The sequence below is a fragment of the Hibiscus syriacus genome, unplaced genomic scaffold, assembly GCF_006381635.1.
Source record: "Hibiscus syriacus cultivar Baekdansim isolate YM2019G1 unplaced genomic scaffold, ASM638163v2 tig00110895_pilon, whole genome shotgun sequence".
NCBI lineage: Eukaryota > Viridiplantae > Streptophyta > Magnoliopsida > Malvales > Malvaceae > Hibiscus > Hibiscus syriacus.
Genome location: NW_024062903.1, coordinates 531468 through 649925, shown reverse-complemented (window position 1 = coordinate 649925; position 118458 = coordinate 531468). Strand labels below are relative to the sequence as shown.

At 35.1% G+C, this 118458-nt stretch overlaps 5 protein-coding genes and 3 pseudogenes across 6 annotated transcripts; 4 read left to right on the top strand and 4 right to left on the bottom strand.

Annotated features, from left to right (window-relative positions):
* Positions 1-6905: 6905 nt before the first annotated feature.
* On the top strand, positions 6906-8783 carry LOC120146102 (annotated as a pseudogene).
* Positions 8784-24626: 15843 nt separating this feature from the next.
* LOC120145986 (MAP7 domain-containing protein 1-like) lies at positions 24627-25838 on the top strand. Its single transcript, XM_039159666.1, has 4 exons — positions 24627-25074; positions 25191-25253; positions 25339-25413; positions 25485-25838. The coding sequence occupies exons 1-4, from the start codon at positions 24709-24711 to the stop codon at positions 25815-25817; spliced, it is 837 nt and encodes a 278-aa protein (XP_039015597.1). The 5' UTR covers positions 24627-24708; the 3' UTR covers positions 25818-25838.
* Positions 25839-26685: 847 nt separating this feature from the next.
* Positions 26686-29534, bottom strand: LOC120145827 (annotated as a pseudogene).
* Positions 29535-30086: 552 nt separating this feature from the next.
* LOC120145828 (BRISC and BRCA1-A complex member 2-like) lies at positions 30087-33530 on the bottom strand. The gene is made up of 13 exons (XM_039159552.1): positions 33290-33530; positions 33060-33150; positions 32771-32960; positions 32573-32663; positions 31974-32009; positions 31771-31869; positions 31495-31625; positions 31355-31403; positions 31189-31278; positions 31042-31095; positions 30737-30802; positions 30354-30451; positions 30087-30276 (listed from the first exon to the last, which is right to left on the bottom strand). Exons 1-13 carry the CDS (start codon positions 33365-33367, stop codon positions 30210-30212), a joined length of 1140 nt encoding a protein of 379 aa, XP_039015483.1. The 5' UTR covers positions 33368-33530; the 3' UTR covers positions 30087-30209.
* Positions 33531-35080: 1550 nt separating this feature from the next.
* On the top strand, positions 35081-70082 carry LOC120145826 (rac-like GTP-binding protein 5). Of its 2 annotated transcripts, XM_039159550.1 has the most exons (10): positions 35081-35091; positions 36748-36753; positions 42393-42401; positions 68249-68391; positions 68836-68923; positions 69023-69132; positions 69234-69297; positions 69445-69509; positions 69608-69673; positions 69773-70082. In XM_039159550.1, exons 4-10 carry the CDS (start codon positions 68293-68295, stop codon positions 69869-69871), a joined length of 591 nt encoding a protein of 196 aa, XP_039015481.1. In that variant the 5' UTR covers positions 35081-35091; positions 36748-36753; positions 42393-42401; positions 68249-68292; the 3' UTR covers positions 69872-70082. The 2 variants fall into 2 exon arrangements, with proteins under 2 accessions (XP_039015481.1, XP_039015482.1); XM_039159551.1 differs by lacking the exons at positions 35081-35091; positions 36748-36753; positions 42393-42401 and having other exon boundaries at positions 67721-68391.
* Positions 37552-45652, bottom strand: LOC120145919 (annotated as a pseudogene).
* A 4275-nt stretch (positions 70083-74357) lies between the features above and the next one.
* Positions 74358-75956, bottom strand: LOC120145917. Its single transcript, XM_039159624.1, has 4 exons — positions 75891-75956; positions 75670-75735; positions 75019-75310; positions 74358-74902 (listed from the first exon to the last, which is right to left on the bottom strand). The coding sequence occupies exons 1-4, from the start codon at positions 75954-75956 to the stop codon at positions 74358-74360; spliced, it is 969 nt and encodes a 322-aa protein (XP_039015555.1).
* Positions 75957-83781: 7825 nt separating this feature from the next.
* LOC120146023 (probable BOI-related E3 ubiquitin-protein ligase 2) lies at positions 83782-84594 on the top strand. Its single transcript, XM_039159687.1, has 2 exons — positions 83782-84001; positions 84093-84594. Exons 1-2 carry the CDS (start codon positions 83801-83803, stop codon positions 84576-84578), a joined length of 687 nt encoding a protein of 228 aa, XP_039015618.1. The 5' UTR covers positions 83782-83800; the 3' UTR covers positions 84579-84594.
* The last annotated feature ends 33864 nt before the right edge of the window (positions 84595-118458 follow it).

The following is a 118458-nucleotide window of genomic DNA, read 5'->3' as shown; positions in this document are numbered from 1 at the left end:
TAAATGAACGAACGAGACCTATGTTCATGTTCGTTCATTTAATTAAACGAACACAAAATCTTGTTCATGTTCGTTCATTTAATAAATAAACGCACATAAACGAACTTCCCGTCGCACGGTTCACGAACGGTTCACTGAACGTTCAGTTCATTTACAGGCCTAATGGTATCACTAAAATTATGAGGGAAACTGAGATGGCATCAGATTATGCTGCTATTCATGCACCAGTTTCTTCATTGAATCTTGAAGCACTTGATAAAGAACATCAGATTCAACAAAAACCACGAGCTTATGAGGTTCAAAAGGGAAACGTAAGTAACACTGAGAAGAAATCGCCAAAATTTACATACACAAGTGTTGCTGAAAACCAGTATCAAGCCCCTTTAGCTCAGGTCTCTTCTTTGGAAGATCCATGTACTGAAATTTCTGAGTATGATAGAGCATCTCCAGCTAGCATGCAGGTGCCTGCAACAATAGACTCAGAGAATGTTAGAGCTCTTGTAGCTGACACTAGTGACTTAAAACTAGAAAAGATTCCTGAAGTGTTGGATAAGCCTCAGGTAAAGGAGTCATCGAAAGGGTTTCGACGGCTGTTGAAGTTTGGAAAAAAGAACCATAGCTCAACTAGAAGCGAACATAGTGTTGACTCAAACAGTGAGGCTGAAGAGTTGGTTGTGAACGTTGTCTCTTCTAGTGAAGTTCATACGTTGAAGAATCTGATCTCTCAGGATGAGACCCTGACAGCTGGTAATACTCCACAAAAATCTTCTTGCTCATTTTCGTTGTTGTCACCATTCCGAAGCAAGACCAGTGAAAAAGAAGTATTCGGCTTGACAATGAAGTTGAAGCCATGAACTTTGTTATTTTCCCTTTTTGCAACCTGAAAAGATTAGGTACCATTACGAATATGTTTGTAAAAATGTTCTTTCTGCAGCCAGTCATTGGTTGATGTTTTTGAACTGAAATCTGTTTCTAGGAGACTTTTCCACCTGACTTATATTTACTCTCTTTTGTATCAAAAAAAATTAAGTGCTCGAGGTGTGATTATGGTTCCATTGCCATGTTGAATCGAAGTTTTCGTTCCTTGATCAGGAGTGGAGAGATCTATAAGTTGAGGAGGCAGAACGGTGTTGTTGAGCATTGGGTTTACTTTTCAGGAAGCTTTGTTTTTGAAGCAGAGATCAAAGATGAGAGTGAAAAGAAGCTTGGAATATATGGATTTTGCATTTGTGAGTTGATATCCCACATCGGTGGTCCTTGGAGAATAAGGGGTAAAATGAGTGTATAAAAGGGATATGGGATTTCAGCAAATGAAACTTAACCTGTCGAGTTTAAATCGAGCTTGAGTCGAGCTTAAATTGAGCTTGAATCGAGTCGAGTTTCAATATTATCTTTCGAGTTGAGTTTGAAAATTTTAGGTTTGCGAGTTTTCGAGTATAGTCTAGTTTATATTTAAAGTTTTCGAGTTCGAGTCGAGCTTGGCAATACTCTAACTCGACTCGGCTCGTTTACACCCCTACCCAGAGTGGTGACTACTTCTTTTTACAGGATCTAATGTCATAACATCTTATGAAGCGGCATCGCGGATCACAAGAAACTAAGGTATTTGCTAAGTCACTGGTTCCCCCCTGCTGGAACAAGAGAAAGAAGAGCGCACCCAATAAACAACGCATCCATTGGCATAAAAAGCACCAACAGCATAATTAGACTAGAAAACATAGGAAACAAAGAACAGATTAATTCCAATTGACATATCTGAGCAGGATATTTCTTTATACTGACCAGATTAACAATGCAGATTTCAATATTTGATGCTCCGGTGAACAGACTCGGTTCGGAAAATAAATGGACCAAAATTAAGGCTATCGCACGTCAACCAATACGCTGCGACCTTCCTGGAGGATATTGAATAGGATCTTGTCGTAACCGGTTTTCGTCCGGGCACGAAATATTATAATTTTGGCGGGGAAATTGATGTGAATAAATGGTTTTGAAAATAATTTGGGAGTCGCCATCGGCCTTTTGGGTCAGGTAGGTCGAATACCTAAAAATTATCTTTTAAAAAAAGTTTTTAAGAAAACATTATTTAAAAGATGAACTGATCTGCGTTTTATAACCAAAAATTCGTTCTTTTTAATAATAAAAAGGGATTCGTGGTCGGTTACGTTTAGGGAAGGATTAGCACCCCTACAACGCCTAAAATTGGTACTTTTTAATTATAAATTGTCTCTATTATTAAAATTTAAAAATTCAAAAATATGTTTAATTTATAATTATATTATTTCAAAATTATATAAAAAATTTATTTATTTATTTAAAAATATCAGAAAAAGAACTTCTAGGTGCCTTAAGACAGCTCTTTTCTTTGATATTGATAAATATTAATTTAAATAATATTATTTACTTTTTAATTTTAAAATATCAGAATAGGACATCTAGTTGTATTAAGACTGTCCTTTTCTTCGATATTAAAAATAAATATTTAAAAATTACTATTTATTATATATTTATGAATAAAAATATTTAACAATAAAATAAAAATTCTACTAAAACAATATATTTAAAAACAATAAAATAAATGAAGACATATAAAATAAATAACTAAATTATAATTAAAATAAAACTAAATCTAATTCCTAATTAATTGAAATTATAGGGATTAAATATTTTATTTTCTAATTTAATAATTTAGTGACCAAAATAAAATTATCTAAAATTCGAATTTTATAATAAATTAAATTAAAAATATGAACTAGGGATTAAAAAATTATTTATTAAATTAAGGGATTAATTTGTCATTTATCCTAAATATATTATTTTAATAAAAAGGACTAAAATGAACAAAATTAAAATTCAAAGACTGAATTAAAATTATTATAAATTCAGTTTAGTGACCAAAATATAAATTTACAAGTTGGGAGGACTACAGACGGGATTTAACTATTTTATAATTACGTGCATAGTCCTTCCCGAAACGACGTCGTTCGGGAAGGACTATAAATGGTCCAAACCGGCTGGCCCGAAGGGCCAGCCATTTCATTTCTTCTTTTTTTTTTCTTTAAGCAGAAAGAGAGAGAGAGAGAGAGAATTCTCTCTGGCCTCTCTCTAGATTCCCTCACCGGAGGGAATCCGGCAGCCGTCTGCCGCCGCGAGTGTCCCCGCCGGCCACCGCATCCGGTGGCCGAAAAATTTATTTTATACTATTGGATAATCGGACCGTCCTAAGGACGGTTCCGATGTTCTTTTTCCTTAAATGGCTCCCAATCGGAGCAGATCTATAAATACCTTCGGTATTTTCGGTTCTCCGGCGATGTTCAGTGTTTCCGGCGACGGTCAAGGCTTCCTTGGTAAGCTTCACTCCTCTCTTTTTCCTTCTGTTTTTGTTTTTGCTCTGTTGGGATCGTTGGTAGTTTTATATCTCTCTCTATTTTCCTTTTTTTTTTTTCTTTTTGGTTCTGTCTCTGTCCCTGGTTTTTTTGTCTCCCTTTTCTTTTTTTTCTTTCGCAGATGGGTGGTGGCTTTTATAGCCACCACCGGTGTTCGTCTCAGACCGGTCCGAAGAGGGGGCCTCGGTGAGTCACCGGACTACCAGTGGTGACTCACCCCGTAGCCTTGCATGGACGGCTGGCGTTGATCTTCTGGAAGCATCATTCGGGACGTGGCAGCGGCGGAGGCGGTGAGGGCTTCTGGAAGCAGCAGCGGCGGCGCTGGGACGTGTCCCTAGGGTATAGATACCCTAGGGTTTCCTCTGGCAAATGGTGGACCGTTGGATCAAACCAGATCCAACGGTTGAGATTGAAGATGGCGGCTGGCTAGATTAGGGTTAGGAAACCCTAACTGGAAACCCAAATATTTAGGGTTTCTGGTTAGATTTGGACCGGCTCTGGTTGGTTTGTAACTGGGCCGGTCCAATTGTAATTGGGCCTGTAATTATATTTTTTTATTATTTATTTATTTTTAATATATTTATATGTATTTAATATATTTAATAATAATAGTAATAATAATAATAATAATAATAATAATGATAATAGTAATAATAATAATAATAATAATAATAATATTAATAATAATAATATGGATAAAAAATTAGTATCTTCAGATCTAATTCAGGTTTATTTTCGAACATTTTGTGTACGCTTATTTGGCTGGATTGAATTGAATTTGATTAGGGCGAGTTTGATAATATCGATCAAATTTATGAATTTTGTAATTGAATTATTCCAATTTTTCAAAAGTGGCATGGAAGATCCAGAAAACACATGGAAGATCACCTGTTAGGTGAGCTTCTACTATATATACATAAAACGTCCATGAAACTTCACAACCGCAAACGTCGAAACCTTTTAGTTCAATTTATTATGTACCTCCAAATGTGGTGATAAGAGAGGAACATGGCCGGGCATCTAATATGAGCCAAGCAAATCCCAACCTCGCGCATGCCTGGTTTTTGTGTTACACTCTCCAACCCTCTATCCGGCCTCTACTTTGCCTGTATATATGTATATATATATATATATATATGTATGTATGTATGTATACGAGTATGAATGAAAAGGAATGATGTGAGGTAGGAGATGATGCGATTTTTAAGAAAATATTATATTATCCTAATAGTTTTATATAGGTGTAAAACTAAGAGATTTATATCGAGAATAAATAAAATTATTTTCTATCCTTTTATGCAAATTATTTTTTATTCATATATAAAAAATAGTATACGTCAAATACAGATGAATATATAAATTGTACTAATATTTATGCAACGCTTCTTCTTGCCTATTATGAATATATTTTCAAAACAATAACAACGAGATTTCATCAACAAAAACAATAGAAGAGATTAGAATCACAACGCATCCAAACATGAAAAGAAAAATGAGAACAATTGTCACACAAAAATTTAAACAAAAACAAAATATTAAATCCAAATATACAAAGAAAAATGAATCATCTCATTGAAAGTGATGACTAACATCAAAATAACTCAGTAACTTCTATAAATATTCTTTGTCTTTATCCAACGAGACGTTTTACGAAGTGATAAAGGAGTGATAAACGAACCAAACTATTTAGCATGCTGTTTCGCTACACAATTCTAATTATATCAGTAATCATACTTTTACTAAAGAGAAAATCTGACTATACGTGACCATCGACAAATCAATCAGCAAATAAATATTATGAGAGTCTTTGTACGACCACCAAAACAATCGCAAATATATTAAAAATTATAAGGATAATATCATAAGGTCAAAGAAAAGTGTGCCACAATTACAAAATTTTTATTTAAAAATTAAAAAACTCAGAAAAAAAAAACATATTATAAAAAAAATAAAAGAACTAATAATAACTAAGATGTCCTTTCAAAAAGAATAATAATTGATATATAACATGTTTAGAACATACATGTAAACTTATAATTTGCTGCCTAATATAACTATTGAGATCTGTTTCAATTTCATATGATAACGCAATAAAAATATGAAGGAAACTATTAAGGTCTATATTATCGTTTTAGTCCCTCTTTGATGATAAAGTTTCATATTTAATATCTATATTTTAATTTAGTATAATTTAATTTATCCACTTCATAATATTATTTATTTGTACTTAAATCGTGTATTGAGCCATCTTTGTAGATTCATATTTTACGCAATCAACTATAAAAATCATATCTAATAAAAAAACCTCCTTTAAACAAAATAGAATTTACATATCATATCAATAATAATTGTTCATTTGATTTTACTTGAAACATGATGTGAAATTATGAATTATATCATGATATTATGCAATTAAGTTCGTACAAACTTATAACTTCTAAAAATATGTGTTTATTTTATGAAAAATATTTTATAAAAAATTTATTATTTATTTTCTAATTTTTAATTAAGAAAATAGATTGATCGATATAAAATTAACTACTAATTAACGGAAAAACACGTTAATTTTTATAAAATGACTTATCATATCTTTTCAGTGAGTCATTTTTTACGATCCGTTCACTATTTTTTCAGGTAGTTAACACGTCAAATAGGAAAGTTTGAGGGCAAAATAACTTACACTAATATAAATAAACTAATAATAAATTTACTATAAATAGTACTAATTATATTACTAAAATATTTTTAAAGATAGTAAATTTTTATAATAAATAATATTATTTATTTTATTTGATATTTATAATGAACATTTTAAAAAAATTATTAAACTACGAAAAATGATTTACATTAGGAAGAGTAAAATTTGATTCGACTAAAAAAATATTTTTTCCGATTTCATTTGTATTGAAAAAACGATTTACCTAAATCTATTGTATAATAACAAAATACATCATTTTTTTATTAACATTAGAACATGAATCTAATCTAAAACAAGTTGTTTTTTTCATATAAAAGAACTTAAAAAAACTTACTATAAGTATCAGCTAACCTCATATTTAATAACATTTAGTATATTTTTAATTTCTTTTAATAACAACATTAATATAAATTAAATCTAAATGTTAGTTAGTAAAAATAAATTAATTCAAACATGAAGTTATTATGAATAAAACAAATGGTACTGCGACAATTCCTCGGCCAATGCCATCATAGTCATAAAAAACCATAAAAAAGAGCAGGCCATGCACTAAAACAGTGGTGAACCGTCGGATCGATTTACTTCTGCGTTGACCGAGTCCAAAATCAATGGGTGAAACCGTCGCGTCCTGATTTGTATTAAGTGGTCCATAACTTGAGCACTTGTACGAAGATAAGGAAAGAGTTCAACTTAAAAATTGAAGAAAGAAAAGTGCAAGAAAACATAATGCAATAAATAAAGAGCGACCCTCACTTTCCCTCTTCATTACCCCCTTAAATCCCTCACAAAAATATAAACCCAAGAGAGAGCTGAATCTCCTCTTCCATTTTATCATTATGGCTCTGCTCACTTCCTTGCCGGAGCCGATGAAACAATGACCGAAGCGGCGGAGGAGGCAAGAGAAAAATCAAAAGCAACCCACGTCTTCCTGGGATCAAATCAAGAACTTGCTCACTTGCAAACAGGTGGAAGGGTCGAAAGTTCACGACCCTTCGAAGAACACGGAGGCGCCTAATCATCAACAAGGATACTCGAAGCTCGGTTCCTCTTGTAGCTCTATCTGCAGCTTCAGGGACGTCGTTCATGGCAACATGAGGGTGGTTCATCGAGCTAATAACTCGCCCGAGAGTAGCATGGTGGGTCAAGAAACCGCGCTGCTGAGGCGCAAAGCTGCGAATGGCTCGTCGTCTCGGTCGTTGTCTGGGTCGACGAGATCCGATAACAGCAGCTCCAGGTGCACCACGACGTCGTCGTCTTCCAGAGCTATGCAATTCAGGAAGCTTTCTGGGTGTTATTAATGCCATACGATCGTTGACCCCAGCAGGTATATTATTGATTTTACCATATATATATATATATAATTTGATTTAATTTTCAGAACTAAATTATGAGAATGTGAAAATTTTCAGGTATCCATCGTCAAGAACAACTATCTGTGCCTGCTCACAATGCGGTGAGTTCTTCCCCAAAATCGAAAGCTTGGAGCTTCATCAAGCTGTTCGCCATGCAGGTACACCAAAATTTTAAAGGTTTCATTTGTTCATTTTGAAAAAAAAAATAATTAGATGACTAAAACGGGACAAAAATAATAGTTAGGGCATTAAACATAGAATTTACCCTAAATTGATTTACATCTGTTTTAAACAAGTTACCCTAACTTTGTCATTTGCCGTTAATTTTGCCCCAACCACAACATATTTACTGATGTTATACTACATATCACATCTGTCCCGTTGATTAATATAGAATTGACGAAAGTAAAAGAAAAAAAATAAGGAAGGATTGACTAGATAAATGACGTGGCATGTTTTTATTAGTGTATATGGTAACGCTAAATTTGCACGGTTAGTGAGGAGCTTTCCCCACCGACAAAGTGAAATTAATATTCTCCACCAATGCGAAATCTTCAATCAATTTTGATCTGAGTCTTCTGTTTTGTTCTAGTTTCGGAGTTGGGGCCAGAAGATTCGGGCCGGAACATTGTGGAAATCATTTTCAAATCCAGCTGGCTAAAGAAGGACAATCCGATCTGTAAGATCGAACGGATATTAAAAGTTCACAACACCAAACGCAGCATCCAACGGTTCGAGGACTGTCGCGACGCGGTGAAAACTCGAGCTCTTAACAGCACCAGAAAGAACCCACGGTGCGCGGCTGACGGCAACGAACTCCTCCAATTCCATTGCACGTCCCTGTCGTGCTCACTCGGCGCGCGTGGCTCTTCCAGCTCGTGCGGCTCAATCCCGGGTTGCGGCGTCTGCACCATAATCAGACAAGGGTTCCAAAACAAAGCTGATGGAGGAGGGGCCACATCAGCTGTAGAATTCAAAGGGGTACGCACTACGGCTGGTAGCGGTAGGGCCCACGACTCCATTGAGTGTACGGACGGACGTAGGGCCATGCTGGTTTGCCGTGTGATTGCCGGGAGGGTGAAGCGGGTGACGGATGACGCGCCGTCGTTGGAGGAGGATAAGGAATAACTGCGACGGCGGCGTATCTTCTCCGGCTGGCTCGTACGATTCTGTAGCGGCGTACGCCGGGGTTTACTCCAATCTGGAGGAGTTAGTTGTGTTTAATCCGAGGGCTATCCTCCCTTGTTTCGTAGTCATTTACAAAGCGTTTGAATCTTGACTAATCTGAAAAAAGTCAACTATCATAATTTCATTGATTTGGTCTTAATCGAACTACTCTCCTTAACCGAGCACATAAATTTTGATCATAAGCTCTCCCACATGAGATCAAACCCTGTGTTCTTTTGTGGTTTTGGAATTGAATTTTTCTAATTTTTTTTTTCTCAACTCAGTCAACTGCTCAACCGCCTGCGTGGCTGCTGACTTCTCTTGCGCCCTATTAAATGGCATAAACTAAGTATTTAGTTATCATCATCGTTTTATTTTTATCACTCCTATTTATTTTCAAAACACAGTTAAGTTAAGTTATGTTGTAATTTTATTTTAGTTATTTATTGTCAAAAAAAATAAAACTGATGCTATAATAATTTTCCACTTTCAGTAGTAAAGTAAAATTATCTTATAATAGCGTACTAATATTTTCGTTAACTTTTAATAATGAAAGGTTAAAAATTAAAATCAAAACATAATTTTATCAAATTTAGTTTGAATGTAAAGATTATTATTATCAGCCAGAATATACTTAATATTTTAAGTGAACATTTTGCAACACAAAAGAGAGAGATGACAGTTTAATGATTGGGCATGGTTAATGGTAATCAAAGTTGGTGATGAAAGCTACCATTAGTTTCATTCAATGCTTTTGGATAGAATTAGTAATTGATGGGAGCATAGTCTAATTCTACTTTAGGTGTAGCTTCTACAAATGATATAATTGTGACGCAACCTTGTGGTTTAGAAATATTTTCAACCAATTATATAATGACAAAATATATAACGTCAACGAATTAATTTATTAAAGATGCCAAAGTAGTTGAAGATTATTGAGAAAGAAAGCAGAGTGAACAAGTTTGTTGCCCAACTTGTTTTAAGTAATATCCAATTATCTATTGCATTTAGACAAGAGGTTTGGGATAAGGGTATATCAAGGGTTTATCGAATTAATCGTATTTATAAAAAAAAATTAAATTATCGTATATATTTTTATTAACAATTTATTTTTCTCCTAAAATTTTATTAAGTTTATCATCTTAAAGATTTTCATTTAATTAAATTCAAAAGAAGAGAAATAATATTTTTATAAATCATAAAATAAACATTATTTAATGAAGATATATAAAAAATATATTCATTAAAAGTATCAGTTTCAATAAAAAGTAATAATTTTAATATTTCTTTAATAATATTATGTATATATTTTTAATTCTATTTATTTTTTAAAAAAATATATAAAATTAAAATTATTTGATAAATTTAACAAAAATTATATATATATAATTATTAAATTAATTTTTTTTAACTTAAGTGATATTTTTAATTTTTACTAATAATTTCACACACATATATCAATTTATTTTCATTAAAAAAGTATGAAATTATTTTTAAAAAAATATTATTTGATAAATTTAACAATAATTTATATATATAATTATCAAATTAATTTTTTCCAACTTAAATAATAATTTTAAAATTTTAATTAATAACTATATATATATTAACTTAAAATTATTTAAAAAAAACTTAAATTGTTTGATAAATTTAACAACAAATTATATATAATTATTAAATTAAAAATTTTTAAGTTAAATAATAATTTTAAATTTTTATTAATGATTTTATATATTTTGAACTTAATTTATTGTTTTAAATTCTACGAAATTATTTTTAAAAAAAATTAAATTGAGTTACTAAAATTATTTTTTCCATCATTTATTACAATACGTAAACCAAATGCTGCATTTCAAGACAAAGCAGTAGGTCTAGGCTAGTTGTTGGGGGTGATGACTTACAACCTGATTAACATAGCTTCAATCACCTCTTCTCCCTTCTACGTTATTTCTTATTGCAATACTAATTTTCCATCCAATCAGATGGTTTGGATGGAAATTAAAATAATTAAATTATAAAAATATATTTCTTTTATATTGTGACGCATGGTGCAATTTGATTGGATGATTAAATTTATTTTAATTTACTAATACAAGACTAAATTGAAAGAATATATAAACAATAAGTATCATATGTGTAATTATAACAAAATATTTAACTGCCACATCATCATTTCCGCATAACTTTTAAAAATTTCTTTCTACAAGGCATGGTAGGTGAATTATGGGCTTCACAAAAGCAATTGGTTGTTATTTCATGTTAGACTCCAAATTCTAGAGAGCATACAAGTTTAGAAGTTGCATGTGATTTGAATTTAAGGTTGATTATCAGTTGAAACTGATAATAAAGAGGTATTCAATACAACACATCGGATGTTGCAGGAGGCAGATTGACTTCGTTTTTTTTTTCTTTCTAAATTATGTATTAGAAAAGAAGGTATTTTAGAATGCCTCATCTAGCATATGAGAGCAAATCCATTTCTATGGTTACCAAGCCTCGAACCTTGTCAAGGTTACTGGTGCAGCATACCTAACCATTGACGACAAGTGAAGAGCCAGTAACACATTTTGCCAGATTTACAACTTCATCATTTCTCAACGCATCTAGATTCTACCAACACAAACATCAAGAGAAGAGAAACAGCTGGCAAACCTAAGATTTTTTTTTAAAAAAAAGGACATTGAAACTCCATGGAAAGACGAACTCAATTGAAGCATGCCTACTCTTGTTTGTCTCTCATGGTTTTAGAGAAGAATTTAACAGGAAATTTGAAGAAAATAGACAATCAGAGGAGGAGCGCTGCAAATGCAAATGCAAAGCAAAGCAAAATATACATACCATAACTTTAAACATCCCAAGTGTAGGTAAATACATGCATCTGTGTAAATAATTTAGATTCCGTACATTAATAATTATAATATCATCAAAGTTTAAAATGAATATTTTCCTAACACGATAATTAAATGGCTTAAATATAAAATAAGTGCCCAAACTATAGCTCTTTTCACGAATAGGTGTCAAAACTATTTTTTTGAATGATTGGGGTGCCTAAAGTTATAAACGTTACCAATATATATACCCGAGCCATAAACGACATTAATTTACTCCGTTAAATGACACGTGTCATAATTTAAAATTTTTGAAATTTGTTTTTTTTAAATATTAAAATATTATTATATTTATTAAAAAAACTCTAATTTTTTCTTAAATTACAAAACAGTGATTCAATGTCAATCGGTCATTATTTTATCCTAGGGTTCGACGGGTATAAAACATCGATTAGTTGTCGATTGATCATGATTTCATAGGGGTTTTGGTCACCGAGGAGGTGAAGTTGGGTGGAACTTCGTCAAAGTGAGTTTAAGGTTGAAATGAAAATTTTCAAAGTTTCGGTGTTATTTCAAATTTCTGTGTTTTAAAAAAAACATAATTTTATTTTTTTTAAATTTCAAATAAAATTTTTAAAGCTATCGAATTGTGACATGTGTCACTTAACGGAGGAAATCAACGCCATTGACGACCAGGACACTTAAAGTGATATCGCACTATAGTTTGGACACTTATTTTACAATTAAACCTAGTTAGAGTTATTGTGTATTTTTATTATATGGAGTAACTTCAAAACAATATTTGTTTATAGATAACTCTCCACCATTCAATATTGAACGCTCACACCACTGGCATTCTTAGTGCTCGAACCCGAAACCTTAAAAAATAACAACAATTCATTTATCACAGAGATCACTTGATTCGTACTAAAAATATCATAATTTTAAATAAATAATTAGGTTAAATAAATAAATAATTTTAAATAAAATTTTTAAAGCTATCGAATTGTGACACGTGTCACTTAACGAAGGAAATCAACGCAATTGATGACCAGGACACCTAAAGTGATGTCGCGCTATAGTTTGGACACTTATTTTACAATTAAACCTAGTTAGAGTTATTGTGTATTTTTATTATATGGAGTAAATACAAAACAATATTTGTTTATAGATAACTCTCCACCATTCAATATTGAACGCTCACACCACTGGCATTCTTAGTGCTCGAACCCGAAACCTTAAAAAATAACAACAATTCATTTATCACAGAGATCACTTGATTCGTACTAAAAATATCATAATTTTAAATAAATAATTAGGTTGAAATTGGTAGATACACTATCCTTAGAAAGCAGTACTAAAGAATCTCAAATCAAACTTGAATGACTTCATAATATATTTTGAAAAAGAACAAATATTATAATAAATTTGATTATTAATTTTCATTCCATAAGACCTCTCTTCGGCAAAATCAGGTCAATAATCCAAGTGAGTTAATTATTTGGTCTAATAAGTCAACTTAAATATTATTTTGAGAAATACAACATTTATTACATTGCATAGCGAACTTGTCACTCTCATATGTCGAGTTTATCTAGATATTATTTTTAATGAACCCATATCTGTAGGTTCGTTGAGCTTAATTATTTAATATATTTATTAGAACCCATCATATCTATGTGATGAATTTCATTAATATATATATTTATAATTTAAAATAATATAAAATAATTACAATTTAAAAAAAAATTCATGGGACTCTTTATGACCCCACTGTGAGTTTAATTTGGATTTAAAAAAGTAGTCATTAAGTGAACGTTAAACAACATATTTATATCATTTAAAAAAATAAATTGATTTTCATGTTTATATCAATTACAAAAAATTAAATTTGAGAAATTTAAAAATTTTATTTATTTTATAAATACTTTATTATAAACTAATAATTAAATTTTATTTTACTAAATACAAACACTAATAATAATAAAATTTACTTATATTTTTTTTAATTCTTGACCAATTCGATGAGTGATTGAATGATAATTACGTGGGACTTGTTGATTTCTTTGTGGTTGTCCGCCTTCACCTTCATATTCATCATATTCTTCAATGTTTGCTTCTTATTGCATTGGTGTAGTGTACATCAGCTCACCACTATGATTTGCACCTTCAAGCGATAATGATAGAGTACTTAAAGTATTTGTTGACGTCATCATTGATGTCATTGACGCAAAATGCACACCAAAATCACTAGATGATTAAGCATATAGAAACGAATCCTATAGACCCATATATTCCCTCAAAGGTGATTGAGAGGGTGGTATTATATTCCATTATGGACGACTCTCCATTGAAGCATGATATGAATGATATACAATTTTACACCAATACTTGCTTGAGATACAAAATAATCTGTAGAAGAAGAAGATGCTACTGATGATGATGATTTCTTAACATATTTTGCCTTCATTTCTTCTCATTCACTCCAATCTCCCGACATTGTTAAATATTTTGGAGGTAGGGAGATATTGAGAAATCAAGATCGCTTGGTAAAAAGTCAGAACAAATAGACACATATAAATATCTCTCATTCCATTGTTGTGTGTATGCAACATGCTCCCTTGATCAATTCTCTTTATTGTAGATGCTCGTTTTGTCCGGGGTTCTTGTTCTAGTTGTTATTTTGCTTTTTTTATATTCTCTAATTTTTTTATTGAGTCTTGTATATCTATTAGTTTATTATTGGTATGTGTGTTTAATTACGTATTGACCGTTTTTTTTATATGAGTAGTTATGTTTGTGGTTCTGTAAATATATATATATATATATATATATAATTATTATGGGTATATGAATTAATATGCATGATAAATGGACTTACTAAGTGTTTTATTGTTACAGACCCAAATTGCCAACATATTACAACAATACCCAAACTAATGAAGAGCTCAACAACCCAATTGTAGAGACCCTAAGCTGTTAGGGTTTCTTATCCCAGCTTCCAGCGCCGCAACATGAAGGCCGTTGGATCTGTCATCAGGATCCAACGGCTCACAACGTCCCAAGCATCCCCAGCCAGCGTGCGCAGATGCTCCCAGAACTCCAAGACAGTGCGTGAACCAACCGAGTGCTACCCACGTGAAGTCCCTCGGGGCTGTTCCCCATCACCCGTGTGCCCAGGCAGCTGAAGCCCCGTGACCTGCAAGCACACCAAGCAAGGAGCAGAACGAAAGGCACATAAAACAGAAAGAAAAATCAACTAGATATAGCAGTGAAAATGAAATCGAGTAAAGAAAAAAACGATGACAATGGGGGGACTCGGTTCAGCAATAGGGGAGGCACGAGAGCAAAAAGAAAAACCAGAATCATGGAGGGGGATCAGCCATAAAAAAATCGGGAGCAGTAACCAAACACGGGGGGTTCTGGGTTCTCAAACAAAAAACCAGAGGGGATTTTACAGTAACAACAGGGGGTTCCATCAGCGAAGGAACAAAAGGCAGTAATAAAAATAAACCATTTGAGCGAGAATCATGAACGAGGAGAGAACGTTAGTCTATCAATCATCAAAATCAACCATAAATCTCGTATAACAAAGCAAAGTAACCCTTACCTTCCGGAGTCGAAGAGAAGAACCATCATCATCGTTTGAAAAACCAAACCCCGTTGAGTCACCAAGGGTAAGTTGTCGTCTCCTCTTCTGTTTCGTCGTTTGGTTTCATCTGGGCGTGAGTCTGGTTTTCGGGGAAGTTAGGCTTGGGTTTCTGGTTAGATTTGTCATAAGGCTTTGTCTCCTCATCGGGGCCTTTGAGGGGTGAAATCCACAGCGGTTGTGTGGTTCGACGGTGAGGGAGAGAATGGACTGTTTTGAGATGATTAGGGTTAAGGTTTGGTGAAAGGATGAGGAGTTGAGGTCTAGGTGCTCATCGGGGCTTTTGGGTTTTGCTGGGGTCATTTGGAGGTAGCAGCCACGGTGGCTGCTACGGCGGAGGCCTGAGTTTTGCGTAGGGTTAGGCGAAGAGAAGAGAGAAATGGGTAAAGGTTTGAGAGAAAGAAAAACGGCTGGGGTTTGGTGTCTAGCTAGAGTGAAGATGAAAATGGTGTCTAGCTAGGTTAAAGTTTACCCTAATATCATATATGAACGCGTCAAAACGGTGTCGTTCCTTGATGGCGTGAGACGACGGCGTTTTAGGAGGCTAGTCCCATCTGCGCCCTTAGGAAAATGGGGTAATTTTGTGATAGGCCTTCCCAACTTTGTTTCGACCCATTTTGGTCCCTGAACCGAGCTTTATTGCAATTTTAATTTCATATCTTAATTTCCAGCGTATTTCATTTTAGTCCAGAATCATATTAGGGCTATTTTCGTGTTGTTCTCACTTTGGATGTGTAATTTGGGAAATGTTCGTTTTGATCCTATGTAGTATCTTGGTTGTATCATGTTTGAAGTACCTCGAAATGAAATTTTTTATGAAAAGATCTTGTTGTTTATTTTATTTATATTTTAGCCCATTGTTTAATATTTTATGCTTAATTGTAGGTTTAATTTAAATTTATTTTAAGTGTATGCATGTACATATTATTTTGAGCATGTTGTTAGTACATATTTGTTTAGTTGTATTTTTTAAGCATGTTAACCTCATTTGCATGACTTAACCTATTCACATAATCGGATTAAGGGTAATATTCTTTAAATTTAAAACTGTCGGAATGGCTTCTCCTAACTTACTAGAGAGTTGTTTTGGCAATTTTAAATTAAAATTGTATCCCGTCAGTAACGCCTAATTGAATTTGGATATATCACTGTAAAATTTGGGAATGAAAGAAAAAGAAATATTCGGCTATTTAAATTATTTGAGAAAAGATCGTTAGAACTCACCTAAAGATCTGGTCTCGATATTTTTAAATAATCGAATATCCTTTATCTTTCTAATGGCTTGGTAATTTTAATTAAACCTATTTTGTGGCTTTTGAATGTTACAAATTTGTATTTTTGTTGTTTAAAGGGATCGTTAATCAAATTAAACTTGAACTTGTGAAATTCGTTGCAAAGACATTAATTAATCGACTAGGTACCGATTTAGGGCGTTGTGGGGTGCTAATCCTTCCCCACACGTAACCGACTCCCGAACTCGGATTTTTATAACACAGACTTTAATTTGTTGTTTTAATTAAAATTAATTTTTATTTAAAATGACAACGTTTTTGGGTGCCCAATCACACCCTAATCAAATATTGGTAGCGACTCCTCGAACCATATGTTTTTATCGTAAAGGGATTTCCAAATTTTCGAAACGAGAGGTTTTCTAAAAATCACATTTTTTTTAATTAAAAATTCAATTGAAAAGAGAATAATTAAAAATGACGTGGTTTTCCAAATCACCCTCGCCCCCGTTTAAAAATCGTTTCGACAGCTTGGCGACTCTGCTGGGGACTTTTTTTTAGAGAGTCAGGCCGATAGTCGATTAATTAATTGTCTTTGCAAACGAAATTTATAAGTTCGTTTTAATTTGGTTTTTGATCCCTTGTTTGTTTTAAATTTCTTGTTTGCATTTAATTGGTTATTTGGTTAACGAATAAATAGTTGTACTAACGTGTGATTTGCGTGTTTCAGTTTTTTGACTTTAGTTTGTTGAGTTTCTTGGATCGAGGCAAAGGATTATGAGTTCCCCCACTATTGCTAAACCTTCAATATTCAGAGCCTTCTAATTGTGCTCTGTCCCATTAAGTAGGGGTGAAAGCTACGCTTACGTGAGAAAAATTACTTTTCTCCGCATGGGCTTTAGCAAGTAACCTCTGGGGTACATGCCTTATGTTTACGAGTAAAACATTGAGTTTCCTCGTATGGACATAGGGAAATGTATCCTCTCGAATTGAACTTGATCCGTTTTAAGCCTATAATGGGCGAGGATCGAGGGTCTGGCAAGCCCAAGGGGGCACCAGCAAAGGACAATTCGAGGACCCTTTTAGAAATACTGAAACTCTGCCCATCTTATGTTGAATTTCTATCTGCAGACACGAAGGGGAAACTCATTCTAACCTTTTCCTCGAATTTATTTTTGCAATAAGTATGAGAACTAGAAAAGCATGTGGTTAGGTTTTATATTTTCACACAAAACATGTGAATTAGATACCATGCGGTTAGGATCTTTTATGAATGACAAAACATGTGGGTAGATATCATGTCGGGTAGGATCTACTAAAGCATGATTGGGTAGCCAGCATGTGAGGGTAGGTTTTATGTGATGTTTACGGTATCCACTATCTTGTTGTTTATCTTATGTGTACACCCGTTTTTGTTCTATGTCTATTTTATTGTGATTTTATTGCATTTGCATCCTCATGTCATCGAGGGGTGTAATTCACAAGTGATTGACTAACAGAAGGCTGACCATATTGAGGCAAGAAATCTCCACTATGTAGTCAAAACCAGGAGATCCAGAGATGTTCAAACGATCCATGAAGGACACCCGATGAATGAGAGATCTGAAGCTGATTGAAGAAACTGTAAGGCAAGATGTTGAGTTATATATACAATTGTACCAAGGACGAGAGAGCATTCATCAAGACGAATGTCATTCGTCAAGACAGAATGCCATTCATCAAGACGAAGGCCATTCATCAAGACGAGAAGACCATTCATCAAGACGAGAAGACCCTTCATACGACGAGACCTTCGTAAAGACGAGAAGACCATATCGCAGGAAGATAAGAATGAAGATTTCAAGATTCAAGACATCCGACGTCATCAAATGTGAGGAATACGCCGACGATTTTTGAAGGTGCAATACCAGATCCCATGAAGAGTACGACTCAAGGAAATGAAGAGATGAAGACTCACAGTTGTATTTCGACTACATGGTGTACTTATTGAATTCTTGTTGTCTAAGTGAACGGTTGTTCTATAAGTGGTCACTTTCGGGATTAGCACCTCGTGCATTTGCATTTGCATGTATTTGTTTAAATATTTTACATGCATTAATTATGAAAACACGGAAATAACTTATGAAAGATTTTTGTTCAGTAATAACAAGATCATTCATTCATATTGTTCCTCATCATCGTGAGCAAACAAATGGAAGCAAGGGAGCATTCTAATGAGAAATCACAAGATCAGCTGCAAGAACAGTTACTCAGGTTACAACAAGATAAAAAGAATCAAGCATCGGGTTATCTGCAAAGCGCATCGAATCAAATGATCCAGGTGCTGGAAACCAAGACTGTTGGCAGAGAGGAAATCACTGATAAAGGACACCATTCTCATCAGAGTAGTGCATCAAGAGTGATACTTTTCCCCAGAGCATCTAACTCAAACCAAGGGAAGAGCCTCGTCAATTATGGGCAGTTTGAGAACGAGTTCAAGTGGTTGAATGAAGCCGTTAAAAATATGAAGGTTGTTAATGCCACTAACAAAGAGTTAGAAGCCAGAGAACTCAGTTTGGTCCCTGATTTGGTCATCCCACATGAATTTAGGGTGCCTAACTTTGAAAAATATGATGGCACCAGTTGCCCTCTAATTCATCTGAAGATGTTTTGCAGAAAGATGGAAGGGTACTTAGATGATGATAATCTGTTGATTCATTACTTCCATGATAGTCTTGATGGGCCAGCTGTGGTGTGGTATAACCGTTTGAACAAAGAACAGATCAAGACATGGATCAACCTAGCTGATGCGTCTCTAGGGCAATATCAATATGTTAAAGGCTTAGCCCCAAAACATCATCACCTTCAGAAGATGAGGATGAAAGCTACTGAGAGCTTTAAAGAATATGCTCTAAGATGGAGGGGAGTGGCAGCACAAGTTCAACCTCCTTTGGTAAAAGAGGAAATATCACATATGTTTCACGATTCTCTTCCGGCTCCTTTCTTTGAGTTAATGTTGGGAAATTCGATGAATGACTTCAAGGATCTTATGCTGGCTGGAGAGTCAATTGAAGATGCAATCAGTAAGGGAAACTTGAAAGTCACTTCCAAAAGCTCAAGAAATGAAGAGCGAAAGGCTGGTGAGGTGAACGAATGTCACATCCAGAGCTCTCACAACCGCAAAAGAAAAGGGGCGGTAGGTTGCTCGAGTCGCCCAAAGAAGGTCCTACGATCAAAAGATACTCTGAAGGTGTTCCAAATTCCTATCTCAGATTTATACCCACCTTTGATTAAATATCAACATCTCAAACCGAAACCAATGAAATTACCACCGAACCCTTCTGTCCACAATTACGATCCAGATAGTGTCTGTAATTTCCACTTAGGGGCATTGGGGCATGCTACGGAGAATTGTAGGATGTTGTTCAAGGAGATAGAGAGGCTCGTTGAAAATAGGACATTGGCACAAGAATTGGTGGAACAATGGATGACGAGCTCGAGTGAGGCACCATAGCCTAATATGTAGCACCTGATCGAATCAAACACCACTGCATCAGAAGAATAATGGGGGCATCCTGACTGCACAGAAATCATTTTTTTCATCGTGAAACTTTTTGTCATTTGCAACATCTTGTTTGAACATGTTTTTGTCATTTTTCTCAATTTTTTAAAAGGATTTTTAAATGAACTTACGTCATTTTCCAAAGGTCATGGGCAATGAATCAAGTTTTAATCTTGTAATTCTTTGAATATCAAATGAGTTAAAGGTTGTTTTGCTACTTCATTAATTATATGCTTTTGAAAAGAGGCAAGATTATACCTTTCATGTCCCATCCAAAGCCGAAAGAACCATTGGTGGACTCCTTACCCGAAATAACACAGAGACTAATCGTTGACATCAATTAATAAAATTTTCAAAACAACCACATTAAATATTATAATTTAAACTTAAATATAACAAATAAATCTTACTGGAGTCAGTTCAAGCGATGAAAGATAGACATGATCAAGACATAGCATTTGTCCTCGGGTAGACATTTTACCGCAAAATCGTCAAAAAACACGTTTTTTTCTCAATAAACTGTATTTATTTGCAATAAATCACAACACTTTCTCTAAACCCTCAAACCCCTATTTATACTTCTAATTCCAACGGATATAAATGGCTAGGCCACGAAACTCGTCATACACACACGTTGAGTTCTATAAACTAGTCGTTTATGACCATTGAAATCTACCCATTGTCCAATGTTTGCTTAACTGCCATTCACTATAGTAAATGTTGTATTTCTCAAAATAATATTTAAGCTGGCCTATTAGGCCAAATAATTAACCTGCTTAAATTATTGGTCCAATTTTACTTCTACCTTCTTTCTCGGAATTTTTTTTTATGATTTTTTTTAACTTTAGAGCATATATTAATTCATATTTTCTTCTTTCGTTTCAATTATAATCACTATCCATTCTTTAAATTTATTCTTATCAATAGATGAAGTTGTAGGATTATATAATTCTTTAAAAAAATATATGTCAATTATCTTTTTCCGTTGGCTAAATGATATCTATAATTTTGACAAGTTAAAAACTCGAATCAATTATTTTGAAGGTTGGGAATTATCTTAAATTTTAAATTATAATTAGAGGATGGCAATAATACTAATTATAATAAGAAAGTTGGTTCCCAGGCCCGGATCTTCCCTTATGATAACTTGATGCATCTACTATTCATGGGGAGTCGGACCGACCAATTCCATAAGGTTCATTATCGCCACCGCCTGGGGCTGGGAGTCCCCAAAGAAGAGAAAATGCATTATCTGAGGCATCACACTCAACTCGTTGAGAGCCATGTGAGAGTGTTTCTATAGCGGTATATTGCTTCAAATCAAGCCAAAAGTAACTCCTCCTGTATGTTTTGTATAAGCACGATGCAAATTAATTCACCAAAACCTCGCCCTTGTACATAATTTATTGCTCGAGTAATTAAACATGTCAACAGGGAATCTGTATATAACTCAAATTCACATATAACTAGTCAAATACCACGGTGAAGACAAATATTAATTATAATTACTTTTCAAATGTTAGCTGGAGCATGAAACGAATTCTTAAAATGAGGGTGGATGATGTGCCATTCATTTCTAACTCTTTTATGATTAAGGATATTTGGAATGATATTAGACCTAAAGGACAGAAAGCTCCATGGCATAAGCTCATATGGTTTCCCTTGCATATTCCGAAACATTCCTTAATCGTGTGGATGGCTTTACAAGACAGATTACCAACTAGAGATCGTCTGCAACGAATGGGTATTAGCACTAATTCAGCTTGCATAATCTGTAATAGCTTTCAAGAAACAAGAAACCACCTTTTTTCTGAGTGCTCTCTAGCTACCCGCTTATGGAACTCTATCTTGAACTTGAATGGAATGAATCCTTCGAACTTGGATTGGGAGGAAACGGTTCATACAGCTATCAACTCATGGAAAGGGAAGTCTCTTCTCACCTTCATTTTGAAAATTGCTTGGTCTGCTTTTATTTATACTGTTTGGCAGGAAAGGAATCAACGTATCTTCCAGAATCGGTCAAGACCTGCTGAAAACTTGCTTAATGAAATCATTGATGCTGTTCGGTTTAGTCTTAGGGGGAAAAACTTCAATAGACTTTATAGTACTAATCTTAACCTATGTAATGCTTGGGGCTTATAGTTCTACCAATCATTGATTTTGTATTGTTGTGCATAGTTTTATTTTGTATTGATTGGTTGATTGGATTGTAGCAAAACTATGCTATTTTGGATAATAAAATTCTTACTTATCCAAAAAAAAATTATGGAATAATATTTATTTAAAAGTCTTCCAATATTTATTTTATTTTATTTTATTTTATTTTTCAATATATGCTTTGTTATAGTTTATTAATTGCACAAAATTTATATACTAATAATACATTGAATACTATCCTATAAATTAAATATATCTATTCATTTAACTTTTGAAAATCAAGTTACATATAAATTCTAAATCAAATATTAACTGAAATGCAAATGAACTACTTTAAATATATATTAAAGAAAATATATCAAGTAGATCAAATACAAATTCTAATAGCAAGTTGGGGGAAAATAAAATTAATCAAATTTTCAATCACAAATATAGACTTTTTCTATAAAAAAAAACCTATAAGTTTAATTAAATAAAAATTGAAGGGCAACCCATCTATTATAATTTAGGGTAAATTATGCATTTATTACCTAAATTATCAATTTTGACTCGTTTTAATACTTAAACTTTCAGTTTTTTAAATCATCCTAACGTTTAGTTTTTGTTTTATTTTAGTACCCGCCATTAAAAACTTAACGCATTTAGTATCTAATCTATCGGTTTTAGTCCGTTTTATTGCCTAAACTTTCAAAAAAAAAATTCAAAATTTAACATGAAATTTTGAACGGGCACTAAAATGAAACAAAAATTATACTTTAGATATGATTTTGAAAAAAATGAAAGTTTATATACTGAAATAGACTAAAATTGGTTGTTTAGATACTAAACACATAATTTACCCTTTAATTTGGCTTTTATTTTTTATAAATTTTATTTTTTGTGGTTTGGCGAAAAATTTACTTAACTCTTTATAATTTGAAAAATACTCATATACCCCTTTGATTTTATCTGATTTTTTTTAAAATTTTTTGGTTCAGAGATTTAAATGAAAATTTTAAAGTTTTCGGTGAAATTTGAGGTTAATGCAAATGTATCATTGGCTTTATCATTTTCAAAGAGAAGCCTCGATCATCTTCATTGAAATTATAAATGATATTATAAAATATATCATTTAATAAGTTAAATTAATCTCAACTGCAGTTTAATATGTATGTTATTTTGATTAAAATTATAACAAGATTTTAAGTTGATCCAATGATTAAATGTTCTAATTTACTTCTTAGGAGACACTGGTTAAAGCCTTATTTGGTGATTTTTTTTCTTAATTTTCTAATTAAAATTATATGATTTTTGTGTCAATATAATTCGACTAAAATAACATCATTTCAATATGTTACTTATGTCGTTGCGTCGTTATCAAGTGAACAATCTAATGGTATCAGTGAAATTAAAATGAAAGTTGAATTATATAATTAAAGAAAATGAATGTTCTATTATATGAACAATAACACTTAAAATTAAATGGCATCTAGTTTAGTTTATCTTAATAAAAATAAAACAATCTGAAAATTAAGGGAAAAAATAAAAGAAAATATTTTTAGAAAAAAAAAATATGTTTCAAATACTAAACATGATTTTATGAAATATTTTATTTTTCGTCAAGCGTCGCTTTATGATAGTATTAGAATATGTTTTATGCCAGATTTCATTTTACACCTGATAAATGAAAGTAGTAATCACATGTGATATTAGATTGGGCTGTAAATGAGATGAATTGAGTTTACTTAACTTGAAAAGTTTACAGATGAATTCGATTTGATTTGAAAATATACGAGTTTAAAAGTGTCGAACTTTCATATTAATTCGGAAACAATTTATAATTTAGTTCGAGTTTGAAAAAAAATTAAACTAAAAATATTCTTAGATATAACTCGGTTGAAGTTCGAACTCAACTTCGGGTCAAGCTCAAACTTTACTTTGGTTCAAGTCGAATTTGAATATTAAGTACATGATTGAAAACTATATATGTATATTTTTAAAAAGTAATGTATAAATGTTAATAATATTAATAACTTAATTTGAAAAATTAGGGTTTCAATATACTATTTTTTAGTTGCTTGCGAGCTTTTTGAATCGGATATCAAGTAGTTCGTTTCGACTTATCAATAACTTGAGTCAAGTTCGAGCTAAATTTAAGTATATTTGAATCGAGCGTTGACAGAAGTTAGATCAACTCGAGTTTGTACTCGACACAAAACATATTTTAGGCACTTTATATTTTGATTAAAAATATTTAATTTTATATACAAACAAAAATAAAATTAGCAATATCTACATGTATGCAGTATTGTTTTGAAGGTACAACACAGACCAAGTTTTGAAATTCTCTACATTTCATTGTTTTGAACTTCCCATAATGTACTTTCTTTAGTTGCTAAACAAAGAATTGTGACTGTGGCTGTAAGGCTCAAACCCATCGTCCACAAACCATCATCCATAAACCCTAGAGAGACCAAACCTCTAAACCGCCTTAAACGACACGTGTCGCCATCCCACACCCTCACCCTGTATTTCTTTTATATTATTCCCCCTTCCGCCAAGTCTCTCAATCCCTTTGTTTTGAATGCTCTCGCTGTGTTTTGAATGCTCTCTACTTTTTTCTTTTGTTCTGTGGTGAAAATTCTCCATTAGCGGGGATTCTTTTCTCGCTTCTCTTCCATCGTTGGTTGTCTTTATCTTCTTTGTTTTGTTGGTGAAAACAATGGAACAGAGCTGTGACACTGAAGAAGAGATCATGGTCGCTAATATTATGTTGGTGCTCTCCCAATCCGAGCCACGCCGTCGCTTTGATTTCACTTGGGGCTCCAGGGGGAAGAGATCTACTCGTTCGAAATCAAGGCTCGCCGCTGCATCTTTGCCTACTCCGAAGCCTTCACCACCACCACAACCGAAATCTCCGTCGCCGCCCTCGAAAGTCGTCGGTCCTGCTTATGCGACTGTGGGACCGTTGGAAAAGGCTTTGTTGACTTCCAGTCCCGCTACCCCTCTTTCCTTCCCCCCCAGTGAATCTGATGAGAAACCTCCGGCGCCACCTAAGCGAAAGCCCCATGTCAATAATTTTAAAAAGGTTCTTTGTTCTTTCTTTCTTTCTTTCTTTTTATTTTTTCGCTGCATTATTATTTTTTCTCTGTTTACTGATTCATATCGTTTCTGGGTTTTTTTTCTCTCATGAAAATTGAACAGAAGAAAGAACAATTGTTAGAGATTATTGAAGATTTTACTCGGCAAAATGAATTGCTTAAAAAGGTGAATAATCACATTATCTTCATCTTTGACATGGTTATTTACTTTAATGAACTATATTAATCTTTGATTACTTATATTCCAACAGGAAATAGTGAATAAGAAGCGGATTTACGATCAACAGAAATCTGAAAACATGGAGTTGAAAGCAAAGAAATTAAAGGTATTTTAATATTTACATCAATGGGTTCTTGATTTTATTTCCAATTATACTTATTTCCATTTTAAACCCAGATTTCCATGGAGGCCGGAAACACCAACAGACGTGAAAATTTGCATCAACAACCGTTGATGATGGAAATGGACAAGAATCCTGAACACCCGATTGGTGGAATGATTTGCTGGGTAACATCAAACATTGGGGGAATAAGCAAGCTAAATGATAATGTGGGACCACTGGGTGTCATCGATCTCAACGTATCACCAGAGGAAGGCTTTGGTTCTTCCATCTCATTTGATCTGGAAACAGCAACAAAGGCAAGAGCTGCTGAAGCCAGGCTTAAAAGGAGACAGATTTGCAAGTCCAAGCATTCTAATTCTGCATGTAAAGCTCGTCATCCCTCGTAGATGATTCAATTTTTTTTTAGGAGTATGGCAATTGTAAATTGGACAATTTTTTTTTGAGAGAGAGAGAGAATTTGCATAAAGGCTAACCATCCAATCAATGAATGATTTAGGTGTCTGATGTAAAAAGACCAAACAGTCGAGCATCTAAATCGTAGAACGTGGAATTTGCTCCCGGTATTTAGAAGATTAAGTCTGTTTTAGTGGATTTATTTTTTAATATTTCTAATTTTACTCACTTTTTTGGTAATTTTATAAAAAATATATATTGTATAAAATTTACATGTAAAAACTTATTAAAAATTCCGTGATTTTCAGGACGTTGAGTCTACTAGGAGTGGAATTTGCAACTTTTAGTGAAAGTTTTTTTTAATTAATCGTTGGTATCTAATATATTGATCGATTAATTCAGATCGGTTACTGCAGAGGCGATGGTGACTCTCTCAATCCAGTTTGCTCCATTCGCAAACGTCATGATTCGAACCTCTAACATTGCTTAAGGGACCTAGTGTCTTATTATAATCAATATCAAATAGAGTTTTGAAACAAGTTAGTAACCCTTTTTAAAGCTTTTTTTAAAAAATTATCAAAATTTATTATATTTATTATTTTGATGTTGACTATAATAAGTAATCATTTTTATGCATTATAATAATTAGGTGGCATATTAAATATTTAAATTAAATTTTAAAATTGTGGTTCGTTGTGGATCCTGAAAGACTGAAAGGTTAGAAAACAGATAATATACTTTATTTGAAGTTCGAATACAGCAAAAATAGAACATTCATACCATCCAAGGAAATAAAATACAATACAATGATAGAGCAGAAAATCATACAAGCATTATTAACAACACAGTAACATTTGTAGTAGTAATGTATAGGCTGGGAATCTCAAACTTTCATTCGGGTTCATCGCATTTTCTCTCAAGTCTCGTAGTTCTCGTCCACACCTTCGTCCTCCTTGTACTCCGCCTCATCGTCCTCCACGGGCGCATCCTGGTATTGCTGATACTCTGCAACCAAGTCATTCATGTTGCTCTCCGCTTCACTGAACTCCATCTCATCCATCCCTTCACCGGTGTACCAATGCAAAAAGGCCTTGCGACGGAACATTGCAGTGAATTGTTCACTTACCCTCCTAAACATCTCCTGGACTGATGTCGAGTTCCAAAAAAATGTCGATGACATCTTCAAGCTCTTTGGTGGAATATCACAGACGCTGGACTTCACATTATTGGGTATCCACTCCACGAAGTAAGATGAATTCTTGTTTTGAACGTTAATCATCTGTCATCAACCTCTTTTGTGCTCATCTTGCCTCGGAACATAGCTGAGGCTGTCAGGTAGCGACCGTGGCGAGGGTCAGCAGCACACATCATGTTCTTGGCATTCCACATCTCCTGAGTCAACTCCGGGACTGTGAGAGAAATGCAATGCTGGGAACCGTGGAATGTGAGGGGTGCAAACCCAACCATAAAGAAGTGAAGACGTGGGAATGGGATCAGGTTCACAGCTAACTTTCAGAGGTCGGAGTTCAGCTGTCCAGGGAACCTCAGGCAGCATGTTACGCCACTCATAGTTGAGGATATCAAGTGGTTCATATCTCCAACTGCAGGATTAAAAGCGCAGAGTTAGTTTCACTATTTTAAAATTGTTTTGCGTTCATAACAAACCATTCATCAAGATTAAAATTTTATCACTTACAGCTTGGATTAGTGAGATTCAATGTCCGGAAGCAAATATCATAAAGTGCCTCATTGTCAAGAACCATGCATTCATCAGCATTCTCAACCAACCGGTGCACAGAAAGGGTGGCATTATACGGCTCCACAACTGTGTCCGAGACTTTAGGTGAAGGGAAAACAGAGAATGTCAACATCATTCTATCGGGATATTCCTCTCCGATTTTCAGTATAAGGAAAGTTCCCATGCCAGAGCCAGTTCCTCCTCCAAGTGAATGGCATACCTGGAAGCCTGGTCCAGAAGTAACATAAACAAGTGAACTTCATTATAAAATTCAAAGGGAAAGGACCATATTATTTAACCAAAAAGATTTCATCATTCATTAAATGCAGATAATTAAACACAAGTTGACTTTTAAACTAACCCTTCTCTAAGAGAAACAGAATTCACCCAATAAATAAGATTAACATGCTACAAGCGTACAATACATACTTAATACTACGATCAACAAAAGGAATTTAGATCAACTTCAGCCAGATCCAACTGTTACGGGTTGTATTTCTTGGGCACTGATATTCATGCCATACCATTATAAGATGATGACAGTGTTTGTCTTTTTCAGATAGATCTGGATCCAGAAATATGGTCATCTCTTTCTTTATCATGCTTACTACTTTTCATATTTTGCATAAAACTACATCTGATATTCATGCCAATGTTACAATCTACCTTTTGATTGTTATTGTTTTTAGATTGTTCTAAGTCACATGGTGTATGCATTTGTGCATGTTACTTATGATTCTCCATGCTCATTTACAGATCTTTCATTTTTTGCTTCAAGATTCAACTGTTAAAATATTGGCCAAGCCATAACAATAATGTAATGAGTGCATTCATATGGCGATGAGCTCGTAAGGGTCCCCATGCTCCACCAAATGCATTAAAAAGATTATCAAGGCTCCATCAATACTGTCGATAGAATAAAAGACGCAATGACTTGCGGTTGGGCAATCAAAAGCATATAATGAAGAGAAAAAAATAGAAAAAAAAGGAAAACCCATATAAATAAAAAAATCTGCTTATATAAATAAATAAATAAATTTATATATCTCAAAAGGTGATAAGACTCGTGGCCACTTTCGCCTCCACACCATACAAAAAGAAGATTACTAATAACAACGCAGTCTAAGCATTAGTCAACTAAAGAAAAAAGGCGGATCATGGAACATAGCAGCAGTAATTTAATTTAATTTAATTTAATTTTCACAGTGAATAATCAGTTATAATTTTGAAGATCATGCTATTGTTTACAGATTATAAGATAGGTAAAGTTGAGATTATTTCACCCTGATCCGAAAGTAGGAAATCAAATGGTCAACAGCGAGAGAAGTTCTATATCATTATCATGAAAGTGCTATCACAACTCAACTAGATACAGTTTCGAACTTCGAGACGAAAGCGAAAAAGCAAAACGATAAGACAACTCTAAGAAAATCAACGCAGATGTACCGAAATCTAAATTTATAGGATAATGAAGACGATAAATAATCCCGATTACTAAGAAAATGTAAAAGCAGGGAAATATTGCGTATACCTTGCAAGCAATCACAATTCTCAGCCTCTTTACGAACAACATCAAGAACAGCATCAATCAACTCGGCACCTTCAGTGTAATTAACCTTTGGCCCAGTTGTTTCCAGCACCAGATTGTCCAAACACGAAATTATCAGGCCTAAATATCTGGCCGTAAGGACCAGATCTGATGCTATCCATAGTACCGGGGTCGAGATCCATGAGAACCGCACGAGGGACGTACCTTCCACCGGAGGCCTCATTATAATACACATTGATACGCTCCAGCTGGTTTGCGGATGATTCACTATCCGCATTGAACCTACCAGTTGGATCAATATCGTGCTCGTCGCAGATCACTTCCGAAAACTTGGATCCGATTTGGTTCCCGAATTGGCCTCCTCGAACGTGAAGGATTTCTCTCATCGTCGATTTTTGTCGAGTGAGAAAAAGGACAAGAAAAGAAGAATTAGAGAGGTTTTGTTAGGGTTGGAAGAGGAAATGGAAGGGAATTTGTGAGGGGAAAGGGAAGGAATGGATAATAATATAAGGAAGACGAGATGATATTTTTCAAGGATCGTCCGTCCATGAGTGGAATGGGACGGTTGATATTTTTTGAGAGAGAGGTAGTACGGACGTCAACTAATCGTCCACTCCCGCTCGTCCCAAGGGGTTGCGTTCGTTGGATATGTTGCTAAAGGCCTTAAAAAACAAATTATAATAAATTGATAAAAATTTGTGATTACACGTCTATCTCAGCTCCTCTCTGCATACTACAGCTTTCACTTCTTTAGGGGGTTCCAAAAATTCTTGTGTCCCTTGGGATAGTGACTAGGCGTATTTTGCTGGGCCATCTACTACCATATTACTACACCTAAGCTTACCTAAACATTAAGTGACCATGATTCATATACGATGTCAGTTTATATCAATTCATAAGTTATGTTGAACCGAACTTTCTTTGGACGGAAGTATGCATTAAAAGTGACAAAAAGCTTTGCGTTTCCTTTCTATAAAATTAAACACCATTTCCGAAATTGTAGAAAATAAACCTACCGAATATTCCATTAAGCATTTTTTACACAACTTGGATGAATAAAGCATAATCCATATGGAACTTCAACATCTTCATGTAGTTCTAGTGTTGTGGTTGAGACTCATTACAGAACCGTTTGAAGTTTAACGACTCGTCCACCAAGAAGTCGCTGGAGAAATCGATTCACATTAGCAAGATACACAGAAAAAAGGATCTAAAATCTAAAAAGACGGTATAGAAACTCACAATATCCGCTCAGCCATTTGTGATGCCTCCCATCTTGGACTCCATGGATATTCTGATAGAAGGGGTGACTTTTTCGGTATTCCTTGCGGTGATATATGCTGCAATATGTCACAATGGTAACATATTTAATTAGCCAATTTGCAAAGGAACCATTTAATCAGCCAAGAGGAAAAAATGTCATCGTTTTCCAATTAGTGGAACTGATACTGTGCAGAAACATAAAAGTCAGTTGGTCCTAAAAACTTATTCGGAAATATCATCAAACAAGTATATGATTAACATGTGTATATTACTATTTAGGACCTAAATATACTAAAATGGGATCTAAATATTCTACTCAAGAACCTGAGTGCTTTACATTTAGGAAAAGCAAATGGTATTACCTGAGAACTTTGGAGCATCACAGCTGGCCGCTGCTTAGGAAACTGAGTTGAAATAAGAAAATGTACCTACAACAACAGTACTATCAAAAGTTAATTTTGTCAGAGGCCAAGTTCAGTAAAAAATATGGATACGAAAAGTTAGATTCAAAAACTAATTGCACTGAAACCAAATGCAATCATAATGTGACAAAAACATCCTAAACGATCTCATTCAAGGTTAGCTGAAGTAATCCTCTATAAGTCCTAAACATTAAAAACACCAAAACAGAAAATGGTATATATAATTAGTAATTATCTAATGGTACCAGGAAAACAAAGGATCCAGATGAAGCAAGAAATGTGGCCTTCCCGCAAAAGACCTGCCAAGGAAAACGATGAATATCTACCAATCAATGAATGTTGAAGGATTTAAGATTTAACATATAAAGATAAATGGCAAGATTAGTGCGCACCGGATCAGCTTCCAAAGGTCTTCCAAACAATGGGGTTAATGACTCTATAAAACGTCTTCTTACATCAATTAATGAAACAGATTCCACGACCTGGAAAACAAACAAGAATACAGATGACTCCTCTTAACCACTTAAAGTAAAGCCTAGATGAAGAAAAGAAGCTGACCTGTTTCTGAAGAGATTCCTCTAGATGAGGAAGATACTCAGCCATGCACCTTCAAAAGCCAACAGAAATTTGTCATCACAAATTGTTTTTACCTTTCAAGAAATGCAACACATAAAAGTAGAATAATGCACATAACTTACATTCCATCCAACCACGAAGGAAGCTTGACATCCTCGATAGAAAACAGAGCTCCCAGCTCAGCAGTTGACATCAATTTCAGACGAGGTGGTGAAGGAGTAGATGAATACTTCTTTCCTACAGGATATATTACCTGTAAAATTACAAACTCATTAGAGGTGGGAAAGAAATAGAGGACAGAAGCGAAGAAAGAAGCCGAACATCAATTCAACTACATATAAGTTACTAATAAGAATTAAACTACACATAAATGAGAGGGAAAAGAAGGAAAGGTAAACCTGTAAGTATATCTTTTGCGGATGTCTCCAGGGGAACCCATGCACCATCTTGTTTATGTTCATATCCATGAGAGGCACTGCAAATTTGACCTCTTTTGGCTACGGTAAGATTCAAAGGCATAAGACCATGGATTTAATTAAAAACCAATTATTTTTTGAGCACACAAAACCTACTTATAAATATCATACTATAAAAAGAATACCTTTTCAGCACCTGAACTAATTTGCATTTCAATTCCCTGCAAAACAGTGAATAAATAGGAAAAGTGGAAAGAGTTAAGGCACTAATCAATTAATTCAGTTTACAAATGTGGGCATCTCATAAAAATTTTACTGCTAGATAGAAAAATAGAAGGATAGGAGGAGGGGAGAAATAATTATGTCAAAAAGTTTGCACATTGATATCAAAGACTTGACGGAGTCTAAAATACTAAAAAGTTCAATATGCAATTATTTGATGGTCAATCTTTTATCTTTCAGTTAATACATATGGCGATAGACATGCACAAGAATTGCAAAGGAAATGAAGAATAAAGAAAGACATGTATATTAAGGTTAAATATGTGGTGTTAAGGTCAATATTCAATGATAGACTTCCTTTTATGAGACCAAGAACATTGAGAAAAAGGGTATCAACAAGGAAATGCCTCTGAATTTGCACATTATCTCCTCATTCATTACTCTTAACCTCAATGAATATATATAAAAGAATTGCAATTCAGGTTAAGAAAACAACACAGCAGGATCTTCAAATCTTTCTCCATCAGAAACCACACTTAAGTGCCAACTGCAAAGAGATTACCTCTCGTGAACAAATAGTGCTAATCTCAAATGTCAACCTATCATCATCCACTTCTCCAACACGTTTCTTCTGGTAGGCCATATATTGGTCCCTATTCAACAAGAAACTAACATGAACTTGTCTATTCTTTTTTCCACCAAGCATACAAAACTTTGATTTCCATTACAATAACAAGTGTCAATAAACATCAAGCCTAACCTCAATTCCTGAATTAAAGCTAGCAGCCTTGTTGGGTCTTTATGGTTCCAATCAGACAAAATGTTCCGAAACTTCGAGCCCCCCTCTCCAACACTGCCAGTCATGTGTAATGGGTGAAAATCCTCATCTTCAGGTCCAAATATAATATCCGGCGAAGCGAATGGGAACTCCGCATTGTAAATAATATCCCCTATATCAATGTTAACAAACTATCTATATAAGATCATCTAAATAGAAAACAATTTCAAAAACAGATATTGCACTTCGCAATAAAAAAGTTCTTACAGACATTTAACATAGTCTAGGCAATACGGAATATGCAATGTAAACCGATCGAGACCCCCGGCGTAGGTTTTGCCACCAGATGACACTTGCTCAACCTGCTCCTCAAAATTACAAGAGAAATTGAAATTTCCGTCACTGTTAAAACGGAAACCTAGTTCTTGATCGAAGTACTTTCGTTGATTGAAATGAACAATTTGAAGGAAAGATGGGGGAATGGGGTTTAGATGGAGTTACCTTGATTTTCTCGTGGAAGTGATTGATGAGATAATGGAGCTGAGCTGAAATGAATGGAGGGAAGCCATCGAAAGACATGGCTAGCTAGTTAACCGGCTTCAAAGAAATCAATTACGATGATGTTTCTTGACTTTATGAAGCTTAAAGCCGACAATTTTGCGGCGACGGGTTTTAAACTCGCCGGCAATCAACCGGTCTACCGACAAAGAAAAAAAGGGTGAGCGACCAGTGAATTTGTTAATGGTTAAGAACATTTGTAAATTGAAGAATAGGATGACAATGGGTATGGGCGACCCTATAATCGGGTCACCCGGACCCGGTATCACCCGACTTGGTGAAGGAGTCGACAAAGCAATATTTTTTTTGGGTAAACTACACTTAAAGTCACTTATGTATGAATTTAATAATAAACAAATCAGTCTTTTCTAAACATTACAAACCTATTAATTAATTAAAATATTATTACAAATATATCGCTAGCCGTTAAATATTATATAAAAATAATAATTTTAATTCTTAGAATTTATACATTCTATTAATTTAATCCTATCTTAAAATAATTTAATAAGTGTAATCTTTCATATTTAAATATTTTTATCATTTTAACTTTTATTTTCACAAGTTATTTGTTCTTCTCCCAAGATGTTATATTACTTTCATATCGCTTTTTTGGTAATTTAACGAAAATTTGTTATTGTTTTATGGTGGAATGTAATTATACATCTAGTGTTTTGATTCAATGGGCTCACTTGGTACGACAATGTCACAAAAAAGAATAAATTGATATAATTTTTAAATATAAAAGGTTAAATATGTTTCCTACTGTTTCTCGACACACTCGGAAAACTCCGGACCCCGTTTTGCTCATCGAGAATACGATCGTCAACATTCAGAATCAACATTATACGATCTTTCCCACTGTAAGTTTGTTGTATTGCAGATCATGGAAAAGTTGGTGGATTTTGTTAACTTATAAGCATCAAGCAATCTCTGAAGCCTTTGGAGGATATCACATATAGATTCAATGCTTGTAAAATTATAAGTTCGGAGAACGTCAGTTTGTGTAATTTGATGTTTTACTATGTTTTATAGGATATGATTTCGAACTCGCTGCAGACGAGACATCAACTAGAAAGGAGAGTATCGAAAATTAGGGATGAATCGAGGGGACGGGTGGGGGATAATTGTCCTCTTGAAATTTTGAAATTATAATATATTTTATATTTTTTCTATGTATTTTTTATTAAAAATCTATTTTCATTTTTTTAAAATTTTATAAGTTCAAATTCGATTTATGAAATTTTATAACATTGAGGTACAAAATTCCCAAGGACCGAACTTTCTGAAGAAGCAAACTTATTAAACAAGACAGGGCAACATTCAAAGAATTTCATCTTTAACCATTTTGTTGATCATTCTTTTGATTAAGATAAAGATAGTTATAAAATAATATATATTTTAAATATAATATTTGATAATATAAAATATTTTTCAAGTATTAGATATTAAATGTTTAATCATTCATATTATAATCAATAGATCTTAAATTTAAGATCTCTAAAAATAACAATTATTTTTTAATCACTAAAATAATTTAATTCTTTTATCATTCTTAAAAATTCTTTAAATAATTACATTTTTCATACAAAAAATAAAATATATTTATTATATTCATATGTCAATAAAATCTATTAAATATTTTTTTAGGGCCAGTTTGATAGGGTTTTAAAAAATGAATTTTAAGAGTGTAATAAAAAAAACTTTTAAAAGAGTTATTTATAAATACAGTTTAAAATTTAATTGTTTAAGATTATTGTTAAAAAAATAAATTTAAAAAATAAAATCTCAATGATAAATCTTATATTGTAAATTAAAAATATAGAATCTAAATTATATTTATACTTATTAATATTATAATATATAAAATATATTACTTAAAATATAAAAAAAATATAAAAAAAAATAGCGCGCGATAGCAGGTCTTCTGTTCATCGGGGGTTGACTCTTTTTGATCAGTTTTCCTGGTGATTTTGGGTTGCTGATCTTGGATGAGTTCGGGGGATGGGGTCGGCTCAAGTTGCATGAACTGGCGGTTGTTGTTTGTCGCAAAGAAGAATCTGGCGCTTCAGTTTTTTCCCACCGGATCTTATGGATGGTGAGATCAGAATTAAAACGCCAACTGAGGTTTTTGACGAGGGAGTTCAGGTCTGGAAAAATGCTCTGGCTGCGCAGTTTTTGGGTAAGTCTCCTAAGTTCTTAACGCTTCAGAGATTGGTTAATTCTATTTGCGGACGGTATGGGATATTGTCATTAACTCTGTGGGGGATGAACTTTTTTGTTTCAATTTTCGAGCTCAGGATCTTGTGATGGGTGCTCTCAAACGGTCCTTGGCATATTCAAAACAAACCGATTATTTGCCGTCGATGGGAGCCTAATTTGCAGTCATTAGAATTTAAGATGGATAAGATTCCTGTTTGGGTACATCTCAATCGAATTCCGTTGGAATTGTTCATGAGCATAGGTTTGAGTTATATTGCTATCGCTCTCGGTGCCCCCTTTGTATATGGATGAGTTCACTGCTCATAGACATAGGGTGACCAATTCATTTGCATCACTTTCACTTATACGCATTGTGTTCAATGCTTTGCGTTAGGGAAATTGCTTCGAGAAGCAGATCCCGAATTGATGGAAGCTTTGATTCAAGCTACAAAGGTGGGTGACCAGAAAACATTGCAGGCTTTAGCTGGTTCAAAGACACAAATCGTTGAAGAAGAAGATGACGAAGACCCATTCGAATATACTGTAATTTAAGTTTTATTTTGAGACTTATAGTAAGCTTAAGCCGATTACACTCACATATCGTGTTGTCTTACCATTTCTTTTACGTGCTGCAGTCACAATAGTTCATTAACATTGCAAATAGATGGTTTGATGGGTTGATCAGCAAGGACATTGAAATTACAAACGAAGTATTTTCGGTTAGCAGTGTCGAATTTGATCGCCAGGTTAGCAAACCAAATAAAATGTTTCTCATATGTAGTCAGAGTTCTCTTGTACACGACTGCTTTGATCGGTATGTCAGGCATGCAAATCGGTATGCAGTGCTCCTTACACCTGCAACCTATAATTATACTGCAGCCCATATACATAAGGAATTCGTAGTTATCCTAGGAAGAATTGAAAATGAGTCTGGCAACAGCCGGGTGCAATTCGTCATCCCAAGCTGTTGGTCAGGCGAAGTTGCTTGATATATTTGCCATATCCCATATGGATTATTTCATTTCATCGAGTAGTTTTGCTTCGACAGGAATTGCGTAAGCTTGTTTGAAGAGTACAAACGAGTCAAGAACAAAGCCAGAATTCGACTGAAGAAAAGGCCAAAACAGACGTAGCAGTAAAGAATGCTGAAAAGTCCCTCACTCGTTTACTTCGTACCCTCGCCAAGCAATTGCCAACAGAAGAGAGTTTTGATTAATTTGTTCTGAAATATCTTTAATTTTATTGGTTCGAAGGGTAGCATATTTTTGTACCATAATTAAACCCTTCTTCCTATGCATGATGTATAGCATGCGATGCGATTGAAGTCCTAGAAATTGTAAACTCCTCGAGACCATGAGGCATGTTCAGTGGCCCAACCAATGAAGCAAGGTAAAAATGGGTTTCATTAAGAGCCATACTAAAATATCCACTGAAGACCAGGTGAACCTAGTAGCCAGCTTACTGTTGACTTGGTTTTCTGCACCATTGACTGTCAGTAATGATCTTTGGGTTAGTTTTGAGAAAGCACAATTTCCCTCGTAAAAACCCATGCTTCGCCATTGAAGAATCTTACAATTCCCCCAACACCCATTTCTGAACAACAAGAAGAGTGTTGGATTTTGCCCATAGCCCAACTTTCTTTCTTATTTTATAAATAGAATTGTTATTACAATAAATTTGATTCGTTGAACATATTTTGTTTTGTCCAAAGTTCCACTGTTAAAGTTTTAAGTGCCATCTTCTTTGGGCAGATTTTAGTTTGTAGTAGATTGGACCAGCTTAATAAGTCAGCCGGTTATTTGTATTTCTACCCGATTCTACATTGGGCACGAAGACCCCATGCCTAATTCAATGTACCAGGTAACTTGTAGGCCACAGAGGCAGGTTGATCTTCCAAGTATTAACAGATCAAGTCAAATTCAAATACTTTAATATCGGATTTGAATTTATTTTAAATTTTATTCTAATATATTTAATTTTAAAAAATAAATAATACTTGCTCTAATCAAATTTGAGCTGGAAAAACTCAAACAAGCTTACCAAAGACAATTCCTGGCTACTATACATTAACTCTACCATCATCAAATGCTTTCTTTTATGGAAGTTTCAAAAATTGAAAATGCATTGATGTAGTTTCTTTGGATTCCCTTGAGAGGGACCGGAGCCAAAAGAGGAAAAACTCAAAAAAGGCATATCACCTGAGGCTTCAGACAATCTACAACTCATCCTTGAGATCAGGAGACACATCTGTACTAGGTTCGGCTTTGCCCTTCGGACTGCCCGAACCTGCTTTTGTCTCGGTCTCTGTCTCGGCCTCTTCTACATCCTTTTCCTCCTCCTCGATTATTGCATCTGGACTGATACTTGGGCTAGACTAAACTGAGCTGTAGGGTCGGGTAAAGAGAAGCCACTCTCCATCAAAGCTGTCTGATATATAAGCTGAGTCGTTTCCTTCACACCTTCATCCTGAAGATGCACCAGTGTAATGCGTGAAACAAGATGAAGGAAAATTACTAATGCCTATAGAACATGGTGTCGTTTGACATGTTTGTTTCGGTTTAAATGTTCATACCTCAGGGTCCTTAACAACTCTCTCCCGAAGCTCCTTGATAATTGGGTGCCTTGGGTTGATTTCAAGGATCCTCTTGCCCTTCATGTATGATTTCTTTCTAGCATCTGATAGTGTTTGAGCTTGCATGATTCTCTCCATGTTAGCGCTCCATCCGAACTTCGATGTGACGACCACACGAGGAGTGTTGTCCAAACGGTTGCTTATTTTCACCTCATCAACTTTGTCAGTGGTAAGTGTACCCTTCCACCATTTGGTTAGTTCCTTAAATGACTCCTTGAGTTCTTTGTTCTTCTTGTCCTTTCCAAGTTTTAGGCCTTCCTTGGACACATTTTGGAACTGTTTCCCTTCATAATCCATCAGGTATTGCATCAGGTATTCGTCAACAGGATCAGTGAAGAAAATGACCTGAAAATAACGAATGCCATTAGAAACCAAAATAAACCAATACAATCATAGATCATATGGAGTAAAACAAGTAATAGGAAATTAGCAGCTGCTAGTTTTGCTGTACCTCATAATTTTGCTTCTTAAGCCTCTCCAAGAACGGAGACTTTTCCAACTGTTCCTTGCTCGTTCCTGTAATTTAGAAGATATCTTTCTGCCCCGATTTCATTCATGATATGTACTTATCCAGTGAAGTCAGTTTACCATCTGACTTAGTGCTGCGTTGCAATTAATACATTATTAATGATATTAATGACAGAAAACGAAGATTCTTCTGAAGAAATTAAAAATAAAGCCTCAAAAGCTAATACCTCTGGAAGCGAAGAAGTTTAGACAAGCGATTTCTGTTGGATGCATCCTCAATGATACCGAGTTTAGTGGATTTTCCAAATTCATTCCAGAACTTAGTATATTGACCCTTCTTCTCATTGTCATCATCGTCTGATTTTTCAACTTCTGCATCCATGTCAATATTCAGGTTCAATCACTAACCGATAAACAACTTGGAATAAAAGGGTTTCAATTTAAAAGTCCTCGGAAACAATTATACCATACCTTTCTCGTCTTTGCCACTGGACTCGTTAGGATCCTCCTCAGCAATTTTGCGTATCATATCAAGGGCTTTCCTGATGAGTTTCTTCTTGATTGTTTTCAAACTGCTGTGAGCTTGTAGCATCTCTCGAGATACATTGAGTGGTAGGGTATCAGAATCAACAATACCCAGCTCAATACGTTATCCAATAATAAACACTATCAGATAACAAGAAAACAAAGTGCTTATTTAAGTAATCTAAAAAAAAACTTAGCATTATCTTCAATTACCTTCAAAAAGCAAAGAAACTTTGCCAAAGCGCATAAAATTCGTCAGAGATAAAAACTCGTCTAACATACAACTTCAAGTTGGATTTAGCTTTATAGTAACTGTCATACAGATTATGAGGAGCTGTAGGAGGCACATACAAGACAGCCTTGAATTCAATATCACCTTCAGCGGTGAAGTGGCTCCAGCAGGGTTTCAAATCGCTGTCGCGGTCGCGTTTTCGGTTATTTCGAATTTACCGTGATTGTGGCCGTCGCGGGTAACTCGGACAGCGGCGAAACTACTATATTGCGGCCGAAATCGCGGTCGCGGACCGTTTTTTAAAACCCTGGCTCCGGGCCATGGGATTCTCAGCACTAAAGTCCTGCAGAGTAACACAAATAAACAACAATAAAGGTTAGTAACTTAACCGAAATGTTTTCAGCAGTCTGGAGCTAGGAAATTTATGTCAAATTACCTTTGCCAGAGAGTGATAGAATTTTATGTATTCATCTTCTGTCACATCCTTTGGACTGCGCAACCATATAGCCTTAACATCATTCAGAAGTTCCCATTCGTAAGTAGTTTCCTTCACCGCCTTTTTCATTGGTTTCTTTTCAGTGTCTTCATCCTCGCCTTTTTCAGCATCTTCATCTTCCCCTTCCTCAGATTTAGTCTTATCATCTGTTTGTATCAATAAAAGAGAATGAGACCAAATACTTTTATCAGGACATGCACACTCTGACAGTATTACGACAAAATGGCATCAGCAAGTTTTAAATAAACATAAACATGCTTCTTTCAATGATACATATACTGTTTTCCTCCTCATCACCGGAATCATCTTCATCTGCAGATACCTCAACATCAACCTCTTTACTTGCCCAGATAGAGATGGGGAAATTGATGAATTCAGAATATGTCTTCACCAATTCCTTCATATGACAGCCACAGGCACACAGCATGCTTTGTTAACGTATCTTCAAAAGCCAAAGCAAAAATAAAAACAAACAAGACTTAAGCTATATTAACCTTCAATTTGTTTTCCTCCAAGTACTCCTGAGCTTCATCCCTAAGATGCAATCTAATCTCAGTTCCACGGCCTAGTGGTTCATTCCAAGTATTCTCAGAAATTACAAATGCCCCATTAGCCTTCGATTCCCATACATACCTAAAATAAATATTCATTAAATGATTATTTAAAAATGAGTCGAACACTTTTATAACAACTACATTAAGGTTTAGCAGTCTCACTGTTTGTCATCGTTGTGTTTACTAATGACTTCAACATAGTCAGCTACCAGATATACGGAGTAAAACCCAACTCCAAACTGCCCAATCAGATTAAGGTCTCCACTGCTCTGCATTTTCTCAACAAATGCTGCACAGGGAAAATAAAAGCAATACTTTCCATTTACATAAATAATCTTAATATAATAAAAACACTTAAGGAAATGAATCAAAGATTTATTTACCAGAAGTTCCAGATTTTGCAATTGTTCCCAAGTTCTTGATTAAATCTTCTTTTGTCATTCCTATACCTCTGTCTCGAAGCGAAAGGATTTTCTTCTCTTTATCTAACTTGATCTGCAATTTTCATCAGACTATAAGGCTCAGAAAAAAGAGTTTTGCAAGCTTCAATACTGAAACAGAATTTCTACATTTACATGTTCAATACTGAAACAAAATTTCTACATTTACATGCTTCACTGAAACATAATTTCTACGTTTACATGCTGGTTGTATAACATTCTTTCTAGTTATTCGGTTACCGGAATTTTCTACATTTTTATTTTATAAAATAAAGTTTTAACGCATAACTAACCTGGATCTCCAGCTTGGCCGTGTCACCTTTGCCCAAAACTGTAACATCCTGAACACCGGGTTAGTAATCAAATTGTAAAATTTCAGAATTTGTTAATTAAAGTTGAAATGTTGAATATTTCAATGATTTATTTGTGGATATTTCCTGAAAGTTATTAGTAATTTTTAAAGGAATTAAAGGACAAAATGATCATTTATCATAAAAGATATTTTTTTATCTCTTTAAGAAGAGATAAACACGTTGGGGGAGAGTATCTAGAAAACTCTTCTTGTTCTTGCTCTCTTCTTCTCCAACGTGCTGAACAAATGTGAGTTGCTATTTTGTTGATTATTTGTTGATTTTATGAGTTAGTTTTGATCATTAGATGATAACTAAGCTTAAGGAAAGCTTAAGTTATCTTAAAATCAAAAGATAAAAGAGTTAGAGAAGATTAAATATTTGAAGTTTTTGAGTGAAATCTTGAAATAGAGTTGAAAAGTTGAATTTGAAGTTAAATTCGACTTGTCATCATCTTAATTAAGAGTTATGAAGTGATAGAATTGAAATTAGAACATGTTGAAAATTTGGTATGATTATTGATTTCTATATGGAGAATATAATTTTGAGATTTAAGATGAAATAAATGGATATAAATTAGTTTAAGTATGTATATTTGAGTTAAGAATATAAAAGGGGATGAAATATGAAGAATTGAAATGGAAATAGAGAATTTTCGTGCAATGAACAGTGATTTCTGGGCTTGAACGAAAATTCCATATTGTGCAGGGGAACAGATTCCCCCCCGGGGGTATCGATTCCCCCTAAATGAAAAATGGAATTTTAGTTCGTTAAACTAGCTTAAGTTATTAACATCAAGTTTAAGGTTTAGGCTTCTGATAATTGTTTTGAAATGTTATATTTATGTATATATTGAGCCTAAACAAGTTCTGGAACAATCAAAGAATTAGGATCGAATCAAAGTAAGGCTAAGGTGAGTGCAATTTAATTGTACTTATGCTATCGAAAAACATTGGCTTGAGATGAGCCAGTGACGGAGTTAGTATGGTAAGAAGTGACTCTTAAAATGTTATATGATTTTTATGAGTGTATATGTTAAATGATAGGTGTGAGTACATGTTAGTGTGATTGTGAATATGTACAAAGAAAACAAGTGATGATATAAGAATCTAGTATAAGATATATGATATGAAAATATGATAGTGAGCTAGGTGATGTATATTTGGGAAATATATGTGAATAAAATATGATTTAAGCTATGTATATGTGATCTATGTGAATGCATGTATGATGTATGAATTCATGAGTAAATGTATGCATAAATGATATATGTATGAAATTAGATATATGAGAATAGGTATATGTAACATGTGAATATACTGGAGAAATACATGTTATCTGATGAGATATATGATATATGTTACATGATATGATATGTGAGTTTACATGAACAAATGAGAAATGACATAAGTCATATGAAACTATCTACGTGAATACATGCAAAGTGATATGAGCTATGTGACATATGAATATGAATTCATATGAAAAGTGACATGAATTACATGAAAGTAAACTACGTGATGATATGTACATATGATATGTGATCATAAGAGCAATGATATGAGTACATGAATATAAGAAGCATAAGAAAAATGCCCATGTTATATGATACGAGAGCTATAGGTATAGTTGGCATGCCAAGAGTCGAGGGTCTACACGGTCCTACGGGACAATTCTACTTGGTCCTTCGGGACATATATGTAATTCTGTGGAACATGTATGTGGTGCTTTGGTACACTTATTTGGTCCATTGTATTATGTATATGGTTCTTAAGGAGTGGTCCTTCTAGACATTTCTACGCGGTCCTTCGGGACGAATATTCAGTGCCCCTAGTGGGAATTTATATGAGTTGTGGTGACAGCATTAGTGCACAACCTCATTGTACTCACATACCTTCAGTTCTCAACAGTGTACATGGGCTAATAAAGAAATTAAATAAATATATTGAATGTGATATGTATATGTGATTTGTTATATGGAATAAATTACAGGATTCATGTATTGGTTATATGAAAGGATATATGTTTTAGTTATATGAACTGTATTACATGAATTATATGAGGTTAAGTGTATTTCTTTATGAAATGATATATGATGAGTATAAATGATAAGTGTATGATAAAAGGTATTAATGATAATAATAGGATAATGACAAGAAAGAAGATAATTATATATGTACATGTGTGGATTTTATATATGAATAAAAATATGATGGTATGTGTGCATATATGCATTTTGATATATGAAATGTTTTATGGTTTTTATTACATGTTTTTATATGCCTCACTAAGTCATCGACTTAGCGTGTGATTGTTTCACACGTAGGTTTGGAAAGCGAAAAGAGAAGTAAAGAGGAACAAGACATGTCAGTTCTCCTTATCTAAGATCAGATCAGAAATGTAAATCGAATTACATGTATTTTGTTAGAAAGAATTTAGTTGGCATGTAATAATATAAAAGATTTGAATCCGATATGTTTTAATCGGTTTTGTAAAAATCATATAATTGAATTTTGTAATGATTTAAAGGTGTATATGTAAATGGAAATTTTATACGAATGGAAACTATGATTTTTATAAAATTATACGTATTTTTACAGAAGTACTGTATTAGTACTGTAGCAAGGTATTGATTCCCTGTAACAGGGGAATCTGTTCCCCTCTTTGAATAAGGAAAATTTCAACATTCGGGTACTGTAGTAGGTATTGGTCATCACTGTTCATTACTGTTCATACGTAGTTTACTGTTCATAAATACATTTTTTATTGGAAATTTTATACGAAACACAATTTAATAGAATATTGTGGTATTTTCCTAAAATGAGTTCAAATGTTTTAATATTTTGTAAGAAAAGGGTTTTGAAAAATTAATGTGACATCTCAGACTTGTATTCGGGTCGGATACGGGTTGGGGTGTTACATTTAATGGTATGAGAGCTACGGTTTAGCCGATTCTAGGTTAAAAACGAAGTCAAAAGTGTTTTAAAAAGTATACACGCCAACAAAAAGTAAAAAATTTCTGATCTGATAGTGTAAGGAGTATATTGTCTTATAAATAGAGTTAAATTGTTATGTTATATTAAAGGTATGATCATGAGAGCTTCCAAAGTGAAGCACAAGGCAATAGATTGAAGATAATAGCATTCACATGCCCTGGCCAGGCTGGGAGAACAGCGAAAAACCTCAGGGCGTGCCTGTACAAGATTAGAGAATGTTTTATTATGTTAAATGATATTATGATGTGTTTTTAATTTTATACTGCTATAATTTATAGAATGAATGTTTCGAATAAAGTTAAGAGCACCCGAGTTCAAGGGTGAATTTGAGAACAGTTCTATTGTTACAGACCTTTGGATAAATGATATAAAGATGATGTTAGAAGGTGTTCATTTCTCCAACATGGAGAAGTTAAATTGAATAGTTTCGTTATTATGTGGATAAGATAGAATATGGTGAACGAATGTCACCATAAGAACGTTAAAAGATCAAGTGATGTGGTTATGATTTATAGAACCTTTCCAAAATAAGAAATCGATGACCAGTTTATAAGACGAATGAAGTTAGAATATACGAGTTTGAAGAAAGGGAATTACACGTGCCTGTGTATGAATGTAAGTTTAATAAGTTAAGCAGATTTGTTGTTAAGTTGATTCTGATTAAGAAGGATACATGTGATTATAACATTTCAAAACAACTATCAGAAGCCTAAACCTTAAACTTGATGTTAACAACTTAAACCAAATTAAAGAACCAAATTCCATTTTTCATTTAGGGGGGAATCGATACCCCCCAGGGGAATCGATATCCCCCAGGGGAATCGATACCCCCTGAACATACTAGAATTTTTCGTTCAAGAGGGGGAATCGAAATCCATTCATAGGGTATCGGTTCCCTGTACCCAGAAATTGTATTTTAAGCCCAAAAATCATCAATTCTTCATTCAATTCTTCTATTTTAAACCCCTACCATGTCATTAAACCTAACCACCATTACTTAAACCAATTTATATCCATGAAAACCATCCATAACCTCAAAATCCTATCCCTCATATATAAATTAAGAATCATACTCAAATTTCAGTATGTTCTAAATACAATTCTAACACTTCATATTCCTTAATTAGCATGATGAAAAGTCAAATTTAACTTCAAATTTAACTTATCAACTCTTTTCCATAACTTTATATAAAAACCCATTTTCTTTAATTTCTTATAACTTCTTCATCTTTTGATTATAAGACAACTTAAGCTTTCCTTAAGCTTAGTTATCTTCTAATGATCAAAACCTAACTTTTAATTCAGCTAATAATCAAAAATTAAGAAATCTTACCTTTTCTCTCTTGCTCATGATGGAGAAGAAGAAATGAAGAAGAAGAAGATAACTTCCCCCTTTCCCCACGTGATTCATTCATATATAGGGAAAAATATTTATTATCAAATGACTATTTTGCCCTCTCATTCTTTTAATAATTACTAATAACCCTTCAGGAATTATTATTAAATAAGTCATTGAACTATTCAACTTTTCCACTTTAATCATCAAATTCTAAAATTTTACATTTTAGTCACTAACCCGTAGTTTGGGATGTTACAAATCTCACCCCCTTAAGAAAATTTGTCCTCGAATTTTCATTGTACAAAGAGATGGGGATATTGAATCTTCATGTCCTCTTCACGTTCCCACGTCGCTTCTTCCACCTTGTGATTTCTCCACAACACTTTGACTAATGGAATAGTCTTGTTCCTTAATTGTTTAACTTCATGGGCTAAAATTCGGACCGGTTCTTCCTTATATGTCAAATCCGATTGCACTTCTATTTCTTCTGGTGATATAATATTGGAGGGATCAAATAGATACTTACAAAGCATTGAAACATGGAAAACATTGTGAATTTTCTCAATATCAGGTGGCAAAGCTAATTGATATGCCACTGGTCCCACTCTCTTAACGATTTCATTTGGTCCAATAAACCGAGGACTCAATTTTCCTTTACGTCCAAATCTCAATACTTTTTTCCATGGAGACACTTTCAAGAACACTTTATCTCCGATTTAAAACTCAATTTCTTTCATTTTTAAATCAGCATATGATCTCTGTCTATCAGATGAAGCTTTCAGATTATTCTGAATTACTTGAACTTTCTATTCCATTTCCTGAATCAACTCAGGACCAATAACTTCTCGATCCTTAAGTTCATACCAGTTCAAGGGCGTACGACATCTTCTCCCATATAGAGCTTCATAGGGAGCCATTTTGATGCTTGACTGATAACTATTGTTGTACGCAAATTCAGCAAGTGGCAAATACCTTTCCCACGATCCTTTGAATTCAATTACACAAGCTCTTAGCATATCCTCCAGAATTTGGATAGTTCGTTTGGATTGTCCATTGGTCTGAGGATGAAACGCTGTGCTAAAGTTCAGTCGTGTGCCCAATTCTCCATGTAAAGACTTCCAAAATCGTGACGTGAATCTAGGATTCCGATCAGAAACTATGGAAACAGGTACACCATGTAACCGTATAATCTCTCTAATATACAACTCAGCATATTTATCCATAGAGAAATCAGCTCGTATCGGAAAGAAATGAGCTGACTTAGTCAACCTGTTTACAATCACCCATATTGAATCTCTTTTGTTTGGAGTTAAAGGCAACCCCATCACAAAATCCATCGTTACATTCTCCCATTTCCATTAGGGAATTGAAATTGATTGTAACAGTCCCGACGGAATCTGATGCTCAGCCTTAACTTGCTGACAAGTCAAACACTTAGATACGAATTCTGTAATGTCTTTCTTCATTCCCAGCCACCAATATTGACTCTTGAGGTCCATATACATTTTGTTTCCTCCTGAATGCATCGTTAATGGACTACAGTGAGCTTCAATTAATATATCATTCTTTAATTCATTAACATCTGGAATCACTAGCCTCCCTTGATAATATAGGTTCCCATCAGTTTTCATCTCATAATCTGTACACTCTCCATTCTTTATTTGCTGTAACTTCTTTGAACACTTTTCATCTTTAGCTTGCAATTCTTTAATTCGATCTAACCATGATGGTTTGATAGTCAATTCCGCACAAATTGCACCATCTCCGCCTAATGATAGTTTAGCATCCATAGCTCGTAAGGCTGCAAACATCTTTCGGCTTAAGGCATCCACTACCACAGTTGCCTTTCTAGGATGAAAACCAATCACAATATCATAATCCTTGAGAAATTCCACCCATCTTCTTTGTCTTAAATTTAACTCTTTCTGAGTCATCAAGTACTTTAAACTTTTGTAATCCATATACAAGTAGCATTTTTCACCATACAAGTAATGACGCCAGATCTTTAAAGCGACCACTACTGCAGCCATCTCCAGATCGTATGTCGGATAATTTTTCTCATGCGGTTTTATTTGTCTCGAAGCATAGGCCACCACCTTGCTTTCTTGCATTAATACACATCTCAAGCCATTATGAGACGCATCACTATACACTACAAAGTCCTTGCCAGACTCAGGTTGGACTAACACTGGAGTTTCTATCAAAATTTTCTTTAACTTTTCAAAACTCTCTTGGCATTCTTGAGTCCAAGTAAATTTTACTTCCTTTCTCAACAGCTTAGTTAGAGGTAATGCTATTATTGAAAAGTTTTTAACGAACCTTCGATAATAACCAGCTAACCCCAGAAAATTTCGAACTTCTGACACATTCTTTGGAACTTCCCACTCTAGAATAGCTTTAATCTTTTGAGGATCCACTCAAACTCCTTCTGTAGAAATTACATGTCTAAGAAATGCCACTTCATTCAACTAGAATTCACATTTAGAGAATTTAGCATAAAGTTTCTTGTCTTGTAAATTCTGCAAGACAATCCTCAAATGAGAACTATGCTCTTCCTCTGACTTTGAATATATTAAAATATCATCAATGAAAACCACCACGAACTGATTCAAATAGGGTTGAAAAATTCTGTTCATTAAATCCATAAAAGCAACTGGTGCATTCGTAACTCCAAACGGCATTACGATAAACTCATAGTGACCATATCTTGTTCTAAACGCCGTCTTTGGAACATCTTTCTCTTGAATCTTTAATTGATGATAACCCGAACGTAGATCAATTTTTGAGAACACTGAAACTCCCTTTAATTGATCAAATAAGTCATCGATTCGAGGAAGTGGATGTTTATTCTTGATAATCACTTTATTAAGCTGTCTGTAGTCGATGCAGAGTCGCATTGATCCATCTTTCTTCTTAACAAACAAAACTGGAGCTCCCCAATGTGATACACTTGGTCTAATAAAACCTTTGTCCAGTAATTCCTGAAATTGAATCTTTAATTCTTGCAACTCTTTTGGAGCCATTCTGTATGGTGTCATTGCAATGGGCGATGTTCCCGACATTATCTCAATCTGAAATTCTACCTCTCTGTCAAGAGGTAAACCTAGCAATTCTGCAGGAAATACAACATAAAACTCTCTCACGATAGGAATTTCTTCAATCTCTTTGTCTTTGGCTCTTACATCCAACACACTAGCAATGAACCCTTGATATCCTTGTAACAATAACTTCTTTGCCGTCATCACTGAGATTACATTTGCCAATGGATTCCACCCTTCACTAAACACCACGATTTCTACTTCTTCCGGACTTCTCAACGTTACTCTTTTTAGTCTACAGTCGACATTAGCATAATAATGATATAACCAATCCATTCCCAGTATCACTTCAAATTCTTCAAAAGGTAATTCCATTAAATTAGCAGGGAATTCAATTCCCTGAATTCGTATGGGAAACCCTCGACTCACCTATTTACCCGAGCACTGTGCCCTAACGGATTCGTCACTATCACCTCATTGTTAGTAGCTTCTAATTGAATGTTCAATTCTCTCACTAACTTACTAGTAATGTATGAATATGTAGACCCCGTATCAATCAATACCATAACATGTTTATCAAACAGCATAAAGGTACTTGTTATAATCTCCGGATCATCCCGATCTTCATTGGTCCTGAGATTATACACTTGAGCAGTGGAACGTATCTCTTGTTGAGCAGAGGACTCTGACTGACTTCTTCTTCTGCCTCTACCTCTTCCCCTTGGCCTGCAGAAATAGACCTCTCTGGTTGTGCAGATTCACCAACTACCTTGAAACAATCCCGAACAAAATGTTCGGTCTCCCCACATCTAAAGCAAGCTCCAGAAATCCTTTTACATATCCCAGAATGATTCTTTCCACAATGTGGGATTTGTCTGTCTTGACTCTGGTTAAATCTTCTAGCTCCAGATCCCAATGATTGAGTTTGTCTGCCTCTCATCGGATTTGATCCTCTAGCTGAGGATACCACTGACTCTGATCTAGCTTGAGGTCGAGAACCAGCATCTCTGCCTCTTTTGACGGTGCGAAACTCGAAGAAGCACCCTTTCTCTTGACTGTTTGAATCCTTGAATTTTCAAATCTCTCGTTCTGAGCTCTTTCCAGAGCTTTAGCAAAGTTGACTACTTCTTGAAACGAAGATAAATTCAAGACAATCAACATTTCCTTCAACCAAGGATGTAACCCCTCTACGAACCACTCACAAGCATCATTCTCAGTATGAACAAGCTCGGCAGCAAAGCGGCTCAACTTATTGAATTCACACTCGTACTCATATACAGTATGATTACATTGCTTCAGATTCATGAACTCTTGCTTCATTTGTCGAACAAATTGATCTCCGGTGTACTTATGTTTGAATTCTTCTAAAAATAATGACCACGTAACTTGATTGTTAGACATCCTCAATGTAACATTGGTCCACCAGATCCTTGCTTGTCCTCTCAACAAGGAAATCACTCCATCTAGCTTTTCAGCATTGGAACAATGAAGCCCCTCAAACATGACTTTCACGTTATTAAGCCAAAGGTCCGTAGTAACAGGACCTTAATCGGCTTCCCCTTTAAACTCTGGAGCTCCTAAACCCTTCAACTCTTTTGCAATATTCATTTTTGGAGTTGAAGTAACAAGAGGTTGAAAACGCGTCAATACCGCATCTAAAGTTCTAAAGAATACATCTTGATCATTCACAGGCACTCCAGAGGGTGGCTGTTCTTCACTCTGCCTGGCCAGGGCAGGTGAATTACTGCTTTCAGCGGGTATCATCTCCCACTTCATTTCTAGAACTACCTTGTCCGGACATCTATAAAAATACAATCATATAGTTCTATTAGCATAACAATATACTTACTATTCCATCAGATCAGAAGTTTTCACTATTTTGGTGGCATGTATACCTTATAAAACACTCTAGACTCCAGTTTATGCCGAGAATCGACTAAACCTTAGCTCTGATGCCATTAACTGTAACACCCCAACCCGTACCCGACTCGAATACGAGTTCGAGGTGTCACTTTGACTTTTCAAACTTTGACTCTTAAAGAAAAACCCCGTGAATTTAAAACTTTGTTTAAAACAAAATACGTTAATTTACATAAAAGAGACCACAAAATACAAACTCGATCAAAGTGCTCATAATTAACGACTTATTACATGCCAACACTCTATACACAACAAAATACCTACATTGTCGATTACTTCTGATATGATCTTCTAGTAATAATATTGTCCTTGCTACTTATATTCTTGCTCTTCTTGTTTCTTGGTACCTACGTGTAAATCACTTACACACTAAGTCATAGACTTAGTGAGGCAATAAATAAACATGTAACAGTAGATTCATGAATATGCATTCTTACCATTTGATCTTGATATTTCAATATGCATGTATATATTTCATATGATATATATAACCAAGTCATGTACACATGAAACTTACCTTTTTATATCACTTTCACTTTAATTTATATTTCAATTGCCTATGTATATTGTTGTTGAGAACAAAGGTATGTGAGTACATTGAGGTTGTGCACTAATGTTGTCACCACAGCTCGTATAAATTCCCTCATGGGTACCGAACATTTGTTCAGTATTCGTCCCAAATGACTGCTATATATGTCCCGTAGGACCACTACGTCCTAAAGGACTACAATACCCTCGACTCTTGGCATGCCAACTATACCTATAGCTCTCGTATCATATACTATGGGCATTTATGATGAATACATTTCTCATCACTTGTTCTTTTTTTCTGTTACATCCACATGTATGTGTAACCATGTATTTCATATCATATCACATAGCGTATCTCATTTCACATTGGTCATGTCTCATAGCATATATCACATATGCATATAATCATGTATATCATATCATATATCTTATGTTTTATGCTCTTATGTCTATGCATATCATATAACATATACAATAACCTATACCCATTTCATGTATTCATGCACATATAAGAATCACAAATCAAATAACATTGTAGGAGTCACTTCTTACCATAACTCCATCACTAGCTCATCGCAAGCCAATGTTCGTTCAATAATATAAGTACAATTAAAATTGCACTCACCTTAGCCTTATTTGCTTTGATTCGATCCTAATCCTTTGATTATTCCGAAACTTATTTAGACTCAATATCTACATAAATATAACATTTCAAAACAACTATCAGAAGATTAAACCTTAAACTTGATGTTAACAACTTAAACCAAATTAAAGAACCAAATTCCATTTTTCATTTAGGGGGGAATCGATACCCCCAGGGGAATCGATACCCCCTGAACATACTGGAATTTTTCGTCAAGAGGGGGAATCGATACCCATTCATAGGGTATCAGTTCCCTCTACCCATAAATTGTATTTTAAGCCCGAAAATCATCAATTCTTCATTCAATTCTTCTATTTTAAACCCCTACCATGTCATTAAACCTAACCACCATTATTTAAATCAATTTATATCCATGAAAACCATCCATAACCTCAAAATCCTATCCCTCATATGTAACCCCCTAGACCCGGCCTATGCGTTTCGACTAAGTCTAGTGGATCACATTATGATTATTAAAGACATTTTTCGCAACCGTTATTCCATCAATATAAAATCACATTATAAATAACATGAAATTATAAACAAATTATACTATCAAAATCCAACTCGTAAATATAGTACAAATAAATAATAATTTAATTTAAAACATGTCTTCAAATTCAAAATCACAATAAACCGAGCAGTATTAGCAAAAGAGTTATCATTATAAAATCCGATATTTTTAAAATAAGGTCCATGTCACCAAAATAAAGTCAACTTGCCAGATCAAAACATTACAATCTGATTTACTTCAAGAGATATGTTGATCCTCCAAGTGCTCGAACCAAGGTATTTAACCAACAGTATCTGAAAGGGGGAAAACATTTTCAAAAGGTGAGCTAGGCTCAGTGTGTCCCAACATTTCCATAAAATCACAATAGGTACAAATCATAGTCCAGTAATCTCACAAATTCGTAAAAGAGTTTAACTTTTTGAAAATCATAGTTTAAACCCTTTTCTGGTACACCATCAGTAGTTGCCAAAATTATTTTCCATATAGCTTACTTTATGCACATAGCAAAAAGAAAGCCGACTTAAGGATAGGCTCTGAAGCTTGTATCCTTAAGCCCAAGTCAATAAGTCTATATAGCTTACCCTAAGCACACAGCAAAGGAAAGCCGACCTAATGAAAATCTTGGGGCCCTCAAGAGTCACATTAGGCCCAGTTAGCTTGATCAGAGCTATTCCATCGTAATTCAATTCCAAAATTCAATTGCACCGTGACCTAAATTCCATAAATCCAAAAACATGGTAATCATATACCATTTCAAAACAAAAATTAGATAGCAGCCATATTCCATAAATTGTCACATTAAATTGGTGCATCCATAAAACAATAACCAATGAATTCGGTGTACCACATATTAAAACCAATAAAACAGTTCAATAATAAGTAGGGAACACACCTCGACAATAGATTCAAATAACAAATCTACTGATTGTTGGTTTCACCACGCTCTGCTACAGTTTTCGAACGGGTGAATACTGGCACACGTGGTTTAACTGATCTAGAAGAGCTGGGTCGAGCTGTCGAACGATCCGGAGAGTCTCTTGTACCTTCAAACAATAATATTTATCAGTCTCAAATCCTATTTAATTGTTCAAAGCTAAACTTCTTAAGTATATACGCATTTTTCGGGTTTGACTATCAATTTGAGGTATTTCGAGTCTGAATTTGGCCAAACGGATTGCGGAATCGGAATCAAGGCGTCGAAAAACATAAAGTATGACTTTTCGAAAATTCAAATTCTTGGTCAAAGACAAAGTCAACCACTTTGACCGTAGATTTGGAGACCTTCGGATTCGAATTTGACAAAACAGACCACGGAAACGGATTTGGCACGTCGAAAACTATCAGGATAGGTATACTCGGAAAAGATTAACGGTCGTTTAATGCTCGGTCAAAGCCATTTTAAGTTTTGGTCAAAGAAAGTCAACGGTCAACGGTCAACGGTCGGGTCGGGTCGGGTCAACGGTTGAGTCGGGTCAACGGTCGGGTCGGGTCAGACTGGTCAACCCGGTTCAGACCGGTTAAACCGGTTCAAACCGGTTCGAACCGGTTGAAACCGGTCAAACCGGTCAGAACCGGTTGAAAACCGGTCAAACCGGTTGAAAACCGGTCAAACCGGTTGAAAACCGGTTAAACCGGTTTCCAGCAGCCACTCGCCCTGCGGCGGCGCGAGTGGCGCGTGAGGCGTCCTCTGAGGCCCTAAAAATCCCGGAAAAATTTCTAAAAATTATTTTGAGCGTTTTCAAGATACTTACAACGATCGGTTCAAATTTTTGAACGGCGGAGAGCTCGATTTCAAATCGGCCGAATCTTTGACTGCACCACCTCCTCACGCGCCGTCGTCTACGGTGGACAAGGTTGACACCGGTGAACTCGGAATGGCACAAGGAACACGATGGTGCGGGAGGTGTCGTAAACGGAGCAACGATCAGCGGTGAATTTAAGATTTCCTCGGCGATAGAGCTAACAAAACAGTCGCTACTTTGACTGGAAATTCCCGACGTTTGGCCGCGTTTCGCTTCAATTAATTTGAAGGGTTTGTTCCTCGCTCGATGATGAACACAACGGTGGTTTCAAAACAACGATCGGAATTCGGACGGCGTTTGGATCGGACTTGAAAATGGAGGTATGAGAAGAAGAAAATTGAAGTAAAGCTTTTGTGTTTTCTGATTGAAATCAGAAAACACATTAGTTATAACAAACTTGCCGACACTTTTAGGAGAAATTCAGGGCTTGGTCCCTGAATTTCCTTTACTTTGAAAATGGCATACAAGTTTTCATAAATTATACTTTAGTCACTTAATTTCACCCATTTTCACAATTTACCTCCAATTTCAATTAAATATTATTTTGAAAATCGGGTTGTTACAATTCTCCCCCTCTACAAGAAATTTCGTCCTCGAAATTTACCTTATGAGAATAGTTGAGGAAACTGAGCCTCCATTGACTCCAATGTCTCCCAAGTAGCTTCTGAGGGGCCTCGATTACTCCACTGAACTTTGACCATTGGAATTCGTCTATTCCGAAGAACTCGTTCATCTCTCTCCAAGATCTGAATGGGCTCCTCTTCATATGACAAATCAGGTCTCTACTCTACTTCTTCAACCTGAATAATGTGACCTGGATCTGGACGGTATCTCCTCAACATTGATACATGAAAGACATCATGAATACGACTTAGCTCAGAAGGCAACTCAAGCTGATATGCAACAGGTCCTACCCTCTTCAAGATACGAAATGGTCCAATAAATCTTGGACTCAATTTACCCTTACGCCCGAATCTCAATACTTTCTTCCAGGGTGAAACTTTCAAAAAGACCCGATCTCCCACTTCAAACTGTATATCCTTCCTTCTTTGATTTGCATAAGATTTCTACCTATCAAATGCCTCTTTCAGACGGTCACGGATTAATCTGACTGTGTCCTCCGTCTCTCGCACTAACTCAGGTCCCAACGTTTTCCTATCACGCAACTCAGTCCAACAGATCAGAGTGCGACATTTACGCCCATAGAGCGCTTCATAAGGTGCCATACGAATGCTGGTCTGATAACTGTTATTGTAAGCAAATTCAGCCAACGGCAAAAAGTTCTCCCAACTACCATGAAAATCGATTACGCAACCCCGCAACATATCCTCCAGAATCTGAATTACTCTCTCAGATTGACCATCAGTTTTTGGATGAAAGGATGTACTATAATCAAATCTTGTTCCCAAAGCCGTATGTAACGCCTTCCAAAATCTCGAAGTAAATCTCGGATCTCGATCAGAAATAATAGACAATGGAACACCATGCAATCTGACAATCTCTGAAATATACAATCTTGCCAGCTTATCCAAAGTATAATTTACTCGCACAGGAATGAAGTGAGATGACTTTGTAAGTCTGTCAACAATCACCCAAACTGAATCTTTTTTCGAAGGAGTCATAGGCAAGCTAGTAACAAAATCCATAGTAATACGCTCCCATTTCCATTCAGGAATCTTAATAGGCTGTAACAAACCTGATGGATGTTGATGTTCTGCCTTAACTTGTTGACAAGTCAAACACCTCACTACAAAATTTGAGATGTCCTTCTTCATGCCGATCCAATGATACATCTCTCTCAAATTCCGATACATCTTATCTCCACCGGGGTGCATAGCATATGGACTACTATGAGCCTCAGTAAGGATAGTCTGTCTCAACTCAGCATCATCAGGCACACAATACCGACCTTTGAAGCATAGAAATTCATCCCGGTCAAGGGCGTAATCTGAGCTTGTCCCCTGCTCTACTTGCTCAAAGATGGGAAGCAAGGAGCTATTAAAGGGCTGCTTAGCCTTGATCTCATCAACCAAGGTCGGTTTAACTTGCAATTCTGCTAACAAAGTGCCATCATCATATAAATTCATCCTGGCCATTAAAGATCTCAACTCCGATACCGTCTTTCGACTCAAAGCATCCGCTACAATGTTAGCTTTACCAGGGTGATAATCAATCACACAATCATAATCCTTCAGAAGCTCTAGCCAGCGCCGTTGTCTCAAATTAAGCTCCTTCTGGGTCATGAGATACTTTAAGCTCTTATGATCCGTGAAAATATAACACTTCTCTCCATAAAGATAGTGTCTCCAAATCTTCAAGGCAAAAATCACTGCTGCTAACTCCAAATCGTGAGTAGGATAATTACACTCATGAGGTCGCAGCTGACGGGATACATAAGCCACCACTTTACCTTCCTACATTAAAACACAGCCAAGTCCTGAGTGTGAAGCATCACTATACACTGTAAAATCCTTCCCGGACTCTGGTTGAATCAACACCGGTGCTTGAGTCAAAACCGCCTTTAATTTCTCAAAGCTCTCCTATTGTGCCTCGCCCCAGTCAAACGTCACATTCTTCCTTAACAACTTTGTCAAAGGAGAAGCAATGATCGAGAAGCCCTCAACAAAACGTCGATAATAACCAGCCAAGCCCAAGAAACTGCGGATCTCAGATACGTTCTTAGGTCGTTTCCAATTCATAATAGCCTCTATCTTACTGGGATCGACCTGAACACCTCGCGCAGAAATAATATGCCCCAGAAATGACACTTCTTGAAGCCAAAATTCACACTTGCTTAGTTTGGCATATAGACGATGCTCTCTCAAAGTCCGCAGAACGATCTTCAAATGCTCGTCATGCTCTGCCTCAGTACGAGAATAGATCAGAATATCGTCAATGAACCACCACAAATTGATCCAAATATGGTCGGAACACCCGATTCATCAAATCCATGAAAGCTGCAGGAGCGTTCGTCAAACCAAAAGGCATCACTAAGAATTCATAATGACCATATCTAGTGCGAATAGCCGTTTTTGCAATATCTGATCCTTTAACTTTCAATTGATAATACCCCGAACGAAGATCAATCTTAGAGAATACAGTAGCTCCTCACAATTGATCAAATAAATCATCAATCCTGGGTAGTGGGTATTTATTCTTGACCGTCATCTTGTTCAATTTCCGATAGTCAATACATAATCTTAGCGACCCATCCTTCTTTTTCACGAACAGAACTGGAGCTCCCCATGGTGAAGTACTATGTCGGATAAATCCTCGATCGAATAATTCTTGCAATTGGACTTTCAACTCTTTAAGTTCCCTTGGAGCCATACGATAAGGTGCCATAGAAATAGGTGACGATCCCGGATAAGTCTCAATCTCGAACTCTACCTCTCTATCAGGAGGTAACCCAGGCAACTCCTCCGGAAAAACATCAGGAAACTCGCTAACTGTACGAATCTCCTCGATCGTGGACAATGCACCCTTGGTGTTCAAAAATACAAGCAATGAATGTCTCATATCCCTTCCGGATCATACGATCAATTTCCATCGCTGAAACTATATTGGAGAGATAACCACGCCGTTCACCAATTAACACAACAGTCCGACCATCTGAAGTCTTCAGAGTAGCCCGCTTGTATTCGCAATCCAGCTTTACCTTGTGTTTATTCAACCAATCCATTCCAAGAATTAGATCGAACTCCTCTAAAGGAAGCTCCATAAGATCAGCGAGAAAAATTTCTCCATGAACCTCGAGAGGACAACGCCGGAATACTTTATTCACTAATACCGCTTGTCCTACTGGACTTGTAACTGTAACAGTATTTTCAGTGTTCTCGATCGGAATCTGAAGGTTTCGAGATACTGAGCTCGATACATAGGAGTGAGTGGAACCATTGTCCAATAATGCAAAGTATGGGGTAGAATAAATAGTAAATGTACCTGCAATAACCTCAGGCTCATCTCTGTCATCACGACGTCTAGTTGCATAAACCAAAGCTGGCTGTCTAGCCTCAGAAGCTGTTGGCCCTCTATTTTGCTGAGGTCGGGCTCTACTGTCTGTCCTAGACGCTGATCCTCGAGTCTTTCCTTGACTACGATCTCTAATTGGGGTCTGTACTGTAGTCTGCGAACGCACAGGAGTTTGGGTAGTGGTCTGCTCAAACGAAACTAACTGAGGACAATCCCTCCGATAATGACCACTAGATCCACACTGATAGCAAAGACCCATCTTCTTACGACACTCTCCTGAGTGCTGTTTACCACAATACTCACAAAGGGGCCCATTATAATACGACGAGGAACCGCCTCGACTGACAGCTAAAGGTGAGGATGCTGCAGGCCTGAAACGTATTGCTTCTCTGAGGGGCTGAAGTACGAGTCCTCTTTCCGGACTGTGCTGATGACTCCATCGGTCCTGAAAATTTCTTAGATCGATCTTGATCAACACGCTCTCTACCAGAAGCTAAAAACTCCACCTCTTCCGCATCTTTGGCTCTGCCCACCAGCACATCAAATATCTCATCCTGATGGGTTACAACTTGCCTACACAGCTCGTATCTGAGTCCAAGGGCAAATTTACGATATCGATCTCTCTCCGTAGGTACCATACTGAATCCATACTTCAGCAATTTTAGGAACTCGATCTCATATTCAGAAACAGACATGTCTCCCTGAACCAGGTCTTGAAACTGTTGTCATCTCTGAGCTAAGTAGCGCTCTCCCAGAAAACGACTCCGAAAGCGATCCTTAAAGAAATTCCAGGTCAAACGATCGGTAGGAACACTACTGGTCACTGACTCCCACCAAGTGTAGGCATTGCCATCTAACATCGCACAGCACCCTGATATCTCTTAGTTGAGTCCAAACCCAACTGATCCATGCGTCTCTGTATCCTGGAGCCAATCCTCAGCTTCAGTAGGAGCTCCATCTGTCCCCAAAAGTTCTAACTCCATTGGCAATCAAAGTCTGCGAAATAGGAACCTCAGATACAACACCAGTAGCTCTGACTGCTCCCTGTATTAACTGCAGAAATTGTCTACCAAAATTCTCATCCAAAGCAACTCCGGTAGACTCTGACTCAATATCGGTCGCTCCTATTATCGTGTATCATGCCAATACCAGCGGCAGGAGGCAGATCCGTTGGGGTCGTAGGAGCATGATCACCTATCGGGTGGGGATCTACCCGTATCTCATCGATCGGATCTGCGAATCTAGCCACTCGACCTCGTCCACGGCTAGTTCGACGACTACGTCTAGCACTCATTTTGATGGATCTCAAGTTTACTACAGAAGATAAAACTTAGGGTTAGATAAGCACTTGGAGTCTCAAACATAGTTAAAATCTTAATAACTTTGTGACATGGCCTTAGTAACTCGTTTGTAAAATATTTCAAAACCGTATTTTTAATGTGGATACACAGTCCGAGGGTTAAAAACCAAAAGCTCTGATACCAATAAATGTAACCCCCTAGACCCGACCTATGCGTTTCGACTAAGTCTAGTGGATCACATTATGATTATTAAAGACATTTTCGCAACCGTTATTCCATCATATAAAATCACATTATAAATATGAAATTATAAACAAATTATACTATCAAAATCCAACTCGTAATATAGTACAAATAAATAATAATTTAATTAAAACATGTCTTCAAATTCAAAATCACAATAAACCGAGCAGTATTAGCTAAAGAGTTATCATTATAAAATCCGATATTTTAAAATAAGGTCCATGTCACCAAATAAGTCAACTTGCTAGATCAAAACATTACAATCTGATTTACTTCAAGAGATATTTGATCCTCCAAGTGCTCGAACCAAGGTATCTAACCAACAGTATCTGAAAGGGGGAAAACATTTTCAAAAGGTGAGCTAGGCTCAGTGTGTCCCAACATTTCCATAAAATCACAATAGGTACAAATCATAGTCCAGTAATCTCACAAATTCGTAAAAGAGTTAACTTTTGAAATCATAGTTTAAACCCTTTTCTGGTACACCATCAGTAGTTGCCAAATTATTTTCCATATAGCTTACTTTATACACATAGCAAAAAGAAGCCGACTTAAGGATAGGCTCTGAAGCTTGTATCCTTAAGCCCAAGTCAATAAGTCCATATAGCTTACCCTAAGCACACAGCAAAGGAAAGCCGACCTAATGAACATCTTGGGGCCCTCAAGAGTCACATTAGGCCCAGTTAGCTTGATCAGAGCTATTCCATCGTAATTCAATTCCAAAACTCAATTGCACCGTGACCTAAATTCCATAAATCCAAAAACATGGTAATCATATACCATTTCAAAACAAAAATTAGATAGCAGCCATATTCCATAAATTGTCACATTAAATTGGTGCATCCATAAAACAATAACCAATGAATTCGGTGTACCACATAAACTAATAAACAGTTCAATAATAAGTAGGGAACACACCTCGACAATAGATTCAAATAACAAATCTACTGATTGTTGGTTTCACCACGTTCTGCTATAGTTTTCGAACGGGTGAATACTGGCACACGTGGTTTAACTGATCTAGAAGAGATGGGTCGAGCTGTCGAACGATCCGGAGAGTCTCTTGTACCTTCAAACAATATTTATCAGTCTCAAATTTAATTGTTCAAATCTAAACTTCTTAAGTATATACGCATTTTTCGGGTTTGACTATCAATTTGAGGTATTTTGAGTCTGAATTTGGCCAAACGGATTGCGGAATCGGAATCAAGGCGTCGAAAAACATAAAGTATGACTTTTCGAAAATTCAAATTCTTGGTCAAAGTCAAAGTCAACCACTTTGACCGTAGATTTGGAGACCTTCGGATTCGAATTTGACAAAAGGGACCACGGAAACGGATTCGGCACGTCGAAAACTATCAGGATAGGTATACTCGGAAAAGATTAACGGTCGTTTAATGCTCGGTCAAAGCCATTTTAAGTTTTGGTCAAAGAAAGTCAACGGTCAACGGTCAACAGTCAACGGTCGGGTCGGGTCGGGTCAACGCACCACCTCCTCACGCGCCGTTGTCTACGGTGGACAAGGTTGACACCGGTGAACTCGGAACGGCACAAGGAACACGATGGTGTGGGAGGTGTCGTAAACGGAGCAACGATCAGCGGTGAATTTAAGATTTCCTCGGCGATAGAGCTAACAAAACCGTCGCTACTTTGACTGGAAATTCCACGTTTGGGCCGCGTTTTGCTTCAATTAATTTGAAGGGTTTGTTCCTCGCTCGATGATGAACACAACGGTGGTTTCAAAACAACGATCGGAATTCGGACGGCGTTTGGATCGGACTTGAAAATGGAGGTATGAGAGGAAGAAAATTGAAGTAAAGCTTTTGTGTTTTCTGATTGAAATCAGAAAACACGTTAGTTATAACAAACTTGCCGACACTTTTAGGAGAAATTCAGGGCTTGGTCCCTGAATTTCCTTTACTTTGAAAATGGCATACAAGTTTTCATAAATTATACTTTAGTCACTTAATTTCACCCATTTTCACAATTTACCTCCAATTTCAATTAAATATTATTTTGAAAATCGGGTTGTTACATCATAAGTAAATCAATAATCATACTCAAATTTCAATATGTTCTAAATACAATTCTAACACTTCATATTCCTTAATTAGCATGATGACAAGTCAAATTTAACTTCAAATTCAACTTATCAACTCTTTTCCATAATTTCATATAAAAACATGTTTTCTTTAATTTCTTATAACTTCTTCATCTTTTTATTATAAGATAACTTAAGCTTTCCTTAAGCTTAGTTATCTTCTAATGATCAAAACCTAACTTTTAATTCAGCTAATAATAAAAAATTAAGAAATCTTACATTTGCTCTCTTGCTCACGATGGAGAAGAAGAAATGAAGAAGAAGAAGATAACTTCCCCCTTTCCAAACGTGATTCATTCATATATAGGAAAAAAAATATTTCCTATCAAATGACAATTTTGCCCTCTCATTCTTTTAATAATTACTAATAACCCTTCAAGAATTATTATTAAATAAGTCATTGAACTATTCAACTTTTCCACTTTAATCATCAAATTCTAAAATTTTACAATTTAGTCACTAACCTATAGTTTGGGATGTTACATTTCTTCTTAATTCCCCTTACACCGTAGACCATATCTCCTCATCCTCTAGTCAGAGACAGCTCTCTTGAGAGCCAAAGGGACCATTGTCCCTGTAATTTTGTTTTTGTTCGATAAATTTTGATATAATAGTATTTTAGTTTATATAAAAATAATAAATATTTAATCAAGTAAAGGCCAAACTAAAGAATGATAATATAACTGTAACACCCCAACCCGTATCCGACCCGGATCTGAATTCGAGGTGTCACATTGACTTTTCAAATTGTTTGCTTTTACAAAATAACTAAAAATTTCATTTGACATTTACAATAAAACCGAATAATTTCTATTATATAAAACATATGTTTTACAAAACCTATCAGAACCTACTTGACCCAAATCTTTAATTACATGTCGACTAATTTCAATAAAACAAAATACATATGATTCAAATCTTTTCTGATTTGATCTTTAGAAAGGAGAAGCTGACCTGGCTTGCCTATCTTCGATCCCTTTTCCTCTTCTCGGAACCTACGTGTGAAACACTCACACACTAAGTTATCAACTTAGTGAGGCATAATAAAACATATAATGTAAACTCTAATTTATAACAATGCATGAACAATTAATACCATTATATCATACAAAAGTATATATTCTTTCATATAACAAATACCCATATGCACATATATCATCATTTACATTCTTAGCATTATCATTAATTTTTTTTATCATATGATCTTGTATTTATCATTTCTGTATATCATATAACACATATATCATTTCACAAAGAAACACACATAAAATCATACCAAGTTTATTTATTTATTCTCTTTATTAGCCCATGTATTCTTCTGTGAACTAAAGATATGTGAGTACATTGAGGTTGTGCACATATGTTGTCACCACAGCTCGTATAAATTCCCACTAGGGGCACATAGAATTTGTCCCGAATGACCACATATATGTCCCGAATGACCACTCCTTAAGGATCATATATATATTCCAAAGGACCAAATATGTGTCCCGAAGAATCGCATATATGTTCCAAATGATTACATATATATCTCGAAGGACCACGTAGAACCCTCGATTCTTGGCATGCCAACTATACCCCTAGCTCTCATAACACATAACATGGGCATTATCATATATGTTTGTCACATATTCACATAGTCATATCACATAGACATATATTCTTATAGTTTCTTATCATATCATTCATATCATATGTCTTATCTCTTGTGATCATTTAATCACGTCACTTATTTTCACATACTTTTATTATCACATAGTTGATACCATATCACACATAGTCACATAGGTCAATATTATTTAACTTATTTCACTTTTCATATGTTCACATATTTCCTATTACATGATTTATATCATAATCATATAACATGCGTTCACACAGATCATATCACATGTACAATAACATATAACACATATACTCATATCAATCACATGCTTATATTCATGAGTTCATGCGTTCTAATATATGAAATAGACTTGTCACAAGTCTTATTTCCATTAAACATCATATACTAACTAATATGCACTCACCTGGCCTTACTAGTCCATTTATATACATACAACTATTGTACACTTTTATAATTTTGAACCATCTTGGACTTGTCTTCGATCGATATCTACAAGATACATATAATCGATATGAATATCTTAATTCTAATAACTTATAACCAATCATCAATAATCTAAACTAAATGAAGTATCTAATTCTCCTTTCACTTTGAGTAGTATCGGTACCCAAAGTATGGTACCAATACTTCCATAGATGTGGTATCGATACCAAGCATGGGTATCGAAACCTTATTTCGATTCTGGAATCCTTATTTTAAAATGGTATGGATACTTGCTTAATGGTATCGATACCCCCAGTATCGATACTACTCATTTGGTATCGATACTCTTTAAACAATTTATAAATTTTTGCCTTATGGTATCGATACTCATTCAACCAGTATCGATACCCATACCCCAATTATCACTCATTTTCTCTTTGAAGTATCGGTACTTAATAAACATTACCGATACCCCTGACCCATAATTTATTTGTCTTACCCGAAAATTTACCAAACTTGCTTAAATCTTCTACTATAACCTCCTTTCCTTTAAGCTTAACTACACTTTATTCTAATTAACTTAGATCACTTTAATCTATCCTAATATCCAATATCCCATATACACACTTGAATTTCTAACACTTTGAATTTCTTATTTCAACTCATGACAAGTAAAATTCAACTTCAAAATCCATCTACTCATTCTTTTTCAATAATTCACTTAAAAACTCCTTTTACTTAATCACTCATAACTTGTTCATTTTTTAGTTTTAAGCCACTTAAAGCTTCCCTTAAGCTTTCTTATCACTCTAAGAATCAAAAGAAACTTTAAAATGAAAGAAATAACTAACTTGAGACAAAGAAATAACTAACTTGAGACCACTTACCTTATCCACGGTGACACAGGAAGAGAAGAATAAGATAGTTGAACACTCAACTCTCTAAACTTTTCTTTTCCTTTTTCCCTCTCATTTCCACATGTTTTTTAACCCAAAACGTAAAGATAAAAATCTTCCTTATGAAAAGATCATAATGCCCTTTATACTTCCAAGCTTTGTTATTCAACCCTTACACAAAGATATTCCAATTAAGTCATTAACTTTTAAATTTTTCAAAATTTAGCACTAAGTTTTCAAAATTTTCATTTTGGTCATTAACCCGGTTTTTGGGATGTTACAATAATGTTCTCAATTTTTTGATTTAATAACAATTTAGCTCATTATAAGTTTAAATATTAGACAAATTATAAATTAAATTTTACATTTTAAATTTAAATACCTAATAAATCACATTGTATTTTTTCTTAAAAAGTTCGATAATTTGACCCCTGCCACCGTCCCTGCCTCCAGCTACCATGATAATAAATAAAGAGAACCAAGGGAAGGGAGGTCACCGATTTGGACTCTACCATGAGCCGTTTGATGCTCTCTTCGAGCAAGGAATCCAAGCCGGATTTCCCCGATTCTACTTCTTCCGGTTCATCGGATGAGAAGAAGGTACTACTTTCATTACAATTGCTTCATTTATCAAGTTTTTTTTCCCTTTGAAATGAACCAACTTGTTCCCTCTTCTTTGTTTTCGTACTTTGGTTTCAGGATTGCTAGGAACACTACACACCAGGTAGTTTATTTACCAGTAGTTACAATCTTTTTATTGCCTTTGCTAATTTAAGGTCGATTTGATATATTTTTAATTGATTTCTACTTTGGGTGCTTGTTAGATTGGTAGTAAATTGAGCAGGAATACGAACTGTGCAGCAAAAGATATTAAATTTGGGGTCGAAGCTCGAGCTTTGATGCTTAAAGGTGTTGAAGAGCTTGCTGATGATGTTGGAGTACCCATGGGTCCCAAGGTAAATCCAATATTCAGTATTCACCATTTTCATTCATATAAATTCGTTCGATGTTTCGAGGTTAATCATTGATTGAAACAGTTTAGTGCGATGAAACTTTTGTTGAACGTCACTTTTTTGATCTGCTTTAGGGGCGTAACGTGGATATCGAACAAAGTTACGGTGCCTCCAAAGTGACTAAAGATGCTGTAACTTCTGCAAAGAGCATTGAATCCAAAGACAGTCAAGAACGTGGGTGCGAGTCTTGTGAAACAAGTTGCGAATGCCACCAATGATACAGCGGGTGATGGTAAGAAAATTCATTTGAAATCATCGAATATTTTTGTGTTACTTGTGGCTATTCATCTTTAAATCTAAATCAGAAACCGCAGAAAAACAAATAAAATGAGAACAATTCAAATTCAGAAAAGGATATTTAACTCTGATAGTTCTAGCAGTGTTTCCAGTGGAAAACCAGCAAGTGAACCGAGGTTGCTTTCGGATCGGATGGCCAGTAGGTTGATGTTTGACGGCGGCTTTGCCATAGCTGGAGGAGGACGAGGAGATGGGGTATGCGGTGCAGTGTAAGGGAAATTAAGAAATAAGCATAATAAAAAAATGGTAAATTGTAAATTTGTCCCTAAACTACTTTAAATTTACAAAAAAGCTCATAATTAAATTTTATCTAAAATTAAAGGTTAAAATAAAAATTAAACCATTTTATTAATGTGTCGCATCATCAAATCGTTAAACCTTTAACGGCCGTTTAGGGTGAACAACTACATCTTAATTAAAACGAAATGAAATTGACTACGAATTAAATTTTTTAAATCGGGTGACTATACATTTATAAAATTAAACCAAAAGTGATCAACTCTATAATTTATCCTTTTTTAACAACACGGTCTCCTATGCCTGCAGCGACTAATGAGGTGAACGACAAGGAACAATATTTCATTCAATTACAAATTCGACATCTACCGAATATTAGTAATCTCCACCTCGATTACCTGATTACTCGACCCGATACCCGACCCAATAAATATTAAAAATAATTATATATATATAATATTAATAAATTTAATTTAAATTAAAAAATATATATAATATTTATATATTTAATTTAAATATATATACCCCACCCGATAACCGACTCGATACCCGTTTAAATAACCGTTTATGCTAAATGGGAATATCCGTTTCCCCGCGATTTTCTCTCCGATTACCCGATGGGGATCCCCGTTTAAATCCCTGTGATTTTTTAAACGGAAAAGGGTACGAATTTTTTAAACGGGAATAGAGACGGGACCAATACCCGGCCCGTTGTCATCCCTAAGATAAAAAAAGTGTATTTAACTTAGTTTCTGAATTTTGTGAATTGAAATTTGTTTTAAGTTGGCGGCCTGCTCAATTTAAAATTGGATCTTTTCAGCCAATGGTCCAATTCAAATTTTGGAGTCTAACTTTTTTTTTGGTCTTCGGCCTTGCATTTGCCTTCTTGTGCACTATCCTTTACTGCTTTATTCGAATTTAAATATTTTTTTTCTGTTTCAATCTAGAAAGTGGTTACAAATTCAAATAAAATTTAAAAATTTAATTTTATATCCTAAAATTAAATAATTTATCATTTGAAAATAAATAATTTTTAATAGTATAGAGTAGTTTTTTGGTGATATATATATTCATAATTTTACTGCTTGAACCTAATATTTATAAGGAGAACAAAACTTCATTTAAACCACCGATGAATTTAGAAAAATGAATAATTAAAATAAAATTTTTAAAATTTTATATTCAAATTTTATCATATTAAAATACTATGGGTTGATTTTAGAATTAGATCTTATTATAATTTAAATTGTGCAATATATGATATATATATAATTTAAATGTTTATAATTAACAATTTTTTGTAACATTATGCATGATAATAATTAATTTTAAATCAGAACTATTCGTGAATAATTATTATTTTGTTTATGTATTCTATTAATTAATTCTTGATGATAGTTATAATTTAAAAGATACATTAATTGTATTTATACTTATAACATAGAAATTCTATAAAAAAAAAGAATATTTTATATATTTTCGGAAAAAGAAAATAAGATATGTGTGGTAAATGAAGATAAAGGAGGTGTTAAATAAGGTTAGCTGGCGAGAGGGTGGCTAGGTCGGCTTATGTTTGAAACGCATTTGTGATTTCTCTTTTATCCCCCTCTCCTCTCATTTTCCCCTACGTTTCCTTTTTCCCTTCTCCATTTCCCTCTATTTCCCACTCCAATCAACCTTCTACGTAGAGGTTTACTTCGTGGAGATTAGCTAAGAAACCTATGGATTTGGATCTCATTCTCTTTTCAACGACAGGAAGTAGAACTACAACAGCTTGAAGCTAGTTGGAAGAAAGAAAAGCTGTGATTCTTGGAAAAAAAGAATTTCAAGATTTTGAGGGGAAAACAGATTGATCCTGCCTTGCTGGGTTTCAAGGTTTCAAGCAACCGCATTTTGATGGGTGAGATCCAACGCCCTGATGATTAATTGTTCTCATCTGCGCGTACCGCATCATGTTGTACATTTCCCGTAATTTTTTTTTCTTTTTGCTGTCTTTAGATAATTTTCATTTCTGTACAGACTCATAGTTGATTGATTGATTTTTCGGTTTGATCAAAAAAAAGATTTTGAGGGAAAAAATATAAAGAAGACAAAAGAAGTGTAAGGATAGTAGTTTTGTTTTTTTCCCATTTTTGGTTCGCTCGGCGTTGGAAAATGAGCGCCTCCAGGTTCATAAAGTGTGTCACTGTCGGTGATGGCGCCGTCGGCAAAACCTGTTTGCTGATTTCCTACACCAGCAATACTTTTCCTACGGTGATCCTTTCTAATTTCTTCCTGATTTTTTCCGAAATTTTGTTGCATGATCGCATTATTAAGTATTGATTTTTGGAGTTGTTTCTCAGATAAATAAAGAATTAAAACAGAAAGTTTAATATTTATGTAGTTTTAATTTTAGGATAAAGGAAAGAAGAATGCTTTAAAACGAGTAGTGTTCTGGTAAGCTTTGTTCTAATATATTATTATCCACAACTTTGAAATTGCTATGGAAATTTTGTTGTCATTTATAAATTCTCTCAAGATTAGGGTTTAATGTCGTACAATGTAAGGCAGACGATCTCTTTAACAGTTAAATTGAGCTTTATTCCACTATAATTAATACCAAGATTGGGACATAACGTACTGTGTTAGGTTTATGATATCTTGGACGCTGATTTTCTTTATTGGCAACTAATTTCTTTGCAACTCTTATGTTATCAGGACTATGTCCCGACTGTTTTCGACAATTTCAGTGCAAATGTTGTTGTTGATGGCAGCACCGTCAACTTAGGTTTATGGGATACTGCAGGTAATTTGGAACGGCTTCTCAATACATACATATATTCTGTTAGTGAGTTTGAGTGCTTGCTTTCCCCCTCTTTCCGATGAAATTATTATCTTGGAACAGGTCAGGAGGATTACAATAGGTTAAGACCACTGAGCTATCGCGGGGCAGATGTCTTTATTCTTGCATTTTCTCTCCTAAGCAAGGCCAGTTACGAAAACATTGCCAAGAAGGTTTAACTATTGAATATCATTCTTTGATACATTAACTTCATGCAGTATGAGTTGCTGTAATGTCATGTTTATACTGATCATTTGTTTTCTTTTCTTTTTAGTGGATTCCTGAATTAAAGCATTATGCACCTGGTGTTCCAATAATTCTCGTTGGAACCAAGCTTGGTATGATTTGTACTCCCGATATATTGACATCCTTAACGTATGCTTGCCATGGCTGTGTTTGTGGATTTTGATCAGTTCATTACCAGTGACTGAAGATCTTTCTGCTTCATGAAATAATCTTTTGTTCTATACCCTTTGCTGCTGCAGATCTCCGAGATGATCAGCAGTTCTTTATAGACCATCCTAATGCAGCGCCCATTTCCACAGCTCAGGTACAGTATTTGCAGATTATTAATTCATTTTTTTTTTCGAGAACATATTCCACTTATTTTCTTTAAAACTATTGATCTTGCATTACTTCCTTTTGCAGGGAGAGGAACTAAGGAAGCAGATAGGGTCTCCTGCCTACATTGAGTGTAGTTCAAAAACACAGCAGGTTAAATGCTCTCTACATATTCTTCATATTTTTTGAACTGAAAAGTTGGTTTTGAGGCTATTCATTTTAATGGAATCTTGCGCAATGAATCCAATGCAGAACATGAAGGCAGTGTTCGATGCGGCCATTAAGGTAGTGCTCCAGCCTCCGAAGAAAAACAAGAAGAAAAAGGCACATGGTGGTTGCTCAATATTATGATTGACGGAAGATTTGGTCTTGCCAGCTTATTGCTGCTTGTATCTCTATCACCGTCAGCTTGACATTCAAGGAGTAGCAAAGCCATTATGTATAGTCTGCCAAGTTTAAACCGACATTGTAGGATTTCCTTAAAAATGAAAGAATCAAGTGGTTTTTCTGTTTTTGGTTTGTGTTTCTTATTGTCGAATCTATATGAATGATGATAAAGCTATAACATGGACACTTCTGGTATTACACATTAGCTGTTTTCTTGCATGATATGTTTTAATTAAGAGCTTATTTGCAGTGGTTAATCAGGGGATATACTGTTGGCCTTGTTTAGTGAGAAAAGGGGGACATAAAAGTAACTCTAGAGAGCTCTTAACATGAATTCCAACTCCAGAATAAATCCCATTTTCACATCTCTGGCTGTTATGAATGATTTTTCTACCTTACTCGACGATTTAAAGTTTAATGGATTCGGATTTCTCACTTGCTACTGGAACTGAATGTACCGCAACGTGCTGGCAAGGAAAGCATCCGAAAAAGTGAGGGAATGGTTAAAGAGAATGAGCTTTGAAGTCACCTCTCCCCGTCCTTTATGCCGTCTTGACTTTCAACCCAAAAAAGATGTGAAAATGTATAATCAGCTGGTCGAAATTGGCCCAATATCGCATTTAAAAATTTTTAGGGTTCTATGAAACATAAACTTTCAATGTGAAATCTACAACATTTGCTACAGTGTTTAACAAACTCGTCATGTCGAGTGACTAGTTCGTCCAAATAATATTTTTTTATTAATTTTTATCACATCGAGATAAAAGCTTGAAAAATATATTTTTTTTATTAGAATTCGTCATCTCGAGGTGACGAGTTTTATGCACTGTAGCAGATGTCGTGATCCCAAATTAAAAGTCAAACAGCCCTAATTGTCAAATTTTTTTCTGGGCTGCCGTAATGGGCCAAAAACGCCTAATCAGCTCTACACTGATCATCTTTCTTGCACAATGTGGAGAGTCCCAACTGATTATAGACTGAATTGCAGTCACTTGGGCTCTAGAGTCCTATGAGCAAAAAAAATTCAGGAAATAACAGTAGATTAGACTGAATTTCAATATTAGCTGATCAGTGTACAATTACCACAATTTCTTCGTACAATTAACAGAGTAGAAGACTGATTACAGAGATGCCATAATGGGGGCAACTGGAATAAAGCCTTAAGCAAACAATTGTGTTAAGAGATATACGTCCCGTGCCCAGGAAGAGAGGGAAAGACACCAGATACAATAAGAAAATCAATTCACATCACCCACCTGGAGCTGGGGGCAAGCACTCAACAATGTCTTGAGTGATACTCATCAGGGAACACCTAAATTATGCAATCCATCAGATAATATTGGGCAAGATCATTTTTTGCTATTGACAACCTGTAAAAGAACAGTATAAAATCTTTTAACGCCACAGACCTTCGACTTGTTACATTTGAGGGCGAAAACAGTTGAGAAAGAAGTAAAATTACCTGCTCAACCACCCCTTCTATCTGACTGAGAACATGGAGGTTTTTCCTTACCTAACAAGAAAGTGCAGAACATAACAGGGGTTAATTTCCCTCAATGGGCATCAAACACAGTATCAGAGTTAACTATCAATATTACAAGATCTTGATGTTCACTCCTTTCGTTTTGCTGCCTTGAAGGCTTCAACTCGGGATGACCAAGGAGGATGAATGACCCACAAACACCATACACCTGCTTGGCCAAAATGTATGCTCTCGTGACTTATTTTCTCTTGTATGACATGCAAGTACTGTGGTGCATTGCGCACCTTAGGAAAATAAGAGAGATCAAATATTTAACAAACCTGCAATTCATTCGCACCCAAAGTTTATTCATCTCGGTGAAATGCTGCCGCACAAATTCCATAGCATCCATCACAGTGTCAGTATCACTGCATGAAGACCGAAGCATGTCTCCTAACTAGTTAATTACAAATGTTTGCAAATTCTTTTGCACGTCTAAATTTGCATATCCTAACTTAGACCTACCAATTAAAAATCCATTAATCTGCATGCACTCGCTTCTAAGAAAAGCAGACACCAGCTCTTGTGGAGATTTAACAATATTCTATGGTAACTAAAAACAGAACAGAATCATAAATTTTAACAGAGTTTGTGTACAGGAAAAATGCAAAAGCTACTGCTTACTCTCTTTTTTTATTTTCTTCAAATATTGTAAGACAGAAAACTAAAAATTTTACTAATCTACTTCAAATAAAATAGCCATGAAAACTGAATTGGAAAAGAAAAACTAAGCAAGAGATCTCACCCCTCATTCTTGGAAATGCCTCGTAGTCGTATGGGATGTTGAACTCCACGACACATTTCCGCAAGGTCTTTAAGAACTTCCTTAGCAGGAGCGTCCTTAGATTTGATATAGATAGATCCTACCGTGTAGATTGCAAACTAGAGCTTCATAAACAATGACAATGAAGGTATAATATTTGAGAATATTCACATTCACAATACAATTTAAGTACTTGGGGCTTATCTAATACTGAAGCAGAAACTTCCAGCACAAAGCACATTTGCAGTTTTTCCATTCGTTTTCCTTAATAAAAACTAGAGTCCCATTTTTATGACAGGTCCTAAAATTATGGAGTGAAAAGAACTGTAGCGAATGAGAATGGATGCCCATAAATGTTTGGAATTTGAAAACAAAAAGGAAAGCTTAAGTATACTAAAAAAAGTCACTGAACTAAAAGCAAATAATTAGCCATATCATTTTATTAAAATATAATTTAATATTCTCGTGTGTGTGTGTGTGTATGTTCACTAAGATGAGAGCCTTGATTTGACATATATAGGCTAACACCGTCATCAACTTTTCATCTAAGAGGGCTCAATTAGACGGATATTGCAATGGAATTGGATAAAGGCTCAATGCAAAAAAAAAAAAAAAAAGCAATTGGATGATCATTTAGTTCTAGTTCAGTGATTTTTATATTTAAGCAAATATATCGAGAGAATTATGCTATTAGTTATTGTTTTTTTAAATAAAAATCACTTACAATCTAGGCAAAATATTGCCGGCATGTTGAACAAGCTCGTACAGAACAACCACGGGGACACCATGTTTGCTGTCTTCTTTGAATAACTACAATCTCTTCAATTCGCCAAAAGCTCGCATATCTGAATTCCAATCATAGACACTTTTTTTTAAAAAAAAATCAATCACAATTTAAAATTTTCAAACACAATTGACTCAGACAATGAATCAAAAGAAAAGGGAACAAATTATAATTACAAAGCTCATAGTATTTGTGAGCATGAGTTTGGACGTCCGGAGCTCCGATAGCGTCTGGGCCAAGTACTTGAGAGCTTCCCTAAGATTATTAGAATCCTGAGATTAGAAATATCCAAAATTAGCAGAAATGAGAGAGGATCGGCGATGTTGATCAGCTCAAATTCAAGGAAAGATAGGAAGATCTCTCGGAGATACCAAAGCTCGATGCATAGATAGAGCGTAGTGTTGAATACCGGCAATCCCTTCCGCCGGACATTTCTCGTCTTCTTCCGTTCGACAACCTTCTCTCTCTCGCTAATTTTTTCCAATTTTATTTTATTCATTTTTTAATATGCAATTTACATTTAGTCGGACTTATATAATTGGATGTGACGTTATAACAGTTAAATTCACCAACCGTACCCGTACTACTTATTTTATGAGGATTTTGGTCCCCATATTTTTATTGGTGAAAGTACCTGCTAGATATAGAAACTGCATTAATTTAGTCCATATACTATTAAATAAATCAATTTAGTCTTTATAGACCACTTTAAATTAGTATCCTTGTTATATGAATCGATTTATTCCTTGTACGAGTAAAAAGATGCCATTGTCAATGGTTGAGGGGGTGATGAACACTGACTATACTTATGTACAACTAGAAAATTCCTTGCCAACACTAAGATGTCGAACGAGCAAGCAGTTCGGGCTCATAGAGCTTTAGCAAGCAACTTGATCGGAACTAGCAGAGGGATATAATTTCCATACCCTCATACATGAAGGTCACTAGTAACCAATAAAATGAAGAACTTGGCAAACCATATCTTTCAGTTCCATTTAGTGATGATGACTCAATATCATAATGAAGAAATATACCAACACAAGATAGAAAACTAGAACAGAAGCATCATTCTATTGTTGAATACCGTAAAAAGGAACAGGGCTGATAATGACAAGTCACTTTGCAATTTGGCTAATTTATCGATATACATAAAGTAAATGTCAAAAAATAAATGTAGACTAATTCCCTTGTTTCCATTAGAAAATTCTCACTGTACATGTTGAAGTTAGCCAAAAAAATTAGAATTGTACAACTCGGGTATTGTAACTCAATCCGGCAATGAACACGAGCACAAGAATACAATGTCAAATACTTGTTAAAAGAAATTAGGATGCTCTTCGGTAAGGGAGCCAAAAAATAAGTTGCCCCTCCGGTATGGAAATCAAAATGGAACCGTGAACGGCAATGCATACATCTCAGCATCCGGTAGATAATGTGCCCGAGGACATGAAGTTGAACTAGAATGACAATGAACATCATTATCATCTAATCTCTTGGCCGCTGGTTTCCCTAGCTGCCTTTTAGGAAGAAGCCAGTCATCACCACTATCATCGTCATTCAGCTCGGGTTCGAGCATAGGTGGCAACCAATTCTCTATCAAAGTTTCATACTGCAATGCAGCCCTAAAAATCTTATTGTCTCTGGCTGATGTTCTAGAAGACGATGGATGTTTTTCTTTCTTTTCAACATCATGCCACAGTTTCTGTTGAGGCACAGAAGCAACAGAACAACTTGGTTCTGAAGGTGGACTATGCTCCTTCAATCCAACATTATGCCACAGTTCCCGTTGAGGCGCAGAAGCAACAGAAGACCTTGAATTTTGATTAGAATCTGCTGATACACCGCTAGAGCAAGCTGATTCTTTACTGATAGTTGCATCAGATCCATGGGGGGTTTTCAAGGTAAATCGAATCTTTATTTTCTTCCCTGTTCAATAATCAATACACAAATCAATATCCCAATACGTTTATATTTGCATTGCACTAAGAAACTAAGAGAACAAATATTTAGTCTTATATAACACAAGATTGAACAGAACTTACCATCAACCCTGCATTCACTATGGGGAACCGTTTCCCTTTTCCTCTTAAGGCTGTTTTGGCTACCTTCAGATATATATCCAGCTGGGGGTTCATGTTCTTCAGTAATGTTACTTTTCTCCAATTGAACTTCATCTTTATATCCACACTGAACATCATCAAGCTTCTTAAATTTCTTGGAGAGACATTGAGTTTTATTCTTCCCCTTCTTATCCTTATTTTTCTTGACCTTCTCCCCCTCCCTCTTCTTATGTAACTTTTGCTCTGATTTTGGTAGAACCCTTTCTCTCTCAAGCTTTATTGCATAACACAATATGAAATTTAGATGGCACGCAATGGAAGACCAAAGAACCAACGGTTTTTACCATAAAACTGATAATCATGGGCTCATATCACATTGTGCCAGGGATTTACCAAAGATCAATCAGTCAATAACAATGACAAAGATTTTCAGCCATATAATAAATCAAATAAGAATCAAGACCCATTCTTGAGAAAAGGAAGAACAGTTCAAACAAAAAAAAACCCTAAACCCAAAGTGTTTAATTAACTACAATAATTTTAGCAGACTTCTGCTATTCAAAATCCTAAGCCCTAAGAATTCCATTAATATATTAAAACAGCTTTTGTACAGATATTTGCATTTAAAAAAACCCTAATCCCAAAGTGTTTTAATGAACCTGTTTGAACAACCTCCATAGTTCTGCGAACAGATCTTCTCTATTCATAATAAAAAGAATAGTTAATAAAGCAATTAGCTTTACATACAAAGATTAGTTTACAAATCTTACAAATACACAAATCATAATCAAGTAACACAAAAGCATGCAGTTGAGCATCAAATGGAAAACCACAAGTACTTTTGCTCAACGAACCTTAAGCGATTCGACCAATCCCTGACTTAAATGCCCAGGAGCCGAGTAAGGAAAACACCGAGACATTATAGGCTTTTCTTTTAAAAAATACCAAGATCTTCCCCACAGAAACTATGATCAGTAAGCAAAGATTGTTTCCGTACCCAGAAAACTTATAGATCTAAAAGCTACTCTAAGATATTTCGCTTCAAAAAACACGTAATCTAGGCGGCAGGGAAAACTAGGTTTTATTTTTAGATCTGTTGAATTTAAGGGGCGAGCTTGGGTTTATATAGCGTGAGAAAGCTAGGGCTCAACCGACTTTACCAAGTCGGCTCTTAGAAGTTTCATTTTGTTTACCGAAAGTACCCTCAACTCGTTCCCAATTATCGAAAGAGCTATGGGCTTTTTAGTAACGTCACCATCAACTTGCGTATACAACTTGTATTCCGTGTTACAATTTGAATTTTGAATTTTTGGAAATAAATTTTTGTCTCGTTATATTTTTGTGGGTGAGATATGGCGAATTTTGATTCGATTCGCGCCGTATAAAATGCCACGTCCACAAAACTTAAACTCGCATGCACCACGACAGCGGGAAAATCCTGGAACTTCTGGAAACATAAATAGAGACTCATAGAAGAGTAAAATATGTTTGGGTTAATAGGTTTGATCGTAAGGTGAAGTCAAAATCAGAGAGGATTTTGTCGCTGAGCAGGCCACGGTCACATCAGCTAAGGATTAAAGTCGTTTTATTATTTTAAAAACCCCATTAATTATTTTTTAACAGTATTTCTTATTAAATTTCTTACAAAAATACCTCTTAAATTGTATATATAATACTATCTTGTGTTTTAAGAAATGCGAGTAAGGGTATCGTTACTTACACGGAGTAAGATATGCCTGACGTGATCACACTTTTCAAATAATGTAATTTAATATTGATATTAATGACTTTATTTTTTAAACTCCCCATAAATTAATTTAAAAAAACTCCAAGTTAAAGTGGATTGATAAACTTGTTCATTGAGTATTTTCAAGAAGTTAAATAAAACATTTGTGAAATGTTTGAGCTTTAAGGCGTAATATTACAATTTATCTTTCAATTGAAACTGATATGGACATATATGAGAAGTTGTAAGAGGGTACAAATCGCGTTTAAAATACTTAAAACGAAAAGAAATTGAAAAGTGACAAACATGTTTTTGTAAATAACTTATAGAGGCTTAAAAAACTCCAAAAATTATCTAAAGCTATGGATGTGTATATTTTAATTTTAACACATGAGACAAGTAGATGTTGCCTTCTATAATATACTAATAGCATCACACTAGAGAAACCTAAAGAAAAACTTCGTCTTAGACTTGTGTTTTTGGTATCGTCGGTACAAAAAGCAAAGAAAAAGCTCAAAAGTGTTTCTCAATGGGTGTTCGCTTGGACCTAATTGATGGAGCAAGAAGTTTCTCGATAAGCCCAAGCAGAAATCTAGATGCCACTAGAAGAGAATGTCTTGTGTTCTTGGTACCTTCAGTACAAAATACAATGGAAAAAGCTCAAAAGCGTTTCGAGAAGTATTGAAGAACCTCGCATCGTGTAGATTCATCTTGACCACGAACAACAATATTCTTATGTATCTGATATTGTCGAGGCACTTATGGTGCCTATATAAGCACGAAAAAAATGATGCCACAAGAAGAGGATGCATGTTCTAAACCAGAAGTTTTTCGAGAAGGGATAAATCATTTATGAAGAAATAAGAAGGTTTTGCAGAAATGGTTAAGTTCGGTGGAACAAGAGGAATTTAAATATGCAAGAAAGTTGAGTGTGTAAATGCGTCTATTAATGACATGATAGTGAACTCGCGCCTTGCACAATGCAATGTCCCTTTCATTTCAAACCTTAACTGCCATGTCAGCTACTGCCACGTCAGCTGCTGCCACGTCAAAAATATCTATGAAACTCACCTTATGTAAAATGTGAGTTGCTTGCCATGTCACATCAGGAATATTATTTGCAGACCCATGTCCCTTCTACATTACTTCAAAAAGTTAATCTACTAAAAACACGAGACTTACATTCAAATCCTTATTTCAAGCAAATGAAAGTGAACAGGCAAACCATACAGAACTAAAGTGAATGCAAAGATAAGGAAATGATCAACAATTATTTTAATTGTATGTTTATTTGAAGCTTCTCGAATATTACACAATTTTAACTCATTACAATTTCATGTATATTTTGTTCTTCTATTTGAATGATCGTAAATATTTTCATAACAAATCAAGAATATGAAGTTTTATTGTTATGGTTTACTATGATGGTAAAATGATGCGTGATAAATCTATCGACATCGTCTTTCAGTCTGCACAAACTGTGACGATAACGTTGTCGAAGAAATTAACTTATAAATAGTTAATGAAAGAAGTTAAGAATAATATGCCACATGGTCGCGGGAAAAAAACTTGAACCATTGAAGTATCAATTATCGACGTTGTTAGAACCACTAACCTATTTAATATACAACATTAAAGACGATGGTGATATGGACATGATGCTCGATTGCCACCTGCAGTATTCATTATGAGGGTCACTTGAGTTATATGCAAATTTTTATGAAGCTAATGATGCTACTACAATAAGTGTCCCAAATTGGAGATGGGCAGATTTTGAATTTGATCCTAATTTTCATAGTCTAACAGTTAATTTACGTAATGACTTCAACTTATTAAGTACATAAAATTGGGGCAATGACTTGGATGCATCATTGTCTTCGATGCCAAGGCATTCCTGTATCGTTAGCTTGGACTTTGACTTGAATATACCACCAACATAACTTTCAATGTACAATCCATACAGTAGTGGTGTGGTTGCATCATTTTCTATCAGGAAATGAAGTTACAAGAATATGAAGCGTTTAACCTATTCGATAATTTCTTAGTATCTATGGGGAGAAAGTTTTTTGTTGGTGTTGTCGACTTTGATCTTGGTAGTACAGTTCATGAGCGTTCTCATGAGTGGTTTCGTGATCGACACATAACTGCTACTCATATTTTCCCCATAGTCAATGACATTGAACTATTCTGATTTGAGTGTATTTTTAATGAAGAATCGGTAAGGGAGATTGACCTAGATGGTGACGAGGTAATCATATTTAATGAAGAACCATAGGATCTTGACATGCTGGGGGAGCGAATGATGATGTCATTCCATATATTGCACCTCATGTTTCTTATTACCAGCCACTATCCCACTTCACAACGGTTGATATAGAACCTTTCAATCCTCCAAAACTTTCACAACTCTCACATCTTGATCAATACAACCACGTGGTGATGGTGAGATCTATATTGGAATGACTTTCAGAATAAAAGAACTCAATGTGACTGCCATTAAAAACTACAATATATATCACTCGGTTGCATCGATTGTGAAAAAATAAACGCGGACAAGTATATGGTTGAATGTATCCACAAGTATGAGGGATATAATTGGAGGGTTCATTTATCACACTTAAAGATGATGATTAACATATGAAAGCTAAAAAAATAAGACCAACCTTATAAATGCACCACCTGGAGGCTCACTTAGGATCATCCGAACTTAGATGTTCACGTTCTTTCATACCACTCGTAAAAGTAAATCCACGCATAACTATTTCCGTATTGCTGCAATTATATCACAATACGACTACACAGTTAACTACCATAAAGCATGGTAAACAAAAAATGTATGGCCAATAGGAAAAGCGTATAAAGAGTTGTTACCATGGCTAAAATTGATGAAGAAACACATATCGGGAATGATTGTGAAATTTGAAACTATGTTGACGTAAAAAAATGATAGTGACGTACAAGGTATGTGTCAATTTCACATGTTATTTTGGATATTTTTGCAGTATGTTAATACATTTCGTCACTGCAAGCCTATGGTTTATATTGACGACACTTGGTTGTACGAAAAATACACACAAATATTGTTGTTGGTGGTTGCACAATACGACAATAAGAAAATTATTCCCATCGTCTTCGTAATAGTATAAAAGGAATACATAATCTCTTGGGAATTATTCTTTAAGTACTTGTACAAATATATTCTATCACATGTTTTGTGTGAGCGTTCTGGTGGGATATGTCTTATTTCTAACAGAGACATATTGATCAGAAACGCAATCGAGTGTATGAGACTGTCTTGGTAACCTTCTATTATTTATGACATACTTCGAATGAGTACGTTTTTCACTCTTTTTGAGATACATATATCTTTTCATTTAATATTTATAATTAACCGTTGCATTTTTAATGGCTAGGCCACTCGTATTCTGTACGTGATGTTGATGAGTTGTTTCAAGAATTAAAACATATAAATCAAGAAGGCCACAACTGCATTGCTAAAATCCCGAAGGAGAAATGATTTCGATCATTTGATGGGGGTAAACGATATAGTCACGTGATAACGAACTTGACTGAGGCGATTAATTCATCACGGAATGAAATGTGACATTTGCTTATCACTTCCGTTGTCAAAGTAACATATTATCGGTTGACAATCCCATTTGCAACCTTGAGAAGGAAACCAATTGATTGGATTACAGGTGGCCACAAAACTCACTCAGACCTCCAAAGAAAATATCAAACCTTTTTGTATTACTCAAACGCGATGAATGTGACGTGCTTCTCTTGTAAACAAAATAAATTTCATGTTTTGGAATATTCGAGGCCATTGGTAGGCATACAACACAACACATATGTTGTCAATATGCGTGACAGAACCTACAATTACGGAGTATTCTAAACATTCAAATACCTGTGTTCGCACGTCATTACTTGTTTTCTGTATGATTTGACTACACGCAATTCGTTTATCCTATATACTTGAAATTGCATTCAATGTGTATCAGTACGAGTTTCCTCCCATTGGAAACAAAAGGGATTCAGATGAAGTTGACGATTAACCTAAAATACAACCTGATTTAGCATTACGACGCGATAAAAAGGGTCGTCCACAATCAATGAGGATTTACTGTGACGAGGATTTGGTCGAACATCAAGTAAGAACTGGGCAGTCGAAGCTATGCAGTATTTGTAGGAATCCCGGACACTCGAAGAACAAATGTCCTAATTGATCACACCCTCATATCAATTAATTTGTTTTAAAAGAATATATTTTTATGTTTTAAATATATCATCAAATCGAATATAATGTTAAAATTTATTTAAATTATTAATTAAGTTTTAATTATTAATTTGTTTAAGTTATCATTCAATAATATAATTTTTTCGACACCCCGAACATGCCTATTAAGCCATGTTAGCTTCTTCTTCATGTAGAAAACTAAGCTTTGAAACCATTTTGAACGTAATTTTTACCCCCTTATAATGTCTCGTATGTGCCGATAATAACTTTTATTGAAATATAAGTATCAATATTATGTCTCTAATCTTATAAATGATGATAATTTTCATACTAACTTCATGAAAATACTCCCTGAACATGTCTATCAAGTCATGCTAGCTTCCTCTTTATGTAGAAAACCAAGCTTTGAAACAATTTTAAAAGTGATTTTACCCCGATTACAATGTCTCGTATGTGCTTATACTAGCCTCAATTGAAACATAAGTATAAATAATACACCTTTAATCTTACAAATGACGAAAATTAACTTCCCGAAAATACTCCCCGAACATACTTATTAAGTCATGTTAGCTTCTTATTCATGTAGAAAACAAAGCTTTGGAACTATTTTGAACGCGATTTTTACAACCCTTAAAATGTCTCGTATGTGTCGATACTAACCTCAATTGAAAAATAAGTTACAATACTACATCTATAATCTTATAAATGACGAAAGTTTCAGACTAACTGCCCAAAAAACCCTCGAATATGCATATCAAGTCATTTTTGCATTTTCTTCATGCACAAAACAAGTTTTGAAACCATTTTCAACGTGATTTTTAATCAGTTTACAATATATTGTATGTCTCGATATTGACCTTAATTGAAAGATAAATTCTAATACTACGCTTGTAATCTTATAAATTACGAAAAAATTTAGATTAAATATTCGAAAAAAACCCATTAAACATGACTATAAGCACTTACGATTTGGGTTGGGAAACAAAATATCACGCATATCAGAAAACGCAAGGTCTGTTGAATATCACTCGCGATAAATTTCTCGATATGTTTCAATATCTCAAGTATCTTGTGTTATGTGTAATACGAGATCATTAATATCAATATTAAATTGTATTATCGAAAAAAATGTGTCGACGTCAAGCATATCCCGCTCCGTGTAAGTAGCGAGACCCTTACTCATATTTCTTAGGACACGAGATGGTCATACTGTACGGTTTAAAAGTTTTTTTCTAACAGTACTGTTAAAAAAAATTAATGAGGGATTTATAAAATAATAACGCGGATTAAAGTGGTATGAAGGCGATTGTGGATTCCACATTACGAGGATGACTGAAAATACGACTTGCAGCCCCCAAGTGTTTAGCAGTGTGAACGCTGTGTCAAATGGCCGATATAGTTTCTGATCTAATTTCGATGATTTATTTTCTCGATTTAACCAGTGGGAAAGAGAAACTCAAATGTTAAAAAGAAAATTTGCTTAATTCCAAAGCAACAAGATGGTGATGCTCGTAGCAGAGTGGCAGGCAGCTGGGTTTACTACAGATGAGGTGACGTTTCTGGCCCAGAACACCAGTCTCCACCACACTATAGCCCATTATCGGAACTCTTCATAGCCACCTTAAACTTCGTAGCCCAACACTATGCGAAGTTTCCAGATCCCTCTACGTCATAATAATTGTTGTTTTATCAATTACGGCTATCATTTTTTTGAATAATTATATATATATATATATATAGATGTCATTATATTTACGTCGAATCAAACCCCTAATAGGAGAATAAAATGTTTTATTGTTTATTTACAAAAAAATTAACAGATATTAATTTGTAGGATAAATTATATTTTTGGTCCTTCAACTTTGTTTGTGTTTGTGTTTCTGTTTCGACTTTAGATTCTTTCAGTTTCACCCTGAAAGTTTTAAATTTCACTTGTTTTAACCATTTTGATATTATTTTTGAAGAATAATTATTTTGATACTAAATCTTAATACCGTTTAATTTTTTGAGCAAATTCTATGTAAAGTCTCCCTAAAATTGTTCTCTCAAATTCATATTTTTAGAAAATATTTTGTTCTAAATACATAACAATAAAGGGAAAAAATAATATGTTTTGATTTAATGTTGATTAAATAATGAAAATCATTATATTTATTCAAAAATTTTCTTAATCAACTAATAAAATACTTATGTCCTGATGACTCGGTAAATAAATAGATTCAAAAACTTACATATATATCTTTTTGATTAACCAGTGAATATCAGATAATTGAAACAAATAATTTATACATTTTCTAAAATTTAAGTGATAAAATAAAACATGAATCAAATTAAATGACAAAAATATATATTTTTCCTTTTTTATCGGTGGGCCTGGTAGACGGGAATTAATGGAAAGTATTATTCAGCCTTTTCCAATTACCAAAAACTGACAAAATTCACTAAACTTCGATTCCTTCGTCTCTATAACGTCTGACCCTTTCATGTCCCAATCCACTGAATTTCTCTTTTCCCTTTTCCTCCTCTTAGACCCTATACTTCTGTCACAAACTCTGAATCGTACGTTGTCTTTCTTTCTCTCTCCTACTATTTTTTTGTCGGTTTTCCCCACTATTTATAACCCATCCACGGCTTTCTTCCACCGTTGTCTGCTCATTTTCAGTTGAACTGGAAAACCCACACCAACAAAGATGCACCCAGATTAAGAAATAAGGGAAGTCTCTTCTGATAAAAAGAGAAAACCTCAGCTTTTTTCTAGCTTTGCTTGAGGTTTTGATGAATCCCTGGCGATAGTTATTATGGCTGTCCAAGCACAGTTTTGTTATGAAAATATGAGTTTGCCTTTGCCTATTCTTCCTTCATTAGAAATTGGTTTTAGTCTTCAGGAGTTTCCTTCTCAACAAAACGCTCAGAGCTTGGTTTCCATGATGGGTTATCAACCTTTAGATGCTCAACTGGAGATTCAAAGGCAGGAACTTGATTGTTTTCTTCAGTTACGGGTAAGGAATTCATTATATCATTTACGTTGACTGTATTATCTCTTTTCGTAGCTGAAAATTCTTTCTTTTGTTTTCATGTTATAAAACTCAGAATGAAAGACTAAGATATGCGTTACGAGAACAAAGGAATGAACAACTTGGAAATCTGTTAAAGACTTTGGAATCAAAGGCAATGTATTTGTTGACGCGAAAGGAAGAAGACTTGGTACGAGCAACAAATAAAAGAATGGAGCTTGAAGCGTGTTTAAGAGAAGTGGAAATGGAATGCGAGTCATGGCAAAGACTTGCACAAGCCAATGAATCAACGGCTATGGATCTTAGCAAAAGACTTGAACAAGCTAAAGACAGTTCAGCTGAAGACGAAGAGTCCGCTGAAGACGAAGAGTCCTGCAATAAAGATCAACAACAAGAAAGAGACGATAAGATGGCTTGCAAACACTGCAGCTCTAGGAGTTCATGCGTTCTCTTTTTACCTTGCAGACACCTTTGCTCCTGCAAATCATGTGAACCATTGCTTGTTTCTTGTCCCTTCTGTAAATCTGTAAAGGAAGGGAGCATTAAGGTTTTTTTGGTTTAATCAAAGAAGAAGAAACTAATGCTCGTTCAGTCTGGCTTTTTTCCCCAAAAAATCATATTTTTAATTTAATATTATTGATCAGGCACTGGTCAAACTATATTTTTTGATTTAACACTTTTTGCAGTAGGGCGCACCCTTACAGTGCGTTATACGTTGATTTGGCGCTACGTAGAGTAAAACGCGACCCTTAAGACGTATCTTATACTGACATGAATACACGTGTATATGGCGCGGGACAGGGGTCGCGTCTTACCTCACATAAAATATAACGCGAGGCAAGGGCCGCGCTATTCAATTATCTCAATTATTAAACATACATAATGCAAAGTGCAGTGCAAAGACCACGTCTTACATTATTTTCTCAAACTTCTCGACTTTAAGACATCATATCTTAGCTATAAATAGCCGTCTCCCGTAAACTCTCTCACCAACAATCCTTTGAATAAGTAAATAATATCCGACAATCATCTTATATTTGATTCAGAAGTTTGCTCGATCTTTCGCTATAAGGTAATTTTGTTATAATATTTATTTTATAGTTATATATGATTATTTGAAAAAATATTATACTAATTGTTTTCAATTAATTTATGTGTTTGTAGAATTAGAAAGTAGGAGCATATGTCGAAATATTTTTGCGGTGTACGTAATAATATAAAATTATATTATTTAAATTATTTATGTTTATGTGTAAAAAATTTATTCTGTTAAATTTTTTGTCATATATTATTTATTTAATCATGTTTGTTTCAATTGTTTTTTTGCAGATATAATATTGTTGCACTTTTAAACTCTAAGAATGACTCGACTTTCAGCTATTGTTTATTATGATGGAGAAATTCGAGAAGATGAAATCGGCATTGTATTCGTATCAAATGAGCGTGTTAAAATATCATTCAAGAGAAACATAACTCTTGAAGAGCTGATAACGAAGATTTCGATGAAGGTTCATGTTGGAAGTAGTAGAAGAATGTCGTCGTTGCAGTACAGATTTCCAACATTATTGTTGCCATTAATTTATACAGCATTCGAATTATCGAACAATGGGGATGTTGAAATGATGATTGATTCTCAAAGTAATTATTCAGACGTCGATATTGAGATGTATGTAAAGTTTGTTCAAGTGCGTGCTGTTCGGGGTCAGCCATTAAGCTCACATTATGGGCTGGCTGAACAAGTTGATCAAGTTGACAGCCTGACTACAGTAATGTGTAATGATTTTAATGCCATAATGGGAAATCCACATCATGGTGCCGACACATCAACTTCAATGAAGAGACATTCATCCGCAACTCCTTACGATATGTACTGAGGTGGGTCCACGAACAATCCGTATGGCAACATCGCGTCCAGTTCGAGGGGAAGACATTCATCTGCAAATTTCTTTGACCTTAATATGGAGATGTCATCGATGAAACAATCTGTGCAGTTTCCATTTGACACGATGACTTCAAGCTCCAGGGGGAGGCATTCAACTGCGAGCTTTTTCGATCTTAATCAAGATATGCCTTCTAGTTCAAGGGGAAGGCGTGCCAGTAGTAGGTTCTTCGACCTAAATGTGGAGAGCATAGAGGAATCATCATCTCCATTAGAAGAACCGCTTCGTGAGCCTGGTGTGGATGGTGCTGAGACTGGACTATTCATTCACCTAGAATCACCACAATTCAACTCCGATGATGATGATGATGTAGATGAAATTCCAGCAAATGTGACACAAACTAACCCTCCAACACACATGTATGAAGCTGATTATGATGCAATGTACGGGTCAGGATTTGCGGATATGCCTCATCTCGGTGACTATGGATATTACTCATCAATAAATAATGGTGAGTTATCTTTAGGCATGGAGTTTTCAAGCAAGGAAGAAGCGATGATGGCTATCAAAAATTACTTTATCTGTAATTTTGTTCAGTCCAGAGTCGATCGCTCCACGACCGAAAAATATGTATGCTATTGTGCCCGACGTGAAAATGGATGCAGTTGGATGGTTTGTGTATCGAAGAGGAAGAAGAAAAACAATAGATGAGAACTAACAGTATACAACGATCCTCACACATGTTATGCTGGAGGGGTCAACCAAGATCATCCCAACTTGGACTTTGAAGTGATATGTCAAGCCATCATGCCCATGGTAAAAGCAAGCTCTCATATAGTTGTTGCTGTGTTGATTTCAGCTATACAATCGCAGTATGGGTACACTGTCTCCTATAAAAAAAGCTTGGTTGGCAAAACAAAATGTCATTGTCAAACTTCATGGCGAATGAGATACATCTTACAACGAACTTCCAGGCTATTTTAGGCTGGTGTAGAGGTTGAATCCTGAGACAATTGTGGACTTTGAAACCTCCTATGCATACTATAATGATCGAGTTCTCCGCGATCGATGCCAATTCCACAGTGCGTTAATGATGTCAAATACTGCAAGCCTATGGTCCAAATCGACGGGACTTTCTTGTATGAAAAATACAAGCAAGTTTTATTATTGACAGTTATCCAAGATGGCAATCGCAACATTCTTCTAGTTGCTTTTGCTCTTGTCGAAGGAGAAGATACAGATTCTTGGGCTTTTTTCCTCCGAAATTTACGTGCATGTGTTATCACGAGGGAAAACATCTGTGTCATTTCAGATCGCGAAGCTGGGATCAAAGCAGCAATAGAGTCTTTGGGTTCAATGTGGCAACCACCCTTTATCCAACATAGGTATTGTCTCAGACACATTGCTGCGAACTACCATGGAAGGTATAAGAAGAATGATGAGCATCAATTAATTGTGCGCATGGATAAGTGAAACTGATGTAGTTTGTTTTCTTTGGATCGTTTTAATTTTGCAAAGAAACCAAGTTAGTAAGTTATATATTTTTTTATCAGGTTACGAACTACTTCCTCGAATGTTTGAATCAATGCTTCATGATTTGCGGGCGAAGAACGAGGAAGGATACAATTACATCAGCCTCATCGATAAAGAAAAGTGGACGAACGCATATGATGGTGGATATTAATATGGACACATGACGGCCAACTTGGCAGAGGCAATCAATTCAACTTTAAAGGGTGCACGTCACTTACCAGTAACGGCTTTGGTAAAGACTACATATTTTTATTTGGGGGCGCTTTTTGCGAAGCTCGGGGGACAAGCTCAAACCTGAATGCAAGGCGGTCATGTCTATCACCCTAGATTAGTTGCAGATCTACAGAAAAAAAATTCTGCATCAAATGGAATGTCTGTAACAAGCTTCTCTAGAAGGCATGAAATGTTTCGTGTCACAGAGTTGCCGCGACCTCTTCAAGGGATTAAAACTGTGTCGTTAAGAGTAAATCTAAGGGACAGAACATGTGACTGCGGGTTTTTCAAGCTCTTAAGTATCCATGCTCTCATGTGAATAAAGACCCTGATGAGGTTCAAGATTGGATTTCGATTGTACCAAATCTGAGTTTTATTGAGGGAGTGTGGTCGTCCAAAATCCAATCGAATTCATTGCGATATGGATATTCGAGAAAGATCTAGACAAGACAGAAGATATGAGCATTGTAGAAACCCAGGACACACTAGAAAAACATATCCACTTCTGTTGCCATCAAGTTACAATTGATGAGGAAATGATGTATTTGTTTATCAAATAATAATTCTTGTACTTTGATTTGCATTTACTTCAAGTTAATTTCATTCGATAATCGCTGATGAAGATTAAAAAAATGATACAATAATACGAGATTGGACGTTTGCGTTATATGTGATTATAATAAAAGAGATAATAAGTGACAAACTTAAGAAAGTTATCGAACAATTTGGTATTTCAAAATAATTTTAAATACAACAAACTTACAATAAGTATTAAATGGTAAATGATAACCAAATTACAATAACAGATATTAAATGGTAATAAACAAAATTAAGTGAAATACATTTAAAAAAAAGTCAAACAAATTTAACAAAATAAAGTAAGTATTAAATGAGAAATAATAAACAATTACAATTAAAAAGTCCAATAAACTAAATACAAATATAATAAAAAATATATTGATGCATGCGATGCGAATGTGTTTCGCAGGGCGGAGGCTGTCGGTCTCGAGGAGGATTTCTTCGTATCACTGGTTGTGACTCCTCGCTGTCGTCATCGTCGTCGTCGTCCTGAGTAGATACATTAGGTTGATGAGGAGCTAATGACGATGAAATACCTCCATAGAATAAAGACCCTGGAGGTGTATGACTGACTATCCCACCGGCATGCGAAAACTGGGAAAACTCATAAAACCCAGACATCGCTGAGTATGAAAACTGTACAGGATGTGTCAGTGCTGCGGCCATGGGTGATGAGGCTGAACCCGCCAAATATCCAATATATGAACCTCAAGTCGGATCTGCAAACATAGATCCATAATAGCCTCCAGGAGGGGTCATTTGTGACGGTGGTGGCGGCGGGGTCATAAAAACAGGTGAAGGCGGTGGCGGTGACATCTAGTAATGGAAAGGCAGTGATGTCATCATATATGGCTGCGGTATGTAAGTCGTTAGATACAGTGGCTGCTGTGAAAGTCCTGCTGGTACAGCTGAGGATGAACCGGATGCACCTGCTCTCCGTCCACGAGTCGGGGGACGATGGTGTTGTGTCGGTGAACGTCTCTGTCGACGTCGCGGAAAGGTCTGCTCTCGTGCATTTTCAGGAAGCAGAAATGGTTTACCGTTACTGTTGAACCACTCGTAATACTGTCAGTAACCATAAAGAGGTCAAGTAAAATGGGCTATCTAAGGGGAAGGTGTCGATGTTGATCCTCCCACAACACGACCCATGCATGATACCTCACCAGCCAATATGTATCTTTCTTTCCGCTTCTATCTGTGTTATGAAACTCGTCCATATTACGAGGTGCTTCCGGAATTGGTTGAAAACAACCAAATTGCTGGAGCACGTGATCAGTGAAGTGCCACTCGACGGTCGCATAACAGATCAAGGGGATCATCGCCATCCAAACATCTGATGGGCCCCTCAACTCAGGTGGGATCACCGCTGTCACATCATCAGTTGAATATGGCACCCATTCAAACTAAAACAAATATATATAATTTTTTTCAAAATATTAATCTAATTATATAACTATAATCTAAAATCGATTTTTAAACATTAAAATTCATACCTGTGTATCTGCCTTCTGATCTATTAACACCCTAATTTTTTTTTCTAAACTATCAGGTAGCTCCTGATGATTTTTCCTATCAGTAGACCACCTATTCAAGAAAAATTATTTCTTATTCATTGTATAAAATTATTAATATACAAAATCAGTTTTATAATTACCTCAGGAGTAGCGAAAATACGAATGAGTTCTTGACAACGGGACATAAAAAGGGCAATTGATACCATGCCCAAGACTGTAGCAGCAGGAGACATCCTCCGATAGCATTACGCCTGTAGTCAATGGCTCGACACATCTCCCTTTACAGGCAAGCCAAAACTGCCGAGCCCCAACTGAGTGATCCGACCAAATGAAAGTCGCCAAGATGTTGCAACCACATACAGTGAACTTGGTTGCGCGATTTGTCCGGCATCAGCAACCCTCCTATCAGCTACAGTATGCATGTCCGTGCATACTGTTTAACTTCATCATCAGACGCGTCCTCGCTCAACTCCCGAAAATTGGCATATAACTAATTTAACGGTATCCGTCCACCGTTAAAATTTTCTGGGACACGTCTTAGACTAACCCAACACAAAGTAGTCCAAGAACCGGAAGTTATCCCTGATATCACACCTCCATCCACCAGAATCCCCAGGTGCATAGAAACATCCTCAAGCGTGATCGTGCACTCTCCGCACGGAAGATGGAATGTGTGGGTCTCCAGCCTCCACCGCTCTACTAAGGCAGAAATAAGGTCTGGTTCTATCTTACAGTGACCCTGATATCTACCTAGGTGACTGAATCCAACCTCTACTAAATATGACATTACACGAGTAGGTATAACTAATTTAAGGTTCCTAATAAAAGGATATAATATACAATCTCTCTTCTAAAATATAAATAATTACACAAATTAATTTTTAAACTAATAATCATGCATTAAATAAATTAATTAATTAAATTAAAAGTTAAAATGTTACTGTATCAGCAAAGTGTCGAGATATATGATTTTCATCCAACCAAAGTAGACCGCCTTTCATTTTATATATGCAAAAAAATTAATTAAATAAAATATTAAGCAATTAAAATAATTAAATAAATTACTAAAAAAATACTAAATATAATAAAATATACCTTAATAATAGAATATAAGAGTATTTGAGAGACGTTGAGAGGATTTGGTGTGATGAAAGTGATTGAGAATTGGGGTATTTATAGGGAGTGATGGGTGTGAATGGGCGAGGTAATTTGGTAATTAAGGGTATAGCGCAGGGCAGGGCCCGCGCCTTTCTGACGCGTGTCAAAATAACAGGTAAGGTACAGCCCCTGCTCCGCGTCATACCCTTAATTACCAACCTACCCTCGCCCGTTCACGCGTGTCAAAAATGTTTTAAAAAACTATATACTATATAAGTTTTCAAAATGTTTTAAAACTATATACTATATAATTTCCAAAAATGTTTTTAAAACTATATATTATATAATTTTTCAAAAATGTTTTAAAAAAAACTATATACTATATAAGTTTTCAAAATGTTTCAAAAACTATATAATATATAAATGTTTTCAAAACTATATATTATATATATATTTTAAATATTTTTAAAAAATTATATAATATATAAATTTCCGAAAATCGTTTTCTGAAAATTATATATTATAGTTTGTCATAAACATTTTTCAGAAACTATAAAAATAAAATATATATATATAAAATAACTCCGGGCGAAAATGAGTGTCTACAGCTGCCCCTCTTTGTCCTTTTTCGTGGAACGAAAAATAGGACAAAGATAAAAAGACATAAATTTTCGTTCGGTGGAGTTAAAGAATAACTCCCTATCGAATTAAATTGCGGATGGCTCATCCGTCGCGAATTCGAGTCCATCTCGCAATGATCTGGAATTGAAGCCGTAGTTCGAAATTTGGACCAGAGTGTGGCTTCTCGTTGCCAAATTGTAGTCAACTTTGGTCTTCTTCTCGGTTTAAAGACCTTGGTTAAAAACGATTGTAAAGTAATTCCTTGACTCCACCGTGTGGTTGACAGGCCTTCGAGCTGAATGAAATAGAACTCGAAAGTCTTCATTGACATATAGCTTTTCTCGAGTTAAGCTATGCTGCCGGGAAACAGTTTTTTATCACTGAGGCACGGTTAACCCGGGTCTTCTTCTCGACTTGAAAACCTCGACTGTACCCGGACAGTAGTGTGTTTGAGGTGTCATCGAGCTAAATGAAATCGAACTCAACAATTTTATTGACAGATAGCTCTTCTTGCCTTGAGCTATGTTGTAAATGATGTTCCTTGGAGTTGAGCGTAGTCGAACTCAAAGGTCTTTGGTTGACAGATAACCCTTATTGACTTAAGTTATGCTGCAAATGATATTCCTTGGAGCTGAGCGTAGTCGAACTCGAAGGTCTTTTGGTGACAAATAACCCTTCTAGCCTTGAGTTATGTTGTAAATGATGTGTCTTCGAAGTTGAGTGTAATCAAACTCGAGGGTCTTTAGCAGATATCCCTTCTCGACTTAATCTATGTTGCAAATGATATGTCTTGGAGCTGAGCGTAATCGAACTCGAAGATCTTTCGGTGACAGATAACCCTTCTAGCCTTGAGTTATACTGTAAATGATGTACCCTCGAAGCTGAGTGTAATCGAACTCGAGGGTCTTTGGCAGATAGCCCTTCTCGACTTAAGCTATGCTGCAAATGATGTGCCTTGGAGTTGAGCGTAGTCGAACTCGAAGGTCTTTGGTTGGCAGATAACCCTTCTCGACTTAAGTTATGCTACAAATGACGTGCCTTGGAGCTGAGCGTAGTCGAACTCGAACGTCTTTTGGTCACAGATAACACTTCTAGCCTTGAGTTATGTTGTAAATGATATGCCTTGGAGCTGAGCGTAGTCGAACTCGAAGGTCTTTGGCAGATAACCCTTATCGACTTAAGCTATGCTGCAAATGATGTGCCTTAGAGTTGAGCGGAGTCGAAATATAATGTCTTTTATTGGTAGATAACCCTTCTAGCCTTGATTTATGCTGTAAATAGTTTCTTTTAAAAAATGGCTTCCCTTTACGAGTCTAAGTCGGTCATGATTCTTCAGGTGATTCCTTTGAGCGAGTCTGAACCAAATGAGACGATCTTTGAATAACTCCCCTTTTATGGAAAATCCCACTGATAAATTCTGACAGTCGGATATTTTTTGTTGTGGAATTGAAATCTGGTTTGAAGACATTAACTGGAAACATGCTGCTCATTGTTGAGTTGAGTTGAACTGGATTTGTTCTTAATCAGTTCTCGAACCTATCAGAAATTGATTATTGATCTTTCAATCTGTCGAATTGGTTGAGGTGTAGCTTCCCGCTGCTGAGTTAAACGACCACCATCAATCTCTAAAGGTGTTTATGAATCGAGTATCATTCATCTTGAAGTTGAAACTTGACTCTAAAAGCTGTAAAAAAATCATGTATGCGAAAAATAATAAATGTGATGCTCTTAAGTATGCCTAAGATGCATGCAACATGAATGAGTTATGTTTTATCTCTTGGATTGGAGTCCTGTGTTTTGCCTGCCAATCTGGTCCATGGAATCGATCGTGCCCCATTCTCTTTTCAAGCTGTGGTTACAGACCTTTCATATCTGAGACTGTTCTGTTTGAAAATGTTTTTCTCATTTTTCTTGTTTTAAGAGGGAAAATGATAAAAATGCTGTAAAATATTATTGGAAATTGAATCAAATTATAAACATGAGTTCAAAGTATATCAAAGGAATCAATAGCTCTTTTAATTCTTTCAGAGTTACAGCTTTTTGACAAATGAGTTGGCTTTAGGTTGACCTCCTTTCTAAGGTTTCGATAACCCAAAATGTTATTTTTTTAAATATCGCAACATGCTATTTTTGTTTGGCATTTTAATTGGGTGCGGACAAAATGACGCAACTAGCATGATCAATTACTAGACCTTTTATTTCGGTCCTATGAAATCTTCCACTTGTTCAAGTTTTGTAAGCTCCTCTAACAAAGGTAGTGCAGAAATATTGGTCTAAAAATGAAATTCTTGAGTGCTCGTGTGAAGTTGACTATAACAGGTGTTCCTTAACTCCCTTAGTCCATCATTGCCGAAAATTTCTTGCTTAGATAAATTTGATTTAATTTGTCGTTATCTGTCTAGCTGAATCCAGAAAGCTGGGGCGTTTAAACAATTTCTTTAGAGGGCAACTTAACATTATAATCAATTTTATGAAGTTAACTGAAGGGTTCATCTCATCATAAAGTCTTCGGCCGGACAATAGTAGTGGAGCAAACACCGAATTGCCAAGTGTTCGAGCAATGTCATGGTTTGAACATAATCTACTCATAAGGCCATGGCCTTCAAATTTCCTCTATAACTAAATACCTTAGTGGAATAGCTCAGTTTTACGGATTTAATTTCTTAAGATTGTCAAGAAGAACCTATTATAGTCTAGGTGTTTTTGAAAGTCAATGAATCTCATCTTTAAAGTTCAATTTTCGAGAAACCGACCTAAACTAGATTCACCTACTCGATTATTCCATCTGTGAAGATCGTGATCATCACTGAACATCTTAAATAAAAAGCATAGTAATGCCATATGCAAAAGGATGCCCCATGTTGTCTGCACCTTATGAAAGGAAAATGGTTAAATTTCAAGAGCAAGGTACGATATTTGAGTGTATATTCTGGGTAAGGCCAAAGTCATTGTTTTAAATCATGTTATTGCGTTAAAGATCTATAACTTTGAACCATTTATATAGTTTCTTAATTCAAATGATATTCAAAGAATTACAAGTTGGCAAATGTGATTCGTTGCTTAACATCTTTAAAGTAACATAAATTTATTCAAATGTCCTAAAACAAACTTTAGAGAAAAAAAATCAAACAAAATGTCTCAAATGATGAAATGGTATTCCTCACGTAGATGCCCCCAAGTTGTTGAAGTCGATCCAGTTCTGGTTACGCATCTTTTGTATGACTCTCTTGAATGTGTAACAGTTCTCAATTGTGTGCCTTGGGACACCGCCGTGATATTCACAATGTGCATTCTCATCATACCACTTGAGGGATGGGGGCTTCATGGGTTTCACCGGGTATGGTGACACTACATGGGTGTCAAGAAGTTGATGGTATAGCTTTTTGTAGGTTGTGGGAATAGGGTCGAAATGTTACATTTCCCTCATTGGTTCTATGGAATCTTGTTTAGAAGTACCTGATTGTACAGTTGCAGTTGATTTCGTTTTAGAGATTGTAATACCTCTACTGGCATGGTTGATGTTGTTAATCTCTCCATCCCTCTCTTGCATAGGAGGTTTCCTATTGCCTCCTCATCCTTAATTTTGCCTTACTTTATGGCCGACTTGATCATTTCTCCGGCCATAACCAAGTCTGAAAAGCTTCCTGATGTGATCGCAACCAGGTGCCCGAAGTATGGAGCCTTCAGGGTCTGTACTAAGAGCTTTCGAGTTTCCTTTTCATCTAACGGTGAATGAACTTGCACAGCCAAGTCCCTTCATTTTTTGTGCGTATTGCCTGAAACTCTCGTTATGCTTATTTTCCATGCTTTGTAGCATAACTCAATCTGGCCTTATGTCATTGACATGCTTGTATTGTTCCAGAAATGACTTGGCCAGGCCCTTCCAGGTCTTGATATTTGATCGACTTAGCTGGTTATACCACCGGATGGATGAGCCCGACAGAATCTCCTGGAAGCAATGAATCAGGAGTTGATCATTTCCTCCATATCTTGTCATTCTTCGGCATAACATGGTAATGTGAGCGGATGCGCAACTGTTCTCGTTAAAATTCTCGAATTCAGGGAACTTGAATTTTGGATGAAGAGCTAAGTCTGGGACTAGACTGAGTTCCACGGCATCGGTTCCATGGTATTCATGGTCTTTTTTAACTACCTTCATTTTCTCCTCCAACTGCTTGATTTTTCCTCCATCTTCTTCGCTTTGTCCTCTTCGTCCAAATCCGGTACATGGTAATAACCCGGATTATTCTTAGGGTTAAATATAGCAGTTTTTATCTCTGCAGTAGATGGGGATTTTACATTTTTAGTGGATAAGTCCCCTTGAAGTTCAGGTAAGATTCCAGGTGCGATAACCACTTGTGAGGTAGGTGATATAGTTACCCCATCCGGTGAACCTGCCCCAGGTGCACTTGCTTGATGTTGACAACTAACTTGGCCACAATTTGATCAACCAAGGACTCTTGATTTTTCACGATTGTATACAGAGTACTTAGACTACTCTGGTTTATCTTGTCTTCTAACTCCTTTTTGAGCTTCAACATGTTCTTCTCGATCTGAGCAATTCTGCCTTCCATTTTCTTCTTTTTCAGGCGGGTGTTATGCGAATGGGGTATCTAATGCTTGAGGTGGTGTATCTAGTATGTGCTCCTTCTGATGAAACATTCTTCCGTTAGTTAATGCGAATGTAAAGAAAAAATAACAAAATGAAAAATATGTTTAAATGCATAATACATGCAATGTTCGAGGCATTGATCCTAAAAAATATGTATGTTATTAGAAATAATCCTTATTGGGGACAAAAGTGTTTTATCTTTTAAGAGACAAAAAATATCCTAACAACTTCTGATATGTTGACTAGTCTTTTGCCTTCGTCTGTCACCAGTTGAATAACATGTCGAACCGCTCTGGTTTCTCTGGATGAACCGCGCAAATGTTGAGTTGCTTTTTGTACTGGCCCGAGAAATCTCAAATGACTGCATCTCTGGCATTTATCTTTAGTAGAACATATTCCCAATGAATACGTCATTGGAGCCCTCAATTGATATGAACTATGTGAAGTTCAATTGTCTGTTTCTTGATTTCGTCAGCAATGGTCTCCAATTTTAACTATCATTTTTCCATTATTGTCTTTGAAGGGACACCCAAGATCAGTAGCCTTCATTTTGCACCTGCAACTTCTGCCAGTCAGTTCTTCAAAGATAAACTTTCATTGTGCTTGATGTAGACCTGGTTCATTCCGAGTCCTTTATAATGCAGCAGAGTGACATACTCTTCAATTGTGGGTACCACGTCTTCTGGATTGAATGTGGCACATAGTCGTCTTGTAGAATGTCCTCTTTATTTTCATCTCTTGTATTACAACCCCTTTGTCCATTAATACAAATTATTCATGTTTAACAAACATATTTTTGGTGGATCAACACCTCTTTTAAATGTTACAAGTGATGAAAATAAAAGAAAAGAAAACAAAAATGAAAAGAGTTAGTGAGGTGAAAATAATAAAAAATAATCATTAGAAATAAAAGTCCTACCCCACATGATATTTACCCCACATGCTTTAATTCCTACCCGGACATGATCTCTATCCCGCATATTAATTTCAAATAAATCCTAACCACATATTTGTCTAGTTCGCATGCTTTGAACAGAAAGTAAAGTAGGGAAAAAATAGCCTAGGGTTTGCAATGAGGTTTTGGGGTGGGCTCTATTTCCCTATACTCTCCCAATTTAAGTTCTAAAAATGGTACCCGAGTTCTCCTTGCCAGTGCCCCCTTGGGCTTTCCAGACCCTTAGTCCTAGGCCCATTACAAGCTCGTGTGGACTAAGTTAAACTCGAGAGGAAACATTCCCTTATGCCCGCACGGTGAATAAATTCACACGAAGACATAAGGTATATGAATCTCGAAGGTTACTTGCTAGGCCTATGCGGAGAATAAATTCTCACAAAGACGTCACTTTCACCCCCACTTAAAAGGGTTCGGAGCTCGGGTATAGAGCCAGAGATGAAAAAAGTCAAAGATCTGAAATCATTGAAAAAACGACAGTATAACTATTTATTTGAAAAAATAATCAAAGATAAATAATAAGAATCGAATAAATAAATTAAAATTTAAACTTGTAATTTTCGCTAAAAAGACAACCGAAAATTAATTTCGGCCTGACTCACTTACTTGTCCCCAGCGAAGTCGCCAAGCTGTCGGAACCGTCTTTTAGGTGGGCCCAAAATTGGGCTTCGACGTGAATAAGTTGGGTTAGAGTCGCCACTGACCATTTTAAAACAAATTTAGGTGGGTCGGACACCATCTTACCTGATCTACGTTGTACCAGAAACATGTCGAATTCGGGAGTCGGTTACGGTCAAGGAAGGATTAGCACCATTGAACCGCCCTTTCGGTACCAATTAATTTATCGATTGTCTTTAGTTGCGAAAAAAGAAATTAAATTAAGATTTATAAAATTCGATTCAAATACTTACATTTGATTTATTGGAATTCCTTTAAAAAGGAAAATATTAGAGGAAAAAATAAATAATGAATAAAAAAAATAAAAAAAACTTACAATAATTAATCAAATGAGAAAAAGAAAACTGAATAAAATAAATAATAGATAAATAAAATAAATAATCAAAGGGAAATAAGAAAAAAATAAAAGGATCAAAACGCAAAAATAAAAAAAACAGTGGCCAAATCAAAAGAAAAGGAACAGTGGCCAAATTAAAACATGCAAAAAGTAACTGGGTTGTTTTCGAATGAAACATAAATTGGGGACAAAAAAGAAAACATATCAAACTCGGGATCCAAATTGAAATGCTGAAAATTAGATTTAGTGACCAAATCGTAGAGAAAACAAATTATAGGGACGAGTTTCATAATTTAGCCGGGCACGAAAATGCGCAGCAAACCCCTATCAAAACGGCGTATATTTGATAAATGTATATATATACACTTAAATGGCCAAAATGCCCAAAAGGCCTCATTTGCTCCTCTTTCACTCTCTCTGAACAAAAGTGATAACCTCTTGTTCTCTTGTTTCTCTCTAGCACATTTCCACCAGAGGGATGGCCGGGCACCGGGGTGCCGCCGCCGCTGACGGCCGCCGAAAAAATTAAACTTGTAACATCCCAAAAGATGGGTTAGTGATTTAAATACAAATTTTGAAAACTTAATGCTCAATTTTGAAATAAGTTAAAAATTTCAATGTTTTAATTGAAATATTTTAAGGGATGAGTTAGCAAATGAAGGAAAAGTCAATGGGCAAATAGGTCTTTGGATAAGGAAATTAATTAAATATTGGTTGAGGATATTTTTATATACCCACGTGGGGCATGTGTAGGAAACAAGAGTTTATATACTTCTCTTCTCCACTTTTCTTCTTCTCCACCGGGAAGCACTAAAGCAAAAGGTAAATTTTCTGGCTGTTTGATTATTTGTTGATTTTAAGAGAAGAGTTTGATCCTTAGGTCATACTTAAGCTTAAGGAAAGCTTAAGCCATCACAAAAACAAAGAATGAAGAAGTTAGGAGAGATTAAGTAAAAGGAGTTTTTAAGTGAATTATTGAAATAAAAGGTTTAAATGAATTTGCAAATTGAATTTGGCTTGTCATCTATGAGAATAAGAAGTTATAAGAGTAAGAATTAAGTTTGGATAACATGGAAAATGTGGTAAGATTCTTGGTTTTAAGAATTTGGGAAATATATGGAAGAAAATAAAGTGTTAAAATGATAGAAGTTGGTTAAAGTGATTATAGTTAAGTTTGGTAGCATAATTAGGGCTTAATATTGGAAAATTAGGTGAAGTGTTGATAATTTTCGGGTAAAAACAATCTATTCTGGGAAGGTGCATCGATGCACTATGAATGTGTACCGATGCACTCAGAACAATTTTGAATATGCATTGATGCACACTGGAAGCCATCGATGCACACTTGAAGGCATCGATCGATGCATGGTAATTTCGAAGCTATTTTATGTACCGATGCACCTATAGTGCATCGGTACACCCCTAAGGAAAAAAGTAAATTATGGTTCATTAAATTTGTTTAAGCTATCAATACTAAATTAAAAGTTTTAGGCATCTGATAATTGCCTTAAATCTTATATTTATGTAGATATCGAGCCTAGATAAGTTCTGGTACATTGGGAAAGTAAGATCGATCGAGGAATGATAAGAGATCATTATTGATTAGTGAGGCCAGGCGAGTGCTTATTAGTTATTATAAAAAGTTTAATAGAACGAAGACTTGCGACAAGTCTAGTTCCTATATTAGAATGCATGAGTTTATGATTATATACATGTGTTTGATCTGAGTATCTATGATATATGTTATGGTATGTGACATAATTTATGTGAATACATGTAGTACGATAAGCCATATGAACTAATATGAATGATCTATATGATTAAATGAGAATAATGATATCAGTGATAATATAATCATTGTTATAAGATATATGATATAAGTATAAGAGAATGTATGAACATGAAAGATGTGAGTATGACTGAAATGTTAATTGTCTATATTAATATTTGGTAAAAGCTACATTATATAATGAATGTGAAATATTGTAGTGTGAACAATATGACAAGAAGGGATAAGAGCATACGTTTATGAGAAGACATAAGTGAATAATTATAAACTATGAATTCATATGAAAATATCATACGATATATGTGATAAGAAACTATGTGATAAGAAGTCAAAAGCTTATGAGATATGAATATGTGAATTATGTGAAAGTGAATTACGTGTATATATATAAATCTGAGATATATGAAAATAAGTGTAGTGATTATATGATCATAAGATATTAAGTGATATGAGCTATATGGGCATATAAGAAAGTATATGAGTTATATGTGCTACATGCCACGAGTGATTTCATAAGAAATGATACGAGATATGTGATACAAAGTCATATGATATGTAAGTGATCAATGTGAACTTGTGAATATGTGATAAAAATAAATAATTATGCCCATGTATAGAAATTGAGAGCTAGAGGTATAGTTGGCATGCCAACAGTCACATGAGTATGGGTTGAATATATTGCATATGTTACATGAGTTAATGTCATAGTTTATGATGGATTGATATATTGGATTATAAGTAAATAAATTGAATTTATATGATATGTTATGAGTAAATACTTGAGAAGTGTTATGAACTCTATAAGTAATAGTATATAAATGTAGATGATGTGATGATGTATATGTATGCATATGTTCATTATGTGAAATGCATAATATGAGTTATGTGATGATGTGCGTGTTGATTGATTAATAAGATTATATATATGATTATATGAAGTGTGCATAGTATGAATGAGTGATGATATGTTATATTTAAGTTTATCTATGCCTCACTAAGTCATAGACTTAGCGTGTGAATGTTTCACACGTAGGATTCCGAGAAGCAAAAAGAGGAGCTAAGAAGAGCAAGATAGGTCAGCCACTCATTTACGAAGTTCATATCAGAAAAGAATTTATGAATTATATGGATTTGGTTTTATTTAGTTGGCATGCACTAAAAGAGTTGTATTGAATATGCTCTGATAAGTTTTGAAATACAAATCGTTTTAAATTTTATGTAAAATAACGAATTTTATTTAATGAAATTTAGATTTTCATGATTTTATGCAAGAGACAAGTTTTGAAAAGTCAATGTGGTACGGGTTGGGGTGTTACAAAACTTGCCTACTCGGTTCATTTCAACCCCGTAAACACCGATTCGAAGCCTATTTCCCCTAAAAATAACCCGATCGACATAGATCTAAGCCGAGATCTTCGACCTTCTCACCTTTTGCTACGGTTTTTCACCTTCACGATAATCCTTCTTCGGTTTTGCTGTTTGTATTCTGGTTTTTTTCCGTGTTGTATGTTTATTTGCTTGGTTTTGCTTCGATGTTTGGTTATTTTGGTTTGGTTTGCTCGGTTTTTGGTGTCTCGCGTATTTGTTGATGATGTTTTTGTACTGCTCTTTGTTTGCTCTGTTGAGCGATGGTTTTTTGTGGTACTATGACGATGGTTCTCTATTTCTGGCAGTGTTGATCTCTGTGTGGTTCTGGTTTACCGTTTGTGCTCGGTTCTTTGTGATCCTCCCTCCCCTGACTGTCTACGGCTGGGGCTTTTATAACCCCTGTGGCTATTTGTTTTGAACCCCGAAATAGGGGGTCGTGGCCGTTGTTGTTCCGAGATCTTTGGGCACGTCGTTCGTGTGACCGGTCATCCCAGGATGGGTCAGTCCCAGGATACCGGTCGAAATGTGCACTAGGCGTTGACTGCTTGGCTCCATGCGACGCTGATGTTTGAGAATGTGTAACCCTAATCTTCATGTTCTAGGTTGAGTCAGTCCCCAATCCTACTGGACCATTTGGACCACCACTTTGGACCCTGAAACAAAAAATAAAAATAAGTTAAATTGAATTAACTTAAATGAATAAAATGAAATAAATAAATAATGATAATAATAATAATAATAATAATAATAATAACATGTTATAAACTATATAATATATATTTCAAAAATAATTTCTTAAACTATATATTATATTTTAAAAAAGTTTTCAAAACTATATATTATATAGTTTTCAAAATGTTTTAAAAATATTATATAAGTTTTCCAAAAAATATTTTTTAAAACTATATATTATATAATTTTTCAAAAATGTTTTAAAACTATATACTATATGATTTTTCAAAAATGCTTTTAAAACTATATATTATATAATTTTTCAAAAATATTTTAAAACTATATACTATATAATTTTCAAAAGTGTTTTTAAAACTATATATTATATATTTTTTTCAAAAATGTTTTAAAAAACTATATACTATATAAGTTTTCAAAATGTTTTAAAACTATACACTATATAATTTCCAAAAATGTTTTTAAAACTATATATTATATAATTTTTCAAAAATGTTTTAAAAAACTATATATTATATCAGTTTTCAAAATGTTTCAAAAACTATATAATATATAAATGTTTTCAAAACTATATATTATATATATTTTAAATATTTTTAAAAAATTATATATATTTCAAAAAAAATCGTTTTCTGAAAATTATATATTATAATTTGTCATAAATATTTTCACAAATTATAAAATAAAAAGAGAAAATAACCTCAGTGACCAAAAATGCCTTATAATATACGATTTTAACCAACTTTTTTTGGATTTGCCAAAATGACCAACTAAATCGCAATGCGGTCGATAATTCGCAACGCGATCTCCGGTATCGCAAATCAGTTTCCAGATTCGCAACGCGATTCTGACTATTGCATTGCGATTTCCCAATCACAACCAGTTTCACCTTTTGGGGCTGTTAACTTAGGTGAATTTTAAATGCAAACGTTTTATTATGTGGATTTTATGTGTGAACTTTAACATTTTCAGTTAGGCATTAGTAACTTGAGTTTGAAATTGCTATGATCTGTTCAGTTGTTATCAGTTATTAGGCATTCATTTGACTATCGCAACACGGAAATGACGTTCGCAATCATCTTAATGTCTATCGCAACGCGGAAATGACTATCGCAATGCGAAATGAAAATCGCAACGAGAGAATCGCAATGCGAAATGAAAATCGCAACGAGAGAATCGCAATGCGAAATGAAAATCGCAACGAGGGAATCGCAAAGCGAAATGAAAATCGCAACGCGAATTTAGTTTCGCGTTGCGATTTTGTCGTTGCGATTTTCATTTCGCATTGCGATTCTCTCATTGCGATTTTCATTTCGCATTGCGATAGTCATTTTTGCCTTCAACATAATGCAGATTGAAATCAACAAAATCAACCATTACATTTCAATCAATTAAACAAGCACAAATAAGAATTATGTTCACATCAATTAAACAAATCAACTTTTACAAATCATCTTTTACAAATCAATTAAACAATAATAAGAAAAATATAAGACTTACCCCTCCATCGAAATAGCCATTGTCTTCGACCCCTAATAATACGCCCCACCAAAACCGATCAAGCAACAAATAGATATCATCGTTGAGCTTGCATATGTCAGTGAAACACCCCTGGCTCCGCTCATGTAGATAAAAATCAACTGCGGTCTTAGCCCAAAGGGTGTTATCCAGAATTGTGTCCGGTAGTTGTCTCCTCTCCACTTCAGATACCGGAATGGTACTGGCCGGTAACTCATACGAGAGCCAACTATCATCCATCATGTCCGGCACGTCAAAGGGTTTCTCAAGAATCTTACATATGACGCCATGTGAATCGGGCTCTTGAATGGTGGGAGGGACCTCTTCAACGATGACAGTTGCCTCTTGAACGGTGGGAGGGGACTCTCGAGGAATGATAGGGGCCTCTTCAACGATAGGAGTGGACTCTTGAGGGATGACAGGCGAGTCGGGCTTCTTCTTGCAGTGTCTTCGCACTATTGGGTGTACGGAGACTTAATAGCACGTGCACGCCGTTTGATGCGTGAACTCTGTCGTACAAGAAAAACCCGACGTAAAGCATCCACCTTATCGGGCCGCTAAATAATTAAATACAAAAATTAGTAAATAAACAAACATGATATTTAAACAGTGAAAGCAAAGACAAATATGTTTCAAACTTGCATTGAATTCACCCAAGTCATTATTCTATCATAGTTCACAAAATGCATCAGATAACAAAGACAAATATGTTTCAAACTTGCAACACTGTCAACTTATTATTTGTCTTTGTCTATTGGTTGAAGTAATGCAATTCATTCAAGTTTCAATTTGCAGAAGAAGAATAGTTTCTGGAACTTAAAATCGCAACGTGAAAAATGACTATCGCAACGCGAAACGAAAATCGCAACGCGAAACGAAAATCGCAACGCGAAATGAAAATCGCAACGAGAGAATCGCAATGCGAAATGAAAATCGCAACGCGATTATAGTTTCGCGTTGCGATTTTTGGTTTCGCGTTACGATTTTCGTTTCGCGTTGCGATTTTCATTCTCTCATTGTGATTTTCATTTCAACCAAAAGACAAAACAGTGTTGCTAAAATATAGTTTAAAGAATAAACTATTTCTTCTTCTTCTGCAAATTGAAACTTGAATGGATTGCATTACTTCAACCAAAAGACAAAACAAAGACAAATACTAACTTCAGAGTATAAAGAATACACACGTTTAGCAGAATTGACAGCAAACGAACAAATTTACTTTCAACCAAAGGACAAAACAAAGACAAATACTAACTTCACAGTGTTAAAGAATACACAGTTTAGCAGAATTGGCAGCAACCGAACAAATTTACTTTTAACCAAAAGATAAAACAAAGACAAATACTAACTTCACAGTGTTAAAGAATACATAGTTTAGCAGAATTGGCAGCAACCGAACAAATTTACTTTTAACCAAAAGACAAAACAAAGACAAATACTAACTTCACAGTGTTAAAGAATACATAGTTTAGCAGAATTGGCAGCAACCGAATAAATTTACTTCAACCAAAAGACAACAAAAGACAAATACTAACTTCACAGTGTTAATAAACAGTTTAGCAATATTGGCAGCAACCGAATAAATTTACTAAGCAATCTAAGTGAAATGGTTAATCTAAGTGAAATTACGAGTAAATTTATCATCAAGTTAAATATGGAAAATCTTAAACTTACCTCGTTGCGTAGAGTATAAACCTCATTCTGCAACGATACTACCATCTCACGTAGAGCGGCAACCTCACCACGTAAAGTAGACACCTCCATACGCCATGCACCATCGTTATCGCGTAGAGTACCGATCTCATCACGCAAGGCATTGACCTCATCACGTAACTCCCTTGACTCATCCCGTGGAGGTGGAGAACAGGGAGATAGAAGTCGTGGCATCTTTGCCGGTCGCCTATCATGAGGTGATGGTGGAGAAGAGGCTCGATGATGTGACGGGATAGGTGATGGCTCTCCTTGTAGAGGTGTATAGTCGGGTCGATCAGGTGATGGCTCTGGGTGAGGTGATGGCTCTCGAAGTGGAGGAAGTGGAGGCTGCTCATCATTCGTGCCATCAAGAAAACGCTGACTAGCTTGCCACCAATCAGTGACAAGCTCAGCCTCCGTGGGTGCCAGTCTCATTAATGGGGTGTTGGCCTCCTAAAAATATAAAAAAACTCAAACAAAGTTAAACGTCTACTATTAATAACTTGTTTATATATGATAGTATTTGTGTTAACTTACATTATTTATTGTCGCATATGGTATTAAGTCTTCCCAATCCAACAGACGTTTCCTCTTCCAGGAAATAGCCCTAGGAATATCATTTGAAGTTTTTAATGCATATGTCCGCATGCTGGGGAAAGCCTCGAATATCCAAATCTACAAACAATATAACAAAAATTAGTAATTGTTAAATAATTAATTATAATTTTGAAAACATTATATAGAAATTCTTACCTTAAAGGCCCAAACAAAGCCTGACAAAGTGTATTTCGACCCATCGCCACGCAAACGTTTGCGGTCATCAAAGGCAGACAACAACTTAGTCCAGGTAGCTTTCCATATATACGAACCCCACGGAAACAGATTCCATGCATTTAGGTCCTCTACCAATAATATTAGCTCCTGAGGAATACGTTGTCTGGCCTCTCTGCCTAAAAAGCCGGCATACAAAAGTACTAGAAGGTATACTCGGACAACATCGACGTCATTCATCCGAGTAAAACAATCTTTCTTATTAAACAATTTTTTTAGGTCGTCGACGTGTAAGTTCGGCTTCTTTATTGACTCATCAGGAAAAACCCTGGATAACCATGATGGGCGGGTGATATGACGAGTGTACCGGCCTACATCATCGTGTCCGAATCGTAGACCAGTGATTAAGCAGAACTCCTTCCGCCCAAAACAAGTATACGCCGGTGGAAAATGAAACCATATCTCTTCCTCACCATGTTGTATACTGTCGGGTAGATCGCTAGTCATGGTCTGAAGCCACAAATGGGTCAAATTAGCATCTCCACCCGGATGTTGTACTCTCAGCCATGGCCCGAAGCAGGTTTCCTCAAACAATTTTCTTTGTGCAGGTGAAAGATTCGAAGCAATTGTAGTGGCTAGGCTAACTTTATTCCTTAATGTCAATGAAGCTGGATAAAATTTCTACAAAAACAATAAACATACCAAGTTAGATATACCAAAAACTACATTGTGAAGATATACCAAAAACAATAAATATAAATAGTAGTTTATTCTTGAAACTAAAATTTGCAACACTGTTTTGTCTTTTGGTTGAAATGAAAATCGCAACGAGAGAATGAAAATCGCAACGCGGAAATGACTATCGCAACGCGAAATGAAAATCGCAACGCGAAATTAAAATCGTAACGAGAGAATCGCAACGCGAAATGAAAATCGCAATGCGATTTTGGTTTCGCGTTGCGATTTTCTCGTTGCGATAGTCATTTTCGTGTTGCGATTTTCATTTTCATATTGCGATTTTAAGTTTAGAAACTATTCTTCTTCTATATTACTTCAACCAAAAGACAAAACAAAGACAAATACTAACTTCACAGGGTTAAAGACTAAACAATTTAGCAGTATTGGCAGCAATCGAATGAATTTAATAAGAAATCTAAGTGAAATGGTTAATCTATTATTGAAATTACCAGTAAACTTATCATCGATTTCAATATGAAAAACCTAAAATAATGCAAAAATTTCAAAAGAAAAATAATTAAAAAAACTAACCCTCGGAGGTTGATTTTTCATTTCTGAATGATTGTGAGGGATTTCTGATCGTGAATGGTTGTGAGGGATTTCGCCGGAGATGGGGACGGAAATCTTCGGAGATGGGGACGGATTTCGCCGTAGAGAGTGAGAGATGGAGATGAGACTGAGTTGTGATTTTAGGTTTTAGGTTATGAGTTGCGATTACGGGATATACTGTGGACGGTTCAGTTTCCGATATATTAATATATTCGTGTTTGGAATTTGAAAAAAAATACGCGTTAATACGAATGGCGCTATGTAAATCGCATTGCGATAGTCAGATTCGCATTGCGATTTACGTATTCGTATTGCGATTTTCCTAATTCGCATTGCGATTTACGTAATCGCATTGCGATTTACGTATTCGCATTGCGATTTTCCTAATTCGCATTGCGATTTACGTATTCGCATTGCGAAATAGGAAAATCGCAACGCGAATTTGAGAAATCGCAATGCGATAGTCAGAATCGCGTTGCGAATCTGGAAACTAATTTGCGATACCGAAGATCGCGTTGAGAATTATCGATCGCATTGCGATTTAATTGGTCATTTTGGCAAATCCAAAAAAAGTTGGTTAAAATCGTATATTATAAGACATTTTTGGTCACTGAGGTTATTTTCTCAAATAAAAATATATATATATATATATAAATAATTTTAGACGAAAATGAATATTTACGGATAACAATCCCTCAATATATTTGTGGAACTTTCCACCTTCACCATTTCTTTTGTTTTATCCATTGAAATGACACGAGCTGTGAAGATAAATCTGGGAAAGTTAGAAAGAAATTCATCCCAGTCAACTTTCTCTCGGTTAAATATCTTTGGGTGCCTTTGATTATTAGAGAATAGAATTATTGGGAATATTATATTTTGTGTTTGATTAGTTTAATACGATTATAAGATTATCGTGTTTGGTTAAAAGAGTAAAAAATTATTGAAATATATATTTTACTAAATTGTCATTATTATATATTTATTTTTTAACAAGTTTAATTCTACTATAATATTACTATAATTAATTTATATATTTTCTTTAAAAATTTTAAATTCATAAAATTTATATAATTTTTTACAAAATTAAAAAGATAAATAGGTTTAATGAAAGGATAAAATTTTATTTTAACCCCTGAATTTCATATAAAATTATAATTATGGATTTTTTTGTAAATCTAAAATAGTTTAAGGATAAATTTGTAATTTAACCTTCTTATAATTTTTATTATTCAAATAAAGAAGAAGGATAATTTTGAAAAAAAAAATTAAAGGCATTTTAGTCCAAAACGTGAGTAATCTAACGATACCTAAGTGAAGAGATAATCACATTCCTGGTAATATTTTTTTCAAAATCATACATAATCAATAGTTTTTATTTTATTGTTGTACATGCGTTAAAATTTTAACGTGTTTAGTACATAAATTATCCAATTTGATATGTTTTAGTATGTAAACTTTTATTTTTTTTTCCTCAAAACTTAGCGTTAAATTTTAAACAAATATATTAAAATGTAACAAAAAACAAATAATATATAATTTTAAAAATTTAAGTACTAAAATAGATCAATATTAATAGTTTAATTACTAAATAAATAATATATCTTAATAGAATTTGCGTTAAAATCAGTAGATGAAATAATTGACTTTAATTTAAGGGTAATCTATGTCAAATACCACTCATCTTTAAGCTCGGGCTCGAAAATGTCATCGACGTTTCAATTTTGCCAATTTTAGCACGGATGTTTATGTTTCACTACAATTTTGCCACACCGCCGCTAATCCGTTAACGGGACGATGACATGACATCTTTTTTCTGTGACGGCGATGACATGGCTCCTTCATCAAAACGACGTCTTTTGTTGATGAAAAATATGTTTTTCATGAGATTCGAACCGTAGACCTTTAGAATCCAAATCTAAATACCCAATCACCAAGCTAACTTAAGAACTTGGAATAACCTTAACAAAACTATTATAAATGTTCATCACTACCACCGTCACCCTCATTTTCTTCTCTTAAGAACTTTACTTTGGTTATTTCTTACGTGGTTTTTTTTTTTTTGGTTTTTACTATGAGCATTAACATTTTGTTTGACTTCATTCTTAATTGGTTAGTGTTGAGACAACAGTGGTTTATATTGGATCCTCAGCAGATTGGGTTAAGATCAATGTGTAGAAAACTGTAAGTTTCTTTTCCTCTAATCTCCAGAAATGACATGATGTTGGTTTTTTGAAAATTTTGACTTGTTTTGATTTTGCAGAAAGATTGTTTTGAGGTATATGCTTTAGTTCCATGCCTTCTTCGTGAGGAGGTCAGTGAACAAACTTGTAAAACTATGTATAGTTTTCATTTTCTTCTAGCACGCATGGTTCAAACCAATCCAAACAGAAGAGCCTTGCATTGAATGATTATCATCTAAAGATTGTCTTAAAAATGCAGCTTTACTAGCAGTTGGTTTTATGGAGCATGAGAATGTGATGGTGCAGCTTTGAGATGTATATTTCATGGCAGTAGCTAATAACATTTCTCATGTGATGAAATTAATGCTATTTTAGGTGCACTGTCTATGGAAGTTTCTTATGTGGTTATTTTGCATTATCAGGTGCATGTCCAATATGTTATACCTATAAAATCTCTATCTCATGGTTTGTTATATTATTAATGAAGTTTTTTTAAGAAAAAAAATATGAATTCTAGGTTGTGATGTTAAAGATAATGATTGAAAAATAGTAGTAGAACCATTATGGATGGAGGAAGATAATGAGGGTGACGGTGGTAGTGATGAACATTTATAATAGTTTTGTTAAGATTATACCAAGTTCTTAAGTTAACTTGGTGATTGGGTATTTAGATTTGGATTCTAAAGGTTTATGGTTCGAATCTCATGAAAAACATATTTTTCATCAACAAAACGACGTCGTTTTGATGAGGGAGCCATATCATTGCCATCACGGAAAAAAGATATCATGTCATCGTCCCGTTAACAGATTAACGGCGGAGTGGCAAAATTACAGTGAAACATAAACGTCCGTGCTAAAATTGACAAAATTGAAACGTCGATGGCATTTTCGAGCCCGAACTTAAAGATGGGTGGTATTTGACATAGATTACCCTTAATTTAAAAGTTTGTAATTTAAGTGAAAAAATATAAGGATTAAAATTAATTTTTTAAAAAGAAAAAAAATATAGGGCCCAAAGACCATTAAGCCCCCCCTCCCCCCTTCCTCTCTCTCTCTCTCTCTCTCGTTTTTCTCCAAACAGAGGAAAGTTGAGAAACCAGATTTCCTTTCAAGCGTTAGTTAAACCCTTGAGGCCTTCTTTTGAGTTTTGCCTATTGCCTTAGGCTTGCTGTATTTAACTATTTTCCAGCAGTAGACCAGCTTGCTTTTTGTACGAGAGGAGGTTTTATTTGGATGGCTAGGATCAACTTTTACTAATGAGATGTGGTCCCACTGTGATCTCTATTCCTTTGACGATATCTGCGGGGTTGGGAGACCATCAGGTGAAGATTATTCGTAAGGTATGGTTATAAAGTGTTGAATATGTTTAATTTGTACTGATATTTATAATGTTTCGACCATTTAAAAATATATTTATATTTTAAAATTAAATAACTGTAGATTATTCTAGACGATCGCGATCTAAAAATTAATTCGTTTAGAAATGACAAGATGAAAATTAAAAAAATAGATAAAATAAATAAGGGTTGATTTGATTTTAGAAAATAAAAGTTATTTTTTATTTTTATTTTCTTAAAAAATAAAAAAAACATGTTTGGTTGCTGGAGCGAAATAATGTGATAAACTCTGTTAAGAAATTTTTTGGATAAGTCTCCAACCTTAAGAATTTTCCAGAAAATTGCAAATAAACTATGGCAGAGGGAAGATTCTATTGAAATTTGTTTCTTAACGTCGAGTGTGTATATATTAAATTTTCGGCTAAAGAAATGCGTTATCGTTATTATTTTTAACAAAACCGGTAAAAATTATTGGAAATATTATTATTTCTATCAGTTTTGTTATTATTGGGAGCTTTATCGGGTTTAGTAATATATCCGGTAGAAAAATAATGTTTTAGGTAATGCTTTACCGAATATATTATCAAGTTCGGTAAAGCGCCCAATAATAACAAAACTGATAGAAATTATAATGTTTTAGGTAATTTTTTTATCGGTTTTGTTAAAAAAATAATAACAAAATTGGTAACGTCTTTCCTAAACCGTATATTAAGACTGTCATACGATAGAACTTCCGCCCTTTGCATATCCAACAGAAAGTGATTATTTTGTGAAAATGAGTTCCTTTGATGATATCAGAGGTTCGTACTCTTGACTCTGCTTCTGTTTGGATTAAGTATTGGTAGGTACCGTTGGAGTTATACTGGCAGCAAGGTCTAAATTTATTACTAGTGCTTTTGGTGGACCTTTGTATACGGATTGTGCTACTGCTTTGAAGCAACAACTTGAAAATATTGAGATTGATCTTCTTGGCTCTGTAGCGGTTGAGATTGACGAGGGGAATAGGGTCGATGTTGGCGTGAAATTGGTGTAGGATCCTTCAAGTTATGACCATTATAGCGGTTGAGATTATAGTAGTTTGGAAGGTGCGATCACTTGTCCTGTTGTGGATTTTGGGATTACTCCTGATTTGAGGGCTGACTCAAGCTGTGATAATGGTGCTACTATTTCTCAAGTGGATGCTGTTTTGGGAGATTTAGCAGAGAATGTTGCGATATGTGATGTCGTGATTTTGGGTAAAAGTGTGGGGTGTGTTGCTAGTAGACAAGGTGAAATTTTAGATGTCGATTTTGGTCTAGTGCAAGGTCCAAACCAGTTTGCTTTATTGTCTAAAGATCATGGGTTATAGTTTCTCCTAAGAAAACCAAGGTTGCGACTCATGGGATGGCTGAATTAATGAATTTGTTGAAGTCAAATCTAAGGGTGGTGGTGCCAACAAAAAAAGGCAAGGGAAGGGTGATAAAAAAATGCTTCTTTTTTGAGATGATTTTGACTTGGAATGTTCGGGGTTGTAATGACCCTGTAAAGTTGAAGAGAGTTTTGAAGTTGGCTAAGAGTTTGAAAGTTGAAGTTTTGTGTTTACTGAAACTAGGATAAATGAGGTCAATTCTATACTGTTGTTTAGAGGCATTTTAGTGATTAGAGTTTTATCTCATTTTTTTGAGGCTTCAATTAGAATAATCTATATCTAAGTGTAACGCCCATAGCCTATATATATCATAATACGAACTACATATATCATATCAACTTAACGGACACTTTATTGAATTTAAATGCTTAAAATTTTGTTTCATTTAATAATTTTCTTTTTGACTTTAAAAACTTTTTTCTCAATCATATAAATTTATAAAATATTGTTTGATTATTGAAAACTAATATGATTTCAGTAAGTAATTAGACAGTTCAGTGTTGTTCATATCCAAATACAATTGCCTAATACCGCTTGATTTTAAACCATTTAAATTATAACATGTATACTATTCACTCATAAATACGATTAATACTAAAATTAGACAACTAAAGAAAATAACCCTAATTACTATTATAAACCCCTTTTTAAAATAAATTTGATAATTCAACCCAACAAATATAATGTACATGCCACTAATAAGTCAAAGTTAGGATGTCTTACTACAACTGTTGATAGGTTTGATTTTGCATAAGATGATCGCAAGCTCCTCACTTCATGACCTTTACTTTATTCGATCCTACGCATGAAAACCATCACGCGCTATGTAAAATTTAGTAAGGCAGAAATATAACTAAACATAAAATCCATAAAATATAAACAATCAACTATAATTTAAATAAAACACTAAAACTTTAAACTCGGCTAATCAAGTAATTTTTCCTTTTGAAAACCTGAAAATCATCATCTCATGATTTTATCAAAAAACACGTAATTCAACATCAAATATCATAAATAATTTTTGTTCTTTTAATTCGAACATATTCCAATATTTTCTTATCAATTCTATGTTCTTTTCTTTCATATATTGTTATAATTTTCACATTTATTGTTATAGTCCAATGTATATGTAAGAGAATATAAGATACGTGAGTTTAAGGTGCGCACTAGGCACAACACAATGCCAAATCATAACTGAAACTGAGATATGATGCATTTCAGTGAAATCATAACCTGAATGAGCACCAACGGTGCTGAACATTGATACACGAATGTACCAAAGCTGAACTGATAACTGAACATTGATACACGAATGTACCAAAGTGGAACTAATAAGTACTCACTTAATGGCATGTTAAATGTACCTATGACTCTCAATGCAACATACAATGGGCTTATATTTATCATAAAAATCATTTATTAATTTGTATATGATAACTGTAAAATATCTGATATTTGTAATTATCTGATAACTAAAAACATCTGATAACTGTAAATATTTAGAATTCATCATTATAAATATCATACTTGGGTAGTTAATACCCAAAATCATTTATAAAACTTGATGAAAATTTTTATAGAAATATTTCATACTAAATTTTATAAATCATAGTGGAAAATAAAATGAAGTTGACTTATCACAAGTCGTCATAGACTATAATAATCAAACAAACAAACTGCATTACTTTATCACTTTATTATTATTATTATTAAATCAAAATATAAGTCTCACTAAGCTTTAGATTTAAATCATTTACCTTCCACTAGTTTAATATATAATTTATCAAAATTCTATGAGAAAATAACCTCAGTGACCAAAAATCCCATATAATATACGATTTTAACCAACTTTTTCCGGATTTGCCAAAATGACCAACAAAATCGCAATGCGATCGCTAATTCGCAACGCGATCTCCATTATCGCAAATTCGCGTTGCATTTCGCGTTGCGATAGTTGGAAATCGCGTTGCGATGGTATACAGTGTCGTTGCGATTTTCCCAATTCGCAATGCGAATAAGTAAATCGCAACGCGAATTGGGAAAATCGCAATGCGATACTGACTATCGCAATGCGATACTTACTATCGCAATGCGATAATACAAAATCGCAATGAGATACTGACTTTCGCAACGCGATTCTGACTTTCGCAACGCGATTTACATAGTGTCATTCGTATTAACGCGTATTTTTTTTTTCAAATTCCAAACACGAATTTTTTCTTAATAAATCGGAAACTGAACCGTCCACAGTAATCACAACTCATAACCTCAAACCCAAAATCACAACACTCAGTCCCATCTCCATCTTTCACTCTCTACGGCGAAATCCGTCCCCATCTCCGAAGATTTCCGTCCCCATCGCTGACGAAATCCCTCACAACCATTCACAGTCAAAAATCCCTCACAATCATTCAGAAATGGAAAAATCAACCTCTGATGGTTAGTTTTTTTTTTTTTTTTTGAAATTTTTGCATTATTTTAGGTTTTTAATATTGAGATTGATGATAAGTTTACTGGTAATTTCAATAATATATTAACCATTTTACTTAGATTTCTTATTAAATTCATTCGATTGCTGCCAATACTGCTAAACTGTTTAGCCTGTGAAGTTAGTATTTGTCTTTGTTTTGTCTTTTGGTTGAAGTAATGCAGAAGAAGAATAGTTTCGACAATGAAAATCGCAACGCGGAAATAACTATCGCAACGCGAAATAAAAAACGCAACGCGAAACAAAAATCGCATTGCGATTTTCATTTCGCGTTGCGATTTTCATTTCGCGTTGCGATTGTCTGGTCGCGATAGTCATTTCGCGTTGCGATTCTCTCGTTGCGATTCTATCGTTGCGATAGTCATTTCCGCGTTGCGATTTTCATTATCTCGTTGCGATTTTCATTTCAACCAAAAGACAAAAACATGTTGCAAATTTTAGTTTCAAGAATAAACTATTTATGTTTATTGTTTTGTTTTTTGGTATATCTTGACAGTGTAGTTTTTGGTATATCTAACTTGGTATTTATTGTTTTTTTGTAGAAATTTTTTCGGCTTCATTGACATTAAGGAATAAAGTTAGCCTAGCCACTACAATTGCTTCGAAGCTTTCACCTGCACAAAGAAAATTATTTGAAGAAACCTGCTTCGGGCCATGGCTGAGAGTACAGCATCCGGGTGGAGATGCTAGTTTGACCCATTTGTGGCTTCAGACCATGACTAGCGATCTACCCGACAGTATACAACGTGGTGAGGAAGAGATATGGTTTCATTTTCCACTGGCGTATACTTGTTTTGGGCGGAAGGAGTTCTGTTTAATCTCTGGTCTACGATTCGGACACGATGATGTAGGCCGGTACACTCGTCATATCACCCGCCCATCATGGTTATCCAGGGTTTTTCCTGATGAGTCAATAGAGAAGCCGAACTTATACGTCGACGACATGAAGAAATTGTTTAATAAGAAAGATGGTTTTACTCGGATGAATGACGTCGATGTTGTCCGAGTATGCCTTCTACTACTTTTGTATGCCGGCTTTTAGGCAGAGAGGCCAGACAACCTATTCCTCAGGACTAATATTATTGGTAGAGGACCTAAATGCATGGAATCTGTTTCCGTGGGGTTCGTATATATGGAAAGCTACCTGGACTAAGTTGTCGTCTACCTTTGATGACCGCAATAGTTTGCGGGGCGATGGGTCGAAATACACTTTGTCAGGCTTTGTTTGGGCCTTTAAGGTAAGAATTTCTATATAATGTTTTCAAAATTATAATTAATTATTTAACAATTACTAATGTTTGTTATTATATTGTTTGTAGATTTGGATATTCGAGGGCCTTTCCCGCCATGAAGACATATGCAATAAAAACTTCAAATGATATTCCCAGGCTATTTCCTGGAAGAGGAAACGTCTGTTGGATTGGGAAGACTTAATACCATATGCACAATAAATAATGTAAGTTAACACAAACTATCATATATAAACAAGTTATTAATAGTAGACGTTTAACTTTGTTTGAGTTTTTATATTTTTAGGAGGCCAACATTCCATTAATGAGACTGACACCCACGGAGGCTGAGCTTCCCACTGATTGGTGGCAAGCTAGTCAGCGTTTTCTTGATGGCACGAATGATGAGCATCCTTCACTTCCTCCACTTCGAGAGCCATCACCTCACCTAGAGCCATCACCTGATCGACCCGACTATACACCTCTACAACGAGAGCCATCACCTATCCCGTCACATCATCGAGCCTCTTCTCCACCATCACCTCATGATAGGCGACCGGCAAAGATGCCACGACTTCTATCTCCCTATTCTCCACCTCCACGGGATGAGTCAAGTGAGTTACGTGATGAGGTCAATGCCTTGCGTGAGGAGATCAATACTCTACTTGATAACGATGGTGCATGGCGTGTGGAGGTGTCTACTTTACGTGGTGAGGTTGCCGCTCTACGTGAGATGGTAGTATCGTTGCAGAATGAGGTTCATACTCTACGCAACGAGGTAAGTTTAAGATTTTCCATATTTAACTTGATGATAAATTTACTCGTAATTTCACTTAAATTAACCATTTCACTTAGATTGCTTAGTAAATTTATTCAGTTGCTGCCAAAACTGCTAAACTTTTTACTTTAACACTGTGAAGTTAGTATTTGTCTTTGTTTTGTCTTTTGGTTGAAAGTTTGAAATATATTTATCTTTGTTTTCACTGTTTAAATATCATGTCTGTTTATTTACTGATATTTGTATTTAATTATTTAGCGGACTGATAAGGTGGATGCTTTACGTCGGGTTTTTCTTGCACGACAGAGTTCACGCATCAGACGGCGTGCACGTGCTATTAAGTCTCTGTATACCCCAATAGTGCGAAGACACCGCAAGAAGAAGCCGGACTCGCCTCATCCCTCAAGAGTCCACTCCTATCATTGAAGAGGCCCCTATCATTCCTCGAGAGTCCCCTCCCACCGTTCAAGAGGCCACTGTCATCGTTGAAGAGGTCCCTCCCACCATTCAAGAGCCCGATTCACATGGCGTCATATGTAGGATTCTTGAGAAACCCTCTGACGTGCCGGACATGATGGATTCAAGTTGGCTCTCGTATGAGTTACCGGCCAGTACCATACCGGTATCTGAAGAGGAGAGGAAACTACCGGACACAATTCTGGATAACACCCTTTGGGCTAAGACCGCAGTTGATTTTTATCTACATGAGCGAAGCCAGGGGTGTTTCACTGACATATGCAAGCTCAATGATGATATCTATTTGTTGCTTGATCGGTCTTGGTGGGCGTATTATTAGGGGTTGAAGACAATGGCTATTTCGATGGAGGGGTAAGTCTTATATTTTTCTTATATTTTCATTTGATTATTTTTTTGTAAATTTATGTAAGTTACTAATATATATCTTTTTTTGTAAAACAACATATCGATGCGTGGGTGTTACATCTTCTAATAATTAGGAAACTTAAGGAAAATAAAAGAAATACACGATATACAATTATGCCGACGTCTTTTAACGCCGTTCACTTGAAGAATCAACGAGATGAATCATTTGCGTTGGGCAATGGACAAGCTAAACTTTATCCTGCATGGTGGGAGGTCGATAAGGTTAGTGTTTATTTTAGATTGAGTTTAAAGGTATTCATAAATAAGTGCGCAAATGAATGAATTATTACTTATGATTGCAGGTGTTTATCCCTGTTTTGGAACGTAACCATTGGCTTCTCGTCGAGCTTCAGATCCCATCCCTTAAGGCAATAGTATATGACAGCATGATAAATTACATATCATTGGCTGATTTAAGAGATATTATTAACGGATGGAGCTCTTATTTGGCTAAATTCTTGGATGCGATAAATTATTGGACTCGTTCTAGAAACAAGAAGCCAAAAGCTCAATATTACAGTTAGCAGAGACGAGACCGCACCACAAAACGAAAGGACCCAGAGGGGATTGTGGTCCTCTCGTATGCTTGGCGTTGGACCGTTTGATCACAGGAAGTATAAAGTATCTACCTCCCACCGATATAGATAGAGCTGCAGTAGGCTTGTGGTTTCGACATTATATGGCTAGATCGATATATACGAGACGCTGCCTACCTGCATCCGTGTTATAAAAATGTCCATAAACAATTGGTATGTTTATAGGCTTGTGGTTTGAAAATGTTTGGTTAAGTACCTGAATTCAATAATTTGCTGTTTATAGGTTTTAGATGTGTAGAAAGTGTTGTTTGAGCAAATGTTTGGTTTATGCAGGTTAATCTCAAAGTGAGCTGCGTGAAAATGATGTATGGCTGCAAAAGTTGATTCAATAGTAGAAGTGTTATTTTCTCTAATAATTATTGCTTATTTTTTGATTGTTTAATTGATTTGTAAAAGGTGATTTGTAAAA

Coding starts and splice junctions, on each gene's coding strand:
- LOC120145986 (XM_039159666.1), top strand. CDS start 24,709: ATGGAACAGAGCTGTGACACTGAAGAAGAGATCATGGTCGCTAATATT. Junction 25,075..25,190: donor ATGTCAATAATTTTAAAAAG/GTTCTTTGTTCT, acceptor AAAATTGAACAG/AAGAAAGAACAATTGTTAGA. Junction 25,414..25,484: donor TGAAAGCAAAGAAATTAAAG/GTATTTTAATAT, acceptor TTTTAAACCCAG/ATTTCCATGGAGGCCGGAAA.
- LOC120145828 (XM_039159552.1), bottom strand. CDS start 33,367: ATGTCTTTCGATGGCTTCCCTCCATTCATTTCAGCTCAGCTCCATTAT. Junction 30,452..30,736: donor TGATGCTCCAAAGTTCTCAG/GTAATACCATTT, acceptor GACATATTGCAG/CATATATCACCGCAAGGAAT. Junction 30,277..30,353: donor CAAATGGCTGAGCGGATATT/GTGAGTTTCTAT, acceptor CGATTTCTCCAG/CGACTTCTTGGTGGACGAGT.
- LOC120145826 (XM_039159550.1), top strand. CDS start 68,293: ATGAGCGCCTCCAGGTTCATAAAGTGTGTCACTGTCGGTGATGGCGCC. Junction 68,924..69,022: donor AGGTTTATGGGATACTGCAG/GTAATTTGGAAC, acceptor ATCTTGGAACAG/GTCAGGAGGATTACAATAGG. Junction 69,674..69,772: donor GTAGTTCAAAAACACAGCAG/GTTAAATGCTCT, acceptor AATCCAATGCAG/AACATGAAGGCAGTGTTCGA.
- LOC120145917 (XM_039159624.1), bottom strand. CDS start 75,956: ATGTCTCGGTGTTTTCCTTACTCGGCTCCTGGGCATTTAAGTCAGGGA. Junction 75,736..75,890: donor GATTGGTCGAATCGCTTAAG/GTTCGTTGAGCA, acceptor TATTATGAATAG/AGAAGATCTGTTCGCAGAAC. Junction 74,903..75,018: donor TAGTGAATGCAGGGTTGATG/GTAAGTTCTGTT, acceptor ATTATTGAACAG/GGAAGAAAATAAAGATTCGA.
- LOC120146023 (XM_039159687.1), top strand. CDS start 83,801: ATGGCTGTCCAAGCACAGTTTTGTTATGAAAATATGAGTTTGCCTTTG. Junction 84,002..84,092: donor ATTGTTTTCTTCAGTTACGG/GTAAGGAATTCA, acceptor TATAAAACTCAG/AATGAAAGACTAAGATATGC.